Source organism: Archocentrus centrarchus, chromosome 4 (assembly GCF_007364275.1).
Source record: "Archocentrus centrarchus isolate MPI-CPG fArcCen1 chromosome 4, fArcCen1, whole genome shotgun sequence".
NCBI lineage: Eukaryota > Metazoa > Chordata > Actinopteri > Cichliformes > Cichlidae > Archocentrus > Archocentrus centrarchus.
This window is the reverse complement of record NC_044349.1, coordinates 215073-343608: the sequence shown is the minus strand read 5'-3', so window position 1 is coordinate 343608 and position 128536 is coordinate 215073. Positions and strand designations below refer to the sequence as shown.

General features: G+C 45.4%; 4 protein-coding genes across 5 annotated transcripts; all 4 read left to right on the top strand.

Moving 5' to 3' along the window:
• Positions 1 to 12332: 12332 nt before the first annotated feature.
• Positions 12333 to 35681, top strand: misp (mitotic spindle positioning). Of its 2 annotated transcripts, none has more exons than XM_030726911.1 (5): positions 12333 to 12425; positions 18589 to 20596; positions 28023 to 28231; positions 34947 to 34985; positions 35253 to 35681. In XM_030726911.1, exons 1-5 carry the CDS (start codon positions 12366 to 12368, stop codon positions 35340 to 35342), a joined length of 2406 nt encoding a protein of 801 aa, XP_030582771.1. In that variant the 5' UTR covers positions 12333 to 12365; the 3' UTR covers positions 35343 to 35681. The 2 variants fall into 2 exon arrangements, with proteins under 2 accessions (XP_030582771.1, XP_030582772.1); XM_030726912.1 differs by lacking the exon at positions 12333 to 12425 and adding an exon at positions 13017 to 13071.
• An 8562-nt stretch (positions 35682 to 44243) lies between these two features.
• Positions 44244 to 57714, top strand: med16 (mediator complex subunit 16). Its single transcript, XM_030726910.1, is given in 17 exon segments — positions 44244 to 44302; positions 44304 to 44340; positions 44342 to 44381; positions 44501 to 44608; positions 44844 to 45013; positions 49610 to 49891; positions 49971 to 50120; positions 50201 to 50306; positions 50533 to 50688; positions 51433 to 51650; positions 53617 to 53823; positions 54892 to 55102; positions 55172 to 55305; positions 55607 to 55799; positions 56820 to 57036; positions 57176 to 57259; positions 57330 to 57714. Coding segments are annotated over 17 exon segments (2499 nt in total). The 3' UTR covers positions 57457 to 57714.
• Positions 57715 to 58775: 1061 nt separating this feature from the next.
• On the top strand, positions 58776 to 81839 carry plppr3b (phospholipid phosphatase related 3b). Its single transcript, XM_030727974.1, has 8 exons — positions 58776 to 58894; positions 72897 to 73002; positions 77429 to 77614; positions 77838 to 77964; positions 78247 to 78442; positions 78531 to 78588; positions 78996 to 79169; positions 80052 to 81839. The coding sequence occupies exons 2-8, from the start codon at positions 72901 to 72903 to the stop codon at positions 81447 to 81449; spliced, it is 2241 nt and encodes a 746-aa protein (XP_030583834.1). The 5' UTR covers positions 58776 to 58894; positions 72897 to 72900; the 3' UTR covers positions 81450 to 81839.
• Positions 81840 to 97943: 16104 nt separating this feature from the next.
• On the top strand, positions 97944 to 127407 carry tmem259 (transmembrane protein 259). The gene is made up of 12 exons (XM_030727973.1): positions 97944 to 98240; positions 102368 to 102731; positions 104407 to 104712; positions 106410 to 106530; positions 106791 to 106901; positions 106987 to 107109; positions 123737 to 123837; positions 123995 to 124052; positions 124265 to 124348; positions 124715 to 124847; positions 125267 to 125366; positions 125445 to 127407. The coding sequence occupies exons 2-12, from the start codon at positions 102513 to 102515 to the stop codon at positions 126111 to 126113; spliced, it is 2025 nt and encodes a 674-aa protein (XP_030583833.1). The 5' UTR covers positions 97944 to 98240; positions 102368 to 102512; the 3' UTR covers positions 126114 to 127407.
• Positions 127408 to 128536: the final 1129 nt, after the last annotated feature.

Sequence of the window (128536 nt, the reverse complement as noted above, 5' to 3'; positions counted from 1 at the left end):
ACACGCCAACATCAATATGAGTAACAGAAAATATGAAAGAACATCACAAAGCTGTTGATGTTCTCATATGTCAGAAACCTCCATGATATCTTCACTTTTTATTCAAATTCTTGTTTTCTGTCAATACTTCCATGAAAGCTCTGCAAGGACTCCTGAAGATATTTTCATTGGTGCAGATGTTCAGCGGTGACGCGCTGATTGACTCTCTATGTCCTCCTGATGCAGCTGAAAGCTCAGAGCTTTAAGCCAAAAATTTACCAGAATAAAGTTTGTGTTTCAGCACTGATATCAGGGCAGTGATTGAAATGTAAACACTTAATAAAAAGCTGAGTTGTCCTCAAATGATAGGCGATAGTTTCCAGAGTTTTTTTCAGCCATGTCTTCATGGCTGAAATCAGAAGTTTTATCCTGCAGACTGATGTGCACATCTCTGTTTAATGAAGTTAGTCTGAGATGTTCAGTAATTCATCCATCCATTTTCTTCTGCTTGTCTGGGGATGGTTTGTGGGGACAGCAGCCTAAGCAGAGTAGCTCAGCCACCCCCTCCAGCTCATCCAGGGGGACACCGTGGCGTTCCCAGGCCAGCCGAGAGATATGATCTCTCCAGTGTGTCCTGGGTCTATCCCGGGGCCTCCTCCCAGTGGGACATGCCCGGAACACTTCACGCTCAGCTCCCTCTTCACCACGACAGACCGGTGCAGCGTCACTGCAGAATCAGCCCCAGTCTGTCTGTCAATCTCCTGCTCCTGTCTCCTGTTACTTGTGAACAAGACCCTGAGCTACTTATACTCCTCCACTTGGGGCAGCAACTCATCCCTGAGCCGGAGAGGACACTCCACCTTTTTCTGGCTGAGGGCCATGGCCTCAGACTTAGAGGTGCTAATTCTCATACCAGCCACTTCACACTCAGCTGCAAACTGTTCCACTGTGAGCTGGGGGCCACCACCTGATGAAGCCAACAGGACCACATCATCTGGAAAAAAAGCTAGTTCCAGCATTTCTCAACCAGGACGAAAATCACATTGTTCCTCTTGGATCCAAGGTTCGACTAACAGACGTACCCTCCTTTCCAGCACCCTGGCATAGACCTTCCCGGGGAGGCTGAGGGGTGTGATCCCCCCTTTTAAAGACGGGGACCACCACGGCAGTCTGGCAATCCACTGGCACCACCCCAGAGCTCCACACGACGTTGCAGAGGCTTCTAAACCAAGACAGCCCTACAACATCCAAAACCTTCATGAATTCAGGGTGAATCTCATCCATCCCAGGGGCCCTACCACCAAGGAGTTGTTTAGCCATTTAAAACCGGGTGACCGCCACCGATACACCTGTGACCCACCCTTACCTGCCATGAACAGCTGGTTAACACCGAGCGTATCACTGCTGAGACGTTTGAGCAAACAGACTTTGAATTATCATAATTACGCCACTGTCCTATCAGAAAAATTCAAACGGTTTCTGAAAGCTGAGAAATTTCACTTCATACTCAAAGGGTTATTATGGTAGTTGTTGCTGAAAGTCCATGAACAGTGGGACACCCTATAATCCCAAACATTATAGGGTTAACCACCTCAGTGACCTCACCCCCCAGTAATGGGCAAGTCATCCCCAGACTCTGCTTCCACTACAGAAGGCGTGTCAGTGGGATTAAAGAGGTTCTCAAGGTATTCCTTCCATTGCCTTACTATATCCTTTGTTGAAGTCAGCAGCACCCCACCCATCATATAAACCGTGTCACCTGATGATTTGCCAGAATCACTTCAAGACCATCAGAAAGTCTTTTTCCATGGCCTCACCTAACTCCTTCCACACCCAAGTTTTTGCTTAGACCACCGCCTGAACTGTGTTCCGCTTGGCCTGCTGGTACCCACCAGCTGCCTCCAGGTCTCACTGTCATTGCCCATGTGAGCGTTGAAGTCACACAGTAGGACAATGGGGTCACCGGATGGAGCACCCTCGAGCACCCCACCCAGTGACTCCAAAAAGGGTGGGTACTCTGAACTGTCATTTGTGCATAAGCACAAACAACAGTCACGACCCGTTCCCCAGCCTGAAGGTGCAGATAAACAACCCTGTCATCCACTGGTGAAAACTCCAATGTACAGGCAGCAAGCAGAGGGGATACAAGAATACCCACCCCAGCTTACTAGCACTCACCAAAGGCAACTCCAGACTGGAACAAAGTCCAGCCCCTCTCCAGGAGACTGGTCCCAGAGCCCAGGCCATGCATTGAGGTGAGCCTGACTATATTTAGCAGGTATCTCTCAACCTTCCGCACTAGCTCAGTCTCCTTCCCCACCAGTGAGGTGATGCTCCATCACCCCAGTAACCCTATCTCAGCAGGATAAATTGTTCCCTTGATGTCTCTTCCATAGGGCCGTTGGAATTGCTCTTTGTCTGGCCCCTCACTCACGACCAATTAGCCATGGAAGACCATACTGGGGGCAAAGCCCCAGACAATATAGCTCCTGGGATCACTGGGACACACAAACCCCTCCACCACAATAAGGTGGTGATTCCCAGAGAAGGAATCATTTTAAAAATAATGTTAAAAATAATCAGAAACATGTTGAAGGAGTCAGTTTAATCCAAGCTTCTCAAGCTTGCATGGTTAATTTGGAAAATATGGAGTAAAACTGGGCTGAATGATCTTTGTAGGAAAAAAGATGAGAGCCATAATTTTACTAAAATTTAAGTTTTTTAATTGTTAATCTTTGTGACATACAAAAGTTTGAAAACCACTCACTGACCTTCATCTTTGTCAGAATGCTCTGAACTGTGCTGTAGTGAAATATTTTAAAAGTTCTTTAAACCAGCTTCTTATATGTTCATATCTGCTGAGAAGGAGCTGTTAGAAAACTTTATTTGCTCATCATGTTACACCCACAGAGTGTGCATCTGTCTGTTGTCCAGCAGGGGGCAGGTCCTCTGCTCTGATTGGATAAAGGCCTATGATTAAATGAGCATGCTGCTCAGCTGATGTCTGAGCTCAGTAAACTCTTTCCTGATGAGTTTATAGTCTAAATCACTGGTTTCAGGTCTTATTGAATAAAACATGATGCTCATTTTAGAAATTATGGTCCCATTAGAGTGAGAAAGGAGCAGGAAGCAGGGGAGGATTTAGGGCGGGGCTACACAGTCATGGACAAATCACACCTCACTTGTGATGAAAATGAGACAAAGTGATGGAGAAACAAGCAGCTCAAGGCATCACTAACGGGAACTCGCTGACAAAGCTGTGGCATCACGGTAGGTGTGTCCATCATTTCTGCACAGCGTATGATTTCACTGTCCACCACCTGATAACATCCTGATATTCGTACATTTCTGTTTGTTCTTTTGATCGTTTTAGCATTTCATGCTGAAGCAGTGTGCGGATCCCCAAAGCTCAGCAGCTGCTGCTGTGTGAGGCTTCTCCTGCAGATAAAACAAGAAGTCTGAGCGTCCTGCTTACATGACGCCCTGAACGCAGTGCTGTGGTGTTTCATACTCTCACAGAGGAAGATAAATGAGGTCAAATGGAGAATGGAGAGATTTATTTCCCTCTGTGGTGTCTGCATGTTCAGCAACCTCCTCCTGTTGTCTTGGAAACCTGCAGACTGAGGCTCAGTCGCCCCCTGCAGGAGACAACACGTCCTGACAATGAAGCAGCTCATTTTAATAAAACATACAGTTCACCCTGTTATTCTTAGTCACTGAGTACTGATTGGTTCAGAACTGGAAGTTTGATCCATTCAAAATGAACTCTGCATGCAGGCTGCAGACACTGAAGTGCTTCTGCTCTTTTTCTGTTTTATTGGTCAGCTCTTCACACATGCCGCTCTGAGCTTTTCCAACATGAAGCTCACTGAGCTGCATGTGAGGACAAATGAAGTAAACCTCTTTGACCTGCAGATCTCAGAGTCTTGAATGTCTGATTCCTGTGAGATCAGCTTATTCTAGTGAGCTAACCCTAAACTAAAAATAGTTTTTATAACATTTAAATTAGTGAAATAAAGCTCAACTTTAACAGAAACAAAAGTGATCTGAAACAAGAAGCACAAACCTCCACCAAGGCAGTGCCCTCTCAGGGCAGTATTTCCTCTCTGGGAGTAATATTGTATTTTGTATGTATTTGTTTGGTTTTCTTTGTTCTTTTAAACGTACGTTAAGAAGTTTGTAGTGCAGTAAAAATCAGAGGACACATGGGCAGCAGGACACATGTTTGATTCTACAAACATGATGTAGCAGCAGGTGTTGGATAATAGGCACTGATCTGTAAATAGCTGGACATGAGTAACTTGAGCTAATATGATACTACAGTATATTTCTGAGTAACCAGGCAGCTCATTCTCTTTTTCCTGACATTTACTTTAACCTCCTAAGACCCCGCGTCCTTGATTTTGGCTTTAGTGCACCTGATACTTCATTCTGTTCAGTAGTGTTTTATTCTTTATTCATTCTTTATTAAGCCATGTTGTTGTTGTGTTATGCTGTAAAATAAACCCACTGTCTCCATCTGAGGACTTTTTTTTTAACAGTAACAACCATGTAACAAAATCCAACTTCCTGTTTGCAGAAGAAGCTTAGAGCTCAGGTCCACATCAGGTCCATCAGGAGCTCAGGTCTCAGGATATGAAAGAAATAACACACTTTGGGGTCAGCTTGAGAGAATGTAAACAGTCAAAGGTCAAATGAGACATATTTGGCTGCAGACTATAATGTGATATTTAATATCACCAGCATATTTTCCTAAATGCTGCCAGTACAAACAAAGGGAGCAGATTCTGAAGCCGTTTTAAAGATAAAAGACATTTTATGGAAGTTTGACCTTATTTGGCCTTGAAGAAGAGGTCAGACGTCAAATGTAACTATATTTTGTAATAAAACAATCAAACTAACCTAAAATAATCATATCCAATCCAATTTTATTCATAAAGTACATTTAAAATAACAAAGTGCTGTACAGGAAAAAGAGGGTTACAACACAATAAATAAAAAATACACACATCAATCAATATGTCTAAAGGATCACAAAATACAATAGACAATAAAGACCTACAAATACCCACAACTCTGTGTGCATGGTTAAAGTAAAACTGCCCATTTTCAAATAATAAAAACTAAAAGCCAAACTGAAAAAAACCATCAGAAAAGGAACTGAAAAAATTTAACCCTGATAAAAACTCATGAAAAACAAAGTAAAAGAACTCCGGTCCAAGCTTCATGTGTTCAGTCTGTGTGAGTGCTTCAGGTCCTTCATTGTTTCTGTTCACTGACCAGAGTGTGTGTCTGTTTGTGTGTGTTTCTGTTGGTCAGCAGCATTCCTGTTAAATTCTACTGCTCAGCAACAGAGAAACACACACGTTTGTCTTTGTGTCTGAGTGAGGACCCTGGACATGCTGCACTGCCAGGACTGTGTTAAACTCATGTGAACGCACAAACAAAAATAGTTTCTCACATTCTCAAAAAATGTTTCTAAAAAAGTCAGAAAACATTTATTCTTTCAATTCAATTTGATTTATATAGCACCAAATCACAACAAACAGTCGCCTCAAGGTGCTTTGTATTGTGGGTAAAGACCCTACAATAATACAGAGAAAACCCAACAGTCAAAACGACCCCCTATGAGCAGCACTTGGTGACAGTGGGAAGGAAAATCTCCCTTTTAACAGGAAGAAACCTCCATCAGAACCAGGCTCAGGGAGGGGGGGGTCATCTGCTGAGGGGGGAGAGAGACAGGACAAAAGACATGCTGTGGAAGAGAGACAGAGATTAATAATAACTAATGATTAAATACAGAGTGGGGTATAAACAGAGTAAAAGGTGAAATTCTATTCTAGATTTAACAGGGAGCCAATGAAGAGAAGCCAATATGGGAGAAATCTGCTCTCTTTCTAGTCCCTGTCAGTACTCTAGCTGCAGCATTTTGGATCAGCTGAAGGCTTTTCAGGGAGCTTTTAGGACAGCCTGATAATAATGAATTACAATAGTCCAGCCTAGAAGTAATAAATGCATGAATGAGCTTTTCAGCATCACTCTGAGAAAGGATGTTTCTAATTTTAGAAATATTGCGCAATATAAATATATTTGTTTAATATGTGCATTGAAGGACATATCCTGGTCAAAAATGACTCCAAGATTTCTCACAGTGTTACTGGAGGCCAAAGTAATGCCATCCAGAGTAAGTATCTGGTTTGACACCATGTTTCTAAGATTTGTGGGGCCGAGAACAAGAACTTCAGTTTGATCTGAATTTAGAAGCAGGAAAAATCCTTGATATCAGCTTTCAAGAAATATTACCCTCATATCCATCAATAATTTAATTCTGTCCTTCCTCCTGTCTGGATTATTGACTACAGGGTTTTCTTAACCCATTCTGACACTGGATGCATCTCAAAGTGTAGCTAATGTGTGTGAATCAAATGCAGATCCTGTCACAGACTGAAGGAGATCTTATCTCAGATCCCATCTCTTCTCATGACTTTGTTTCTGAAGCTTTCTTGGCTGAATGTACGGGAAACTTTCCCTAAACTGTCGCCTCTAGTATTAATCAAAGCAGAAAGGAAGCAGTTAATGAGTATGAATGAAATTCTACCTTTATGACCCACCAGAGGGCGACGTCCAGTTAATTAAAAAGTTTTCAAAGGTCAGCTTCAATATTGGTATTTGGAGCTGAGCAGACATTAAACATGTCTTCTAGGCACCACTGTTATGTTTGACAGTAAAAACAACATCACAGGATTTTTATTTCTAAGAGTTTGTCCAACGTTCAGATAAACCTGAGGAATTTGATTTGAACAGAATTTATTTAGAAGCTTCTGATATTAAAATTTAAGACCTCCAAACTTAGAATATTAAAATCACTCCAAGAATAAACCAGCTGGAAGCTGAACCTGAACCTTCACTCAGTCCTCTGAAGGTCTGATGTGAAGTGAGGACCAGCGAGCATGTCCTCACAAAGCCAGACACACACACACACACACACACACACACACACACACACACACACACACACACACACACACACACACACACACACACACACACACACACACACGCCCCAGCAGTGTCTGCATGGATCAGTGGTCTGTCGGAGGCGACTGCAGGGTGAGTCCATGTTCTGCTTTTCTCTAGTTCTTCCTACCTGTGTGACATCATCATGGCATCATCTACCTGTGTGTCCTCTCTCTAATCATGTAACTGATCTGAGGTTTGATCTATTAACTGGTCTGATGATTTAGTGAAATGTAAGGAGATGTAAAGAGTAGCCCCGCCCTGCTGTGATTGGTTGATGCTGTTTACACAAACAGAAAACAAGCAAGTATGAGTTACTGATGTTTATTGATGATGTCATGATTGTTTACAGTTTTCTGTCAAAAAACAAAAACATGTTTTTCTGCTGTTTGCATTTCTGTGTAATGTTAACTGCACACACCGTAGCTTTTCATTGGCTGCTGTGCTGAACACATGACCGATGGCAGCTCAAACTGCGCTGTTATTGTGTTTATATTGTGTGGTTGGAGTTAAAGTGCAGCAGAGCCAAGCTGCTCAGCCCATACTGACACTTTAACCTTTCACCTGAGCAGGCTGCAGGTCCCACCTGCCTCAAGTCAGCCATGATTGTCCCAGTTTCCAAAGAATCTGCAATCACCTGGTTAAACGACTATCGTCCAGTTAGTCTAACAAACATCATCTCTAAGAGGTTTGAAAGACTCATTCTCACCAACGTGAAGGCTCTGCTGACCTTGATCAATGCCAGTTTGCACATGAGACTAACATATCAACAGATAATGCAGCCATAACAGCTCTCCACACAGCCTCACACACCTGGATCCACACAGCCTCACACACCTGGATCCACACAGCCTCACACACCTGGATCCACACAGTCTCACACACCTGGATCCACACAGTCTCACACACCTGGATCCACACAGTTTCACACACCTGGATCCACACAGTCTCACACACCTGCATCCACACAATCTCACACACATGGATCCACACAGTCTCACACACCTGCATCCACACAGTCTCACACACCTGCATCCACACAGTCTCACACACCTGGATCCACACAATCTCACACACCTGGATCCACACAGTCTCACACACCTGCATCCACACAATCTCACACACCTGGATCCACACAGTCTCACACACCTGCATCCACACAGTCTTCACACACCTGCATCCACTAAATCTCACACACCTGGATCCACACAGTCTCACACACCTGCATCCACACAGTCTCACACACCTCGATCCACACAATCTCACACACCTGGATCCACACAGTCTCACACACCTGCATCCACACAATCTCACACACCTGGATCCACACAGTCTCACACACCTGCATCCACACAGTCTTCACACACCTGCATCCACTAAATCTCACACACCTGGATCCACACAGTCCTCACACACATGGATCCACACAGTCTCACACACATGGATCCACACAGTCCTCACACACATGGATCCACACAGTCCTCACACACATGGATCCACACAGTCTTACACACCTGGATCCACACAGTCTCACACACCTGGATCCACACAGTCCTCACACACATGGATCCACACAGTCTTACACACCTGGATCCACACAGTCTCACACACCTGGATCCACAGTCTCACACACCTGGATCCACACAGTCTTACACACATGGATCCACACAGTCTCACACACATGGATCCACACAGTCTCACACACCTGGATCCACACAGTCTCACACACCTGGATCCACACAGTCTCACACACATGGATCCACACAGTCTTACACACCTGCATCCACACAGTCTCACACACCTGGATCCACACAGTCTCACACACATGGATCCACACAGTCTTTACACACCTGGATCCACACAGTCTTACACACCTGGATCCACACAGTCTTACACACCTGGATCCACACAGTCTCACACACCTGGATCCACATGGTCTCACACACATGGATCCACACAGTCTTACACACCTGCATCCACACAGTCTCACACACCTGGATCCACACAGTCTCACACACCTGCATCCACACAGTCTCACACACCTGGATCCACACAGTCTCACACACATGGATCCACACAGTCTTACACACATGGATCCACACAGTCTCACACACCTGGATCCACACAGTCTCACACACCTGGATCCACAGTCTCACACACCTGGATCCACACAGTTTCACACACCTGGATCCACACAGTCTAACACACCTGGATCCACACAATCTCACACACCTGGATCCACACAGTCTCACACACCTGGATCCACACAGTCCTCACACACATGGATCCACACAGTCCTCACACACATGGATCCACACAGTCTTACACACCTGGATCCACACAGTCTCACACACCTGGATCCACACAGTCCTCACACACCTGGATCCACACAGTCTCACACACCTGGATCCACACTGTCTCACACACCTGGATCCACACAGTCTTACACACCTGCATCCACACAGTCTCACACACCTGGATCCACTAAATCTCACACACCTGGATCCACACAGTCTTACACACCTGGATCCACAGTCTCACACACCTGGATCCACACAGTCTCACACACCTGGATCCACAGTCTTACACACCTGGATCCACACAGTCTCACACACCTGGATCCACACAGTCTCACACACCTGGATCCACACAGTCTTACACACATGGATCCACACAGTCTTACACACCTGGATCCACAGTCTCACACACCTGCATCCACACAGTCTCACACACCTGGATCCACACAGTCTCACACACCTGGATCCACACAGTCTCACACACCTGGATCCACTAAATCTCACACACCTGGATCCACACAGTCTTACACACCTGGATCCACAGTCTCACACACCTGGATCCACACAGTCTCACACACATGGATCCACAGTCTCACACACCTGGATCCACACAGTCTCACACACATGGATCCACACAGTCTCACACACATGGATCCACACAGTCTCACACACCTGGATCCACACAGTCTCACACACATGGATCCACACAGTCTTACACACCTGCATCCACACAGTCTCACACACCTGGATCCACACAGTCTCACACACCTGGATCCACACAGTCTTTACACACCTGGATCCACACAGTCTTACACACCTGGATCCACACAGTCTTACACACCTGGATCCACACAGTCTCACACACCTGGATCCACACGGTCTCACACACATGGATCCACACAGTCTTACACACCTGCATCCACACAGTCTCACACACCTGGATCCACACAGTCTCACACACATGGATCCACACAGTCTCACACACATGGATCCACACAGTCTTACACACATGGATCCACACAGTCTCACACACCTGGATCCACACAGTCTCACACACCTGGATCCACAGTCTCACACACCTGGATCCACACAGTTTCACACACCTGGATCCACACAGTCTCACACACCTGGATCCACACAATCTCACACACCTGGATCCACACAGTCTCACACACCTGGATCCACACAGTCCTCACACACATGGATCCACACAGTCTTACACACCTGGATCCACACAGTCTCACACACCTGGATCCACACAGTCCTCACACACCTGGATCCACACAGTCTCACACACCTGGATCCACACAGTCTCACACACCTGGATCCACACAGTCTTACACACCTGCATCCACACAGTCTCACACACCTGGATCCACTAAATCTCACACACCTGGATCCACACAGTCTTACACACCTGGATCCACAGTCTCACACACCTGGATCCACACAGTCTCACACACCTGGATCCACTAAATCTCACACACCTGGATCCACACAGTCTAACACACCTGGATCCACATTCTCACACACCTGGATCCACACAGTCTCACACACATGGATCCACAGTCTCACACACCTGGATCCACACAGTCTCACACACATGGATCCACACAGTCTCACACACATGGATCCACAGTCTCACACACCTGGATCCACACAGTCTCACACACCTGGATCCACACAGTCTCACACACCTGGATCCACACAGTCTTTACACACATGGATCCACAGTCTCACACACCTGGATCCACACAGTCTCACACACCTGGATCCACACAGTCTCACACACCTGGATCCACACAGTCTCACACACATGGATCCACACAGTCTTACACACCTGGATCCACACAGTCCTCACACACCTGGATCCACACAGTCTTTACACACCTGGATCCACACAGTCTTACACACCTGGATCCACACAGTCTTACACACCTGGATCCACACAGTCTCACACACATGGATCCACACAGTCTTACACACCTGCATCCACACAGTCTTACACATCTGGATCCACACAGTCTCACACACCTGGATCCACAGTCTCACACACCTGGATCCACAGTCTCACACACCTGCATCCACACAGTCTTCACACACCTGCATCCACACAATCTTAACACACCTGGATCCACACAATCTCACACACCTGCATCCACTAAATCTCACACACCTGGATCCACACAGTCCTCACACACATGGATCCACACAGTCTCACACACATGGATCCACACATTCTTACACACCTGGATCCACAGTCTCACACACCTGGATCCACAGTCTCACACACCTGGATCCACACAGTCTTTACACACCTGGATCCACACAAACGCTCTGCCAATAGCTCGGCTTTTTCTTTGAAACAGCCGAGCTAAAAAAGGGCAGCTGAGTCTCTTGACTTTTTGTGAAATAATATAAGATTATTTGAGGAGTATTTGGCAGGAAAATGTAGGTGACTTTGTTCCATTAAGACTTTCAGGTTTGGAGGGTGTATCCTTCACCATCTGTATACTTGATGTCATACAGCTGTAGATGCTGGGTTTCCCTCTGTGCTAGCTAACTCTGTGCTTTATCACCACAAAAACTTTAATATTAATTCAAGGACGATGTGACCTGGATGTTCAAATTCACACCATGCACTCTGTTCAAGTTAGAGCCATCAAATTTCACACAGTTGTTCACTGACTTTACTATAACAGCACCCCCACCCCCACCACCCCCATCCCCTTTATGGATCCAAAACAGCCAAGTGCTGCACCTACTCAGCGGGGCTTGTTTTATTCTGGAGCCCCTCTGAAGATGAGGATACGCCTTTAGAGCCTTGCATCACCTCCTTTCTGTTTCTTATGTTTGTGTATTTTTGCAGTTAAGAACATAATTAAATCCATATTTTCAGATTGCTGATCATTAAATCTGTTTCTCATCACAGGAACTTTGTTTTGAAAAGTTACAGCTCATCAGTAACTTCCTGTTTATATCACTGTTGCTTCAGGGCTGATGGTGGTTGGTTCCTGCTGGTTAGATTATCACCATCATCATCCAGAACCATAACCAGTCAGAACCAGCAGGATGTTCAGGTACACGCCTCCCTGGCAGGTTCTGTGTCACAGTCTGGACCAGGAGACCAAGGTGAGACACACACACACACACACAAACACACACACACACACACACACACACTTCTTGTCGCAGAGGTCAGAGGTCAGAGCTGTGTGGTCTGTTGGAGTCATTCTACTTCCTGTTAATCTCACTGTTACAGAAGCTGTAGTTCAGCTGAGGGAGCAGCAGGGGACGCTCTAATGATTTCCAGTTGCTTCCAGACTAAAACATTTACATGTCTGAGTTGAAATAAAACAGAGAAACTGATTTTCACCATTAACCAGCTGCTAATGTGCGCTGATGGGTCCGTTAAGGGTTTAGGACAGGGCCTGCTTCCTCGATGGCCCCTGTTTCCAAAGATACCCACAGCAGACATTAGCAGCGTAGTTAAAGCCCAGCTGAAGCTTTGTGTGTGGAGAAGAAGCAGCTGGTTGTGGTGGTTGAAGGTGATGCTGTCAGGGGACAGAGCTTCATCCCTGAAAGCATTTTAAACTCATGATAGCAGCAGCTGAAGTTCATCATGATCCTTTGACCTGTCACAAAAACAGCTCAGACTGACCTGCAGGGGCGGGGCCTGCTGAGGGGGTGGTGCCTGTGAGCAAGCAGTCACAGTCGACCTTTGGCACATCAGTCAGTTGTTCTTCAGGCTGCGCAGCAGGCAGAAAACTGATCAGAGGTAAGAAATCAGCTCAGAGAGTAAATTGACCTTTAAAAAAATCAGTCTAATTGATAATCAGTAACATTTATAATCAATAATCATGATCAAAAGATGCTGTCAAACTGTGAGAGTTACTTTTCATCCACCATGTAAAGAAGAGATTTTATTGATGACTTTTGCTGCCTTATCTGTAGTTATTGATTGGTCACATGACCTGGGGTCCATTACTGCAGGAAAGCACCTGAAACACAAAGTTTCACAGGTCAGGAAGGACCCCACCTCGGCCCAGCGCCGGCTGATCAGGTTTGATCACATGACTTGTTTCAGGGTTTCTGGGCAGTCTTCAAACAGTCAAACATGTTATCAGCTGACAGCAGCAGCCGGTCTGCAGGAGGGGCAGCTTATCAGCCACCCTCAGACAGGAGGGGAGCTCTGAGGCTGACGCTCCTCTACTGCCCCTCTAACATGCTTTAAAATCCTCTCCCTCCTCGTATGATGGAAAATAGAACAGAATTAGGAGAGCTGCTCCTGCTTGAATACCTGCACAGGTGTCACAGTGAGGGGGAAAGAAGAAAAGAAATTGAAGACTGAAGAAACTCAGTCTGAAGCTGCAGGTTTCAAACAGCTAAAGCCTTTGGGGGGGGGGGGGGGGGGGCTGCACAAACAGGGGGTTAAATTAATGGTCCTTCTGTTTAGTTTCACTGAGATCTGTGAACACTTTCAGAGCTGGAAGGATGGCAGGAAAAAAATCATTCAATGAGAAATAAAACCTTGTTTCTATATTCTGGGGTTTGTGGAGAGGCGGGATTATGGTTTCAGGAGTTTTTAAAGCTCGGCTCTGACTCAGGTGAACATTTTCAGGAAGTATTTTCGAACTTAAAGGAAAAGAAAAATTTAGAAAACTTTTTTAAAATTTTTGAATCATAACGGTGTGCAAGAAATAAAAGCTTTACCATCTAAATATACTCAAAGAAGTCCTGCAGCAGAACCATATCCAGATATTACTGATCATAATTATTGACTCATTTATATTCCTATAATGCTGCAGCTGGAGATGACTTGAACATGGCTATCCACCAAGTTTCCTCAAAGAGATGCTCATCAGAGAGACGCTGAAACACTCCTGAAATCTGATCAGCAGCACAAAGATGAAGGTTTAACCTCCAGGTGGAAAAAACTTACTGTGACAAAGTCTGCAAACTTTTCATCAGCAGTTTCTATACATGCAGTTATTATGTCAGGCTCAGCTTTATGGTCATTCAGACTATGAGACATGATCTCAGGGCTCAGTGTGACAGGTCAAACATAAATAGAATAAAATCAATAATCACACTAGGATTAGTAAAACACAATAAACTAAAATGGGTATTGCATCATTCCAGCAACAACCTGGCAGGGTTTTTAAGATGGTGATGATACCAGCAGTACGCAATTATTTAGTGCCAGTTCTTAAAGTGATAAGTGTGTGCAAGTGTATGCAGTGCAGGCATATGGTGGTGTGCGAAGTTGTTCAGGTATGTGTTGTGTATGGGGTACATTGTCAGTAAAGGGGGGGGGGGGCAGTTCTGCAGTCTGATTTGTGTAGAAGACGTTTTTCAGTCTGGATGTTTATTCCCGGATGCAGCCTCCTTCCAGAGGGGAGGGGGTGAAAAGCTTGTGTATGAGGTGGGCGGGGTCACAGAGGATGCAGGTATCTGGTGACTTTGCCACTCTCTACTCTCCTTCATCGGTGGGCTTTCTTCATAACAGCTGTGGTGTTGGTGTGCCAGGTGAGTGTGTTGGTGAGGTGTACACTGAGGTCCTGATGAAAGGAACCATTTCCACCGCTGTCCCTTCCATCAGATGGTGCTTCAGAAATAACTGCCCGTCAGGGTTTCAGAGTGGCTGCTCAGTGGAGACTTGCTTCTTGAAGGACTTTGAATTGAAGTTATAAATGAAGCTTCTTCAGAGAGCTGCTCATGTGTGAGGAGGCAGGAGGAGGACTTTAAGATGATGAAGAATTTCCTAATGACAGGAGATAATCTTCTCCAAACTCTGAGTGTCTCACAGTTTCCCACACTGGACTGACCCCAGTCCCAGAATAAAGACCATGTGTCCATCTGAGTCCATCTGAGTCCATCTGAGCCACGGTTCTGTGAATGTTCCTGATACCCTGCAGACATGGACCTGATGCTCTTTGTCTTGGCCTCTCTGTACTCTCGCTGTGTGTGACTTTCTGATGGCTCTGAGCTGCAGCTCGTCAGCTTCACTTTGTGTTTTATGACTGCGTTTGAACCTTCAACCTGCTGCAGGTTTATGACTCTTTAACCTTCACATTTATCTGATGCAGCTTTGATTTCTACATACCACACTGAACTTTATCTCCAAGCTGTTTATATATCTGATGATGGATTAATTATTATAGTTAATAACAACCAACGTGCTGCCTTCCCATAACGAGTCACATGACCTTGGTCACTTTCCTTTATGGGCATCACTGTAAACGTTATCACTGATCCATCAGCACTGATAAACTTTGCCCACATTCCTCACATTTCTCTGGATTCATTTTTATTTCCTCCAAACCATAAAAAGTTCAGACTGGTTGAAACGTGCAGCTCTTCATGCTGGAGGTCAAATGTGTGGCCCGCAGCCCCGAACCAGACCACCAGTTGGATAAATGTGGCCAACTTGCTGACTTTACAAAGAGCAAAAAACTACAGGAAGTCACTGAAGCGGACCTGTTCTGCTTCTCCTCACTTCCTGTTGTGTATCTCATGTTCAAGTGGCAGATGTTCATATGAAACATGTTTCTGAGAATGAGTTCAGTGCGTGTTCAGTGATCCCTGTGAGGCAGAAGCTCAGGCTGCTCTGAAGATTCAGGTTTTTAATATGGTCTATGTGAGTTTTATGGAGCTCATAAATGTCATTATACAGTCACAGCTCTCGCAGCTCCACCCACCTGCTCCATCAGGTTTGAACTTTTCCAAATCTCTGCTGTTTCAGAGAAGCTGGATTTTCAGCTGGGTTGATGGTAGCAGGTGAGGCCTCTCCATCTGTAAGGACAGAACTGCAAGCTGTTCCTACCTTTGAACAGAAACATACACACACTGTTTGTATTCAGCCCTCACTGACTGACACACTAAACTCGGCTTTAACCAGCTGCTGTGACCTTTGCTGGTGTGGAGGTTCCTGCGGTCAACTCTCAGATTCAGGCTCCATGTTCAGAGGGATCTGAGACATTTTCTAATCAAGAACCAGAAATTAAGTCTTTTAGAAGGTTTATCCACAGGTTTCTGGAAGAGCATACGTAGGCTGCCATGACAGACGGCTACTTCCACTGTACGGTTTTATACTTCCGGTTACCCAAAGTCAGAGCCAGAGTTAATGACAAAATTCGGTTACTTTGTGCTGTAACAGGCGGCTTTATTAGTTGGAAGATGAGCTCGGATTAACTTTTCATTTTTTCTCTGTATTGAGCTGCTGTAATGCACAAATTTCCCCGTCGTGGGATTATTAAAGTTTTATCTTATCTTATCTTATCTTATCTTAACTTGTGCTGTTGCCGGGTGTCACAACATCAGTCTGTACATTTTTTCAAATTATTTTATTCTGTAAATTTGTTCTTTTTCCCCCAAATTATACTACCCAGTTGCACATCCTATTACTGTATTTTTTCCTTATATTTTAAGTTTTCCTTTAATGTACAGCCTCTTATTTTTTTACGTTATTTTATTTATAGTGTGACACTACAGCATACAGCCTACACAAAGCTTAAACAATGCCTGCCTTCATGTAACCACGTAGCAGGATGACAGCTGCGTGTCTCCTCGATCACAGCCTTCAGCCAGTCCAGTGTTTCTGTTTCAGTGATCTGAACACTCTGATATCCAGATCAGTGATTTACCTTCCACAGAATAGCTGCAGCATCACTACATGATTTCCCTAATCAGCCATACAGGAACAGCTGACTGTCTCCACCGCTCCACTTTCCCTTAGCATGACCCATGCTAAGCGCTTAGCTTGGCCGATGCTCTGGCTCGGCTCTACAGCTGCTTTAAGGAAAACAATGTTGCCTTGTTTGTTCAGCATTACTTTATTGATTTTATTGCTTTGAAGGTAATCTGGTGCTCTTATAATTACGTGATTCCTCGCCATCAACACCTTCGGAAAAAACAAGGTAACTGATAATGTGGATGTAGCGACTTCAGGCCATAATTTCATGTCATTTACACAAGTGACGGGTGAGGCACTGTTACCTCGCTGCTTTTTAAAACAGCCTTGCAATGTATCCACCTCTGATGTGGTACCATTTAGGCAGGTAGAAGAAACTGCAGTGTCAAAATGTTTCAATGAACAGCAAGTGTGTAAGCCCGCAACCGTAAACAGCAGCGCAAACGGAAGTAAAGTACCGGCTTCCGCTATGAATTATGGGTAATGGCTCGAAGTCAGGAATACTGTGGATACTCTGTTTTCATAGCCCCAGTACTGCTCAGATGAGGGGGGGCAGAGCTGACACTGCTTTGCGTCAGTGGGCTTCCAGAAGCTGGCCAGTCAGAAGAAAGTCCTACTTTACTTTTTCTTCCTCCATTAAATGTAAGGTTTTAGGATGTTTTATCATGGTTTTACTGGTCACCCAGTTGAGATCAGACTAGTCTGTAAGTAGCCTATTAACTAAGAGTGTGACACTGTATTGAATCCTTGTGTGGATTCCCATGATGCACTGCAGATGGGGTGTTGTGGTCCTGGGTCTGCGACCCCTTGTTTCTTAGTTTATGGTCTTTTGTAGTTTTTTACCTTTATCGTTACTGTTTTGTTTTGTTATGTTGTTTCATGTGTTCCTCTTATGTATTCTTAGTTAGTTCCCATTGCTTTACAACTTAGTTCTCCCTGTGTTCTGTCCTGAAGTGTTTCCCCTCTGTGTGGAGTTTTTTCACAGTGTCTTTCTCCCTGTGTTGTGTTCACTCTGCGTCCTCTTTATGTGGTGTCAAGTTTGCATTTGTGTATCAGTCTTCTCACTTCCTGTTTTATTTTGGCATGCCCTGTCTCTTGTGCTTTGTGTTTTGTTTTACTTCTCTTGTTATTGTCATTCTGTCCACCTGTTAGCCCCAGCTATTTCCACTCACCCCTCGTTCCCTCTGTGTATTTATTGTCTCAGTTTTCCCCTTTTCAGATGTTGCAGTTTTGTTGTCTTGTGGCTGTGTTTTCCCTGTGCTTTCATTTTGTTGCCTTGGTTTATTTTTTGTCCTCTGTCTTCTGCTGCTGTAATAAAGGCTCTTTTTTTGGCTCATTTGCCTACTCCTGCATCCTGCTTTTGGGTCCTCCTCCTTCACACAGCATGCGTCCACGCATCGTGACATGGGGTTCATTGGATTCTTAATCCTGTCATTGTGGTCCTGACATGGGGACCCATAACCTTACGTTTCTGTTTCCATTGCAACCAGTCAGTCCTCCATGTTGATTTCTGTTACTATAGAAACCACTGTGCTACGGCCTGTTGCTGTCCTCTGTGGTTGCCACAGTAACCATCCTCTCCTCTCCTTCCTGTTGTTTCAGAGACTCTTGGTGGGCAACCATCGGGATGTTTTGACTCTTCCAACTTCTCAGTCATCGAGCTCTGTTCATCAGTTAGAATCTCCACCACCCACTGGTTCCTCCACGCCCCCTGCAGCCATGAACAGCACTCCAAAGAGGTGGGTGCTGAAGCCTCTGTCCCCCCTGCTCCAACCATCAGACCTGCGCACCATTGCTGGAACTGCCCCAGACCTGGATAACCTGGACTCTGCCCTTAGGAGCATCTCGGTGTCTCGCAGTCAATCTTCAGTAGTTGTCTCCTCCATGCAGGGCGGCGGGTCCCAGGATGTAGTGGTTCAAGCCCGGCAGATCGCCGTGTCAGAGGATGGAGGGAATTCCAGCGATGAGTGGCATCCCAGCAGCCCCAACAGTCCCAGCAGCAGCTCTGGCTCTCACTGCGGGTTTTACTCCTTTGTGGAGGACCCTGCAAGTCCTGAGGCTGAGCTGAATGAAGCCTGGATGGTCTCACCCCAGCGGCAGGCTCAGCTGGCCACCCTGAAGGAGGAGAAGGGCTTCAAACTACAGACCTATACCAGCAGCAGAAAGCCTGAGAGTCTGTTCTCAGAGAGCAATGGAGACTTGCAGTACAAGGTGGATCTAAGCAATGGAATCAAAGTGGTTGATAAGGAAGAGGAGAAGGAGCTTCGTAAGGAGATCATTCGCACACAAGCCCCCAAGAATAACACAGTGTTCCAGGACCAGCTGAGCCCTCAGGAGGATCTGAGCCGGTCTACAAGCAAACTGATAGAAGGTTTCAGTTTAAGCTACAGCCCAGTCAGTTCCAGACCAGAACCCCCTCGGCCCACTGATCCCGGAACCATCAGCAAGGAGCAGATCAACTTCAACGCAGTCCGACAACAGTTTCTGAAGATGGAGCAGGACCGGCTGAAGGCTCTCCTCAGTCCTCTGAAGTCCCCAAGAACACACCTAAAGTCATCTTTGCAGCCAGATCCTGATGTAATCGCACCAAAGAAGGTGGAGACATATGAAAGGGTGGAGGTGAGTAATGATGCAGCACAGTTTAAACCACCTGAAGAAGATCAGACATATCCACAGAGGAAGGTGATGTTGTTCCGGACTGAGGAGAGTCTGAGCAGGCAAAGTAGTGTTTTCGATGACCTGGACTCTGGACTGGAGGAGCTATCAGGGGAGGTGGGCGGTGGCTACACCAGCGATGATAATGTGTTCAACAATAATATTGAGCAGCAAAACAGAGCCAGCAAATCCATGAGTGCCTGTGAGACCCCAATTGAAAGGGAGATCCGGTTAATTCAGGAACGTGAGGAGAACCTGCGCCGCTCTCGAGGCCTGAAGCATAGCGACAGTTGGGGAGAGATGATTGAGTTCAAAACCAAACGTTTACAGCCGCGACCGATGCCGATCAGAACCAAAGAGAAGACCCGAGTGAGCTTCATCGTCCAGAGCGAGATCCAAAAGGATAACCAGGTTAAGGAGGAACCTGAGCAGCTAGATCCTCCACAGGAGATTGAGGACATCAGAACGGAGCCTGACCCACTAAACAAGGACCAGTGGGCAGAGGAAAGCCCTCAGTCTGAGTCTGAAACAGGCGAAGTCTTCCCATCTCCTTGCTGTCCTCATCGACACCCCGAAGAGCACAAATTTAGCCAGATAAGTCCAGTTTCCTCCTCTGTCACTGAGACAGACTCTGGCGTCCAGGAGAAAAGACGTTTCCACCAGGATCGAGTATTTTCTTTTTCCTCTTCTGCCTCCCCAACATTGACACCTCAAGCTGAAACAGTCCCTCAATCTCGGAGGGAAAACCTGGAGTCCACCAGCGTGCAGTACAGAGGAAGAGGAGCTCCAGACTTCATTGAGAAAGAAATCGAGGAGGCTCTAAAACGGGAGCAGGAGTTGAAGGAGCTGAGGGAGTCCAGGAAGGAAGCCAAACAGCAGCTGTTCTCTCCAGCTCCTCTAGTGGAACAAGCAACCCAGATGGCTGTCAGTCAGTTCTACCCCCCAATAAACACAGGTACGTACTGTTGATAAAATCACTGCAAACTGAGAAACTGCTCCAGAAGCACAGAGGCCTCTGGTTCACTGTGTTTGTTCTTCTATCCTCCCACACAAAATAAAAAGTAGGAGGATAGTGCCATCATACTGTCTGTCCATCCATCTGGAGGTCTGTCTGTGAGCTTTTACATTTCCAGTCAAAACCACAGGAGCTCAGTGATGAAATCTGGCATTTGTGTTCTTTACTCTTCAATGATGTGCAGCACGATATTCATATTCCTGGATGTTTAGTACCCTTTGTACACTCTGGCTGTATTTATCTAAAGAGGATTTCAGGCTGCTAATGCTATGTTAATATATGCTAATGAGATGCAGCCTCTTTCTGATGCCTGATTGGCTTAGCCTAATCATGTGATCATATTGTGCTGTGTGATCAGTTCAACAGTGAGGTCAGTAACGCGTTACTCCAATCTGACCACTTTTTTCGGTAATAAGTAATCTAACTCGTTACTATTTGTAGTCCAGTAATGAGTTTAAAGTTACTTATCCAAGTCACTGTGCGTTACTATTTTTGTCATGTTCTCAGTACAAAGATATATTTTTGCTTTCTTCTTGCGTCTCAGGGAGTGACGTCTGGCTGATGCGACAATTAAGTCCCGTTTTGAGCATGAGGACAATAATAACACAGCGACACAAACGTAAACAATGGAGGGAGGAGAGAGATGTGCGTTTTCTAGCTGGAAATACAGGAACTATTGTGAGTTTGTGTCAGCTAAAGATGACAGTATCAAGGTTAGTTGTGCAGTCTGTGCTGGTGACAAAGTGTTATCTAGCTTCAAAAACACTACGCCTGATTTGAAGAAACATCTGGAGTCGCAGCACAGTCACACTTATAGAGCGAGTCCCACCAGGTGGTGAAGCAGAGCTGCGGCTAATGCAGGAGCCCCCCAGCACCCAAACAACAAAAGCTGGACTTCAGTACAAACCAGTAAATGGGGGGAGAGCTGAAGAAGCTGGTCGGACAGTATGTAGTAGAGGAAATACTGCTCTTAAACACGGCTGACTCGCCCTCTTTTCATGGTTGTCATTTTTATGTTGGGGGGGTGGGGGTGCTGCCAGTGTTGTGCCAAAAAGTGATCGTCTGCCATAAAGTGATTCAGATGTGCTTTTATGTGCAGTAATGTCTTTGCTTATATTGGTACAACAGAGTGCAGTCAGCATGATTTATGAAGGGCTCATATATAAAATGAAGAAATAACCTGTTTTTCAACAATCTTTAGGAGTCTGTGTTATTGTACCTACATTATAATCAATCCAGAGCTTTTTGGCCACTTCAATTATCTTTATATAACTGTGATGTTATATTTGTTGGGATTTCTGCCGTCTTTTGAACCAGATTTCTGTTTAAAAAGACATTTTTAATGTCAATGACAGTTTTTAACTTGATTAAAAAAAACAAATATATAAAAGTCACTTCACCAAAAACAGAGTGCAGCTTCTACCTTGTGACAGAAATGCTGTTTCTCACTCACAATGACCTGATATCATTCATGAGAGATATGTTTGACACGTTTCACAGATTATAGGTTAGCAGGTCATTTACAGCCGTTTAAATACAGGCAGTCACGGTAACTTGTAATCTAACTTAGTTACTTCTAAAATTAAGTAATCAGTAAAGTAATAGTGATGTTAGACATAATGCATTGATATCAGCAGATTATGGATGAAAGTTTAGGGCAAGGCCTACGAATTAGGGCAGAATAGTTTTGTAGAAGGTAATAAGATGTTTGCTGAAGGGTTTCTGGTATGAAATGGGGCTGTAATGTTATCCTGACTTCTATATTTATTTAATATTTTCATCAGGGATGGGTCTTATCTGAGCACTCTGATTATGTGTGACTGTTCTTTGGTCTTTCCAAATCTAGTTCTGGCAGCTTTTTCCTCTTATTGGATTTTGGTCCTTTTAGAAAAGACTTTACATAAACTTCAGCCACTTGGGACCAAATAGGATTTCTGGGGGTCTGCACCACCCAGACAGCTGTTACTTCATGTTTGCACCACAGGCATTTTCCAAAGAAGTGGATGCAGCCAGCATGGTACCAAGTTAATGTGGTTTTGGTAGCCAGAAGTGACCGTGTTTGATGAGAATGATTTACCCATAAAACTAAACTGGTTTGAACCTATTTTCTCTTGTTTGTCTGTGATGTTTCAAAAATGTGTTTGTAACCAAACAGATATCCAGATGCCAGATATCTTCTTCCTGTCAACCAACCAATCATATGTTAGATGTATCAGAAAATGGAGGAGAAGCTTCTGACACATTTAACATAATGGAAGAGTCCATGTGAAAGAGAAAGGAGTGTTTCCTCTCCAGAGAACCGGCTGCTTCCTTAAATAGAGAGTGTGGTTCAGTTTGTGAGCTTAATGTTTAGGAGTGACACACACGTGCCTCTCTGAGGCTGAATATTCACTGAATGCATTTCAGAATCAGCACCAGCTGATCAGGAGTGAACCTACCTGATCACATCAGAGTGACTCAGAAAAGTCTATGATGGAGTCACCACCGGGAGGCCTGAAGTCAAACACGGTTTCTTCTCAGTGTTCAGCAGCTTAAAGCTAACAAACTTCCCTCTGTGTTGCAGCAGTATCAGCTTCACTTGGTCTGAAGGATAAACTCATTAGACTGTGACTCGTGTTTAATGCTTGGTCAGGCTCTGACCTTTTTTTTAAACTTTTTATTTATAACATTTTAAACAATATACATCAACAATAATATTATGAAGTCCAGGGATGATTTAAAAAAAAAGGAAAAGTAATAATACTATTACTCAGGTACACATAAGTTTTAAAGTGTTAACAGCTTTACATCCATTCTATGTTGGTGCACTGTCACTGTGTATAGGGCCCTGCCATTTCTTCCAACGTCTCGTGTCCAATTCCCCCTGTAGTCGTAGATTAACCCCTTAATTGGCAGCAAAAAAATCACCTGAAAAAACTACATAATGCCTTCTGGTTATTATTGGCTCTGAAAAACCCATTTCATAGCCTATTAACTGGCCGCGTCTGGTCCGCCGGCCGAATGAAGTGCATTTTATATGGCAGGCTAGACCCTCCCATTTTGATTGACACCTCATTCGGCCAGTCATGTTAAGAAATGGGTTTGCTAGAGCCACTGATACTCAGAGGGCGTCACGTAGCTTTATCAGGTGATTTGGAGCATCCAGTTACATGATTGGTCGAATGGGGTGTCAATAAAAATGGGAGGGTCTAGCCTGCTATATAAAAGGGACTACAAACGGCCCGTCCTGGGCCCTGGCCAGTTAAGGGGCTATAAGTCATGCATTCCATCTGTTTAATGTTTTCCACTATGGATATAAAGAGGCTCATAGTGGGAGGATCGTTGCAAAGCCAGCATTTTGTTATGGTCTTTTTAGCAGATACTAGAAGGATCTTTAGAAGATAAGCATTGTCTGTAGTAAGATCATCTGCAAGATATCCCAAGACCATTAGTTTGAATGAGTAGTTGATGTTAAAGCCCAATGTTTTTGAGATTATTTTTTTTACTTCTATCCAGAAGGGTTGTATAGATGGGCAGGTCCAGAATATGTGTCCATGGTCTGCCTTGACTTCCCCACAGTTTCTCCAACAGGATGCAGACGTAGCACTGAATTTAGACTTTTGTTGCGGTGTTATGAAGAAACGGATGATGGTTTTCCAGCCGAAGTTCCACCAGCTGTTGGAGTTGATGTAAACTTGCTTCTCCAGATGCTTGTCCACATATCCTCTGAAACCGCAATTTTAATAACTGAAAGATCTCCAAGGGTACCGTTATTTATTCTTCTCCAAATATAATTACGAAGCTGTAAGTATCTAAAAAAATCTTGTTTATCCAGTCCATATATCTTACATAGCATGTCAAAAGGCTCTGACCTGCCCACATTAAATTTTTTCATCGTCTTCACTGCATGTATTACGAGTCTGGACAGATGTGCAGGAAAAATGCAGCTGTAATGCTGGTTTAATGCGATGCTTTGATGCATTCGCTGAAGCAGTAAAAGAAGCCCCGGTTCACATCCCGCTGGGACCTTTTATTTGATCTGCTTCACGTTCATCCACCACTCAGCTGAAGCCACTACAAACAACTCAGTTAAGGTTTAGAAAAAGGTGGCGTTTGGGTTGAAATCCACTGCTTTAGCTGTTCACTGAAATCTCACTGATGCTTCGATATCAGGACACGTTTAGTTTTATTGCTGAAAGGATTCTCTTTCAGGCCAATTGTCCAAGAGTTAAGGAAACTGATTCTGATATTTTCAAACCTTTGCTGTCTTCAGCTCAGATACATGGAAATATCCACACATAGAAACAGTGACCTGTGGGCCATATTGGTCTCAGTTGGTCTCCAAGAAGAGCTGGGACGCTGTGAAAATGTAAATTAAAACTGAGTGATAAAGATAATTTAACTTTTTTTTTTTAAAACAGAACAAAGACAAACAGAAAACTACACAAAGAAAAGTTGCGAGGCTCTTGTGGATCTACACTCGGGACACCAGGATGTTTTTCTGCTTCCTGCAGATCACATTATGAGAGTTTCACTAGAAAACGTTTGTTATGGACTTTTTTTGCTCCTAAGGACTCAGTTTGTGACATTTTGACTTTAATTTAGCAATTCAGACAGGCAGGGCGGCGAACCTTTCAGAATAAAAGACTTGCAATCAGAGTAGAGTGACGCTGCAGAGGGACAAACAGAGGTGCTTCTCCTGCAGGTTTAAATCTCTGCAGCCTGAGGAACTCCACTTACAACAATTTGAAAATGATCTGCAGGCAGGAGGCCAAAATAAATTCACCAAAGCCTGAAGAGTCTGGAGCAGAGGCTGTTCGTCACATAAAATCAGAGAGAATCAGTAACTTAATGAGAGAAACGATCAAAGTCCAGCAGAACGCCGAGTTTCACTTTATGTAAATCAGTTACAGCCACACTAACCACCAAAACCACAGCAGAGCATCAGAGCAGACTGAGCACTCTGCAGATTCTTTCCTGTCATTCAGCGAATGCCAACATGACTCTGAGTTCAAAGTGTGCTGGCAAAACATCACAGCAACGCGGCCTCATTGCAGACATGAGGAAACAGGTACACACTGTATATAAAAGATGGACATAACCACTGTGATGTCACTCACTCACTTGTGAAGCCTCAATTTTTAGTGGTTTGGCTGCTACCTAGCTGGCTTGGTTATCAGTCTGCATCTGTAGACTGTACGGGAGCATCACACACACCAGATAATCAGTGACATCCAATCCCAGAATTTCACTCCGCAAACTGGAGCTCCACCTTCTTGGACAGTCTGTTAGTCCAATGAAGCCAAGGCAGCCATATTATTGGTCAGATAATTGCATTAAAAAGGCTCCAACAGCACAAACACGGTCCATCCTACTTTCCCACCGCCGAGGAGCCGGTTCGCGTTCCAGTGCTCGTGCTGTTCCCAGTGAACCGGTGAAACGCTTAAGAACGGGCCCGCGTTCCCACCGCGTTTCTGTGAACTGCTCCTTTACGTATGAGTGTGGGCGGGTCCTCGTCTGGACACGGAAGCCGAAGCGCACAAACGTGGGAGAACACGCTCTCCTTTCTGTGCTGCAAATACGTTTTAGGGTCCAAACCAAACTACTGCAGCATCTGTGTGCAGCACAGAGGGAAACACAGACAGCGATTAGAGCAAGACGACAAGTACGCACTTTGTGTCCTTTTATCTGTGATATGAACTGATACAAAGCAGCAAGTTCAGCCTTAGAGCCCAACCTAATTCACAGCCATGAAAATCGCTTCACTTTTCTCCTGTAATACACATGTAATATGGTAGAAAACTGGATGTTGAGATGGCAGAGTCACGCCCTTCTGCCGCTTTTGTCACGCGTTCTTGGTTCCAGACCAGCTAGTTTGCGGGGCCGGAGTTGAACCCGTTTTTCAGCCGAGCACCGAGTGCTTCCGCGGTGGAAAACCCGCCTAACGGTTCAAATAAAGGGTGGGAAAGAGGCCCCAGAGGTCCAGTTCAGGGACTCCAGTTTGCTGAGGTGAAGCCTAGCAGACGGCTAGCTGCTACAGCCGCCTGTATTGCCATCCATCTGTCAGTCACCCCCCCGTACAGCTGGTATGAAGGGGGAAATTAGCTCCAGAGACCAAAGCAGTTTCTGTATCAGCTGTAAACATGTTTATTTCTGCTGGAAAGTGTTAACATGGGGGTCTATGGGGAATGACTCGCTGTGGTGCCTCTGCTGGACTGCAGAGGAACTACAGCTTTTGGTCCTTTGATGTCTTTGGTTACAGCCATATTTCCACCTTAAAATGATCACAATGAATTTAACTTAAAGCTGAAAATCTCCTTAATCACCTTAAATGTCAAGTCAAGTCAAGTCAAGTTTATTTATAAAGCACATTTAAAACAACGACGTTGACCAAAGTGCTGTACAAGATCTGTAACCCCAAGGACTATACTAAATAAAAATAAAAATATATAAATAAATAAATAAATAAATAAAATAATAAAATAAAAATAAATAAATAAAAACATTAAGAACAATAAATAACATAAGAAAATTAAAAATTAAAACGTTTAAAACAAGTACCATAAAATACCATAAAGCAATCGTCTAAAAGGAGGTAGCACTGCAGCCAAATGCCAAGGAAAAGAAATGTGTTTTTAATAGAGATTTAAATGTGTGTATCGTCTGAGCTGTGCGGATATGGAGAGGTAGATCGTTCCATAGCTTTGGTGCTGCTGCTGCAAAAGCTCGATCACCTCTCTGTTTTAGTCTGGTTTTAGGCCTCTGTAAGAGCAGCTGGTTCGATGACCTCAGAGCTCTTACAGGGGTGTGACAGTGAAGCAGCTCAGACAGATACAAAGGTGCCAGTCCATTTAAGGCTTTAAAAGTAAGCAATAAAATCTTAAAATCGATTCTAAAACGGACAGGGAGCCAGTGAAGGGATGACAGGACTGGGGTAATGTGTTCATGCTTTTTTAAACCGGTTAAAAGACGAGCTGCCGCATTCTGGACTACCTGCAGGCGGCGCACAGATGATTGATCTATGCCAAAGTACAGAGAATTACAGTAGTCCAGGCGGGAAGTAATAAAAGCATGAATAACTTTTTCCAGGTCCTGCTGCGGGAGATAAGGTTTTACCTTGGCAATGACTCTGAGTTGGTAAAAACTGATTTTGGTAACAGCACTTACTTGCTTCTCCATTTTAAAACTACTATCTAAAATGACACCCAGATTTTTCACAGCATCACGACAGTGAGGAGTAAAATGTGGCTTAAATGTGGCTTAAATGTGGCTTCCTGGTTACATTTTTCCTTTTAAACTATATAAAAAAATATTGGAGGAAACAGTTGCTGATGACATCACAGTGTGTCACTCATTACATCATCATGATTTCCTCACTGTGTTTCAGAAAAAGCAGTCAGCGTGCCATCTCCTCGTCCCTCCCTCCGTCTGCCTTCCATCTCCTTCATCACAGCTCAGCCCTGGACCTCCTCTTCTCCCTCCCCCTCCTCCCCCACGGCACTCCGGTCGCCCTCCCTGACCGTGCGAGGTCTGACGGAGACCCTGCTGCAGGACTTTGAGGACTATCGAGCCAAACTGAAGCTGGAGGAGAGTGCAGTGAGTATTCTCGCTCTTATTTTGTTAGTTTTCAGCCTCTTCCTTCTTCAGGTGATGATGATGATGATGATTTTAAAGCGCGTTGAGATTAATGCTGTTGTAAAATGGTGCAAATAAAACTGAACTGAATTAAATACAAACCCAGTTCCACCAAAGCCGGGACGCTATAGAAAAAAGTAAATAAATGCAATGATTTAAAAATCTCATAAACCCAGATTTTATTCACAATATCCACTGTGCATCTGGGAACTGAGGAGAGCTGAGGAGAGCAGCTGCTGGACTTTGGGAGAGGAATGCTGTCCCGTTCTGGGTGATAGAGGATTCCAGCTGCTCAGCAGTCCTGGAGCTGCTTTGTCCAATGTTTTTGATTCCTGATGCTCCAGATGTTCTCAGCTGGTCAAAGGTCTGGACTGCAGGCCGGTTCAGCACCCAAACTCTTCCACTATGAGGCCAATAGATGCAGGATGTGGTTTAGCATCGTCCTGCTGAAACATGAAGACCTTTAATTTCCCTGACAGAATATTCCTAAATGGATTAACAAAGCTGTATCTAATCGCTCTAATCTTCCCTGAAGGAACAACATCTGGATTGGAGCACATGCCGCTCTGAAACCTGGATATAACTCTTAGCACTGATGGAGCCTTTCCAGATGTGCTAGCTACCAGTTCCACTAATGCACCCCCCATACCATCAGAGATGCAGGCTTTGAACTGAGCGCTGATAATGAGCTGATGGTCCCTCTGCTCTTTTCTCTGTATTATTGAAGGGTCTTTAATTCAATTCAATTCAATTCAATTTTATTTATATAGCGCCAAATCACAACAAACAGTCGCCTCAAGGCGCTTTGTATTGTGGGTAAAGACCCTACAATAATACAGAGAAAACCCAACAGTCAAAACGACCCCCTATGAGCAGCACTTGGTGACAGTGGGAAGGAAAAACTCCCTTTAACAGGAAGAAACCTCCAGCAGAACCAGGCTCAGGGAGGGGGGGTCATCTGCCGCGACCGGTTGGGCTGAGGGGAGAGAAAGACATGCTGTGGAAGGGAGCCAGAGATTAATATCAATTAATGATTAAATGCAGAGTGGAGTATAAACAAAGTAAATAAGGTGAATGAGAAACAGTGCATTATGGGAACCCCCCCAGCAGACTAGGCCTATAGCAGCATAACTAAGGGATGGTTCAGGGTCATCTGATCCAGCCCTAACTATAAGCTTTATCATAAAGGAAAGTTTTAAGCCTAATCTTAAAAATAGAGAGGGTGTCTATCTCCTGAATCCAAGCTGGAAGCTGGTTCCACAGAAGAGGCGCCTGAAAGCTGAAGGCTCTGCCTCCCATTCTACTCTTAAGTATCCTAGGAACCACAAGTAAGCCAGCAGTCTGAGAGCAAAGTGCTCTGTTGGGGTGATATGGGACTATGAGGTCTTTGAGATAAGATGGTGCCTGATTATTCAAGACCTTGTAGGTGAGGAGAAGGATTTTAAATTCTATTCTAGATTTAACAGGGAGCCAATGAAGAGAAGCCAATATGGGAGAAATCTGCTCTCTCTTTCTAGTCCCTGTCAGTACTCTAGCTGCAGCATTTTGGATCAGCTGAAGGCTTTTCAGGGAGCTTTTAGGACAGCCTGATAATAATGAATTACAATAGTCCAGCCTAGAAGTAATAAATGCATGAATGAGCTTTTCAGCATCACTCTGAGAAAGGATGTTTCTAATTTTAGAAATATTGCGCAAATGCAAAAAAGCGGTCCTGCATATTTGTTTAATATGTGCATTGAAGGACATATCCTGGTCAAAAATGACTCCAAGATTTCTCACAGTGTTACTGGAGGCCAAAGTAATGCCATCCAGAGTAAGTATCTGGTTAGACACCATGTTTCTAAGATTTGTGGGGCCGAGAACAAGAACTTCAGTTTGATCTGAATTTAGAAGCAGGAAATTAGAGGTCATCCAGGCCTTAATGTCTTTAAGACATTCCTGCAGTTTAACTAATTGATGTGTGTCATCTGGCTTCATTGATAGGTAAAGCTGAGTATCATCTGCATAACAATGAAAATTGATGCAGTGCTTTCTAATAATACTGCCTAAGGGAAGCATGTATAAACCTTACAATATAAAGCACCATGGGGTGACTGTTGTTGTGATTTGGCACTACATAAATAAAATAAAACTTTGGATTCATCTGACCTCAAAACAGTTTCCATTTTAACTGAGCTTTGGCTCAGAAAAGACGGCGCTGTTTCTGGATCAGGTTCACATGTGGCTTCTTCTTAAACCTGCATGTGTGGATGGCACGCTGAGCTGTGCTCACTGATTTCTGGAAGTGTTCCTGAGCCCATGCAGGGATTTCCAGGACAGTCAGGCCTGTTTTTACTGCACTCCTGCCTGAAGATCACAGAGTTACAGCCTCGTCCCTGCACACATGCTACTTTTCCACCACTGAGGTGCCGGTGCTCATGCCAGTGCTGGTGTCGGTTTCAATGAACCAGCGAAACACTTAAGAACGGGCCTGCGTTTCCACCGCGCTTTGTGAACTGATCTTTTACGTATGACTGTGGGCGGGTCCTCGTCTGAACACGGAAGCCAAAGTGTGCAAACGTGGGAGTAATGAGCGCCCTCTGCCTGCTGTGTGGTGCATGTAGCTTTCTGCCATGGTCTGACAGACAGGTTTTAACAGAAGGTCCCCCCACCATCACAGGCACACTCAGAATTTCTTTAAAATTTTTATTTGAAAAAACATGGAAAAAACTGAAATATTACACAGCTTCTGCTTACCTTTATCTTTGCTTGTTTCTCCTCTTCTTCTTTTCTATTTTTCCTAAACTGCACACCTGATGGCTTTGACCTTTTCCTTTCTATCTTCCATAATTCGCACTGAAGCAGAATAGGTTATCACCGCCGCCCATCCCCAGGGTTGCCAGATCAGACTGACAGTTGTTAGCCCAACACAACAAAACCTCCATTGAAACTCATGTTAATAGCACCAGGTGTGATATATATTTAAATATACACAGCTTTGGGTGAGTTGTTAAAATTTTGGCTGCATTTCACCATATTTGGTAGGTTTTTAGGAAGTTTTTATTGGAAAATTATATATCTATATAATTTTATAATTATATAGATATATCTATATAATTTTCCAGCCCAATGTGAACCTTCTAGTATTTGTGTTATTTTTTTCATCAGGATTCAGGTTTACACAAATACTGTGAATTAATTACCATATTTACAGTATTATAAATGAAATGTGCTTTGTGTTGTATCAGTTGTGTGCATCTCATTTTACAGATTCCTTCTAGGCTCAGCAACTGAGACAAGAGAATCCCCCACCTGCCCCTTTCCTTCTGTTAAAACTTGTCTGTCAGACCAAAGCAGAAAGCTACATGCACCACACAGCAGGCAGAGGGCGCTCATTACCCAACAAGTGGAGTAGTGCGGTAGGCGCTGCTGCGGCGATCACAATACGTTGGGGGGTGGTCATGCCGCCCTAGATGAAAAGCCGCCCTGGGCAGCTGCCCATGTCGCCTATATCAGAATCCGCCCCTGCAAATACTGACACCAGTGGCGGCTCCAGAAATATTTTTCGGCAGGTGCTAAGGGGGGGCTAAGCATTTTACTGACGGTGCTATGATGTTCTTTCAGTTCTCAACACACAGAGACACAAGCTATTTTCTTGGGGGTATGACTTTTCCAGGGGGAGCTATAGCACCCCTAGCACCCCTCCTGGTGCCACCACTGACTTACACCGGCACCGGCACCCAGCCAGTGGAAAAAGGGCCACAGAGATTCGCTGAATCTTTTAATGATATTACTGTAGAAGAGATTGGGGCTGCAACGATTCCTCGAGTAACTCGAATGATTTGATGATAAAAAATCCTCGACAAATTTGTTGCTTCGATGCTTAGTTTAAACTCTGCAGCTCAAGTGTCTCCGTGTAAGCGGAGCGTTTCACCAACATTAGCAGGATTAAAGTTCTCCCTCACTGCAACGGATTTCTGTCATTTGGAAAAAGACCATTCACAATTTCGTCAAGCATTTTGTGTTTGATGACAATAAAGACTTCTGATCTGATTTGATCTTAACATCGAGTGGATCATTGCTCACATAATTTTCCACAGCCCCACTGGTTTCTGCCATGTGTGTTTTGTGCTCGCTGGGCTGAGAATTTCAGTTGTTAGCTACTGGACTGAATCGCTATAACCACAGTTTGCTAGCGGGCACCGACGTTAGCACCAGTGATGGTTTGGAAACAATGGAACGCCCCCCCGTCACCCGTTCAGTACTGAGGGGCGCTGTCAAAATATTGTGGCAGCCAAGGGGGAGGTGCCACCAGAGCAAAGACTCATGGGACTGTTCATACTAATGTTTGTGTTTAGTTACAGTGTTATTGGTTATTCCAGTTATGTTGTGTTGGTCTCTCACTGATATTAGTTTGTGATGTGAATTACACATGCTGTCCAGTATTGAGGGTGGCTAGTAATGGGCCACCATGACTGAGATGGCTGTGGCAGTTAATGGCCTCGGGTCACTGTTTCTGCTTGTGGGTGTGTCTTTGCTGTAAAATAATGAAGCGGCAATTCCTGTAACTGACCAGTGAGTAGAGCACAGGAATTGTAAAGCTAGCTCGAAATCCCTCTCTCCATTTTCTACTGGTGCTTGCCACAATATTTTTAATGCTTTAATCCCTGATTAGTGACCACAAATACACCTGTAATAGATATGTATTTAGGAGGATGCATGTGAATAAAAAGCATTACAGCATTAAGCTCATACAGCCCCCAGTTTTTCAACAAAAACACAACACCAGCAGCTCTTTTATGTGCAGTCTGTCATGGCTTGTGTGTGGCAGGAGCAGGGAGACCCCGAAATGCAGGACTCGGAAAGGATGAACTTAGAGTAATTTTATTGAAATGAAGATAAAAAAACAACTACACTGGGCTGGGCTGAAGCCAGAACTAAACCACAGGAAACTAGGGACGGAGAACACACACAACGGAGGCATAGATGACGACACGACAAAGAACAGAAGAAAACTGGGGACTTAAATACACATTAGGTAATCAGGGCAAAACGAAACACCAGGGCACAGCACATGAAGCAAATGAAACTAAAAACAGAGGAAGCAAAACTAAACACGAAGCACAGGGAACACAAGACTGTCAAAATACAACAGGAAATGACTAGACAAGGTATACGTGGACCTGACACAGGGAAACAAGGGACTAAAAATAAACAGGAATACAAAAGAGAACTAAACATAATCCGAGAAAATAACTGAAATAGCGCCAAAAGAACACAAAACACTGGGCCATCGGCCCAGGACCATGACACAGTCTGTCTGCACACACGCAGCAAGTGCAAAGAGGCGGAGCCGTTACTGAGACGGTGAGCTCAGGTGGTGCAAAAGGAGATGTTTTTCTAGCATCCAAGCGTTTAGCACTTTTCCTGTAACTACCATTAAAGCTTTACTGGGAAACAGCTGGAGGTCTTTCATCAACCACCTGATCAGCAAGTGAAGAAAAGGGAATTTTGTAGCTGCTCCATCCACTCTGTTTGTTTCACACAGTGAAAAACTGCAGTAGGGAAGTTAAAATATGCAGATGAACTGTTCATAAGTCAAAATTATTTCTTATCTGATTACTTGAGTAATCGATGGAATAATCGATAGAATACTCGATTACTAAGATAATCAATAGTTGCAGCCCTAGATAAGCTATTCACAGACTTCACCGTTTAATGCTGAGGAACATTATTCTGAAACTGTTCAACAGTTTTCTTCAGATTCTGAACCTCTGCCCATCTTTACGTCTGAGAAACTCTCTGAGATGCTCTGTTTAGACCCAATCATGTCACTGACCTGCTGCCAGTGAATGTTCCTCCAGCGGTTGATCGCCCGGCACTGTGCCATGCTGAGGTCGTCTTGCGCTGGGCTGAGAATTTCACCGGTTTGCTATCGGAACTCTTCGCTCACACTGCAATTAGCAAGCAAGCGTGCACCCCGCACACTCCACCCCACCACCGATGCCAGACACTGATATTTTTGTTTTCTGTGACTAGATTGCTGCACTATAGTATTATTTCACTGCAATTTGCAATCTACCACCGGGCACAGACAGTTTCGCTCTCATGTGCACACGTGATCTTGCGACAGTCCTGTTCATTCACTGTTGATTTCACGGGGCTACGGAAAGCAAAATGGCGACCAGTGTGAAAGTGAGGGGGAAGCAGAGGAAAAAGGGAGCTCAAAGGACAATTTTGGGCTTCCTATTAAACATAAAATCCCAGGAGCTGTGAGAGGCCTTGGAGAAAAAAACTACAGTTCCCAGCAAAATTATGTCACCTCCTGCTGTTGTAGTTAGTGGCTTGCATTAAAAATGTGATAGTTCATGCTGACAACATGACGACGGATATTCGAATGTAGGGAGTGCTGTTAGCAGTGGATTGGATCGATAAAACATCTGGATTATAATGTTTTTGTTGTTTTTATGTGATATCTGCAAACCCTTTAGTGGAAGGAAATGGCACTCTGGGTCACGCTGAATGTGTGATATGTAAATATAACTCTTCTGGTTTAGATGCAAAAAGAATTATCGCTCTAACGATCACTCTATTTTTATTTTATTTTATTTTACGCAGCGTCTCAACTTTTGTGGAACTGGAACTGTAAAACTACACAATAATGACTGTGTATGTGTGTGTGTGTGTGTGTTTGCAGTATGCAGGGATCCAGCTGGTCGATGACATCAATAATGAGGTACCGTACCCTCGTGCGTCCTTAACTCCTATAAATTATTTTCTCCTTCTTTCCTTCCCTCCTTTTATTCTTTGGTCTTGGCTACTTGAATTTTTCCTTTCTTGCCTCCTTGACACTTTGTCTCTTTGATTCCTTGTTTCTTCACCTCCTTGTCTCCTTGTGTCTTTAACTCTTTGACTCCTTTTCTCCTTTTATCTTTGCCTTCTCAACTCCTTCCCTTCTTGTTCTTTGACTCCTTGCTGCCTTGTATATTTGGCCTGTTTTCAGGTCGTGGAGTCAACTCGGGTCACTCGACATAAAAACCAGCGAGCTCTGCTCTGGGAGGCTGGACAATTTGCCAACCAGGGGAACCAGTGAGACCACCTGATTCAAAAATTGGACCAGGCCTCCAGGAGCAGGGCCAAAGGATCCTAGGAAGGCTGGACTGACTCCTTCTTTCAGCTGAGGTTCAGCAGATTTTAAAGTTAGACTCGCCAACAGAAAAGGCTGCTGCTGATTGGTCCTTGATGAATGTGCCCCCTCTCCTCATCCAATCAGCTGTGGGTTGCTTAGAGCCTAAGACAGAGACAACATGTCTGATTCATGTAGAGAAATAAAGAGTTCCAGTGTTTATCTGCAGACTTTTAATCTGACGCAGCAGCACAGGAAGTTTGATTGTTTTCATGATGCATCAAAAATAAAAATGATTTTCAGTCCTCGGATGTCCAGATGTCATTTCACTTCAAGACATAAACATCTGCCAACAGCTGCAGCATTACAGCAGAGTCAGAGCAACAGGAACCTCAGTTTCACCTGCTTTTATTCTGAAAAAACCTGAACAGAGCAACAGCTGGGTGCTGGTGTGAACTTTTACAGCATGTTAGTAATGCGTCTGGGTGGTTATTTTAAAACTCCTTTCTCCATGTGAGTGTGAGAGAGTCGACTTTAACTTGAACATTATATGAAAATCATCAAGTCAGATAAAAGCAGTCAGTGTACCAAACCCTGCAGGTTTTACTGCAACCACACGTGCACACAGTTAGACATCACAGCAGCATGAACGTCACCATCTCTGGCTGCACCCCAAACATTTCACAGAAGTCATGTGCAGAGAAACATTTGTGCTGCAGCAGCTTCCAATCCAAAGTCAGCCCCCAAGGCTGTGGCTTCATTTTCAGCCCCCTGGGCTTGATTCCAGCTTATTATTGCAATGAAGCACCTGCTGATTTCTTAGGTGCTACATCAATAAATGTACTGATGCATCACAACACACAAAACACAGCGGAAGAGTCAGCTGTTCACTTAGACTCACAACAACAGTCCTCTCATGCTAATGTAACAACACTACAACATCAGAGGTGACAGTAGGGAGGAAGAACTCTTTTTTTATGATGATGATGATGATACTTTATTGATCCCACAATGGGGAAATTACAGTTAATCAGGAAGAGACCTCCAACAGAACCAAGCACAAGGTGGAGCAGCTGAGAGAAATTTCACAGTAAAGGTCCATACTTCAGCCCATACAAAGGTAACACAACAGCCAGAGCCTGCCCGAGGCACAGGCACAGGCGACGTATGCGGCTGCATAGGGCCCCCTGACCACAGGGGGCCCTCAAGCTCACCTACATTTGTGATGAATCTTTGTTTTTTGATATGCCGGTGTCCTAAAAGAAAGAAGAAACTATTCCACCTCTTCAGATTTGTACAGTTGTAACAATACTAATTTAATGAGTAGGCTACTTGCTGTCAGCGTGCATTCAGGTAGTTCAGGCAGGCATGCGCATCGGCAGTGCTTCAGGTGACCTGATGGTCCATCAGTTATGGTAATTTGTGGCTGAAGCTCCAAAACAGAAATGTGAGAGAAAGGAGCTGTCCCTCTGAGCCAGAGAGGAGGAAAAAGAGAAGATCAGAGGAAGAAAAAAGACAAAGGTATGTTTCCATGAGCAATTACAACACGTTTAGTTTGTATCCAGCTCCAACCGTAGTTAGTTATCGCTAGCTGGCTAGGTATGGTATTTATCATGTCGCTGTGTCTCTATGAAAAAAACAACCTGTCAGCCTGTGTCAGCATCCTGTGTGTTTCTAGTTAATATTCGTTTAGCTTGGATCTTGCTATCATGGTCGTGGGTTTATGGCCCAGTGTTTTTAGTTTTAGGACTTTCATTTTTGTATTGTTTAAGGTTACTGTTTGATTCCTAGTTTATTGTGTTTTTGCAGTTTTTTTTATTTTTGTCTCTTTCTGGTAATTCCTGGTTGGTTTCATTGTTTATATCCTCAGGCTTCTTGGTTTAGTTCACTTTCTATTTAATCCTGTTTCAGTTCTCAGGCTTCCCAAGTTCTCGGTTCTGTTTGATGTTTTATTGTTTCTGGTTTGTTCTCCTGTTAAGTGGATTTAGTCCTGGTCTCTGTTCCTTGTGGAGTAGTTTAAGTCCTCCTCTGGTGTCTAGTTACCGTTATGATCTTGTTCCTCTAGTGTAGGTGTTGTAGTCCCTCTGTGTGTCTACTTCCTGTTTTACTTTGGCAGTTCTTTGTATTGTATTCAGTTTTACTCCCCTTGTCTTGTTCTGCTGTGCTCCCTGGTGTGTCCTACCTCCCTGATTACCTCGTGTGTGTGTCGTCTGTGTCCTCCTGTTCTTTGTCTCGTCGTCTCACTTAGGTAGTGTGTTTCCTGGTTCTGAGTTTCCCTGAGTATTCATAGTTGTTGACCTATTAGCTCCAGTTAAGCTTTCCTAGTTTTCTTGTACCTGATGTGCATCCAGAAACAAAGTTGTGTATTTCTGAGTTCATGCGTTCTCTCCTGAGTCCTGTGTTTGGGGTCCTTATCCTGCCTGCCACACTGCAGAATCATGACACTTATATGTAAGGGTTGTTCAATATTTACAAGGTCCAGTGGACAGGACATGCTAGCTGGGCATATCTTGGCTTTATTCATGCATGTTCAGACATAACTACATTTGTGAACTGTGGTGGTTTAAGCCGACTGGTTTACTCACTGTTCCTGTGGTGACAGTGTTTTCTTGTTTTCACACTGTGGTCAGGCTGCATGGTTAGACCAGTGGATCTCACTTTTATGTAAGGCCCTAAAGAGAACACAGACTCTGTGCTCACATCACCTGAGGTAGACCCTAACCCAGCTGTGCACACCTGTCTGTGACCTCACAGACTGAAGCTGCTCCAAGAGCTGACTCATGATTAAACAAACTGAACAAAAGCAGCAGAAGCATCAAGTTCAGGTCCTGAAAAAAGATGCAAACAAGTAGTAAATAAAAGCGAACAAACAAACTCGGGTTTAGGCAGCTTTTTGTTGCCTGGAAGACCTCTTTCAGGGCTAAAAGTTCCCGCGGTACAGGAGGCTGCCCGCGGCGCCCGTCAGATAATCAGCCGGTTTATCAAACAGAGCTGATGTCAAACTGTTCACAGAGGTTGTATCAATCATATCACAAAAAAAAAAACACGTCTATATAACACGCGGTTTATATAACGTCTCACCGTGAGGCAGTCTGAGCAGCGCTTCGAGGTGCTGTGAGTGTTTTATAGTCAGGCAGCTGCACAGGCACCCGTGGGGGGTCCTCAGACGCTGTTTAATAGAGCGGTGTGTTGTTCGCAGTAGCGAATAAAAAACGCTGAATTTAACTTCATTCCGCTGTTTTAATGACTCCCGGTTCGTTTCGCACCGTCAAAAAACCAAATTTAAAAAGGAAACGGCTGAGTTTCATTTTATCTACGTCGCAGGAGCTGAAAACCGTCAGGTGAGCTAACGCTAGCCGCTAACGGAGCTGCGGTTCAGTGACTGAGTGCTGTGTCCGAATACTGTAACAGTCAGGGCTGGACTGGTAATCGGGCGTACCGGCATTTGCCCGGTGGGCCGACAGTCCTGAAGGGCCGACGATATTGGATTTTTTTTTTTTTTTTTCCCTTTTTTTTTTTTTTTTTTTTTTTTTTGTTCTAAGAGACGGTCCACAATTTAGAGGGGGTGGTCCATTGGCCCATCTTGAATATAGACAGTGGATAGAACCAATCAGGATATAGAATGAGCGCGGCCCCACCCTTTCTCTGCGTGGCCCCCAGTAACTCGCTTGTAGTTTCAGTGTTGAACGTGTGTGTTAAAGGAGAGGCAACATCAGAATCAGGTTTATTTTGGCCAAGTATGTTTACACACACAAGGAATTTGGTTCCGGTTGATAGTGTCTCTCTAGTATTATACAGTGTCCTATAATTTAACTTAAATGCTATACAATATACAATACATAATATACAATACACAATATACAATACAGGTCTGGGAAGGGAAGGTGCAGTGTAATTTAAGATGGAGAAACCAAAGCGGCAGAAAGGAGGTGCGGAGAAGTTACGTGCGAAGAAACTGAAGAGTGTCACTGTAGATGCTGCAAAATGTGTAAAGATCACAGACATGTTCGCTGCTGTAGCCTCCACTTCCTCTCCAACAGCAACGCTCCAGCAACAGCAAGGCAGAGCCGGCATAGGCGACATATGCGGCTGCATAAGGCCCCCTGACTAACAGGGGGCCCCCAAGCTCACCCACGTTGTCACGAAACTTTTTGGTTTGTTTTAGTTTTTACAAATGCCAATTTCCTAAAAAAAAAAAAAAAAAGAAGAGACTATTCTAACGGCCAAATTTGTACACTTGTAACAACACTATTTAATGAGTAGGCTACACTCTAATATTTCTGTCAGACTGATGCTGAAAAGCTAATTCATGCATTTATTACTTCTAGGCTGGACTATTGTAATTCATTATTATCAGGCTGTCCTAAAAGCTCTCTGAAAACCTTCAGCTGATCCAAAATGCTGCAGCTAGAGTACTGACAGGGACTAGAAAGAGAGAGCAGATTTCTCACAAATTGCTTCTCTTCATTGGCTCATAGTACTCATATCACCCCAATAGAGCACTTTACTCTCTGACTGCTGGCTTACTTGTGGTTCCTAGGATACTTAAGAGTAGAATGGGAGGCAGAGCCTTCAGCTTTCAGGCCCCTCTTCTGTGGAACCAGCTCCCAGCTTGGGTTCAGGAGACAGACACCCTCTCTATTTTTAAGATTGGGATGACTGTTAGATTTTCTCTGTAATTATTCTAGGGTCTTTACCTTACATTATAAAGCGCCTTGAGGCGCCTGTTTGGTGTGAGTTGGCGCTGTATAAATATAATTGAATTGAAAAACGCTGAAACAGTAGATAAGATAAGATAAGATAGTGTTTATTTGTCACATGCACAGTTATACACAGTACAATGCACAGTGAAATGTATTTTTGTACCTGCAACCTTATATACACACACATATAAATAAGAAGAATAAAAATAAAAAGAAGTAATTCACACTATACACTATACTCTATATACTATACACTATACACACTTTTTAAATTATAATATTTACATTGTGCAATAATAGTCCAGTTAGGGCTCAGAGTTGAGCAGACGGATGGCTTGTGGGTAAAAACTCTTCTTCAACCTTTCAGTCTTAGTCCTCAGGCAGCGGTAACGCCGGCCTGATGGGAGCAGGGAGAAGAGAGAGTGTCCGGGGGGGGCTGGGCTGTTTTAGGATCTTCATGGCCCTCAGCCTGCACTGCTTGGTGTAAATGTCCTGCAGGTTGGGGAGGGTGGTTCTGATGGTCCGTTCAGCTGAACGAACCACCCTTTTTAGGGCCATGAAGTCCTGCTTGGTGCAGTTTCCCATCCAGGTGGTGATGCTCCCACGCATGATGCTCTCGATGGTGCAGGTGTAAAAGTTCCTGAGCACCTTGAGTGGGAGCTTGAAGTCTCTCAGCCGCCTGAGGAGGTAGAGACGCTGTCTGGCCTTCTTCACAGTGATGTTTATGTGATGAGTCCAGGACAGGTCCTGTGAGATGGTCACTCCCAGGTATTTGAAGGTGTCCACTCTTTCCACCTCAGCACCACTGATGACAAGTGGATGGTAGTCCCTCTGCTGCTTCCTGCTGAAGTCCACGATCAGTTCCTTTGTTTTGCTGACGTTGAGCAGGAGGTGGTTCTCCTGGCACCAGTTCTCCAGGCGGGAGACCTCTCTCCTGTAGGCTGTCTCCTCATTGTGAGAGATTAGTCCCACAACAGCGGTGTCGTCAGCAACTTGATGATGACGTTGGACTCTGACGTGGCCTCGCAGTCATGGGTGTACAGTGAGTACAGCAGAGGGCTGAGCACACAGCCTTGGGGGGATCCAGTGTTGAGGATGAGGGAGGATGAGGTGAGGTGACCCACTCGTACCACCTGTGGTCTGCTGGTCAGGAAGCTGTGAACCCACCTGCACAGGATGGGCCCAGGCCCAGGTCCAGCAGCTTAGAGACCAGCCTGGAGGGAACTATGGTGTTGAATGCTGAGCTGTAATCTACAAACAGCACTCTCACATAGTTCCCCTTACCAGTGTCTATGTGTGAAAGGGTCTTGTGGAGGAGGAAGGATATGCGTCATCTGTGGATCTGTCTGGCCGGTATGCAAACTGTAGTGGGTCGAGGGTGGTGGGCAGTGAGGAGGTGATGAATGTCTTGATGAGTCTCTCAAAACACTTCATCACCACAGAGGTGAGTGCTATGGGCCTGAAGTCATTGGGGCTGCTGGGGTGTGGTTTCTTTGGGACAGGGACTATGATGGACTTTTTAAAGCAGGTGGGAATCACACACAGTTTCAGTGAGAGGTTGAATATCAGTGTAAACACAGGTGCCAGCTGGGCAGCGCAGGTCTTAAGGACACGTCCACTAATACCGTCTGGTCCAGCCGCTTTCCTAGTGTTTATACGTCTAAACGCCCTCCTCACGTCGCGCTCCGTCACAGTGAGTGTCTCCGCCCCTCCGGCCGGGAGCGCAGCGGGCTGTCGGCTTCCCGACTCAAAGCGCGCAAAGAAGATGTTGAGTTCATCAGCCAGAGAAGCGTCGGCACTCACCGGGTGTGTGTGTGGTGCTTTGTAGTCCGTGATGGTGCGTAGTCCCTGCCACAGTCCCCTGGGGTCAGACTGTTGTAGTTGCTGTTCCAGTCTGCGGCCGTAGCGATGTTTTGCCTCTTTCACCGCTCTGTGGACGTTGTATGATGCAACCTGTAGTCCTCCATGTTCCCAGAGGCGAGGCCGGAGTTGTAGGCAACGGTGCGGGACCTCAGGGCGTCGCGGACAGATTTATCCACCCACGGCTTCTGGTTGGGAAAAGTCCTGATGGTCCTCCTAAGTGAAGTGTCATCAACAACTTTCCCAATAAATCCCACAACAGTTTCCGTAAACTCCTCGATGTCTCCGCTCGCGCTGCTGCGAAACATGTCCCAGTCGGTTGAATCCAACGCACCCTGCAGAGCGGCCTCTGTTTGATCAGACCACCGTGTCACTTCTCTCACAGCAGGGGGTTCCTGCCTGAGCCGTTGTTTGTATTTCGCATGAGAAAGACAGAGGTGTGGTCAGACTTCCCAAAGGCGGAAGAGGCTTTGCTTTGTAGCCATCTTTGAATGGAGAATAGCAGTGGTCTAGGGTCCTCTCTCCTCTGGTGGGGCAGTCGATGTGTTGAATCAACTCCGGTATCAGCTTTTTCAAGTTTGCACTGTTAAAGTCCCCGGCTACGATGAGAGCCGCATCACGCTGGTTAGCCTGATAGGTGGAAATAGCCTCATGTAGCTCGGATAGTGCAGTGTTTGTGTCCGCCTGAGGTGGAATATAGACGGCGCTGAAGATGACCGACGTTAAACTCGCGGGGCAGGTAGTGGGACGGCATTTCAGGGTAGGAGCTCCAGGTTAGGTGAACATGATTGTTTCAGAAGGACAACATTCCTACTGTCACACCAGTTGTTATTAATCATTAGGCACACACCTCCTCCTCTTGATTTTCCAGACTCACTCGTTCTGTCCGTGCGATGAACACTGAAGAACTCCGACGGCTGTACGGCGTGGTCCGGTATGAGGGGGGTCAGCCATGTCTCCGTGAGACAGATGATGTTGCAGTCCCTTATGTCCCTCTGAAACTGTATCCTGGCCATGAGTTCGTCCAGCTTGTTATCCAGTGACTGGACATTAGCCAACAGGATGCTCGGCAGTGGCGTTTGGTGCGCTCTGCCGCCTCAGCCTCTCTCTTACGCCGGCTCTTTCCCTCGGGGCCTTGTCCGTGACCTGGGTCCCTTTGTTTGAGCTGGCCCACTGGAAACGCTGGATCTCCTGAGGCCAAGTCGGGTCGGGAGAAAAAGGTGTCAGAATACAGCCAGAGTGCTGTATTCTGATATTAAAAAGAGTCTGTCTGTCATACGTGATATGACACAGAGCAGCGGAATTATAAAGTCCAAAATTAGAGCTAAACCTAATATATACAAACAAAGCGTAGGAGCAGGTACGACGGCCTGCTGACGACGGCTGCTGACCTCACCGGCGCCATCTTGAGTCATTGAGTAATGCATCCTAAAAAAAAATTAATAATTAACTTTAACCCTCCAGCATTAATAATGGTTAACTTCAGGGGACAATGAAGTGGGCCCCAAATCAAATGTTGCTTAGGGCCCCTTCAAGGCTTGGGCCAGCTCTGCTGTAGGTGAAGACAGCAGCAGGGAGAGGAGCAGCCAGAGATGCAGGGAAACCAAGGGACAGAGTGAGCGAGGAAGTGTAGTACGTAAGCAGGTAGTAAGGTTAGGATAATACAGGGACTTTGAGGTGATGGAGGTAACGTTAGCTCTATTACATGAGAATGATGAGCAATGGTGATAGATTAGTATCAATATTTATTGGTATTTGCATACTTCCCAAAATCTGGCAGCCACGGCCCTTTAATCTGATAAAATAGCAAACGATCAAGGCCGAGAAGTGTTGGATCAGCAGCAAGTGTTCATTTTAGGCTACATCATAGCATTTTAGATATTTAGGTTAAAGGTGTGTTGAAAGGCTGCATAGTAGCTTAAATTTGTAGCCTCTATGCTGTGGTTAAACATGTTTTAAAAAGCACTCAAACAGGTGAAATAACAGATTTTTTAAAAAAGCCAAATGATGAATAAAAGCTTTGTAATTTAAGCATTACTAAAGTAAGTGTACAAAAAAGGATAAAAGTATTATTATCAAAAGGTGTGCCCACATTGAATAAGAGTAAGACAGTGTCAAATGCTTTTAAGACATAGTTGCGGGCCGGTCTAAGCCAAAAACGCCAGGGCTGATTTTTTTGTCCCAGTCCGGCCCTGGTAACAGTACACTCTGGTTTCTGCTCGCAATGTGACTGATAACTCATACCGATTTGTCCGTTCTCAGGCGACACATCTACCTGGTACCCGGCTTCTTCTTTGGTAGAATCATGGAGCTGGCCTACGTGTGTGAGTGGGAGAAGCGTCCGAAGAGCACCCACTGCCCTCCATCCCTTTGTCTGCTCCTGGTCCTGCAGGAACCTGGTTGGCCTTCACTACGGACCTGAAGAGCGAGGACGACGACAAGAGTACACACACTCAGAAACACACACACAAACATATACACAGACACACAGAAATACACTCAGATACAAACACACACTGATCCTCAGTTGTGGTTCTGAACTTGATGGGTTTTTTTTCCCAGATGTAAGTCACATGATCCACATCATCGACACCGAGCACCCCTGGGACGTTTTCTCCATCAACTCTGGACACACTGAGGTCATTTCCTGTCTGGAGTGGGACCAGTCAGGTGAGGCTTGATGAAATGTTTTGGAGATCAGCCGATCGATTGGCTGTTTTTAATCTAAAACCTGATTGGCTGTAGGCACTACTCAGACTGTGCCAGCAGGTGGAGCTACTGTTCTCATGCAGGGTGAGGGTTAGGCACTTCTGATGAATGTAAACAAACACCATTGTGTCACATCCTGCTGTAAAGGCCAAGAGAGAGAGGAAGTGACACCTCTATGCATGTGTGTGTGCTGCAGGTTCGCGGCTGCTCTCTGCAGATGGTGACGGGCAGATCAAATGTTGGTCAATGTCGGATCACCTGGTGAACAGCTGGGAGAGCAACCTATCAAGCTCGCTGGACGGAGATCCCATCATCGCTCTCAGCTGGCTGCACAATGGTGTCAAGCTGGCGCTGCATGTGGAGATGGTAACACCTGTACACATCTGCATGCACCTTAACCTGTTAACTGGCAGTGTCCCGCCCGCGGGACGTTTGTAGCGCTCTCCGACTTTGAAGCCTCATAGCGTCACAGTAACGCTGCAGTCTGCCCTTAGGATGCTTTTATAGGACAGACTAGACCCTCAGAACTGGATTGACACCTCATTTGGCCAATCATGTTATGAAATGGATTTTCCAGAGCCAATAATAACCAGATAGCATCATGTGACTTTTCTGGACATGCCCCAAATGTTCTCCAATTGTTATGATTGGTCGAGTCTGACCCAAAATCCAAAACCACAGCTGTATAGCCAATAAAATTCCTGACGTGGGTATATGGCACTATGGTGTGGGTTTTCACATGAATTCATAAACTCCCTGCGTATTCAGTGCGTCCTCCTTGCGTGAAACTGAGCAGGAAGTTAGAGTGTGTGCACCGTCGTGCGTAAACAGTGTTTACAATACTTTTTCTCGCCAACGGATTGTCAGAATGCATCAAAAACAGGCTATATTTATTCAACGAAGTGACTACATGACTCACGAGAGTGGATTATTATTTATTAGAGGATTTCGTCGCTGATTCGACCGGTTTCACAGAATCTCACAAACGAACAGCTGTTACTCAGAAAGCGATCCATGGTACGTGTTACGTTTTATTCTCAGCTCGTCCTCGTATTATATGCTGTTTAGATGTAAATATGTATGTAATGGTGAGCATGACTTGTGCTGTCTTGATCAAATTTGAAATACACGTTGAAAAGACTTAATTCTACAGCTTCATTATATTTTCCAGTCGATACCTTCTACACTCAGTGTGTAGTCACATGAAAAATCTAGGAGAGGCAAAAACTGTCTAATTTCTCTATGTTCAAAACTTAATAGCTACATACTCATTACAGCATTTTTGACTGCAAAAATGAAAAATATAGCTTGTCTTCTTCACAAAGAGACCAAGCTTTTGCATGTACTCCAAAGAGTTCAGGAACAGCAGCTGATTTAATTTGGGTATGCTTTTTCAGGCGTTTCTGGTGATTTTGCAGCGGCCAGTTAACAGGTTAAAACATGCTGTAAATAAAAGACTCTGAACATCACCTGCTGCTGACAGCTGCAGACTCGCTGCTGTTTAAGGGTTTCAGAGTCAAGATTAAATATGAAAACAAACATACATAGACCACGGTTGCCACGGGGTAGTAAAAGGTAGTAAATTAAATGAGGTCAAATTAAGGCTAGTAAAAGGTAGTAAACAGAATTTGACTTGGTAGTAAATTTTTCATCACCCCTTCAATATATTTTGACTTTTCCATTGATGCAGACTTTTTGTTTTAAGTTCGTTTAACTATAAGATCTGTATAGAAATATAACTACTCAGCAGGACCTGAGCTGACGTTGTTGACGAGCGGTTCCACTGTCCGATCTGCTGTGCGCATGCGCGGAGTCATTTTGCGCCTCGTCATGGGAAAATGTAGTTTTCACAACTTTGGTTCGATGACCCTGCAAAGACTGGCTTTACCCTCCGGAGTGCACGGACGCGCTGGCGCGTCAAAATGACATCGCCGATTTTAGATGACGTAGCATCGGGACGCTGCTGCCATGAATTGAAAGTTCAGACTTCAAACTATGTACCAGTTTTTAAATTACGTAAATAGGCCAAGTAAAAATCTGAGTTATGCCCAATAATTTATGCCATGCATTTTCCTATATATTGTCCTCACCTTCAATGTGTGTTTTGTGCAGAAATAAAATGGTGAAAATGTGAGTTTTGCTAACAGGAAGTGCTTGCTAATAAAAACAAAACAAAACAAAATAATTCCCAACAACCCCCTTCCTATTGGTGGAAAATGCCCCCTATCAACCAATCAGAAAATTATGCTGTAACATGATCCATTTGGGTGCATTTGGATGCTCAGGAGCAGGTGAAAAAGTGGTAAAAGAGACATTACTGACAAGTTTTGCCTGTGACGAGCCCCTCAGTCTTGTGGAGGACAGAAACTGTTTTTTGAGGTGGCAAAAATAATTTGTGTAGCATCTTAATGTGAGTCCTAATTGCTCTGCAAATAGCTGTACACAAAAACGCCTGAGGCCTTTGAATAGTTGCATATCACGTTATTATTTACTATATTTTTACACAAGTTTTGAAAATTTACATCTTATATTTGCATTTAAAGTTTTGAAAATAATTCGTTAAGCATGTTTGTGATTTTTAACTTTTTTCTACTCGGATTTTATGTTTTTATCTGATTATAAGTCCACTGTGTTAATACAGTATGTCAAAATGAAAGAATAACTATACAGTCACACACATGAGGTGGTGCTGAAAAAAATTTTACCAAACAAGGCAAAGTAAACAGCTTCTAAGGTCACCTATGAAGCTAAAAACAAAAGTAGTCAAAAATGGCCAAATATGTCCCGGACCCCGGAGGGTTAAGCCGGTCATGGGGAATGGTAGAGAGGTGTTTTGTAAAGTGTGCAGAAAAAATATAAATTTGACCTGAAACGGTGTGATGGCGATCAAATCACACCGAGCATCCTCCGTTCACCAGCAGCAGATTCACGCAGGGAGCAGATCCCTATTTTGTTTTTTGGTGCTACACAAAGCACCGCAACTGCAACCTCAAGGTCAGCTACGAGCACAAGTATCACTGTCACACCTCAGCAGCAAACCAGTATTCCAATATTCTATTGGAAAATAAAATAATCGACTTGTGAAACTTGAATTTCATTGCATTTTGTTTATATTCTTAAAAAAACAAATTTCCTGAGTCTTCTTGAAATGTGTTTGGAATATTAATGTGTATGAGCTCTTAGTCACGACAAAGTCACAGTCACACCTTCAAGTAAGTGGGATAAAGTTTTGTCTTTGGTGAGAGATGGCGATCATCTTAGTGCTGTGAATCCACCACCACCCCAAAAACGTCTGCTCCGTTTTCGTGCTGGTAGTAAAAATATTGTAGAGGTATTAAAATAGGTAGTAAAAGGTAGTAGATTGAACTCTAGGATTCTTGTATAAATGCTGCTAAGTTACTTTTTAAAGGAGTAATCAGAAATCAGATTGCTTTTTCAAGGTAACTATGCCATCACTGTATATTAGGGCTGCAACTAATGACTTCTGATAGTTGAGTAGTCATCGGCTATTGAAACGATTAGTCGACTAATCAGATTATGAATCACATAATTATGAAACGGCACTTATTTAGCTATCAGCTTTTACATTTAGCATAAGGTTATTTAAAATGTGGTAGTAAAAACACAGAAAATGGAAAATTTAATCAGAAATTTTTATCAGGTTTGCTGCTGATATAACTTTAATGGTCCATTTTTCCAACCATAAAAAAATATATAGTACTTTTTCTCCCCTGTAAAACAAAGTTGGTACAGATTCACCAGCAGCCGCCATCACTAAACATGCCGCTGAATGCTGTCTGTCTTTAAGTCTGGCGTCATTTCCGGGTCCAAATGCTCCTAAATAAACAGCAATGGTATAATGACTGTTCACTATTAAAGATGATTGTAACAAACCTTATCAACTGCAGCCATTTCCGCTTCTCTTTCTCATCCGTAAAATCACAGCTGAGCGTGTTTTTTTTTTTTGTTTTTTTCTTTTTCTCTTCTCAAGTCGGATCAGTTAAAAAAACCAGGGACACAGCATTGGCATATTGATCATGTGACAGTTTGGATCCGGAAATGGAATTCTGTGTAATCACTTAACAACTGGATTGCACATGTGTGAAGCTCGCCAGAGATAGATGGACAGGAAGATGTCTCACTTCCTTAAAAAAAAAAAAAATCATCACTAATAAAAAACGACTATTATCGTCAATTTAATTCGTCATCAACTATTTTTATTGTTGACAATGTCGACTAATTGTTGCAGCCCTACTGTATATACGTTACACAAGTTCACATTGGAAAGATTCGGAATTTTGTGTCGTTTTTACATAACGGTGTGTAACGGCCTTAAGGATCTGATTCTTCCTGATCCTCATCAAGGAAACACAAAGACTTTAGATGCTGAACAACTTCAGACCCTCCTGCTCTCCCCGCAGAGATCCAAGGGATCTTCCAGGAGTGGTGCTGTTTTCTAAGGATCTGATTGGTCAGTAGGTGTTGATTTCATACCTGTTGATCTCTAATCTGGAACCTAACCTGCTCTGGAGCAGGTTAGGTTCACAGCATAAATTACCATGGTGATGCATCCGGGTAAGAAGTGGACCAGAGTTAACCCTATAACACCCGGCAATCACCGCTGAAGCACCGGTTACTTGGCCTTACTAGTGGCGAACAGCTGGTTAAGACGTAGCGTATCAGCGCAGAGTCTTTTTACCGTAACTCCGTGACCATTTGTCCTATCGGGAAAAATTTGAACGGTTCCTGAAAGCTCAGAAACTACACTTTACAGCCATATAGGGGTATTACAGTATTTGTTGCCGAAGTCCGTGAACTGCGGCACTTTTGAAGTACACTGTGTCGCGTTCGACACGTTCGGCGGTATATGGTTAACCCCGAAGTTACCTGGATAAACTAAAATCCTGTTTTGTAGTATAGGCCCCAGATGAGTAAACCCTGCCTCTTCTTCTCTTGCTTTAGTCAGGCTCCACAAACTTTGGGGAGAAGTTCTCGCGGGTGAAGTTCTCGCCGTCCCTGACGCTGTTTGGTGGGAAGCCGATGGAGGGCTGGCTGGCGGTGACCGTGAGCGGCCTGGTGACCGTGTCGCTGCTGAAGCCGGGCGGCGCTCTGCTGACGGCAAGCGAGAGCCTGTGCCGGCTGAGAGGACGGGTGGCATTGGCCGACATCGCCTTCACTGGAGGAGGGAACATTGTGGTGGCTGCCACGGATGGCAGCAGCTCCTCCCCCGTCCAGTTCTACAAGGTGAGGACTGGCCCACCAGTGTCATGGTGACCTCTCACCTCTGATGCTCGACCTGACTTTTGACCTTTGGTTGCTTTAGGTGGTTGTCAGTGTGGTGAGTGAGAAATGTCGCATCGACACTGAGCTGCTGCCCTCACTGTTCCTGCGCTGCACCACTGACCCGCTGAGGAGGGAGAAGTACCCCGCTGTCACCCACCTCAAGTTCCTGACCCGAGAGAACTCCGAGCAGGTAAGACTAGTTAAACCAGCAAACCCAGTGCCACCAGGCCCATCAGAGCCTCACAGGAAGTATGTGTGGGTGTGTTTCAGGTTCTGCTGTGTGCATCCAATCAGAATGGCAGTATCGTGGAGTGCTGGTCTCTGAGGAAGGAGGGACTTCCTGTCAACAACATCTTCCAGCACCGCTCACCAGTCGGTAAGAAGCACAGCCAGGCGTAGTGAACGGTTCCGGATAGAACACCAGCAGGAAGTGATGTAACAGCCAGCTGGTTGGCATAGTGACAGCTACAACAAAAAATGGAGGATGTCAGAATGAGACTGTGTGTGTGTGTATGTGGTCGATTGTTTGTATTTAATGCCCTGACTTCCTTTATTTGACCTCACTTCCTGTGCTGCTGTGTTTGACCTCTAACCTCTGACAGTGGGGGAGAAGCAGCCAACCATCCTGAAATGGAGGATATTGACGACCACCAGTGACCTAGAGCGAGTGTCAGCTGTTGCTCTGCCCAAACTGCCCATCTCCATCTCCAACACCGACCTGAAGGTGGCGTCAGACACAAAGTTCTGCCCCGGCCTTGGTGAGGAGAACCAGAGAGCTCTCCACATCTGTCACACAGCTGGTTTGTCTTTCAGCATCTCTGTAACGTGCCAGTGTGAGCCACATTTCACTGACTCACCTGTCACCAAGTGAGACCTGATCCCTCACAGGAGACGGTGAGACTGAGCAGGACTCAGGAGGCTCAGCAAAGTCCTGGAGCAGATTTTTATCTCATCTGGGGGACAGCGAGTCTGTCAGCCAGTTTTCTTGTGTTTTGTGGACACCTGTGTGATTCATACCTCTGCGTAGGATCTGTTTCGAGCATACCGTATCGCCTGGGGACTGACCAAAGCCGTCGCCAGCATTTATACCTGCACGTGGTGTACCTGTGTCACTCTGTAGTTTCACCACCAAAACACTAGTTGGCAGTGGAGTTTCTGTCTTTGAGTTGATCTGTTTTCTTCTGTTGAGTTGAAAAGTGGCAGCAGAAGAAGTTGCCAGGAATTTTTAGGAGGAAGTACTGAACCGGCCAATCACAGTCGCTGCAGGCTGCGTCGCCCTGAATTATGGTTGCATTTTTAGGCATATCAGGTTACATCATAAGTTATGGTGTGGGTTCGCAGTTAGAAGTACAGACTTCAGATGTTCGATGGTGTCCTCTGGGTTTCTGCGAAGGAAAAGGTAGAGCTTCCGAGTAACCGACTAGGTTTCTTTAAAGACGGCGGTCGAGTCTTCTTGTTGCAGAACTTTGTTGTAACCTTCAGCGTGTTCTTATGGTTTTCAGGTCTGGCTCTGGCCTTTCATGACGGCAGCATCCAGATCCTTCACCGGCTGTCCCTCCACACCATGGGCGTTTTCTACGGTGGCTCCTCCTCAGCACAGCGGCCCGGAGATGAGTCCGCCATCAAACGCCAGAGAACCACAGGTCCTGCCATCCACTTCAAGGCCCTGCAGTTCTCATGGACCTCATTGGCTTTGGCTGGAGTCGACAACCACGGCAAGGTGAGGACACACACCTGGGTTCTGGTTTGTAGCCCAGATTGATAAAGCATCATGTTACTGATCTGTGATCAGATCAAAGGTCCTGAACACCAAACAGAAAGTAATAGATTAAATATTAAAGTGACACAGCAGCAGAGTCTGTAAAGAGTACTAAAGGAGTTCATCAGTTTTCTTATTGATAAATCGATCCATTAATTCAATAGGCGATTATGTTCAAAGAAACGTCTGTCATGAAAAAAAGAGACAAACAGGAAGTGCTCTGAGAGCACAAATGCCCGCCAAAGAAGTGTCCCTCTCTGGCAGCGTTTCAGGGGGGAGTAATGTTGTGTTTTGTATGTATTCATTTAGCTTTCTTTGTTCTTTTAAACCAAGTTTGTAGTGCATTAAAAGCAAAGTCAGGCTTCTGTTATTTGCTCTGTTGAAACCCATTTTAATACACTTGACATAATTTTGAGTAGAATTTTTTTTTTTATTGTTTATGTGGATTTATTTACTTTGTTTTCCAAAAAAAAGAAACTGTTTCAACAGCTCTATACATCATTGTTATCACTTTGACTGTCAGATCAATCTGTAGACCTTGAGGGAGAGGTCAGAGGTCAAATGTGACATGAAGTTTTAAATCTTTATACAGTTCTTTCTACATGCTGACACACACCGCACCTGTAAGGATAATAGTTTCTAAGTTCTAATGCTTTTTGTCCGTTTTGGACCAATAAATCCTGAAGCTGACCTTAAAGCCCTCATTGGTGGATGTAAGGCAGTTTTTAATGGACTGTTAACATGACCTCTGACCTCTACAAAGTTTGATCAGAATTCATTCAAAACATTGAAGCGGTCATGTTTACAGATACACAAACACAGAAGAGCATCAGGAACATTCATGACCTCCACCAATGATGTTCTTCTAAGAAACCGGTCACTCAATCAGTTCATCGTGAACTGTTTTTGATTTCCTGTTTTTTCTCTTTGCTCTGTTTTATTGATAAACTGAATTATTGATCAGTGAGAAAATTAACAGCAGGTTAAAGACAACCTGAACACAGAAAGAGACAGACTGTCTGTCTGCAGTGAAAGCTCAGGGAGAGATCATTGGTAATTTTGCTGCTGTAGCCCCTCCCACAGCTGCTGATGTCAGCAGCGATGTGATGGCATTTCAGTGTCAGTGTTTCGAACTGAAACCAAACAGAACTGGTTCTCGATTCAGCAGAGGAGCGCAGGTGAAAGAGACTGGGAACAGTTTGATTAAATTATTCCCACAAATGCAACACTGACGATGTGTGAAATTCTCAATTACAGTTCAGCTCAGCATTGTACCTGTGAGTTGTGACAGGCGGACCCACGTCTCACCTGGACCACACCTGTCTGACATACTCTGAGCTCCCTCTGCTGTTTTCGCTTGCTAGCAGACACACAGCGCATTGCTAAGAATATCGATCTGCATCAACTGAATGCACTCAGGCCTCTTTCCCACCAACAGGGTTCCGGAGCCGTAATTTGAACCGTTAGGCGGGTTTTCCAACGCCGAAACACTCGGTGCTCGGCCGAAAAACAGGTTCAATTCCAGCCCCGCGAACTAGCTGGTCTCGAACCACGAACGCGTGACGAAAGCGGCAGAAGGGCGTGACTCTGCCGTCTCAACATCAAGTTTTCTACCATATTACATGTGTATTACATGAGAAAAGCGAAGCGATTTTCACGGCTGTGAATTAGGTTGGGCTCTAAGGCTGAACTTGCTGCTTTGTATCAGTTCATATCAAAAGATACAGGTGAAGACACGCAGGCAAATCGGCGCCGGGCCGGGACGCGAACCCGGGCCGTCCGCACCTCAACACGGCGTGTGTATGTGGTCGCCGGCTTCACCACTAAGCCACCCAGGCTCCCCAAGAGCTGAGCATTTTAAAGTGGATGAAGCACTCCTGCTGGAGGCTCTGAAAGATAAATTTAATTCCTGCTGTTCTCTCCTCAGCTCCACATGCTGCGGGTGTCGCCCTCTATGGGTCAGGTGCTGGAGATGAACACAACACTACGCCACCTGCTGTTCCTGCTGGAGTACTGCATGGTGACAGGCTACGACTGGTGGGATGTGCTGCTGCATGTGCAGCCCAGCATGGTGCACAACCTGGTGGAGAAGCTACATGAGGAGTACATGAGGCAGAACCAGGCGCTGCAGCAGGTCAGCAAGGCATGCTGGGGAGTGTCAGACGGGCAGTGTAGGGGAAGACAGCAAGGCATGCTGGGAGAAAAGTTGCCGCTGTGCCTCTCATGAGTTCATAATTTATTAGAAAGCATCAGATGTTCTTCATGTCCTGCTTCATTAATCAGGAAGCTTCAGTGTGTCATGTTTCTCTTTAATAATTCCTTTTAATTATTCCTGAAGTGATTTAATCTAAAAGCTGTTTTCACACAAGAACTCCAGACACAGAGAATCAGGTCAGGATGTTTTCCACAGTCATCCTTTCTCACACAGCAGGAAGTCGTGCCGGAACAGAGGAGTCTGTGATCCATGTGGTTCAGCACACATGACCTGAAACACCTTAAAAAGTGATAAAGCATCTTAAATTCAGTGTTTTAAATGTTCTTAGATGGAAGAAGAAGATGCAGCTTCCCCTTACACAGTGTGATTGGATCTTTAAGGCTGGAGAAACCTGTCCATTTAATTTCTTCCACTTATCCAGTTCAGGGTTAGCAGGGCTTTCACATTGTTTTGGAGTAGCAGGGGGGCACGCCAAAGTAGCAGGCACCTTATGACTGAGACCTTTGCTGTTGCTGGAAAAAACCTTTCAGCTGTTCGTATGCATGAACAAACTGTTAAATCCAGGAAGTTATTAACCCTTTAATACTGAACCTGTCGTCGGCAACAGAGCATACTTCAAAAGTGCCGCCGTTCGCTGACTTCTGGCAACAATTACCATAATAACCCTATATTGGCTGTGAAGTACAATTTCTAAGCTTTCTGAAACTGTTTGAATTTTTCAGATTATGGTAACTCAAAGTTCCTTTGATCAGCCGCTCCGTGTTGACCAGCTGTTCAGGGCAAGTAAGGGCAGTTAACAGTGTGATCGCCGCTGTTATAGGGTTAAATAGAATAAACTCACATGAATGATTTTATCATTCATTTGAACAATAACAGTTCATAAAATTCACTTTTTCTGTGGGCAAAACTTTGACTCGAGGATTTGAATATTTTGGGTTTTTTCAGACACTTGAACTCCTGATGTTTTAAACACTTTCTCTGCTTCAGGTTCTGGCGACGCGCATCGTGGCAGTGAAGGCGTCTCTCTGTAAACTCTCCACGGCGACAGCAGCTCGAGCCTGTGACTTCCACGCCAAGCTGCTGCTCATCGCCATCAGCTCCACCCTCAAGTCTCTGCTGAGGCCCCACGTTCTCAACACACCTGACAAGAGTCCAGGTGACCGACTGACTGAGATCTGCGCCAAGAACACTGACACAGGTGAGACCGCAGGTGGTGTTAGTTACTGATCAGGTGCAGGCAGCGGCTGAGCGCTCTGTGTTTCCTCAGATATCGATAAGGTGATGATCAATCTGAAGACTGAGGAGTTTGTGCTGGATGGTCCTCCTCTGCAGTCTCTGCAGCAGCTCATCCAGTGGGTGGGAGACTTTGTCCTTTACCTGCTGGCTAACCTGCCCAACCAGGTGAGTTAAGGATGAAAAACAGACCTTATTGCAGGTTAGGAGAGATAATATGCAGTGGTCCTTAGGAGATTCAGAACCACCAAAAAGAAACTCAGAATCTCCACAGAAAGACTCAGAACTATTACGGTGAAACCGCCTTTAATCAGACTTTGGGCTCCAGTAGATCTGTGGAATCATCTGTTCAAGAGTTTGACTCCTGAAAATTAGGACTGAGTAGAACCCAGATTCAAACTGCAGCTACTTATCATGTTTGGTTGATGACCTCTGACCCTGGGTTTATATATGATGCTCGCTCTTGCAGGGCTCGATGGTTCGGCCTGGTTTTGGCTTCATGCGGGACGGAGCGTCTCTAGGGATGCTGAGGGAAATGCTGGTGATGATCCGGATCTGGGGTCTGCTGAAGCCCGGCTGTCTGCCCACCTTCACGGCCACATCAGACAACCAGGACAGCATGCAGCTGCTGTTCAGACTGCTCACCAAGCTGTGGCTCTGCTGTAAGGAGCATGTTCTCGTCCTAACCCGGTCCGCTCTGACAGGACTGGATCAGCATGTAGATTCTCAGATCAGCAGAATCGGCAGTGACCTGGCTGTAAACTCACAGATCCTAAGATATGCAGTTATGGTACAGTTATAGAAAAAATGTGATCTTAAAGTTCAGATTGTCAGCTTTAATCTGAGGGTTTGGGATTTACAGATGTTTCCATACACTGTTTTAAAGGGACCAGATGTTACTGGACAGCTGTCTCTACAGCTGTTTAAGGCACAGGTGTGAGTTCTTCTTTCATTATGTTTTCCAAAGTTAATCAGGTCAGAGGTGAACAGATGATTTCAGGTGTTTGAAGGTCGTTGGACCACAAACACCAAACAGATCCATCAGAGAGAGCGAGAGGAAGAACATCAGGAGAAGACTCATCCCATTCAGAGAAACAAGAACATGAAAAGACCTGAACGTCCACAGGAGACAACAGAAGGGGATGATCCCAGGATCCTTTCCTTCATCACAACATCCAGCCAAGTGAGGAAGACATCTCGTTATCCAAGTGTAGCATAAAGAGAAGACTCACAGAGCAAATCCAGAGGATACAAACCATCTATCAGCATTAAAAAGCTGTTAACAGGCTGATCAGCTCTGGAACAGCATGCTTTGGAAGCTAAGATCAACCTGCAGCACAACAATGAAGAACAAAATGTTGTGAAGCTGACAGAGATGCAGAAGGAGCCTCGAATGAAGAACCAGCAGAAAGGAGGAAACCATCCTGAGCTCAGGTCCACAAAGGGTTAAAAATAAGCTGGTTATTTACCATCAGCGTCATCCGAGCCCTGAAAACAGCAAAACAAGAAGCTGAGGACAGAAAACAGCTGGAGGTCTTCACCGTGGGAAGGATCCTGTGATCATCCCCACGTCCAGACGTTTTCATGCTGCTCCGCAGGATAGAAACAAATTAAAACTGAGAGTCTGAACCTGTTATCAGCTGCCACTGCTCCTAAACTGTTTCCTTTTTCCTGTTGGTCAGCGCGAGACGACGGCCCCCCCCAGGATCCCGACGAGAGTCTGATCGACGAGTGCTGCCTGCTGCCCAGTCAGCTGCTGGTTCCCAGCATGGACTGGTTACCAGTGAACGACGGCGTCATTGTGAAGCTGCAGGGGAAACACCCTCTCAGGCTGCAGTTCGGAAAGGCCTCGTCTCTGCCCGGCGCCACCGCGCCCACACCGCTGGAGGTGTTCACCAGGTAACACACACACACACCTGAGCATGCACCTGTACCTGAGTCTGACCACACTAACAGTAGTGTGTGTGTGTGTGTGTGTGTGTGTGTGTGTGTGTGTGTGTGTGTGTGTGTGTGTGTGTGTGTGTGTGTGTGAGCGCAGGACTCCTGGCTCTCAGAAGATGGATAACCTGCGCTGTGTTCACATGGGCGTCTGTCCCACCGAGGAGAGTAAAGCCTGCACTAGGTGAGTCCACAGGAGGTGATGTCACATGGTATACTTGAATGATGATGTCACTAAGCTCTGTCTCCCTCAGGTGCGGCTGCGTGACGATGCTCCGCTCGCCCAACAAGACAAACGCCATGAAGCAGTGGGAGCAGCGCTGGATTAAGAACTGTCTGTGTGGCGGTCTGTGGAGGAGGATCCCACCCACATTCACCTGACCAGGTGACACCTTGCTGCCTGCTGTCATGAAACTTGCTCATAGTGGTAACCCACTAACCAATAAGGTGCCTGAAAACAGTCACTAATCCTTTCTACAACTCAGAACCAGCTTCATGAGACCAGGTTCTAGTGTGAGGCAGCAGAGACTGGGTTCCTGCTGCAGGACTGAATTCGTTTCTGATGATTGATTGATCAATCGATCGGAGCTGCACTTTGTAAATAAATGTAATTTTTCTAATAAAACCAAGCAAATTAAAGGAGGCGTCTGGTTTTTGTGTCCAAGCACATGAGAGGAAGTCCATCTGGACCTCGCTGTGGTGACAGAACAAACGGGTCCATCAGGCGTTTCCCCGGGAACAGAACTGATGCTGCAGTAGGCTCGGGCCTCTTTATTGTAGCGTGACGTCTTTTGGGGAGAAGTGAGTTAACGTGAACGCAAACGTTGCTCCAAAAACCTGTGAACGTGGGTTTCTGTCAGCACCACCTGCAGAAACCTGCACAGCAGATAATCAGAACCTTCCTGCTTTGATGGTGCTGACCACTAATAATTTTCTGTGTGCCTGTCATACTGCAGCATCTTCAGCCCCTCCAACACAGATCACGGTTTCTGAACTCAGTAAATCTTTAATATCAAGTAAAATAAATGGACAGGAAATAATTCAGAATCAACTGAATTGCACAACTTCATCCTACAAATAATGATCCAGCCAATAAAAAGCTACACAGCGCTCCTGCTGGTGACCTTCAGTGTCTGAAGGACTTTTATTGAAGCCACCTGCAGAAGATGATTCATGGTTCCAGTGTCCACAGAGCAGCAAATTCTTCAGCACCAGTGCTTCCAGTTTGGAAATCAAACCCATCGTGGTGGCAGTAACACCACCACTGTTAACTGTGTTCATTGTCTACTGAATCATTCTCACACTTCATATTTTCCTTTGGTGGAACCTCAGAGGTTCCTCTGAAACTTGTTCCAGTTCGTCTCCTGTCCTGTTCCTGTTCCTGGTCGGTGCTGCTCTCCGCTGTGTACAGCAGGTGGCGCCACACAGCCTGCAGTCAGCTGCGTTTTAAGCCTCAATAAAGAAAAAGGTCGGATTTTGAGTGTTTTTGGCTCTGTGAGGTTTCAGGCTCCTGAAGGGTTAACACAGCGCCAAAGTTTAACCCTTCAAGCGCCGATCAGCTGACACCGACACGCAGGAGGCACGTTTCACAGCCCCCCCCCCCACCTCCTCTGAAACACACACACCGTGCAGCAGCAGCAGCGGAGCATCCTCCAGGAAACAGACGGTCTCTGCGCGGGTCTGCAGGGACACGGAGCCCAGCGGGACCAGAACCAGGACTGAAACCGAGCCGCGAGAGTCCGGCAGGTGTGTCCGGTGTGCGTCTACGCGGAGGTTCCGGTTCTGTTGGTGGCAGGATTCAGAGGGTCGATGCTCTGAGGTGAGACCGATTCTGTGTGTGTGTACGTGTGTGTGTTGCTGCAGTGCTGCACCGTCACACAGTAAACCGGCCCGCTTTGTTTCTGGTCCAATCCGAGCTGAGCTGCGGCTGGACCGCAGACCTGCTGCACCTCCACCTGTCTTTCTGTCTGTGCGTCCCCATCAGTGGGTGGAGGAGCTCTGTGTGCTGATTGGTCGGATGTTAATTGGCATTAGAGGGTAACGTGTGGAGTCACCGTGATGATGATGGTGATGAAGATCCTGGGCTGACTGTGTAAAGCGCCTACTGTTGTGTGATGCAGATGATGAAGAGGAAGAAGACTCTCTAAGCCTCCTCTTCCTCCTGCAATTGTTTGTCCTTAAACTGATTTTCAATAAAGTTCTCTGAAACCATGTGACTGACAGAAGGCAGAGGGTTCAGGCAGGAGGTCAGACAAGTGGAGGTGTGAAGGAGCTGCTCCTCCTGATGAAAACAAACACTGAGTGCATTATGGGAACCCCCCAGCAGACTAGGCCTATAGCAGCATAACTAAGGGATGGTTCAGGGTCACCTGATCCAGCCCCAACTATAAGCTTTATCATAAAGGAAAGTTTTAAGCCTAATCTTAAAAATAGAGAGGGTGTCTGTCTCCTGAATCCAAGCTGGGAGCTGGTTCCACAGAAGAGGGGCCTGAAAGCTGAAGGCTCTGCCTCCCATTCTACTCTTAAGTATCCTAGGAACCACAAGTAATCCAGCAGTCTGAGAGCGAAGTGCTCTGTTGGGGTGATATGGGACTATGAGGTCTTTGAGATAAGATGGGGCCTGATTATTCAAGACCTTGTATGTGAGGAGAAGGATTTTAAATTCTATTCTAGATTTAACAGGGAGCCAATGAAGAGAAGCCAATATGGGAGAAATCTGCTCTCTCTTTCTAGTCCCTGTCAGTACTCTAGCTGCAGCATTTTGGATCAGCTGAAGGCTTTTCAGGGAGCTTTTAGGACAGCCTGATAATAATGAATTACAATAATCCAGCCTAGAAGTAATAAATGCATGAATTAGCTTTTCAGCATCACTCTGAGAAAGGATGTTTCTAATTTTAGAAATATTGCGCAAATGCAAAAAAGCGGTCCTACATATTTGTTTAATATGTGCATTGAAGGACATATCCTGGTCAAAAATGACTCCAAGATTTCTCACAGTGTTACTGGAGGCCAAAGTAATGCCATCCAGAGTAAGTATCTGGTTAGACACCATGTTTCTAAGATTTGTGGGGCCGAGCACAAGAACTTCAGTTTGATCTGAATTTAGAAGCAGGAAATTAGAGGTCATCCAGGCCTTAATATCTTTAAGACATTCCTGCAGTTTAACTCATTGATGTGTGTCATCTGGCTTCATTGATAGATAAAGCTGAGTATCATCTGCATAACAATGAAAATGTTGTAAATGTTGTTGTATTATTAGAAAAATAATACTGCTTAAGGGAAGCATGTATAATGTAAATAAAATTGGTCCCAACACAGAAGCCTGTGGAACTCCATAATTAACCTTAGTGTGTGAAGTATTAATGTTTAATCTTTTTTGTTTCCTTGAATGTGATTTTTTTTTTTTTTTTTTAATCAGTGCCCTCATATCTTGGAGGTTTTTCTGTGTGGAGGCAGGAGGACGCGTGGAGGAACCGCTAACCCCACGCTCAGCTTTGCATATGCCGCCTGCATGCTGTTTACTGCCAGAAGGGGGCAGCATCACAAACAGTCATCTTGCTTGTATATTGCTGGTCGCACAAAGAGTTAAAAACAATGATAGTGTCTCTGCAGCCCGCCTGAGCGCAGGGCTGGACTGGTAATCGGGCGTACCGGGCATTTGCCCGGTGGGCCGACAGTCCTCAGGGCCCATTGGCCCATCTTTAATATAGATAGTGGATTGAACCAATCAGGACATAGGATGAAAGTGGCCCCACCTTTTCTCTGTGGTGCCCCCTGCTAGTAGTTTCAGTGTTGAATGCGTGTGTTAAGGGAGAGGCAACACGGAGAAACCGAAGGGGCAGAAAGGAGGTGCAGAGAAGTTACGTGCGAAGAAATTGAAGAGAGTCGCTGTAGATGCTACAAAATGTGTAAAGATCACAGACATGTTCGCTGCTGTAGCCTCCACATCCTCTGTAACAGCAACGCTCCAGCAACAGCAGGCTGTAGGCAGAGCCGGCCGAGGCATAGGCGACATATGCGGCTGCATAGGGCCCGCTGACCACCAGGGGGCCCCCAAGTTCGCCCACATTTGTCATTAATGTTTTTGGTTTGTTTTAATTTTTTACATATCCCAGTTTTCTAAAGGAAAGAAGAGACTATTCTAACTGTCTAGATTTGTACACTTGTAGCAACACTAATTTAATGAGTAGGCTATTTCTGTCTCATACTGATGCTGAAAAACTAATTCATGCATTTATTACTTCTAGGCTGGACTATTGTAATTCATTATTATCAGGCTGTCCTAAAAGCTCCCTGAAAAGCCTTCAGCTGATCCAAAATGCTGCAGCTAGAGTACTGACAGGGACTAGAAAGAGAGAGCAGATTTCTCCCATATTGGCTTCTCTTCATTGGCTCATAGTACCATATCACCCCAATAGAGCACTTCGCTCTCAGACTGCTGGCTTACTTGTGGTTCCTCGGATACTTAAGAGTAGAATGGGATGCAGAGCCTTCAGCTTTCAGGCCCCTCTTCTGTGGAACCAGCTCCCAGCTTGGAGTCAGGAGACAGACACCCTCTCTATTTTTAAGATTAGGATGACTGTTGGGCTTTCTCTGTAATTATTGTAGGGTCTTTACCTTACATTATAAAGCGCCTTGAGGTGACTGTTTGTGAGTTTGCGCTGTATAAATAAAATTGAATTGAAAATGCCGAAACAGTAATGCATCCTAAAAAAAATTAATAATCGACTTTAACCCTCCAGCATTAATAACAGTTAAGTTCAGGGGACAATGAAGTGGGCCCCAAATCAAATCTTGCTTAGGGCCGCTCCTTCAAGGCTTGGGTCGGCTCTGCTGTAGGTGAAGACAGCAGCAGGGAGAGGAGCAGCCAGAGATGCAGGGAAACCAAGGGACAGAGTGAGCGAGGAAGTGTAGTACGTAAGCAGGTAGTAAGGTTAGGATAATACAGGTGTTCTGTTACAAAGTTGCTAATGTTATGCATTCAGAAACTAATTTCATCCATGTAGGACACAAAGTGAAAGCGTGCCCTCATGTGTTCTTTTTAGGTATTGCAACTTGGCAACCCGTTATTTTATTTGAACCGAAACTTTATTGAACAGCAGTAACAGTCAAACAAACGGTAATGGCGGCAACTGACAGTTTATGATGTCCGGTTGGAGGAAATTATTGCATATATCTTTGTTCAAGGTTGCATTGCCGGTGCGTACCAAAGAAATAATTTTGTAACATTATTTTTGTGTTAGCTATAGTTCAGTTATTCATTATATGACCATAAAATGAGTCTCTTTGTTATGTAACTTACCTGCAATTTACGAGGTTGTCCAAGATGGTGCCAGTAGTGTAGTTTTATACATATAGAAGTATTTAGGATGTCACTCAGCGGAAATTTATTATAAAGTACATTTTATGCTGCATATATTCATATTTTTATTGTACTGTTTATCTTGATTTCAGTTTCACCCTTTTGAATTTCTTTAAACCTGCTGACAACGGTCTTCGGTCTCCAGAGTTGTGATATGAGAAAGGTGTTAAATAGCCTTTGCATCAGACATGCACAAGAACGGCACAGTGAAACGGCAGCATCCACGCTGAAGAAGATAACGCAGTCCTCTCATGTAGAGTGAAGCAGACCACTACTACGCCTCAGTGCAGCACGGCACACAGCAGCGATCCTGCAGATATCACCTAGTCAACTCCACCATGTCCAAACAGGCGTCATCTCTCAAGACCGAGGCTTCGTGTGTCTCCTCTACAGGCTCTGCAGCAGCCAAGGCAAGAGCAAAGGCTGAGGCAGCCAAAGCCCGTTTCGGCCTTACAGCTAAAGAAATGAACTTAAAAGTAGAAAAGGCCCAAATTGAGGCATCTATTGAATTTCTACAACAAGAAAAGGATGTAGCCTCAGCCATTGCTGAAGCGGAGGCATTAGAAGCGGCTGTTGCCTCACAGATAGAAGTAGGCAGCAACCCATGTCCTTCTGTAACAGCTGAACGTACTGAACAATATGTCGTCAGCCAAGCTAAGTTTGTGAAAGAGCTAGAAAATGTTGCTTTTCAGCCATCACAAGCTGAAAATGCTCTTCAAAATAAACCGGAGCCCACCAGCAATGAGTCATTACACTCCGGAAAAGATGATGACCCACAGCAAACTCCAATCTGTCCTCCCAGTTATCTTGACAACTCCCAAAACCCCCCAGTCATTACCTCGTCTCTACATACTAATAAGGATTTCACGGTCAAACCAAGTAGCAGCATCTAGCTTCTATGATGCCAGACCCCAAAAACTCCCCTTCCACTTGCAGGAAAAATGGATTACAGCAGGAGCTAATTACAAACGCACAAAATGTGTGTCCTTCCCACCATTTAACGTTTTTGTAGACTTTGTTACACAAGAGGCTGACTCTAAGAATGATCCTAGCTTTAACTTCACATTGTTTCCTGATGTTTCCAAACCAGACAAGCCACCCTGGAGAACAAACAGACAGAAAGACATTTCAGTGCACAAAACTGATGTCATCTCTCGTCCCATCTCAGACATGCATAGGTCTGCGAACGAAGCTGCAGATAGTGGCAAGATTTGTCCCATTCACAAAAAACCTCATCCCCTCTCAAAATGCAGGACATTTCGCATGAAAACACTCGATGACAGGAAAATGTTCTTAAAGGAGAACAACCTTTGTTTTAAATGCTGTACCTCATCTTCACACATCGCAAAGGACTGTAAAGTTAAGGCACAGTGTTCTGAGTGTAACAGTGAGAAACACTGCACTGCTCTCCACCCAGGGCCAGCCCCCTGGTTGAGAGAGACTGAACCTGCGGTAGAGCATGGCGGGGAGCCTGACACCATAGAACCAGAGGAGATCACCTCCAGCTGCACCCAGGTTTGTGGCACAAATGAAGCAGGTAGATCATGCTCTAAAATCTGCCTCGTTAAAGTGTACCCAGTAGGCCACCCAAAACAAGTAGTAACGCTCTATGCTATCCATGACGAGCAAAGTAACAGATCATTAGTACGTCCTGAGTTCTTTGAACTGTTCAATGATTGTGGACCCAGTTCTCCCTACTCACTTAGGACATGCGCTGGAACTAAAGATACGATGGGAAGGAGAGCCATCGGTTATGTAGTGGAAGCCTTAGATGGTTCAGTCCACATTCCTCTGCCTAGCCTTATTGAATGCAAAAATATCCCAAATGACAGAGATGAGATACCCACACCCAGTGCAGCTATGCATCACAGCCATCTGAAGTCAATAGCTCACCTCATCCCTGATCTAGACCCTAATGCCCCCATCTTAATGCTCCTTGGACGGGACATTATTAGAGTTCACAAAGTCCGTAAACAGATAAGTGGACCAAACAATGCACCCTATGCTCAAAAACTGGACCTTGGGTGCGTCATAGTAGGAAATGTGTGTGTAGGTGATGTCCACAAAACACTTGCAGTAAAGACTCTGTTCACAAATGCCACTGAGAAAGGTCGTCCCACAATGTTTGAGCCATGCCCTAATGTTTTCAGTATAAGAGAGAGGCATTGTGACATACAAGTCCCATTCAACTTCAGCACCCAGCTTGTGGACAGCACTTGTGAACCGGACCACTTAGGATGTAATGTGTTCAGACAAACCAGACATGACAATTACATCTCACCTTCCATTCAAGACAATGCCTTCTTAAAAATAATGGAAGAAGGATTAACAAAGGACAAAGATAACAGCTGGACCGCTCCATTACCATTCAAACTGCCACGCCAAAGGCTCCCTAACAACAGACCACAGGCTCTGAAATGCCTGATGTCACTGGTTCGCAGCTTTGAAAAGAATGAGGAAATGAAACAACACTTTGTGACTTTCATGGACAAAGTATTCAAAAACAAACATGCAGAAATTGCCCCTCCACTAAAAGACGGAGAGGAATGTTGGTACTTGCCACTATTCGGTGTCTACCACCCCCGTAAACCCAAACAGATCAGAATCAGAATCAGAATCAGAATCAGAAGGTTTTTATTGCCATATGGGTGAACAGGTTCACAGCATTAGGAAATTGCTGCGGTACTTCGTGCTTACAGAAAAAAACAAATAAGTATAAAAACTATAAGACAATATACAAGTATACAAATTGCAAATATACAGAGATATTAGAGCTATAACTATAGCACAATATTACAAAATTACAAAATATACAGTGCAGAGACTAATTAAAAGATAAAAGAATGTAGACTATATTCCACTAATATGTACATCAGTGCAGTCAGACAGGTGCATAGACATAGGGTCATCAGCGTTTGTGGAGGGTGGTGGTAGCAGTCTTAGGGTAATTGTTCATGAGTCCAACAGCAGAGGGGAAGAAACTGTTCTTATGGCGGGAGGTTCTGGTCCGTATGGACCGTAGCCTCCTGCCTGAGGGGAGAGGGTCAAAAAGTCTGTGCCCAGGGTGAGAGTGGTCGGCTGTGATCCGACCTGCACGCCCCAGTGTCCTGGAGGTGTACAGGTCCTGGAGAGATGGGAGGTTACAGCCAATCACCTTCTCAGCAGAGTGCACAACGCGCTGTAGTCTCTGTTTGTCCCTAGTGGTGGCTCCAGCGTACCACACAGTGATGGAGGAGGTGAGGATGGACTCAATGATGGCAGTATAGAACTGCACCATGGTCCTTGCTGGCAAGTTGAATTTCTTCAACTGCCGCAGGAAGTACATCCTCTGCTGGGCCTTTTTGATGACAGAGGTGATGGTGGGCTCCCACTTGAGGTCCTGGGTGATGGTAGTTCCCAGGAAGCGAGAAGAGTCCACTGTGGTGATGGGGGTGTCAGTCAGGATGATGGAGGGTAGAGGGGCTGTGTGCTTCCTAAAGTCCACTATAATCTCCACTGTCTTCTGGGCGTTCAGTACCAGGTTATTGTGGCTGCACCAGGACGCCAGACGTTTGACCTCCATCCTGTAGGCCGACTCGTCCCCGTCTGAGATGAGTCCGATGAGAGTCATGTCGTCTGCAAACTTAATAAGCTTGACAGACTGGTGGTCAGAGGTGCAGCAGTTGGTATACAGGGAGAAGAGCAGAGGAGAGAGGACACAGCCCTGAGGAGTGCCAGTGCTGATGGTCCGGGAGTCCGAGACATTCTTCCCCAGCCTCACGTGCTGCTTCCTGTTCGTCAGGAAGTCAGTGATCCACCTGCAGATGGGATCAGGCACGTTCATCTGGGACAGCTTTTCTTGGAGGAGATCAGGGATGATGGTGTTGAAGGCAGAGCTGAAGTCCACAAACAGGATCCTGGCGTAGGTTCCCTGGGAGTCCAGATGCTGTAGGATGAAGTGCAGAGTCAGGTTGATGGCGTCGTCCACAGACCTGTTGGCTCTGTAGGCAAACTGCAGGGGGTCCAGAAGGGGGGCTGTGAGGGACTTGAGGTGGGACAGCACCAGACGCTCAAATGACTTCATGACCACAGAAGTCAGTGCCACAGGTCTGTAGTCATTTAGTCCAGTGATCCTTGGCTTCTTGGGGACAGGAACAATGGTAGCGGTTTTAAAGCAGACAGGCACGTGGCAAGCCTCCAGTGAGGAGTTGAAGATGTTCGTGAACAATGGGGCAAGCTCGTTAGCACAGTGTCTCAGTGTGGCAGGTGAGACACCATCTGGACCTGGAGCTTTGCGAGCTTTGACACTCCTGAACTGCTTTAGCACCTGGTCCTCCTGAATACAAAAGACTGTGGGGGTGGGGGATGAGGGGGACTCTGGGGTGGGAGTCCTTGATGATGTGGGCTTCTCTGAGGTGTGGGGAGTGGGGGAGGTTGGGGGGTGAATATTTGTGTTGGCTGTATTGTAGTTGGGACTGGTGGAGGTGTGAAGGCTGCTGAACTGACCATCAAAACGACAATAGAACTCGTTCAGTCTATTTGCAGTTTGTAGGTCGTCTGTGGAGTGGGGGGTTTTAGGCTTGTAGTTGGTAATCTGCCTAAAACCTTTCCATACAGAGGCCGCGTCGTCTTTGACAGCAGCGCTAAGTACGAGGGTGTATCACTGAACAATGTGTTGTTAACAGGACCAGATTTTAACAACTCACTGCTAGGCGTCTTAATACGCTTCAGAAAGGAAGCTGTAGCCTTTACAGCAGACATTGAACAGATGTTTTATTGTTTCAATGTCCATGAGCAAGACAGGAACTACCTGCGCTTTTTGTGGTTCTGCAACAATGACATTTCCAAGGACATTGTGGAGTACAGGATGAGAGTCCACGTCTTTGGGAACAGCCCATCACCAGCAGTGGCCATATATGGCTTGCAGCAGTCTGTTCTACGCAGCGAGGTAGACTGTGACCCAGACGTGAGACAGTTTGTCACACGGGACTTCTACGTGGACGACGGACTCAAATCTCTTCCCACCATTGAAATGGCTGTGTCCCTACTCCAAAGAACCCGTGCCACACTGGCGAAATCAAATCTCAGACTGCATAAAATAGCAGCCAACAGGAAGGAAATATTAGAGGCCTTCCCTACCCGAGATCATGCAGTAGACTTAATAAACTTAGACTTTGAAGCCGATTCAGTCCTCATGCAACGCAGCCTGGGTCTCCTTTGGGACCTAGGTAGAGACTGCTTCACCTTTCGTGTCCCAGATGAGACACAAGAAGAGGTGTTCTATCAACAATTAACAGCCTTTATGATCCATTAGGTTTTTGTAGCACCAGTCACTATACAGGGGAAGTCCATTCTGCGTGAACTCACAGTTGAAAATGGAGACTGGGATGCTCCTTTACCCCCAGAAATGGAAGAGTTCTGGACTCTCTGGAAGGACTCACTTAAAGAACTATCTGACCTTAGCATTCCCAGAGCATACACAGACATTTCTCCCTCAGCAGCCACAGAAAGAGAGTCGTGTGTGTTTTCAGATGCATCTACTAAAGCCATAGCTGCAGTGGCTTATCTAAGAGTGAGAGATGCGGAAGGAAAGTGTCAAGTAGGGTTTGTTATGGGCAAAGCGAAGCTTGCACCACGCCCAGATCAAACCATACCAAGATTGGAGCTTAGTGCTGCTATGTTAGCAGTGGAGCTTGCAGACTTAATTGCAGATGAACTTGACCTTGAACTAGATCACACTACATTCTACACAGACAGTAAGGTAGTCCTAGGTTATATCTACAATGAGACTAGGAGATTTTATGTCTGTGTTAGTAACCGTGTAACCAGGATCCGCAGATCTTCTCAGCCAAACCAGTGGCATTATGTAGCTAGCAGTCAGAACCCTGCAGACCACGCCACTCGTTCTGTCCCTGCATACCAGCTGCCCCTTAGTAACTGGTTCGCTGGCCCTGACAACAATTAGTCCAAGCCCAGAGGCTCCCAAATGACTCTTACGATCTTGTGGACCCTAGCATGGACTCAGATGTTAGACCCCATGTCACTATTCTCAAAACCACAACCTCATTCAGACAACTTGGTTCTGATAGATTCAGTAAGTTTTCCACCTGGAGGTCACTCATACGTGCTCTTTCTAGACTACTGCATGTCATCCACAACTTCAAATCACCACTAAGCAAGAACAATCGTTGCAGTGGTTGGCATTACTGTGACACAGGACTCACTGTGGATGAGTCTAAATAAGCTCAAAACGTTGTGATGCAAGCAGTACAACAGGAGGTGTATTCCGAAGAGATCAGGTGTGTACAAAGGAATGAGAAGCTGCCCAAAACCAGCCCTCTCAAGAACTTAGACCCTTATCTGGATGAAAATGGACTCCTTAGAGTAGGTGGTCGCATTGCTGACTCAAACTTGACTCAAGGTGAAAAGAACCCACTTCTAGTCCCAGGCCACCACCATGTAGCAGTTCTCCTCTTAAAGCACTATCACGATCAGGTTCACCATCAAGGTCGCCTCTTTACTGAAGGAGCTATACGCTCTGCAGGATGGTGGATAGTGGGCGGCAAGAGAAAGATGAGCACAGTCATCTATCATTGTGTAACCTGCAAAAGACTTTGTGCTCCTCTGGGCACACAAAAAATGTCAAACCTCCCTCCAGACCGTCTTGCAACAGACCCTCCATTCACAAATGTGGGCTTAGACATGTTCGGCCCTTGGTTTGTGTCTTCCCGACGTACCAGAGGAAGTGTGAACCAAAACAAAAGGTGGGCTATCATATTCACATGCCTGAGTATTAGGGCAGTTCACATTGAGGTGATAGAGTCACTCGACACGTCTAGTTTTATTAATGCGCTTAGACGGTTTCTGGCAATAAGAGGACCTGTAAAAGCTATTCGTTCTGATCGAGGCACCAATTTTGTCAGTGCATGCAAAGAACTGAAAATCCCCTCAAACTTGGATAATACAGTTGTACAGACCTACTTAAAAAAACATGGATGTACTTGGACCTTTAACCCACCACATGCTTCTCATTTTGGCGGGTCAGCTATCATAAATGCTAGACCTCTTGTCCCAGTTTCTTCAGACCCAAGGGACCCTTTCGTCTTAACTCCAGCTGCTCTTCTAACTCAGAAGATTATCCCTCTTCATGCTCCAGCTGGTAACTTCAAAACATCAGATATTTACAGATACCAGTGGCCTCAAATCCAGCACCTGTCAAACACCTTCTGGGACAGGTGGAAGAAAGAGTTCCTTCCTACTCTCCAGTCACGTCGCAAATGGCAATCCAGCCAACCTAATATGAGCTTAGGAAGTGTCGTTATACTCAAAGACAGTCAAGTACCAGGAAATGAATGGCCTCTTGGACTCATAACTCAGGTGTTTCCAAGTAAAGATGACAGGGTACGCAAAGTAGAAATTAAGGTAGCCAAATCAGATGGTTTGAAACAGTTTGTAAGACCTATTTCAGAGATTGTAGTTTTGGTTCCTTCATAAGGTACCTGTTTTTTGTTTTGTTTTGTTTTCTAAAGACTCAATTTGTGGCATTTATTCACGCCAGACGGGGAGTGTTCTGTTACAAAGTTGCTAATGTTATGCATTCAGAAACTAATTTCATGCATGTAGGACAAAAAGTGAAAAGCCTGCCCTCATGTGTTCTTTTTAGGTATTGCAACTTGGCAACCCGTTATTTTATTTGAACCGAAACTTTATTGAACAGCAGTAACAGTCAAACAAACGGTAATGGCGGCAACTGACAGTTAATGATGTCCGGTTGGAGGAAATTACTGCATATATCTTTGTTCAAGGTTGCATTGCCGGTGCGTACCAAAGAAATAATTTTGTAACATTATTTTTGTGTTAGCTATAGTTCACTTATGCATTATTTGACCATAAAATGAGTCTCTTTGTTATGTAACTTACCTGCAATTTACGAGGTTGTCCAAGATGGCACCGGTAGTGTAGTTTTATACATATAGAAGTATTTAGGATGTCACTCAGCGGAAATTCATTATAAAGTACATTTTATGCTGCATATATTCATATTTTTATTGTACTGTTTTTCTTGATTTCAGTTTCACCCTTTTGAATGTCATTAAACCTGCTGACAACGATCTTCGGTCTCCAGAGTTGTGATATGAGAAAGGTGTTAAAAGCCTTTGCATCAGACATGCATAATAACGGCACAACAGGGACTTTGAGGTGATGGATGTAACGTTAGTTCTATTACATGAGAATGATGAGCAATGGCGATAGATTAGTATCAATATTTATTTGCATTTGCATACTTCCCAAAAACGTGCAGCCACCTTAATCTGATAAAATAGCAAACGGTCAAAGCTGAGAAGTGTTGGATGAGCAGCAAGTGTGCATTTTAGGCTACATCATAGCATTTTAGGTGTGTTAAAAGGCTGCACAGTAGTTTGAATTTGTAGCCTCTATGCTGGTTAAACATGTTTTAAAAAGCACTCAAACAAGTGAAATAATAGATTTAAAAAAAGCTAAATGATAAGTAAAAGCATTGCAATTTAAGCATTACTAAAGTAAGTGTAAAAAAAAGGATTATTAGCAAAAGGTATGCCCACACTGAATAAGAGTAAGACAGTGTCAAATGCTTCTAAGACATAGTTGCGGGCCAGTCTAAGCCAAAAATGCCAGGGCCGATTTTTTGTCCCAGTCCAGCCCTGCCTGAGCGTCTCATGCTGACAGACTTCCCCATTGCTTAGTTTCCATTCTGGCCTGTTTTCAGCCAGTCAGCTTAGAGCTATGCACAGCATTATTCATTCTGGGTTACACACTGTTGGTTTTTTGTAGGACTGCACACAAGCAGGAAGCAACCTTTGTGTAGGTTCTGTAGATTGTGTTCAGTTCTGAAGTCCTGCTGACTGTAACAGAAAAGTGTGACTTTGCATCCGTGAACAAGAACAGACAGTGACTGGTTGACCTTTGCCCTGAGTCCAGTTTGACAGGTTAAAACACTGAATTACCTGCAAACTTGGCAGACTCATAGATGGGATCTCTTCAGTTCAGTCTGGTCACGATTTGATGGGTAGACGGACCCCCTGATGCTGTTTGCAGCAGAAAGAAAGAGAAATCCATTGGTTATTGCAATGCTGAGAACAAGAACGTGTTTTTGTTTTTACTGACATTTCATTTGATAAGAGATGGACACACGCATCCTCTTCACAAACACAAACCCTTGTTTGGGTCATTTACACTGATCTGCAGTCTCTTCTTGTGCATAATGACCTTCATGTGTCTGCACTGTGGCAGCCATCATCTGCCCTCTGCTCAGGAGACCACTGAGCAGTGTGTTGATGAACTGAAGGCTCCTTCTACCAGCAGTTCTTGCCCTTAAACATTTGATTTATTTCCAGTCGATAGATGGATCAGAACACAGAGCTGTTTCCCCATGGACTCGTGTTGAGGTTTCTCATGTGATGTCATACGTGATATGACCAGCGGCATATTCCCCAACTGGTTGGTGGAGGTTCCTGGAGTCCCTCACTGGAGGAATCAGTTACAAAGAAGCTGCAGCTTCAAAAACCTCGGAGTGATTGCACTGGTTGCTGGCAGGTTCCCATTGTTACCTGTAGTTTTTCATGTTTGTCTGCAAATACTTGCTAACTATTCACCAAGTGGTAGTAAAACTGTGAAAAGTGCAATGCAAACCGTAAATGGAGACAGTTCACCTTGAAAGCAAAGCTTTGCCTCAGCTGCAGCCAGTATGTTTCAAAAGGCACAACTTTTACTTTGAAGGTGAATGGTCTCTGGTTTCTGAACCCTAACCGCTGCGCTTCTCCCCTTATGAAAATTAGTAAGGGGAAAAGTTTTTATGCAGTAACCATGGTTTTACCATGGTTACTGCATAAAAACCATAGGAAACCATAGTGAATTTTCGTAAGGGTCATGGTTTCACTGCAGCTTCCATTCAAACTATGACCACAGCGGTACGATGGCGACCAAACAAATCACAAGGTTTTTTCCACCTGGACCCCGTTTTTACGGCCATTAGGGATAAATGGCAGACAGTGATCGGTCTGTGTGATCCTACACTGTCACCATGATTATCACATATCCAAAATGGCGAACAAAAAGCCACAACACAGCTGTCGCTCCCTGGTGGCTTTGAAGCAGAATGCAGATTTAATGCACTTCATTTTTCTGAGCAAGAGAATGTGTCCATGTTTTTAACATCTCTGCTATGGGGCAGCAAACAGTGAACAACATGGTTTCATCAGCCATGTCCTGAGGGGGGCGTGGGTTAGCACCACCCCTCCTGAAATATGATTGCAACTCTGTCAGGTGGTCAGATCTGAAGATGTGATTGGACAGAAGCTCTGAGACAAATCAGTTTCTCTGAAAGGTCTCAAGCTTTCAATTTATTTATAATTAGAAAATAATGTTAACTTCTGGTGTGTGTGTGTGTGTGTGTGTGTGTGTGTGTGTGTGTGTGTGTGTGTGTGTGTGTGTGTGTGTGTAGGTTGATGAGGATGATGATGATGATGACATCTTCCCCCTCAGAGAAGATGAAGAAGAAACCTCCAAAGGACAGTCTGACTCTGCTGCCATGTTTCTACTTCGTTGAGGTGAGAGAAACAAACAAATAAACAAACAGTCACATGACACCAAGGACTGTATCTACAGTCAGGTGCATAACACAGCCTTTGTACCTCCTCCTCTGCACACCACCACAGAGGGTTTTAAATCAAACAGGACATGATTGAAGTGCAGATTTTCATCTTTAATTCAGGACGTTTAACAAAAGTTTTAATTAACTGTTTAGGAATTATTTTTATTCACAGTGCCCCATTTTCAGGGCCTCAAAGGTAGTTGAACAAACTAAGATACACTCCCCTCCAAAAGTATTGAAACATGAACAGGTGTGTTTTGTTGCCAAGGTGTGTCCTGTTACATTGATTATTCAAACAATAAATAGGGCTGAATTTCTGCGCTCAGGTTCAGATTTGGGTTCTGCCTGTGCAGACTGTACATTTATAGTTAGAGGAGTAACCAACATGAAACCCGAGAGCTGTCTGTGGGTAAAAAACAAGCAGCTGTGAAGCTGAGAGAAGATGAAAATCAATCAGAGCCATGAACAAACATTAGCCATAGCCAGTACAAATGTTTTGAAAGTCCTGAAGAAGAACGTCGTCACAGGTGTAATAAGTAACAGATGTGGAACAGGTAGATCAAGGAAAACCCCAGCAGCTGATGACAGAAACATTTTAAGTGCTGTAGAGAAAGACATTAAAACAGCTATTAGTGACATCAGCAACAACCTCCAGAACGCAGCAGTGAAGGTATCACAATCTACTGTTCTCATACCACGTTTCCACCGCCAAGGTGCCGGTGCTCGTGCCAGTTCTGGTGTAGGTTTCAATGAACCTGCAAAACGCTTAAGAATGGGCCCGCGTTTCCACCGCGTTTCTGTGAACTGCTCCTTTACACATGAGTGTGGGTGGGTCCTCATCTGGAGAACACGCTCCCCTTTCTCGAGCTGCAAATACGTTTTAGGGTCCAAACCAAACTACTGCAGCATCTGTGTGCAGCACAGAGGGAAACACAGACAGCGATTAGAGCAAGACGACAAGTACGCACTTTGTGTCCTTTTATCTGTGATAGGAACCAGAGTTATTATAGTTAACGAAAATGAATGAAATAACGAAACTGAAATTGAAAAAACATTGTTGTTAACTGAAATAAATAAATCAGAATCAGAATCAGAATCTTTATTGTCATTGTACACAGAAGTTGCACAACGAAATTTAAAATGCATTCCTTTCTAGGTGCCTCAGACAATAAGTAATAAAATAATAAAAATATGAGTGATAAAAATGATTACTAAAATACAGTGCACAATAGTAAATTAAGAAAAAAACTGCAATTAAAAGGAAAAAACGATAACTAACTAAAACTGTATTGTGAGTTTTAAAAACTAACTAAAACTAACTGAAATCATAGATAAAATGACCTTCCTTTTCTTGTTTGTCTTTTTATTTAAAAGCCTTGTGGATTGATCATTTTTTCGCTCTCTGAGTTTAAGCTGGGAGCGCCGTCGGGCAGCTGTGTGCGTGCGTGTGCACGAGAAAGCGGCAGAGTCGCTCTAAACCCACGTAACCTGACGTTCACCTCTGAAGAAACGTGACTACTCGTCGGGTCCACGCAGCCGCAACGCTGTGATTAACCTGTTCAGTCCTCGTGCTTTTCCAGCTACTTTATCAGTCAGAGAATAACAATCAGGAATAATAATCAAAACATCAATATAAGGACTCACAAATGTCAGCAGATTCCTGGAGGGAGACTGCTGAAACTATCAGGATGGACGTGAGGAAATGAAGGAAGTGAAAAAACAGGGACAAATATGTTTGCAGCCAAAAAACTGAGCACAAAGAGCGAGGACCAAAAAAAGTCCCAGCACCGCATATAAAACACCAGCACACGACCACAAGATAATTAACACACACAATCCAGCTACACAAGCATAAATGTGGACATGGACATGAGGTCAGCAACTTCAGTGTGTACAGAGGCCACAAAGACCCTGAAGTCTCATTAGAGCATCTAACCAAGCTAGCTCCAAAACAGAACCAGGATCAGGCGGTGAGAACATCAGGATGCAGCTGGATTTGACCTTTGACTCCTTCAAAGAGTTTTTGTCAAACACCACATGAAGCTGTTGTTAATCTGCTGCAGTGAGGCTGGAGTTTATTGGGATTTAATTTTAGACTTTATTGAGTTTGTAGTTCCTGTTTTTCTTTGTTTCTCCCTGTTGATGTTCATGTGTGTCCTTAATATTACACACATTTAGCACGTAGTGCTGCTGTCTGTGAACAGCTGGTTGTTGAATATAATTCAATCTTGGTTGAGTTTTATTACACAATTGTCACTCTTGTGCCTTGAATCTTGCACCTGACAAAGTATGAAAAACTAAAACTAATACTGAAACTAACAAAACTAAACTAAAACTAAGCAATAAACCTAAAATAAAAACTAATAAAAACGAGTGAAACCGCTCTGAAAACTAATTAAAACTAACTGAATTAGAGAAAAAAAGTAAAAACTAACTAAAACTAAACAATAATGTAAAATCCAAAACTATTATAACCCTGATATGAACTGATACAAAGCAGCAAGTTCAGCCTTAGGGCCCGACCTAATTCAGAGCCGTGAAAATCGCATCGTTTTTCTCCTGTAATACACACCATGCAGTGAAATTGCGGTAGAAAACTTTACATCGAGATGGCAGTCACGCTCCTCTGCCACTTGCTTCATGCGTTCTTGGTTCGAGACCAGCTAGCTTGCAGTGCTGGAGTTGAACCCATTTTGTGGCCGAGCACCGAGTGTGTTCGCAGAGTAAAAAATAATGAACCGTTCAAACACCGGCACCGGCACCCGGTCAGTGGAAAAAGGGCCTCAGAAGACTTCATGAACCAAAGTACAGAGGCTTCACCAGAAGATACAAACCACTAATGAGCAAGAAGAAGAGGAAGGCAAGGCTGGAATCTGCCAAGAAGTTCAGAAACTCTGGGACAAAGTTTGAAGGACTGATCAGACAATGATGATGGAAAGGCTGAAGTTTGGAGAGTGAGAGGATCTGCTCATGATCCCAAACATACGAGTTCATCTGTGAAGCACAGTGGAGGTGATGTCATGGCTTCTTTTGGGACAGGCTCATTCATCTTAATTTATGATGTCACCATGATGTCAGCAGTATGATGAACTCAGAAGACTGGCCTAGCAAGCAAAGGATTTGCAACTAAATATTAAGTCTTTTTCAGACCAAAGGTGCTTCTGAGCTGTGTATCAGATCCAAATGGAAATAAAAACTGAGATGTTGATCTTTGGTATCTTATTGATTTGGTTTTTTTTTTTATGTCAAACCCAAATGTTTTCAGTCTACAGCAAAAATGAAGGGATTAGCCTCACTGTTCCAGTACTTTTGGAGGGGAGTTTTAAGTATCATTTTTAATTCTTGGATGAAAATCCTCTGCAGGCAGTGACTGCCTGAAGAACCATGGACATCACCTGTGTTTCCTCCTTGAGATACTTTCAGGCCTTTACTCCAGCACCTTCAGCTGCTGCTCGTTTGTGGGTCTCTGCCTTCAGTTTTGTATTAAATACCTGAAAAGCGGCTGCGGGGCTGAGATCAGGTGCCTTTAAGAACATCCCGTTTCTTTGCCCTGAGAGACTCTTAGGTTACTTACACACCATAACACTGACTCCACCATTTTAGACAGATGATATGGTATGCTTCAGATCCATAGACTGGATTAAACATGGATGTAGCTTCTGGATATGAATAGTGAAGCTAATGAGTAAAATGTGAAGTCTAATTTGTAAATGTTGGTCATTGTGAATTTCAGAAAGGAGGGTTATCTGGGGCACACTTACTGGCTAACAACTTTTGACTGACAGGTGATTGGCTGATAGCCATTTTGACCAGAGGAGGGAAACTTTTTTCCAGGTGGGAGAGCGGTTGGTGGGTGTACTTTGCAGTGATTCATACACAGCACACATAAATATACACAGTAATCATACTTGAACTAAAATAACCAGAAACCCTCAGGGGAAGCAGTCTCAGTCCAGTACTGAATGAGCTCTGAGATGATTTATTTGTCAGGAAATATGATCTGGCATCAACCTGCAGGTTTGTGCTAAACCTGTACACAGGTGTGTTTGTACTCTAGGAGGCAGCAAGAAGATTAATCACAGTAGAACACAGACACTTCCTCCTGCATCTACTGTCCTGTTCCTGTTCCTGACCCTGAAACATGCAACCAATCAGCAGAATGAACACCTTTCACATAGTTTGTGGCATCTGAAAGGAAGAAGAACAATGTTTTCTTATATTTCCATCCCTAAAGAAGAATACAGACAAATTCTGCTTTCTCTTTACACTGCCTGTAATCTCAGAGCTGCATTTTGGCAGCACCTCCTGCCATGTGGATGAACATCAGCATAAGATGATTCCACCAACAGCTGTTAGTTGTGTATTTGTTTGTGTGCATGTAGCTGCCCATCGTGGCTTCTTCTATGGTGTCGCTGTACTTCCTGGAGCTGACCGATGTGGTGAAGCCAGCTCAGGTGGGTTTCCGCTGCCACGACAGAGATCTGAGTATGCCGTACGTGGACGGAGGAGACGAGCTGATTCCACTGCTGATGCTTCTAAGCCTCGCCTTTGCCGGCCCTGCAGCCTCGGTACCATAATTTATTATTGTTTATTGATTATGTCAGATGATGTCTTTAATGAGGAACTACCCTAGGCAGATAGGTGGCTAAGAAGATGGATGAGTAGTGGATGTACTGGTGGCTGGATGGGTGGTTGGTTGGTTGGATAGGTTAGTTTAATAGTTTGTAGACAGGGGGCATGGTCAGCCTGTCCTGCTGCAGGCTGCTGAGGTATGTTTGTTTGGAACCTCAGATCATGCTGGTGGAAGGAGTGATCTACTGCCTGCAGTCCCGCCTGAAGCTCCGCCGAGCCGAAGGAAGCATCAGCGCTGGTGGCTGCAGCTTCAACTCCTTCCTGAGGAGGACGGTCCGCTTTGTAGGTATGACTGCATCTGCTGTACCTGCCAAATGTCCACCTGTTTGGACGTCTCTGTAGCGTGTCATCTGTCTTTCTCTGTGGCGTGTCACTTTTCTCCCTCTGTGACTTGTCACCTATGTGTGTCTGTGACGTATCACCTGTCTCTGTGACATGTCTCCTGTCTCTCTGACTTGTCACCTGTCTGTCTCTGTAACATGTCAGCTGTCTGTCTCTCGGACATGTCACCTGTGTGTGTCTATGACGTATCACCTGTCTCTCTGACGTGTCACCTGTCTGCCTGCAGGTGTGCATGTGTTCGGCCTGTGTGCGACAGCGCTGCTCACTGACATCATCCAGCTGTCCACTGGTTACCACGCTCCATTCTTCCTCACCGTCTGCAAACCCAACTACACTCTGGCGGGCGTGTCATGTGACAAAAATGCTTACATCACTACAGATATCTGCTCTGGGCAGGATGAGCACGCCATCATGGCTGCCAGGTGCTCACCGTACTTCCTGTTTGTGTTGCTGTTGCTCGAAATGTTGAGACTGATTGTTGATCAGTGTTTTCTTCTTGTGTACTTACAGAAAGACGTTTCCTTCTCAGCATGCAACTCTGTCAGCATTCGCTGCTGTTTATGTTTCTGTAAGTGCAACAAAGAAAACCTTCCCACAGAAACACGCTGATGTGATTTTAGTTCCATGGAGAAGCTCTGAGACTGAAACAGTCTCAGAGCTTCAGCCCAGAAACGCAGGGTCTCAAACCTGGGAGTGATTTTAGATCATGGTTTAAATTTTTCCAGGTCATTAAAACACAGTTTTTCCATCTTGGAACAAATTCAGAAGCATTTTAGCTGAGAAAGATGCTGAAAATGATTTTTCGTGATTTTAAAAATGTCTTTAGGAAAACGTACCAGTTCCGAAAGCTGCAGCCAGCCTGAGCTCTGCTTTTACTGCTGACTTTTGTTTGTAGGAAACATGCTGAGTATGTAAAGATGTGTTGAATGTGCTGCATTGCAGTGTTGTCTGATGTGAGCTTCTGTTTCCTGTCAGATGTACTTTAACTCGACCATCTCAGACAGCACCAAGTTGCTCAAACCCGTGCTGGTCTTTGCATTCGCCATCGCAGCAGCACTGACTGGTCTGACTCAGATCACGCAGCATCGCAGTCACCCCATTGACGTCTATGTGGGCTTCCTCATCGGCGCCTTCATCGCCGCCTACCTGGTGAGATAAAGCACACACCTGCCGAATGTCCCCAGGTAGAATAGCTGCTGCAGCTATTCTACCTTTAAAGCTCCTGCTGTTATGTGTTTTCTGTCTGATGAAGCCAAACTAAAGTCTGAATCTGCAGCCCTCAGAGTTTTTAGCAGCTTATCAGACAGTCCAGCTGTTGTTATGGACATGGCTTTGTGTTGCTGTTGTCATGGCAACTGCATCAGTTTAAACCGGAGGCTGATGGCGGATCAAAAACCAACAGCTCTGCAGCTCTGAGTGACTCAGTGGAGGACTCAGATCTTTATTTAGCCAGCATGCTTCAGCTCAAGAGCTTCACAGAGAGACGCCAGGGTCCAGATTCACTGAATATCAAACTGAGCATGAGAGAAACCTCCCAGCACAACAGAAACTTCTGAACAGCACATGTGAAATTAAAATATGGACAGAGGGTCACTGAGGCAGCTTTAATAATTCAGTCTGATGAACACAGCAGAAACATGCTGAAAGGTGTTTAGGTTAAGTGATTTACTGCTGCTGGTTTTATAAAGCAGTCACTCACCTCACTCACTGAACACCATCATAAGCACAGAAACAACACAAGAACACTCGAACTCTGTTTCCAACAAAGCTACAACTCAGTGACTAAACAGCAAGAAAAGACTTTCAAATCATTTAAAGCCTGTTTCAATAGAAATTAGTAACTGAGGGAGAGGGAGGGATTTGATTGTTTTTGAAAAGTAATAACAAAACTGCATGCCAATGGTCAAACTGTCTCTGATCACCAGCATGCAGAAGAGCTTTGATCTGATGATCACATTTAGTATTTTCCTGCTGAAGCAGGGTTATGACTCACTTTTCAAAAATCACACATATTTTATTCTCCTCCTTCAGGCTCTTCATGCTGTCGCCAACTTCACATCATCTGATGACATCACTTCAGCCCCACCTCCCCCACCTCCAAAGGCAGACCCTCTACGAGCACTGACTGAGCGAGGACATGAGTCTGTCTACAACAAAGGTCCCGCGTCTGCCTCTGAAAGTAATGATGAGATAGCAGCGGCTCCGGCCCCCATGGACCGGCTGGAGGGCTTGGGGCCCCTGCAGAGGGAGAAGGGCTCCATGGGGAGCCTGAAGAGGGCCAGTGTGGACGTGGAGCTGCTGGCTCCCCGGAGCCCCATGGGGAAGGAGACCATGGTGACCTTCAGCAACACGCTGCCAAGGGCTAGCATGAATGTAAATGGGGTGCTGGGGGCCAATGATGGACCGGAGGAGCCGGTCCTGCCAATGCAGCCGGTGCAACCGGTGCAGCGCCGTCTGAAGGCCGTACAGGTCCCCATGGACCCGATGAGGTCACAGCAGCTGGTGTCGGAGTGGAAGCAGAAGTCAATGGAGATGCGAGGACTGAGCGTGCGGGATGAGATGGACCGCGAAGCCAGCGAGGACGGCTCTGAGGTGGGCTCTGTGGGGACTGATGATGGGGGTTCTCAGGCTCCAATTTACCAGCCTGCAGTGCACTCTGGGAGGGCAAACCCAAGTCGCAACCCCACTCCACCTCCAGGGGGGGCCAAAGCCGTGGCAACTCCCAGACCGCCACAAATCCCAGAAGCAGGACCCCCGCCAGTCTCCCCAAAGAGTGCCCTGACCCGGGCTAAGTGGCTTGCCATCCGGGAGAAGACAACGGCAGAAGGGTCTGGGCGTGGTGCTGCAAACCAGCCGCGACTCATGCAAGTCATTGCCATGTCCAAGCAGCAGGGCCTTCTGCCATCCTCCTCCTCTGGGGAGAAATCCTCTGAAACCACCTCAACCTGCTCTGCCATTTCCTCCACTGCTGACTCACCGCACTACCGCCCCCCCTCTGAGCAGCCACGGGAGGGGCCTGGTATCATCACAGTGGATGCCCATGCCCCCCATCATCCTGTTGTTCAAGTCCCGCCTCCACCCCAGGCCCCACCCCTGTCAGGTAATAGTAACCCATGGGAGTGGGCAGGGGCATCCAATGGGGGAGACCCACGAGAAACCTACAACCTCTCTAACATAAACAGAGGAGATTCGGCCAGCCGTAGCAGTAGCTTCCACCCACGCCGCTCCGCCTCACCATGTGCTGCTATCGACCCTGCCATATCTCCAAACCCACCTCACCCACAGGTGGAGATGCCAGCGGATGCTCAGCGCAGGGAAATGGCCATGAGGCGCAAGACGGCACTGGTTCTGTTGGATCGAGAGATCCGTAACCAGACTGAACAGGAGAACTATTACAAGAGTCTGCAGGGACGGCGGTTCAAGGATTAGTCTGTTACCTTTCAAAATAAAAGCCTTACTCTGAAACTGGACATTAACAGCACAAAACCTGGTCAGCAGCAAGGAGCGTGATGCTATGCAAGCAAAAGCTGTGAGAAGAGGTTTCCACCCAGGAGATGATGAGCTCAAGGTTCAGGAGTTCAACACTCAGACAGTTTCTCTTCACAAAAAGACATCTTACCCCTCAGAGAGTCTTGGCTGGACATCTACGCCATGTCAACTGTTTGTTTTCTCCAGTGGACCCACCACAGAGTGCCACAAAATAATAATTCAATTCAGTTCAATTCAATTTTATTTATATAGCACTAAATCATAACAAAACAGTCACCTCAAGGCACTTTATATTGTAAGGTAAAGACCCTACAATAATACAGAGAAAACCCAACAATCAAAATGAATCTCTATGAGCAGCACTTGGTGACAGTAGGAAGGAAAAACTCCCTTTAACAGGACGAAACCTCCTGAGGTTGAGGGGAGGGAGACAAGACAAAAGACATGCTGTGGAGAGATTATTATTATTATTATTATTAATAATAATAATAATAATAATAATAATAATAATAATAATAATAATAATAGCTTATCCCAAAAAATCAGACTCATCCCAAGAAGGATGGCAGTGGTTATAAATAGACCTATCAGTATCTTCTATTAGAAACAGAGGTCACATTTATCTGATGACCTCACTGTGTCCTTCAGCCACAGCCCAAATCTTCCTCTTCTAGACCAGCACAGAACGGAGCATCTGGTTCTGTGATCCAGAAACCAACAAATGGAGAGACGCCGTCCACTGTGTTGAGCCTCTGAGAAGGAAGGAAAGCATTCAGTAAACAACTTGAAGTCAAAGCACAGAGACAAACTCAAACCCAAAGCTTTAGAAACACCTGAACCCTGCAGCAGAACTCCAAACCTGCACCAAATCAAAACCCTCCAACAAACCTGAACCCTGCAGCAGAACCTGAACCCCTGCAGTTAAGGACCCTGTGACGTTGTGGCAGCCATGTTGGCGGTCTAACTCAGATTGTATAGTTCTTGCCTTTCTGTTGTGATGGCCTGGTTGTTACAGTGATTCTCAGCATGTTTGTTTTTGTGTGCTGCTGTCCGATTGGTGGAGACCGTGAGCGTTTAGTTTTTGTGCGTGGATGTTTTTTTTTATTATAGATGGACCGACATGAGATTAAATCTTCTCACAGACCTCCAGGATTTAAAGAGAAAATCGTTGATTTCGTTTCAGAGCTTTTAAAGTGTGAAAGACGGCTGATTGTTTATGTCTGTGAGTATAAATCAAATGTTTTTATAGTTTCCAAAAGAATTCTTTAAAGAATCAGAATGAAAATATGGAGGTGTTAAGACCACAACTTCACAGTAAAATTTTTTAATTACTGTCAGCAGAAAGTTTATATTTCAGTGAAAGGAAATTACTCATTTGACTGATTATGCATGTCCTGATTTTGCTGAGTAGTTGTCCAGAGATCAACATTTGTATGAAACCTCTGAAACACCAACGACAATCAACGTAACATTGCCAAAAAATTGCCCAGTTTTTCTAACTCAATAATAGAGATTCAAAGCAACATTATTGGCAACTTGTGTTCCGTCTCCCAGCAGACTGTTGACCTGAGCGTTACCAGCTAAACTGATGGATGTTCAGTCAGTCAAGAACAGACCACGGAAGACCATTTTTTCCATCCTTCCATTCATTTTCTTAACCATGTATCCAGCTTATGGTCAGCTTGTGACCGACTAGCTTACTAATTTTAACTAGTTCAGATTAAAAATGATGTTCAGATTGTTTTAACTCTATGTTGTCATTATCTGCTTTTTAGTGTTTTGTGCTGCGCAGACTGATCTAGATACACAGGTTTGACCGCTCACTTTGTCGTTATTGACTTTCTTGCATGAAATACACCCAAAGCGATAATTGAATTTCACCCAATTAAGCTAACAGTGAAAATTGCTCCCCCAAAAGTGAGGGAGCATGGCTCTGGCAGCACTACACCTGCATTTACCAGTCCCTTAGGCTTCAGGCAGGCCTGGAGACTGGTTGGCGGCCATACCGTAACCACCAGGCTCTAGAAAAATGCAAATTCCCGGCTGGCTGGCAGTGGCTGCTGGCTGTCGCTTGGTGAAATTGGTCGAGAAAGGTATATCTCTGGTCTCTAGGCTAGTGTGACCGGGGCTTGATTCACTTGACCTTACGGACCTGTCTCATACCCAAAATGCTGGACAGGTTAATGTCACATGGTTAGAGGTCATGTGACTGCAAAACCTGTCTCAAGGTCTATAGGAAAACAGGCTTCTGCCTTGAACTCTGCCCTCTGTAAACACGTTTCCTCCCTTTTCAGTTTTGAATGAAACGTGAAATCCATTTTGTACGTTGGTCAATGAGCAGGATTTTCCCCAATAAGCTGATTGACTGATGACTGCTGTAGTCACCAAGGCATGCAGAATGCTAATCTGAGAAGCTAATGTTCATTTCAATGTAATCATAAAGCTGTTTGCCTGTCTCCCCTTGATGATATCACACATGCTGATTGGCTGAGGTAGTTCTGTCATGTTGGTCAATGTTGGTCTGAGGACAACAGGAGCTCAGAAAACTCTGGATGTGTGGGCATCGTGGCCTGAGTGAAGACATAAAGGCTAAAATCCTCTGAAGCTGATCATCTGTAAATATGACATATTGATGAGGCACCTTCGGCAGTCCGTCCTGCTGTTCCCGTGTCTGTGTGTTGTTGCATGTGATGTTTTTAAATCCGAAAAGACCGACGCAGCATTTCCATCTGAATGTAAAACCATGAAGCATCATTTACCCTGACTGGGAATATTTGAGTGTAAAAAGTGCTGCTATGAAAAGAGCTGAGGAAGAAGAAGCTGTTTCAGGTGAACGCTGCATGCTCTGTGGTTCCAATTAAAACTCGTTCTTCATCACTGCGTCTTCCTCATTTGTTCTGATGATGCCTTCGTGGCCCCTCAGTAACAACTCAGTTAATCCTGCTTATTTCCTGGTATGCAGAAGATGAAGCTGTTTTTGTGTTGCACTAACTTTGAACTTTTCCACAGCTGAAGGATAAAACTCTGCTGATGTGATGAAGACATCCTTCGGACTCTTTGTCAGGTTGTTAATTTCCTCTTTCATTTTCACACACTTGACTCTTCCTCGCAGTTTCTCCATAATTTGAGCTTCCTGGAGTTTTTGGTCCCATGGGGCATTTGCTTAAACCAACCAATTAGTGCTGAGAGACCAGTGAGACATTCACAGGCAGGAGCGCTGCAGGAAATCTCAACCTCCAGAGACTATTAAAAACCCCCTGTCTAGCCAATCAGAGGCCATCTTAGCTCGACCAGGCGTGACGGACAGCTCATTCTCCATCTTGCCATCATCAGAACGTCCTCAGCATGAGGATGGATGCTCACAGTCATGGTTCACACATCACTCAGAGCTGCCTTCATGGCTCAAACTCCACATGGCCTTTACAGACTCTCAGCAGGTTCTTCAGGATCTAGTTTGCTTCCTGTTTTCAAAGCCTAAGAAATAAGAGGTTGTGTATTTGGTGGCCAATGCACACAGAAGACATTGAAACCCAACACTGCAAAACGCTGGCCAAACGGTGGCTGATGTCCAGGTTTCTGTGATGCAACATCAGGATGAAATCACCAGCGAAGGAGTCCAGGAGAGCTCAACAAGAGCTCAGACGTCAGGTGAGCAGCTGCCCCCTGCTGGACATTAGAGAGAATACATGTTTAAAGAGCCGCATCCATCTTTGTTTCCAGTCTGTGGGGGAAAGCTAAGAGATCACTGATACTGCATCATCACTGATCAGAGTATCAATCAGGGTATTTATGAGTACTATGAACAGACAGCCTAAAGTGCTGAGCTGAAGCAGCTGAGCTTCTTTTTAACTTTCTGAAGATGGTTCAACTTTCGTTCTTAAAGCTGATGGGGAGTCCCAGGTATTTAACCTCGAATGGGACAGTTTTGGATGTTGCAGATTCTTCCTGTCAGCAGGCGGCAGCGTAACAAACAGCCAGTCTGTGGGCTCCTCTTGTCCTTCATCTGTGGAGAAGATGAGGTTCAAACATACAGAGCTGGAGAGAAACATGTATTAATGCTTTGGCAAAGCAGGGCAAGACAAGTTAAGACAATACAGAACAAGGCAATAATAATAATAATGTGTGACATACAAAAAACAACAACAATAATAGCAATAATAATAATAACTAAAATAAAGAAATAAATATGGGAGTCTATTACAGTTCAATAAGGAGAGATCATTGGGAGGAATTGATTTATTGATAAGAAATAATAATAATAATGCATTAGTCTTACTAAGATGGAGGCTTGGAAGGAGCACTTGTGTGGTGAAGGAGAGGCGGTGGGTTCGCTAATGAGTTCGAAAGGGAATGATATTTAAAGCACGCTGAGTGGAGACTGATTGGCTCATGGGTTAGGGTTGGGAAAAGAGGAAGTGATGTAAAATAGAGAAAGAGCCAAACACCTGGGAAGGTAGGCAGGTGAGTGATTACAGAGCTCCTTTATTGAACTCACGCCTGAGCTTCATGTTGATTATTCTTGCTGCATTTCAACCAAAATTACCATTAGCACAATCACATATGTATTTGATTCTGAATACTTTACCAGCTATCATAGGGCTGGATAGTAAGCTCCTCATTCACGCAGTCCCAGGTGGATGACACCTCAGGGAGCTCAGTCTCTTTGACATCTGGTTTGAGGACTCAAGTGCAGCCTGGAAAACGCTGAAATTCTAAAAAGTCGACAGCTGTGGGTTTTTGGAGGACTGCATGCAGTTACATCTGCAGCGGCGAATACCGCCACAGTCAGACAGAAACGCCATACTGGAAAATAAGCTTGAGTCATCGCCCTGCCTTACCATCATGTGAGTCATTAGGGTCACATGGGCCAGGGTGTGGATGGGAGGGACCTTAGAGGTATAGATGCATTATAGGTGGTGTCGTAGATGATGCTGCATGATGGAGGCGCTAAGGTCCAGCTTAGGTGGATCAGGTGACCTCACCTGCCTGAAGGAGCTCCAAGAATCAATAACAGAACCAATCACACACTATCCTCACTGCTATGGTTACACACACGCACACACGCACCCACACGCACACACACACACACACACACACACACACACAGGCTGCCTCCTGTCCTGCACCTTCAGCTCATTATGCAGTTTCCATGGCAACAATGATGTTGAGATAGGATCCAACACGCACACACATGCGCGCACACACACACACGCACACACACAAGCATGTTGTAGCTTCACTAAAGTCTGTTTATATTTAAGAGATCAGATCTTTTTCTTCTTCTTTTGGCTGCTCCCTTTAGGGGGCGCCATGGTGGATCACCTTCCTCAATCTCGTCTGATCCCTTGCACCAACCCTCTGCATGTCCTCCTTCACTACATCCATGAACCTCCTCTGAGGTCTTCCTCTTTTCCTCCTGCCAGCAACTCCAATATCTCCACCCTCCCTCCTCTGCACATGTCCAAATCTCAGCCTCTCTGACTCTGAGCTGTCCCTCTGATGGACTCATTTCTTCACTCCCAGTGAAGATCTGAGCATCTTCAGCTATGCCACCTCCAGCTCAGCTTTGTGTCAGTGCAACCGTCTCCAAACCATCCATCACAGCAGGTCTCACTACCATCCTGTAAACCTTCCCTTTCACTCTGGCTGCTCTCCTTCTGTCATACACTTGTCTCCACCCGCTCCACCCTGCCTGCACTCTCTCCTTCACCTCTCTTGTGCTCTGTGTTGCTTGGTTGACCCGAGGTATTTAAACTCAAAGAGAAAAAAACAAAACATAATGAATCCTGGTGAAATGACTGTACTTTTTACCTGCTCAGTGCAGTAAAAATATAAAGCAAAGCAGCAGCAGAAGCTAAACAGTGCAGATACTGTAAAGCACAGCTATTAAAAACAAAAGCAAAAACAAGCAGTATATACAAGTATGAATATAAATGTAGAGAACAGCACTGTAAAGTGACACAAAGTTAGTATCAATGCCATCAATTCAGGTTTATTTATATAGCACCAAATCACAACATCAGTCACCTCAAAGAGCTTTATACTGTAAGCTAAAGACCCTACAATACAGAGAAAACCCAACAGTCTAAACGACCCCCTATGAGCAGCACTTGGTGACAGTGGGAAGGAAAAACTCCCTTTAAGAAGAAGAAACCGGCCCTCGGTCGGTTGGCTGGTCTTCCCTGTATGGCTTGGGGGCTGGGGTCTGGGGCCCCGGCACTGGGGCCGCGCCGGCTCCCGGTGGGCCCCCCCTGGCGCGGGGGGGGCCTCTGCTGTCCCGGCCGCGCCGCCGGGTGGGGTGGGTTGGCCTGACGTCGGGATGTCCGGTCTACGCTTTTGGGGCCCTGGGGTGCCTGCATTGCAGGGGGGTGGGGTGGGGGATGGGGCCGCGGTGGGGTGGTTGGGGGGGACTGGGCACTGCATTTCCATGCCCAGGCCAGTATGTCCTGTCGCCTGTTTGTGTCTATTGTTGAGTGAATGGGCATCTAGGAGGAGCGGGCCGCCCTCTGCGGTGGGGGCGAGGGCGCCAACCTCGGGTGCTGCAGTGCTCCGGGATGCTGTCACCGCGGCCCCGGGCTCACCTCCCCCTGCCCTGTGCTGGGGTGTGGGAGGTCGGGGTGCCTATTGAGCCAGCGGCTAGCTGGCTCTCTTCTTCCAGGATTTTTCCTGGTCATATGCCCCCCCCCCCCCTCCCCCTCCCCATACACAAACACACACACACACACACACAGAATACACATCACTCACAGATGTAGGATGGAGAGGCCACGTGGAGAGCTGCACCACCACTTGCCTCTCCGTTTTAATTGCACTTTAGTCATTATAACTCACAACACATACACACTTACAACCTGATACACATAGGACCTTTGGGGCAGGCATGTTACTCAGAGGTTGATGAGATGGGCCGCTGAGGTGGCCCCACTCGGATCCTCGTCACTGTCTGTCTCCAAATTTTATTTGCACTTTAGACATGGAGGGTTTTGGGGGGGCAGTGTGGGCAAGCGCTGACGACCAACAGTTGGCGCTTGTGGCATAACTGTCCCCTCAATTTTAACTGCACCCTATACACCTCATTCACTCACAAACATTAACACATAGACCTACAAGTTGGGGAGGAGGAGGGGTGGATGGGTCATCTTACACCCCGATTTCTTGCGTCTCGCCCGGGGTAGGGGTCGGGTGGTTCCTTGGGGACCGGGCTGGTGGCGTCCTGGGGTCGCTGTTGGCCCTGGGGTGGTTTCCACTTGCCCCGCCTTCAGAGGGTGGGTAGCTATGGATGAATGTGTGTCTTTGTGTATTTGTCACCGTCTCCGTGAGTATGGGTGGGTGAGTGAATGTGTATGTATGGCATATCTGTGTGTGGGTAAGTATGTATGGGCATGTATGAGTATCTGTGTATAAATGTGTACACGGGTGTCTGGGTGTGTTTGTATGTATGGCTGGACCTGGGTCTGGGCCTTGTGCCTTGCCTCCTGGCCGCTCCTTGCTGGTTGCCTCCCCCCCCCTACCCCCCTGGGATGGGGGTGCCTCGGGGTTCCGGGGTGGGGCTGGGTGTTCTGGCGTGGGTACTGGCCTGCCCCCCTTGGTGGTGCGGTGCGGGGCTGCGTTGGCTTCTTCGGCGTGGGGGGGGGCTCTGTGGAGGGTCGGGCGGTCCTTGGGTGCCGTGGGCCCGGGAGCCCTGCCGCCGGCCAGTGCAGGGGGCTGGCCGCTGGGGGGGGGCTGGCTTCTCATCGCCTTGGGTTCCCTGGAGCCCTCGCTCCTCGACTGGGGGGGCTCCGTCTGAGACCACCCTCTCCCGTCTGCTGGGGTAGGTGTGCGGTTGTCTTTGGACTGAGTGGCCGGGGGTCTTCCTGGCCCTTGGTGGGCTGCTGGTGGCCTGGGGTTCTGGGGGCTTTCCGTACCTGCCTCTGGCTTCTGATGGATGGAGCTGCAGCGCTTTGCCCTCATTGGTAAGTACGTTCCATGACACAGACACAAACATGACACAGACACAAACGCCCACTCAATCACAACTCAACAAAATTGTTGGTGTGCGTAACATGCTTTGTTAGTTTTGTTTTTCACACACAAATTTATTTTTGCAAGTATTGATAGTATTTTTTTATATGTTAAAGTGATGAAGTATCTGATTAATAGACTTGTGCTCTTTCCCCTTTTTTTTTTTTTGCTCCCTTTCTCTCTCCCTTTTTCTTCTCTTTATTTTCCTCTTCTTCAGCCTGTCAGCTCTGGCTGTTACATAGTATGTGGAAAAATAACTCAGATAAATAAAATAAAGGGTTAAAACAACAACAAGAAGAGCCTATTGAGAACCTATAGAGCTCATCTTGAAATAGCAAATATGTTTGGCACAACAACGCATTCAGATCACAGTTCTGCTTGCAAGATCTACCAGACATGACAGGCTAAAAAAAAAAAAAAAAAAAAAAAAAAAAAAAAAAAAAAAAAAGAAGAAGAAACCTCCATCAGAACCAGGCTCAGGGAGGGGGGGTCATCTGCTGAGGGGGGGGGGGGGGGGGGGACAGGACAAAAGACATGATGTGGAAGAGAGACAGAGATTAATAATTACTAATGATTAAATGAAGAGTGGAGTATAAACAGAGTAAAAAGAGGTGAATGAAAAGAAACACTGTTGCTACTTTCCCACCTCCGAGGAGCCAGTTCACGTGCTGTTCCCAATGAACCGGTGAAACGCTTAAGAACGGGCCCGCGTTCCCACCGCGTTTCTGTGAACTGCTCCTTTACGTATGAGTGTGGGCGGGTCCTCGTCTGGACACGAAGCTGAAGCGCACAAACGTGGGAGAACACGCTCCCCTTTCTGTGCTGCAAATACGTTTTAGGGTCCAAACCAAACTACTGCAGCATCTGTGTGCAGCACAGAGGGAAACACAGACAGTGATTAGAGCAAGACGACAAGTACGCACTTTGTGTCCTTTTATCTGTGATATGAACTGATACAAAGCAGCAAGTTCAGCCTTAGAGCCCAACCTAATTCAAAGCTTCGCTTTTCTCATGTAATACACATGTAATATGGTAGAAAACGTGATGTTGAGACGGCAGAGTCACGCCCTTCTGCCGCTTTTGTCACGCGTTCTTAGTTCGAGATCAGCTAGTTTGCGGGGCCGGAGTTGAACCTGTTTTTCGGCCGAGCACCGAGTGCTTCCGCGGTGGAAAACCCGCCTAATGGTTCAAATAAAGGCACCGGCACCGGAACACTGTTGGTGGGAAAGAGGCCTGTGTGCATCATAGGAACCCCCCAGCAGCCTAGGCCTATAGCAGCATAACTAAGGGAGGGTTCAGGGTCACCTGATCCAGCCCTAACTATAAGCTTGATCATAAAGGAAAGTTTTAAGCCTAATCTTAAAAATAGAGAGGGTGTCTGTCTCCTGAATCCAAGCTGGGAGCTGGTTCCACAGAAGAGGCGCCTGAAAGCTGAAGGCTCTGCCTCCCATTCTACTCTTAAGTATCCGAGGAACCACAAGTAAGCCAGCAGTCTGAAAGCGAAGTGCTCTATTGGGGTGATATGCTACTATGAGGTCTTTGAGATAAGATGGGGTATGATTATTCAAGACCTTGTATGTGAGGTGCTCTCAGATGAGGGGAGCAGAGAGGGGAAGACGTTCATCAGCATGCTGGTGAAGAACAGCTGGAGTAATAGTGGTGTCATAGTTTGCTGCTGTGCATCAGTTATAAAAGTGACAGGAAGAAAAGATCTCCTGAAGCCCTCAGTCCTTTACTTCAGGGTGATGAGGCGTTTACTGCCTGCATGTGGTGGGATGGCTTGCCCACCCCCACCCATACAGCTGTAATGAAGGGGGAAATTAGCTCCAGAGACCAAAGCAGTTTCAGTATCAGGTTGTAAACATGTTTATTTCTGCTGGAAAGTTTTAACATGGGAGTCAACACGGGAGTCTATGGGGAATGACTCACTGCTGCCTCTGCTGGATGGCAGAGGAACTGCAGCTTCCGGTTTCAGGATGATGGTGAGGACTGGCTGATGTCGTTCAGAGGTGCTCACAAAGACTGGAAAACACCATCAAACTGTAGCTGCTGATGAAGTTGGTGCAAAGTGCAAAGCAGCAGCAACACTGATCTGCTGCATCATGTGATCACGTGGAGGTGAAACATAACAACGTTTGCCTCATCAAGTCCACTGAAGGGTCAAAAGACCTCAAATAAACAGGGAATCAAAATACAAGTTTAATGAGGCTCCCCCTGCTGGATGCAGCGTTCATTACACACTTTGTCCCTGCAGGACTTCCTCAGACCTGAACCAGAACCCAAACACACACACACACACACACACACACCTCCCACTCTTCCCGTCTCACTCTTCATTTCCTGGAGACCATCCAACAGCCAGGGTGTTACCAAGGCAACAGAGAGCAGGAAAATGTGTGTGTGTGTGTGTGTGTGTGTGTCCTTTACTTTGAAGGATCAGGTTTTCCGCTGACTGACAGCGCCTCCTTCAGTCTGAGACAGGAAACACAGTTTCAGTCATAGGAAGGAATCGGTCGATGCTGGTTTCACAGGATGGGAACCAAAGTTCTTATAGAAGTAGGTGTCAGCACTCTTGAACCCTCCAGGTGCTGATTGTGAGACCTTTCATCTGAAAATAAGATTTTTTTCTTTTGGCAGTGAAACATCTGCCTCTGTTTCTGAACATCAGCAGATCAGTTTCAGGGTCGCTAACATCCACCTGACTGTCTGAGGACGGTTACATCAGGTAAAATGAAGCTCCGCCTTCACTTTAATGTTTCACACATGCTCATCACAGTTTCAGGATTTCAGGAGTTGGTTTCACATTAAATTGATTAATCACTGATAAAGACACTCACAGGCCACTTTATTAGGTACACCTCACTAGTACTGGGTTGGACCTCATTTCTCCTTCAGAGCTGCTTTCATTCTTCATGGCTCAGATTCAACATGGTGCTGGAAACGTTCCTCACTAATTTTGGTCCATGTTGACATGACAACATCACAGCTGCTCCAGATGCTTCAGAGAACAACCTGGTACTGAACACCTGGTACTGAACACCATGAAAACCAAAGAGATCATCATCGACTTCAGGAAGCACAGGACTGACCCAGCTCCCCTCTACATCAACGGCGAGCATGTGGAGAGGGTCCACACCTTCAGGTTTCTTGGTGTCCTCATCTCTGCTGATCTCTCTTGGTCAGATAACATCACAGCTGTTATCAAGAAGGCTCAGCAGCGACTTCACTTCCTGAGGGTCCTCAGGAAGAACAACTTGGACTCAAACCTGCTGCTGACCTTCTACCGCTCATCCATTGAGAGCCTGCTGACGTACTGTATCACAGTATGGTACGGCAGCTGCACTGAGGCAGACAGGGTCAGGCTTCAGAGGGTAGTCAAGACAGCACAAAGAATCGTTGGCTGCCCTCTCCCCTCCCTGATGGACATCTACACCTCCCGCTGCATCAGCAGAGCCAGGAACATCATCAAGGACAGCTCACACCCTGGCTTTGACCTGTTTGACCTGCTGCCCTCTGGCAGGCGCTATAGGTGCATCAAAGCCAGAACAAACAGACTCAAGAACAGTTTCTTCGCCAGAGCAATCACCACCCTGAACTCACACACTCACCCACTGTAACTGTGCAATATTATTATATTATTCATACTGAACAATATCTGACATTCCTATATTGTGTAATATCCAGTATTCATTCACTAGTGCAATATTCATTCACCAAGTGCAATATTCATCATCTTCATTATTATATGTATACACATATTTACTTTTATTACAATGTACAGATGCACCAATGTATGTATATATTTTTATACATGCTATTTTTTGTATATTTTACACATTGTTTATTTCTGTATATCTCGATTATATTGATCATACTAGATTATAATATTTTCATAATATTTTTATTTTAGAGAGTTTGATTTTCTGTTACATGGCACTGAACAGGAGTGGCCCTCCAATCTCATTGTACATCCTGTATAATGACAATAAAGGCATTCTATTCTATTCTATTCTATGTGTCGGCCACATCCATGATGAGAATCTTCCATTCCTCCACATCTCAAAGGTGCTCTGTTGGACTGAGATAGCTCTGTGACATGGTGTGTTATCCTCATACACTGAGGTCATAAAGAGATGGACATAGTCAGCAGCAACGCTCAGGTAGGCTGTGGGGTTTAAATGATGCTCAGTTGTTACTGAGAAGCTCAGAGTGTGCAAAGAAAATACTCTGTACACCATCACACCAGCAGCAGCCTGAAAGTTGATATGAGGCAGGGTGGATCCATGCTTTCATGCTGCTTACACCAAACTCTGACCCGGCCATCTAAATGCTGCAGCAGAAATCTAGGCTCATCAGACCAGGCGGCACTTTTCGGTCTTCTATTGTTCAGTGTTGGCGAGTCTGTGCGAAGGTTAGCCTCAGTTTCCTGTTCTCAGCTGACAGCAGCTAGTACGGTCTTCTGCTGCTGTGGTCCATCTGCTTCAACCATTCAAAGATTCTGCATACCTCGGTTGTAACGAGCAGTTATTTGAGTTCCTGTTGCCTTTCTATCAGCTCGAAGCAGCTGATAGAAAGGCAACATTCTCCTCTGACATCAGGGCATTTTCTCCCAGAGAGCTGCTGCTCACTGGATATTTTCTTCAGACCTTCTCTGTGAACCACAGAGCTGCTATGTGGGAAAATCCCAGCAGTTCCTGAAACACTGAGTCCAACAACCATGCCATGTTCAAAGTCACTTAAATCACCTTTTTTCCCCCATCCTCAGTTTGGTCTTCTTCACCACGTCTGTCTGCCTAAATCACTGAGCTGCTGCCACACGATTGGCTGATTAGATATTTGCATAAACAGGAGTTGAACAGGATGGATGTTGTAGGGCTGTCTTGGTTGACACACCTCTGCAACATTGCATGGAGATCTGGGGCAGTGCCATTGGATAGGCAGACCGGGGTGGTGGTCCCCATCTTTAAGAAGGGAGACCGGAGGGTGTGCTCCAACTTTTGGGGATCACACCCCTCAGCCTCCCCAGTAAGGTCTATGCCAGGGTGCTGGAAAGGAGGGTCCGTCCGTTAGTTGAACCTCGGATCCAAGAGGAACAATGCGGTTTTTGTCCTGGTCGGGGAACGCTGGACCAGCTTTTTATCCTCTCAAGGACATTTGAGTGTGCATGGGAGTTTGTCCAACCAGTCTACATGTGCTTTGTGGACTTGGAGAAGGCATTCGACCGTGTCACTCGGGGTATCCTGTGGGAGGTCCTGCGGGGGTATGGGGTGTCTGGCTGGTTGTTGCAGGCCATTTAGTCCCTGTACAACCGCAGTGAGAGCTTGGTCCGTATAGCCGGTAATAAGTCGGATTCATTTCCTGTGGTTGTTGGACTCCATCAGGGCTGCCCTTTGTCACCGATTCTTTTCATAATTTTTATGGACAGAATTTCTAGGCATAGCCAGGTGGCAGAAGGCTTCTTCCTTGGTGGCCTCAGAGTCTCATCTCTTGCAGATGATGCGGCCCTGTTGGCTTCATCAGGGGGGGGCCTCCAGCTCACAGTGGAACAGTTCGCAGCTGAGTGTGAAGCAGCTGGCATGAGAATCAGCACCTCTAAGTCTGAGGCCATGGTCTTCAGCCCGAAAAGGGTGGAGTGCCCTCTCCGGCTCAGGGACAAGTTCTTGCCCCAAGTGGAGGAGTTTGGGGTCTTGTTCACGAGTGATGGGAGAAGGGAGCTGGAGATCGACAGACTGATCGGGGCTGCTTCTGCAGTGATGTGGATGCTGCACCGGTCTGTCGTGGTGAATAGAGAGCTTAGTGTAAATGCGAAGCTCTCGATTTACCAGTTGATCTACGTTCCTAACCTCACCTTTGGTCACAAGCTTTGGGTAGTGACCGAAAGAATAAGATCGCGAATACAAGCGGCAGAAATGAGTTTCCTTCGAAAGGTGGCTGGCCTCTCTCTTAGAGATAGGGTGAGGGGTGCGGCCATCCGGGAGGGGCTCAGAGTAGAGCCGCTGCTCCTCCACATCAAAAGGAGCCAGTTGAGGTGGCTCGGGTATCTGATTAGGATGCCTCCTGGCCGCCACTTGGGTGAGGTGTTCTGGGCATGTCCCACCGGGAGGAGGCCCCAGGGTAGACCCAGGATGCGCTAGGGAGATTATATGTCTCAGCTGGCCTGGGAACGCCTTGGGGTCCCTCCGGATGAGCTGGAGGAGGTGGCTGGGGAGAGGGAAGCCTGGGCTTCTCTGCTTAGGCTCCTGCCCCCGCGACCCGGTCCCGGATAAGTGGAAGAGGATGGATGGATGATGGAAGGAGTTGAAAAGGTGTACCTAACAGAAAGTATATTCAAATACTTTTGCTTTAAATATTTGCCTTTTTTCTCAGTGAAATATACTGAACATAATGGGTATGAAGATATTTGATTATTCTGCCTGCTCAGTGGTTTGATCTGTCCATCCTGAGGTTAAAGTGGGCTGCAACGATCCGGCACCTTCAGTTACAGTTAATTCTGATAGGCTGGTTAATATGATCCTGTCCAATGAGCTCATGTATTGCTTCCAGTGACGGCATGGAGATACCTGCTCAGTAATAAGAAACTAATGACACCTTCATCAGATCCCTTTTTCCTGCTCATCCCTGTGAGTTGTTCAGACGTAGAAAGCTGCAGTACTTCAGCATCAGCAATACAGAAGAGGAAAGGACATGGAGAGGAAGAGGTGAGGGAGAAGAGAAGGAGAGGAGAGAGAGAGCAGATGAAGAGGAGAAACAATAGACATGGTAATGTTTTAAGTGTCAGGCCATTTCAATGCAGCTCAACAAATACCAGCAAACACACAAACTGTTTGTGTGCAGTTTGTCACAAAGTGTGTCTGTGAGCTGAAGGTCCAGCTGCTGCATTTACAGGGAGAGAAAAACAACATCTCTGAGAGGAAGAGGAGATGAAAAGGACAGGGACAGGAAAGGAAGAGGAGAGGAGGGCAGAGGAGAGGAGAGGAGAGGAGAGGAGAGGAGAGGAGGGGAGAGGGATAGAAGAGGAAGAGGAGATGAAGAGGACAGGGACAGGAAAGGAAGAGGAGAGGAGGGCAGAGGAGAGGAGAGGAGAGGAGAGGAGGGGAAGGGGAGAGGGATAGAAGAGGAAGAGGAGATGAAGAGGAAGAGGAGATGAATAGGAGATGAAGATGAGAGGTATAAGAGAGGAAGAAGAGTGGAAGAGGAAATGAACATGAGATGTTATGAAAATGATCAAAGTCCAGGAAACACACATCACTCAGAACAAAGAATTATGAAGGATTTATTTATTTGCAAGGGAGCTTTTACAATTCAGTGAGCCATCATACCAAAGACTCGTCGGGGAAGTGCCTTGAGCCATCTTTTATAGGTGCATATCAAACAGTATATTTTGGAAAAAAGGAAGAGGTGCCTCTGCAGCTTCTCATGGCCCTGGAAAGTGATAACACTGCCTCCCTGACTGCACTTCCCTGCATCAGTGTTCAAGGTTAAGGTGCATTCCTTTACTGTGACTCATTGCCACACACTAATTAGCTGTTTAACTGTTATGAAAGCAAGCAGAATCAGACAGAAAAGAAACATGATCTAAATGATTATCTTTTCGGGCCAGAATACTGTGCTCCTTCCATCAAGGTCAGGACACAGGAATGAGTTACACAATCTTTCAGACAAACAACCTGACACAGCACAAAGCATCTCTACTGGCAGTTAGGCATGACAAAAGTATAATGATTATAACACCCATAGACTTTTTCCAACAGGAGAGGAAGAGGAGAAGAAAAGGAAGAAGAGAGGGATAGGAGAGGAAGAGATGAAGAGGAAAGGAAGTGGAAAGGAAGAGGAGATGAAGAGGAAGGATTATATTAGAGGTCTCGGCTGCTCAGTGATGTTTGATAAGGTGGAATTTAAATGTAACATCCTTGCCAGTTTTTGAATCAGATGTTGGATCTACAGGAAGTCATGAACATGCTGTAATGGGCAGCTCAGTGCAGGTTAGACTGGTTAGTTTGCAGTGATGGAACTGGCGCAGAGCAGCTGTTCAGTGTGAGCTGATGGTGCCGACTAGATGTGATGACTCACTGAAGTCTGAATTCATTCAGGGAAATCCACAGAGAGCGGCAGCGGGTCAGCTGATCACAGCCTCACATCATGTGACCCACTGAGCCAGGCTTCACCTGACCTGACGGTTCCCCTACCTGCTGCAGCCCAGTGTAAGATTTGCTTCACCCTGGAACCAGTGAAGCATCACGCGTGTGGAGATGTTCCTGAAGACTGAAAAACGAAAATAAAAACGATCAGACAGAATTTACATGTAGAATAAATAAACTATGACAAAACTTCAGCTCAACAGGAGGCGCCTGGCAGGCAGCGCTCAGGAAGTATAAAGACCTGGCAGACGTAACTCGGGTTCAGTGCTTCCGGTATTAGGACCTGTATTTCCGGTCTGAGTGACGCGCTGACAGCAGTCTCTTAACTCTTGTTAGCCGCCGATCAGCTACCGTTTCCTGGCTCCGAGCTCACCTCGTCCTCTGGTACCGTGTCTCCCGGGCCTCTGTCCCTCCACCCGTCCGTCCAGACTGACGAGAGCCCCGGTTCCGCCCGGACCGGCTGACTTTGGACACCGTCGTTAGCTGCAGAGCTAACCCAGCTGCTAGCGCCGCTATCGGCTAGCTGTGGCGTTCGTGGATCCGCCGGTTAATCCGGGGAAACACCGAGGAGCAGCGGCGGTGCCACGCACAGGTGAGTTCGCTTCACCTGGAGCACAGGTGGGGGTAGGTGGGGGTGGGTTAGCAAGTCTACCTGCAGACAGCAGGGCCAACACACCAGGGACTGCTAATCAGCGGCGATCATTAACAGCTGATCAGCAGAGACAGACACACAGGAAAGCTTTCTGATTCCAAACGCCCAGACTGACAGTCAGCTGATCACACCACCTGCCCAGAAGTGCAGCAGATGGAGTGGCATCATCAAAGGAACAGTGAGAAACTTTATTTACATAAAACTTTATTCATACAGCAGCTTTTAGACAGGATGAAAACCACGAAGATTACACTCAGCTCAGAGGCTTCTCCCACTTTAACAGATACCTGCAGGTTCATGAACATCAGTGAGATTTAGGTCAGCAGGTCACACGTCACACCCCAGCCCAGAGCACCAGACTCAGACGTGCAGAGCGCTGTGGCAGCAGGGGATGCTGATGATAGTCCATCAGATTTTACCCTCGCAGTCTCCCTGTCACTCTGCAGCAAGTTCTCTTCCTGTGTGGTGGTGTAAATCAAACATCCCTGTTCCAGCCACCTGTTTAACCTGAGAGCTCAAACTCGCCATTAGTTCAGCTCCAGCTGGCAGAAGCCTCTTTTACACTATCAGACAGACATCTTTACCGATCCCACTAGGGGGAAAATAACTTGTCGAGCAGCAGGGAATTTCAAGCAATTTACAGAAGTAGGGATGATGCTAAAGACTATAGGAATGGTACTATAAATAGGAATGTAAAGAATTTTATATATATTAAAAACAAGAAAGTAAGTAACAGAAGGAAAAAAATAATATATAAATATCTTATATATGGAAACAGCAATAAAAACAAGATGGCATTTGTGCAATGAGTACCTATTCGACTCTTAGATTTGGTCGTTTAACGTTACAGTTGAGTACCCCCCCAGTGAAGCGGCCCAAAGGGAGTTGCTCTCATGACTCATCTAGTTATGTCACTGCCCAGGCCAACCAGGCATGCATTCTGTTTGTCACATTTTTGTCGCAACTCGGCTTGCTTGGAACCACGACTGAGTAGGTACTAAATAAAGCACCTGGGACCTGGAACTACAACCTAATGGAGAACCCTAAAAGCCAAGCTGAGTAGATACTAGTGAAAAAATGGCAAGAGGAACAGACCAAATAAAGAGGCATCTGCATTCTCTAGGATATCCAGCAGGGGCACCTGCCTTTGCTGAGCCCCCTCCCCAGTAAGAACAGCCTGTTTCAAGTGTTTGCATCATAGGTGAACTCTGATTGGTGGAAACATGAATTAGCTAACCCAGTGGATCAGGTGTTTGAAATGTCCCCTCAGTTCATCAGAGTATTTAATGTTCCTGCTGCATCATCACACCCTTTGAATTTGAAGATCAGGTGGAGGTACCTGATGACCTGCTGGTTAGGAGAGCTAAGCGGATGTTTCCTGGTTTCTGATGGGTTAGCGTTAGCCATCAGGAGAAACCATCTCCTGATGGTTTCTCCTGATGGCACTCACTGAACCTCTGAACCATACAGCGAGGTTAGCCAACCAGTTTGTGAAGGCTCTTTTTACCTGGTTTACTCACCATGGTAACTGATGCTGAATACATCAAAGGCTCGTACCACAAAGCAAGATTTGAGCTCGAGTCAGACTTGACATGAAACCCAGGAAGATTTTTTTGATATCACGAGGGGAAATGATGAATGAAGAGGTGGGACATTTGCTACCTTGCTTCCACTCACACTGGCCACTGCTGCTGCCTCACTGATAAGTTAGTGGGGAAACTGCAGGTAATGTTAACGTGCAGTGCCAGGTAAAATCACAGGAACTGTTTAATAAAATGAGAGCTTTGCAGACCTCAGGAAATTCCTGCTGAAGTCTGGGGCGTCACTCACTACGGTGCTCCTCCGGGTTTGTTGTGCCTCCGTGTAACAATGCCAGTTCTTTGTTAATAGTGTTTATAGTTTACAGTTGTCTCTGCCTGTTATGTTCATATTTATTTATATAGAATTTCACAAAAATTATTTTATTTAACTTACCTGACGTGTTTGTGTAGCTCCGGTTGGTGTGTGGAACCTTTCTTTTGTTATTGTTTTCTGTACCCCTACGTTTAGTTTTCTGGGACAACTCCTTTATAAGGAGCAGTTTCGCGCCCACTCTCCCCCTTCTTCCTGTGGCATTCGGCGGGAGCGGGGCTTAAAGCAATCGTCACCAACCAGACTGTGATGTTTTGTTTACTGTTTGGTCAGAAATAAAAGGAGATCGCCTCCAAATCACGTCGGTGGCCTGATCTGATCATTGATCCACACAAAGTAGAGAGCTGTAGAAGAAGCCACCGGTTACATCCGCTCACATGCTCAGCTGATAGTGAAGGGAGGGGCAGTTTGTCAGCTAGAGGAGTTGGGTCTACTGTCGTGTTTTCAGACATAACCTGCTTTGGAGCTTAGAGATTAGAGATCAGGTACAACATCACTGCCTGCTAGCCAATCAGATCTCCAGAAAATGGTATCACCATTCCTGGAAGATCCCTCAGAGCTCCCTGTGTGGACAGAAGGAGGTCTAAAGTTTTTCTTTTAATACTGTGTGTCCCTGAGGAGCATCATTAAGAAATATAGATTATATATTAATCTCTGTTCCTTAAAGGAGCAGCTGTCTATACCTGCTGACCTCAGATCAGATTTGATCTATGTCCTCTCAGAGTGAGGCTGCAGCTCAAAGAATCAAAACTAAAATGGTCTTTTAATGTTAATCTAACGAAATACTGGCTTATGATCCATCAGACTGTCTCGTGTCTGAATGACGGAGCTGTGACATCAATCAGTCGCCATTTTACTGGCTTTCCTTCCTGCTTCAAACAGGCTGAACTTTATTAATATAGCAGCTCTTTCCCAGTCTGACTGACCAAAGTGTATTCAGAGCTTTTACATGCACACAGTCACACACCCACAATTACATACAGTCGCAATCTCACGTGCTTACACTCTTACATGCTCACTGGCTCGCACTTTCACTCATGCATACAGTCAGTCGTGCTCACTCACTCACGTTAACCCAGAGAGTTGATCACCAGCGTTGTGTGACCCTGATTGCTGGTGTGAGTGTAGGTAATGAAGGGATCGCTCAGGTCAGGGTTTAAAATCAGAAGGAATTCCCACCTCTCTAGTGGTTCCTTTAGTTACTACATCCTGTACATGTGATTCAGATTCTCATACTGCAAGAGAATATTTTATACCTTTTTGAGCTGTATGTGATGTCATCACAGAAGGAAGTGAATAAGTAAAGATGCCGCAGGTGCGACTGCACAGCACTGTCTCAGGTGTGTACCTGCGGTCAGCTGGTTGTCCATAAACACGAGCATGAAACCAAGTGATCCACTGCTGTTTAAATCTGTCAGAGCTCACGGAGCCGAAACACAAACTCAGCAGATCAACAATTTTCTACAGTGTTACTCTTATTTGAAGCTCCAGTGTTGAGATGTTACCTAATAACATCTGTGTGAGGCATGTGGATGAAGGTTTGACAGAAAGCTGATACCCGCCGTTGGGGTAAATGTCGTTTGAGGGGGATTTTGGGTTATGTGAAGTCAGCTAACGCAAAGAGAGCCCAGATATGTTGGTGCTGGTCAGGGAGATGTGCACTGTGATGACAGCAGGTTTTTGGGATCCTGGCCCCATTGAACTCTGGGAAAAAGTCTCCATAGGTGAACGTAAGGGTTACCTGCTGCAGGTTTTTGTCTCTGAACATCGTTAGGCGTCGCTCTCTTCGCTTGCTGTGTCGTTACCATGCATGCCTCCTGCTGTCTGCAGCCGCTGCTATCCCACCATGGAGGACTGGCGGTGTCCTTGTGAGATGGTTAATCAGCTGGTCTGAGCCTAAAATGCCTGGAGGTCAACCCTGTGACCGCCACGTCTTTAAAAAGCTGGGAAGTCACCTGTAAAGAAGTGCTAAAGTTAAATACGCGATGTTAATCAGTGCCTGTGTTCAGTCATAAAGTTGTTCACAATCATGGTGATTGGTTGTTTGCAGCAGCTCAGAGCTGAGAAACTAAATCCACCAATATCTGTTTTCAGAATAGATTTATGCTCCGCCCCCTGAGGATCCAGTCATCAGTGAGTTAATCTCTTTGTTCCAGGTGTGAAGTTCAGGTTCCACAGAAAGCCCTGAGTGATCCAGGTTTGGACCTTTGCTCTGAGGACGCCGGCGGGAGCCATAATGACCTAGAGTTGGCACCAGCTGTGAGATCTGAGTGCGAGTAGAAACATCCAGAGTGTGTAACCATGTCGGAGAACCAGGCGAACAACAACAACGTCCCACTCAACAACAACAACAACAACATGGGACCGAACCGTCTCCGCAACCCCAACCTGAACCAGAACCCCCTCATCAATGTCCGGGACCGCCTCTTCCACGCACTCTTCTTCAAGATGGCTGTCACCTACGCACGCCTCTTCCCCCCGTCCTTCAGGAGAGTCTTTGAGTTCTTCGTCCTGCTCAAGGTGAGAGACGGAGGTCACAGGTCTGAAACACAATGGTTGACTCGGTAGGAAGTAAACACAGTACTGATCAATCAGACCTGAAGGATTTTGGTAAAACACATCTGCAGTTGGTGAGCTGAGGAGAACATCACAGTGGCTCAGGTGGGCAGTCTGCAGGTCAGTCAGGGGATCACAGGTATTTCAGGTGACTCGGATTTCCTCCTCCTCACCACATGTGGTTATCAATCAACAGTTTACCAATAATTCAGTTAAACTTTATATACATATCCGTTATTCACAACAGTTGCCTCAAGCAGCTTTATTCTGCAAGGTAAAGACCCTGCAATAAACTGGAGGAAACCCCGATGAGCAGCACATGGTGGCAGAGGGGATGAAGAACTTTAAACATGAAGTGAACCTGTTAAAGGGAGTTCTTCCAACAGGAGTGGGGGTGGGGGGGGACAGAGAGATGAGGACAAAGGTTAAAAGTAGAGAGGCTGTCTAGTTCTGATTGTAAGGAGTTTCTTTTTGGAAAAACCAACTCCTGAGGTCACTGGGGTCACTACTGAGGAGTGGTGGGTCAAACTAAGTAAAAAGGCTCCCCGCAGTCCTGCTCTCGACTGTGTTTATGTGCTGACTGATTCATCAACAAAGGGCAGCTGTGCACAAACATTTCAGTTTTATTTAAACGGATTAAAAGTCCTTCAAATATTTTTAAAATGTAATGTTTTTAAATGAGTTTTTCCTGACGCTCGCATGTCGATCACTACAGCTATTCCTCTAAATGAGTTGTGTCCAGAAACCTGCAGGTTCTACTACAGAAGCTCTGAGAGCTGTAGTCTGAAGAATGGGCTTCATGAACCTGTTTGTTCTCAGGTTAATTTCATTTCTGCTTTTAGTCACTGACTGTCTGACATCTGAGCACACTCAGTAGAAAGCTTGTTGTTGTGAATGACATAAATGAAGCTGTGGGAGCTGCAAGGTTCCTGCGAGATACCTGCACAGCTCTGAGGATTAAAGCCAGCAGATTCACAGCTTTACTCCGTGAGGACCAGTGATGTCAGTAACACGTTACTCTAATCTGACTACTTTTTTCCAGTGGCCATAAAGCTCTGGATTGATTTTAATGTAGGTATATATACTCATGCTGACTGCACTCTGTTTACCAATATAAGCAAAGACATTACACATAAAAGCACACAGAAACATCAGGATCACTTTTTGGCACACCACCAGCAGCAGGTGACTGTAACAAAGTAACAACAATAAAGTAACTTGTAATCAAACTTAGTTACTTCTAAAACTAAGTAATCAGTAAAGTAAGTTACTTTTTAAAGGAGTAATCAGTAATCTGATTACTTTTTCAAGGTAACTATGCCATCACTGGTGAGGACTAATAAACTGCTGAGTCACTGTACAGTCTGCTGAGTCATCTCAGCCGGATGTCTTTCTGAGCAGTGGCAGAAAACGATGTCACATGAGTTTTTTTTGTTTTTGTTTTCTCCTGACTCTGCAGGCCGGCGCTAGATGTTTACGTTCTGTGAATAGAGGTCATTTATTGTGTTATTTACTTGTTTTTATTTTTCATGATGACATATTTCACAAAACTTGATTTTGATGAACTGCTGTTAACGCTGAGGCAGAAATCAGAATACTGTGACATGCCCGGCACTCACCTGTCTATTCCCCTCCTCAGGCGCTCTTCGTCCTCTTCATCCTTGCCTACATCCACATCGCCTTCTCTCGCTCGCCCATCAACTGTCTGGAGGCGGTGAGAGAGCGCTGGCCCCGTGATGGCATCCTGCGGGTGGAGATTCAGAGGAACTCGAGCCGGGCGCCCGTGTTCCTGCAGCACTACGACTCGGTGAGCCTTCACGACGAGCTGGATGCCGAGGAGGAGGGAGGGGTGCCGGCAGTGGGTGGCCTGAGCCTGGCGGCGCTGCCCGGGGAAGAAGAGGAAGAGGAGATGACTGTGGAGATGTTTGACAACAGCTCAGTGCAGGTGAGTTCAGGCAGAAGTTCACATCAGAGGGGAGGAACACGACACATACATGCTGCTCAGTAACCAGGATTTAAAATCAGGCTGAGGGCAGTTAGAGCACTTTCTGTTTTTTCTCACCTGACCCTGAAGTCACGTTACTCTGACTCGACGTGAAGCTGGCAGGTTTTTCGGATCTTAAATTGTTTCTGTGGGAAATGAAAGTTTGCTATGTCTTCATGTTTGGGAGCAGGATGATCTCCACAGAGTGATTTGGACCCTTAAATGCAGTCAATAAAACAGGTTATGTTCATGGTGTGACTATGGTGTAGTTATGAACGAACTGCACCATGGTCACATAACTCGAGGAACACCACAGGAGCTTAATGAAGCTAATCCAGATAACTTCAGGGTTGAACCAAAGTTTTCAGTATTGTAAAGATGGCCGGTTTTGTACTGGGTACATCACATTATCACCATGGTAACTGATGCTGCAGCCCTAACCTGTTCCAGATTCAAGATCAGCAGCTATGAACTCGCAACCTACTGACCAGTCAGAGCTCAGGAAAATGGCGTCATAGTTTCTGAAGAGCCCTCAGAGCTCAGAGGGTCTGATGGATTATCTAAGCATCAGGAATTGATCCTTTGTACTCGCTGACCTCAGATCTGTAATCAGACCCTCCGTCTGAATCTAGTGTTTTTCTACATGCTGTTAACAGCAGTCAAACCGCTTCACACGTGTCCAATAATGGTTCTAACCAATCAGATCCTCCCGTGTCTGAATCTCAGTGCTGTGATGCTGAGACGTCTGTTCAGTTGCCATTTTACCAGCTCTACTTCCTGCTCCAAATAAACTTTGTTAATACACTAGGTGTTTTCCAAGCTGACTGAGCAAAGCACTCACACTGTGCTGCTTCCAGTCTGTTTTTAACCTCTGCAGCGTTTCCTAATTTTACAGTCCATCTTTCTGATTGGTCAGATGCAAACACCGCCTCTATTTGAACCCAGGGTTGATTTATTGAGCTGATAAAACCTTCCTGTGACCAGATAAGTGATTCCGGATAAGGGGAAGAGCTCCTGGGCATGTTAAGCCTGTTTATATTGCATCTCCAGGATTTCAGAATAAACACTCCTCTGACTTCAGATGAGGAAACGGGCAAGTGATGAGGCCAGCTGAGGGTGTAGGACTTGCTGCTGCAGCTTTCGGCAGGGATCAGGATGTAAACCTGGATTCTTGGTAACGTTGGGGTTAATCCAAGATGGCTCACTTTTTACTGGGGTAAATCTCCATGGTAACTTATGCTGCAACCCGAACCTGCTCCGGCACAGTTAATATTCCAGATAGAGATCAACAGGTATGAAATCACCGCCTGCTGACCAATCAGAAAATAGCGTCACTATTCCTGGAAGATCCCTCAGATCAGGAGGGAGGAGGGTTTTTCAGGATCTGAAATCTTTGGTTTCTCTGATGAACATCACTAATAAATATAGATTTGCAGATGCAGCTTTATTCCCTTTTTTTATTTTTCTCCTAAAACAGGACACCTACAGTGTACCTGCAGACCTCATATCAGACCAAGCCTATCTTTGAATTCAGCAGCAATACTGAATACTGTCAGTACTCAGATTACTCTCAGATTAAAGCAGAGTTGTCCCCCGGTCACCCTGAAAAGTTGCGCTAAATCTGCATCACCTTGAGACCTTCTGCCTTTCTGCTGCAGTTTGAGCTGGACATTGAGCCCCGCCTGAAGCCATCTGTGATTGGTGCAGGAGTTGGAGGAGGAGCTTCAGGAGGAGGAGTGAATGACAGCCAGGACGTCTCGTTCAGTCAGACCACTAAAGGTATGCAGCCACTGCAGGGCTCAGTGTCTGAGCTGGAGATGATGACCCGAGCAAGTAAACCGTCCGTCACCCCCCACCCCCACCATCTCCTCCCCCTCCTTATTGACCTGCTTTAACTCCGCCTCCTCATTCATTACAGAAACACCTGCTGATCTGTTGTTCAGTTTTAATGTTTGATATCTATTATTGTTGGGTTTTTTGTTCTTGTTTGGTGTTATGACTGTGTATGTAATTGTTGTGTATTGTTCTTGGTGTTTCAGTGTGGCCTCAGGAGGAGTACATCGTGGAGTACTCACTGGAGTATGGCTTCCTGCGCCTCTCTCAGAGCACCAGACAGAGACTCAACATCCCCGTCATGGTCGTCACACTCGGTCAGACTCTGAACCTCAGTGCTGTGTCACATGACCTCAGTGTAGTCCACCTCCTAACGATGTCTGTCTGTCTGTCTGCCTGTAGATCCGATGAAGGACGAGTGCTTTGGAGATGGCTTCAGCCGCTTCCTGCTTGATGAGTTTTTGGGCTACGACGACATCCTGATGTCGAGCGTGAAGGCGCTTGCCGAGAATGAGGAGAATAAAGGTAGGATGGCGCTGAGGGGAGAGGCAGTAAGTGGGGGGGCAGATTTGCTAGGTGGGGTACTTTGGTGTGGTGCTGCATTCACTGGGCAGCCTCTGATCTGTACCCAGACTGGAGAGAGCAGGGCTGTGTTCCAGGAAGCAGGTTTAGCTAACAGGTTTGTTAACCCTGAGATGAAACTCTGTTCCACAAAGGGAGTGAACTTCAACTCTGAGTCACTTACAGTTACTCTGTGAACTTCACCTGCTTGTTGGCAGGTGTTCTCTCTGACTCCTCCACCATTTCCTCATTCAAAAAGTCACTGTCAAAGCTCAGAGTGGAGCAAATAAATTTGTAGAAGTTCATGTTGTTACAAAAACTCAAATTCAACTTAGATGTTGGTTTGCTATTTTGTGCACTTAACATTCATCGGTCACGGGTTTATAACCAGCTCAGTAAAATCTGATTCTGTGGAAACATTTACTGTAACTGTCACTGTTTAAATAAAAACGACCTGTATAAAGCTATAGACACAAACGCACTGATCAGTCGTTTGTCATGGCACAGATCGGTCATGCTGATGGGAAAAATGCCTGTCAGCCTGAATTTTGGAGATGATGTGAACATTTCAGTGACAATGAGGCTGAAATGATTTTAAGATTAAATGTATTTCAAAGTAAGTTTTTAAGACCGGCTGCAGATGGTCTTCAGGCATTAAATACTGGCACCATTTTGAAAGGTGTGAATCACATTTTCCTCTGAAAATCACCTGAATCCATCTCAGTGGGTCGATTCAGAGCTTGATCCACCCAAAGGGATTGTGGGCCCCATAATGGCTCAGCAAACTATGTCCGGGTTGGAGTCCACTGCCACAGGAGGAGGGATCCAAAATGGATAAAGATTACGGATTCAAACCGGATCGGACCCAGATCCAGTTCGGCTCCAGCTCATCCCATCCGGATGTGTTTGGAAAGGAAGGAATCAATCAATCAATTAATTAATTTGTATAGCACATTAAAACAGCCCTTGACCAAACTGCTTCACAGGGCATAAAACAAATAAAACAACAAAATAATATAAAACAAAAGAATATAAAACAAAAATAAAAACAAAATAAAACCATAAACAATGCAATAAACAATGCAATAAACAATGAAGGACCATAATTGTAGTGCCAATAGTAATGCAGAGAAGATCTGTCTACCAGTCTGAAATGCACATGCAAATAAGTTTTAAGAAGTTTTTTTAAAAGTAGGGGAATGAACTTCTGTGATGTGGAGAGGGAGGTCATTCCAGAGTTTAGGGGCAACCACGGCAAAGGCTCTGTCCCCTCTACTCTTCAAATTAGATTTGTATCTGGTCAATAGCATTTGATCGGAAGACCTCAGTTCTCTGATCGGGATGTAGGGCCTCAACAATTCAGTTAAATAAACAGGTGCTAATCCGTTTAGACTCTTAAAACCAGAAATGTCAGTCAGTCAGAATACTTTATTGATCCCAAAGGGAAATTACTACTGTTACAGCTGCAACCGTTTCATTTAAACGAGTAAACCTAAAACACAATAACATACACTAAAGGCATAAAAGTATAAAGACTAAAGAGATATTTTGACTATATACACATCTAAATCTATACACATATGAAAATTGTGAGTGCAAAAATTTTTAAATAGGTGTCATTATATATATATATGCACAGTCCTTTTTTGTACAATGTATATAGTGTATGTACAATGTATATGGAAATTTAAACAATTTTATGTACAATTGAATACTGATAAATGAATGACACTGATGAACCACAATGTCACCTATTAAGGGAGGAGTTATAGAGTCTGATGGCCACAGGTAGAAATGACCTCCTGTGGCGCTCTGTGGTGCATTTTGGTGGGATGAGTCTTGCACTGAATGTGCTCCTGTGTCCCATCACTGTGTTGTAGAGTGGGTGGGAGCCATTGTTCATAATGGCCTGCAACTTAGACAGCATCCTCCTCTCCGACACTGCCATAAGCGAATCCAGCTCCACTCCCACCACATCACTGGCTTTGTGGATGGATCCAGTTTAAAATGGTATTTTAAACTGGATTTGAAAAGAAATAGGAAGCCAGTGTAGAGGCTAAAATGGGCGAAATGTGATGACGCCTTTAAGTGCCTGTCAACAGCCGTGCTGCTGCATTTTGAACTACCGTATTTTTCGGACCATAAGGCGCACCGCATTATAAGGCGCATGATAAAACATAGGTAGAGTGAAGCAAAAGCGTCAGGTAAGTCAAACTTTATTCAACTCATTCACAATAACTCAGAATATTGTTCAGTTGTAACAAATACAGAAAAATACCCTCACATTTTAAATCATTCATCTTCCAGAAATCCATCATCTTCAGTGTCTGAGTTGAACAGTTGGGCGATTTCAGCATCAAGCATGCCGGGTTCCCTCTCGTCATTATCCGAGTCAGTCTGGTTGTTACTGTTTTGTTTTGGTTGCGGCACACAGCAACTATTTAATTGTTAATACAAGGGCAACTTTTGCTGGCAATCTCTCGCAATCCTCTTCAACATCTTAACAGATGCTGCAATATATTCTTTATTAATGAGGGTAAGAACAAGTCATTTCTTCATTTTATATATAAGCCCTTCATAAATCCTGTGCACCTGTCTATTTACCGATTAGAAGCAAAGAAAAATATTAAAAAAAAAAAAAAAAAAAGGAAATCCCTTTTTGACTCAACACCGGAAACCTGAAAACTCCACTGTCACCGTGTTTTGTGTACATACAGCGCTCGTACTGCGTCCCGTCATACGCTGTGGTATCACCCGGACCTCTCTTTGGCACCGAGGAGAACAGCACACACACCTGGGCCTCGATTCGTCCTCTAGCAACTTTTGAGACAGCCAACAGCGAGTTTAGTTGCACAAAAGTTGGCAACAGCGCCGGCCGCTGATCGCCATATTACGCACAAATATACGGGCCAGCATAGATGAAAATATGCCAGGAACATGTAAAATAAAATCTATCATCGTTTTCTGCGGTTTACTGTGTACGGTTTCTGTTTTTGGAACAATGCTTCCACTTCTTGTTGAATTTATCTCCGGCAGCTTTGGCTGCTTTCCACACCTGCTGCGCTGCACTCACAGCTTGTTCCTGTCTAATATCGTCAGTAGAGTCATTTTGTGAATCTATGATGGACTATTTTAGAGAATTCAATGAGGCCTTTGAACTGATCTGCCAGACCTGAGGAAATATCACTGCAGACCACGCAGTGGTGCAGTGGTGTGGATTCTTCGGCCATTGGCGGTCAGACAGCAGCGCTCAACTATTTGAAAACCGTACGCTGGGTGTAACCCCCCTCCCCCGTTGTACGCTTACGCTCTGGAAAATGTCGATATTTATTAAACGTCCCTTACCAAAGTCGCACTAAACATTTCGACAGATTTTTGAGCGCAGTGCGCAGAGAACTTTTACTGTCTGCTTAAATGATTTTAAATCTTCCAGTGCTCCTTTGTCATGTGGCGTGCCCCAGGGTTCAATTCTTGGACCATTGCTGTTTTCTCTATATTTGTTGCCCCTTGGTTCTATTTTCAGAAACATAAAATTGTTACGCCGACAATACCCAGATTTACATGCCCCTAAAACATAGTGATGCAAACTCCATAAAGACTTTGACAAAGTGTCTCGATGACGTCAAAGCTTGGTTGGCTTTGAACTTCCTGCATTTTAATGAAAATAAGACGGAGGCGATCGTTTTTGGTTCGGGCGTCACTGGGGTGCCAACTTCTGTGGATCTGGGTCCTCTATCCCAGTATGTAAAACCCATGGTCACAAATCTGGGAGTTAAGATGGATGAGAGTCTTAGGTTGGAGGGTCAGATTACTGCTGTGGTGAAATCCAGTTTCTTTCACCTGAGACAGCTCGCCAAGTTAAAACCATCTTGTCGAAAAATCATTTTGAAGCAGTAATCCACGCCTTTGTTACATCCCGGCTGGATTACTGTAACTCTTTGTATATTGGCGTAAACCAGTCCTCATTGGCTCGTCTTCAACTGGTCCAGATTGCCACCGCACGGCTTTTGACTGGAACACGTAAGAGGGAGCACATTACCCCTGTTTTATCTTCATTGCTCTGGTTGCCTCTTTATTTTAGAGTTCATTTTAAAATCCTTTTATTTGTTTTTAAGTCTTTAAATGGCCTCGCCCCATTGTACCTCTATGAGTTACTGCATCTACACTCCCCTTCCCGCTCGCTCAGATCAGCTGATAAACTGCTCTTGGACGTGCCGAGGACTAAGCGGAAGCTTAGGGGGGACAGAGCCTTTGCAGTGGCAGCCCCTAAACTATGGAACTCGCTCCCATTGCATATCAGACAGGCCTCCTCACTGACAACTTTTAAAACCTCTCTTAAGACCCACTTATTTCACCTGGCTTTTGACCAGGTTTGAGATGCTGATTTTAGTTGGTGTGTATTTTATTTTACCTAGTTATTTTATACTGTTTTATTATTTGATTCATGATAAACTATGTATGTTATTGTTGCTTTTATCCTATGTTATTTTTATTTATTTATTTGTATCTGCACTTCCCTTGTGTATTGTCTTGTTTTCCTTGTTCAGCACTTTGGTCAGTGCTTGCTGTTTTTAAAGTGCTTTATAAATAAAATTGGCTTGGCTTGGCAGTGTACCACATAAAATTGTTTCAAGGTCAGTAAGCACAACAAGAATTCATACATAAGGCACACTGGATTATAAGGCGCACTGCCGATTTTTGAGGAAATTTAAGGATTTTAAGTGCGCCTTATAGTCCAAAAAATATGGTAGCTGTAGGCGATAGGAAAGATCAGAATCAGAATCAGGTTTATTTTGGCCAAGTATGTTTACACACACAAGGAATTTGGTTCCGGTTGATGGTGTCTCTCTAGTATTATACAGTGTCCTATAATTTAACTTGATGCTGTTTAAGATGCTGTTCACATCCCACATAAAGCGAGTTGCAATAGTCCAGACGACTGATGATGAAAGCATGAATTGCTCTCTCCAGGTCCGGCGGTGGGAGATATCCCTTTATTTTACTTAAAAGAATAGAATAGAATAGAATGCCTTTGTCATTATACAGGATGTACAATGAGATTGGAGGGCCACTCCTGTTCAGTGCCATGTAACAGAAAATCAAACTCTCTAAAATGAAAATAAAAATATTATAAAAATATTATAATCTAGTATAATCAATATGATCAAGAGATACAGAAAATAAACAATGTGTAAAATATACAAAAAAGAGAATGTATAAAAATATATACATACATACCTACATTGGTGCATCTGTACATTGTAAGAAAGTAAATGCGTGTATACATATAATAATGAAGATGATGAATATTGCACTTGGTGAATGAATATTGCACTAGTGAATGAATACTGGATATTACACAATATAGGAATGTTAGATATTGTTCAGTATGAATAATATAATATTGCACAGAGATGTGGGTGTTGCACAGTTACGGTGGGTGAGTGTGAGAGTTCAGGGTGGTGATTGCTCTGGCGAAGAAACTGTTCTTGAGTCTGTTTGTTCTGGCTTTGATGCACCTGTAGCTCCTGCCAGAGGGCAGCAGGTCAGAGGTCAAAGCCAGGGTGTGAGCTGTCCTTGATGATGTTCCTGGCTCTGCTGATGCAGCGGGAGGTGTAGAGGTCCATCAGGGAGGGGAGAGGGCAGCCAACGATTCTTTGTGCTGTCTTGACTACCCTCTGAAGCCTGACCCTGTCTGCCTCAGTGCAGCTGCTGTACCATACTGTGATACAGTACGTCAGCAGGCTCTCAGTGGATGAGCGGTAGAAGGTCAGCAGCAGGTTTGAGTCCAAGTTGTTCTTCCTGAGGACCCTCAGGAAGTGAAGTCGCTGCTGAGCCTTCTTGATAACAGCTGTGATGTTATCTGACCAAGAGAGATCAGCAGAGATGAGGACACCAAGAAACCTGAAGGTGTGGACCCTCTCCACACCCTCGCCGTTGATGTAGAGGGGAGCTGGGTCAGTCCTGTGCTTCCTGAAGTCGATGATGATTTCTTTGGTTTTCATGGTGTTAAGTACCAGGTTGTTCTCTGAACACCAGGCTGTCAACTTCAGGACCTCCTCTCTGTAAGCTGCCTCATCTCCCTTTGAGATGAGTCCGACCACTGTGGTGTCGTCAGCAAATTTGACGATGAGATTGTTATTGTGGGCCGGACTGCAGTCATGGGTGTAGAGGCAGTACAGGAGGGGGCTCAGCACACAGCCCTGTGGGGAGCCAGTGCTCAGTGTGCGGGTGGAGGAGAGATGGGTGCCAAGTCTCACCGTCTGGGGCCGGTTGGTTAAGAAGTCCTTGATCCAGGAACATGTGAGAGGGGGGAGGCCCAGGGTGTGCAGTTTGGTGGTGAGAATGTCCGGGATGATTGTGTTGAACGCTGAGCTGTAATCCACAAAGAGCATGCGAGCGTAGCTCTGCTGCTGCTCCAAGTGGCTCAACACAGAGTGGAGAGCTACAGCGATGGCGTCCTCTGTGGATCTGTTTGCTCGATATGCAAACTGATGGGTGTCGAAAGTGGGGGGCAGATGGTCTTTGATGTGCTGGAGAACCAGCCTCTCAAAGCACTTCATGATTACCGGTGTGAGGGCCACAGGGCGGTAATCATTTAGGCTGGAGACAGATGACCTTTTGGGCACAGGGATGATTGTGGCTGTTTTTAGGCAGGGGGGGATGACTGCTTGGGCCAGGGAGAGGTTGAAAATCCTGGTGAGAATCAGGGTGAGCTGGTGGGCACACGCTCTGATCACCTTGCCAGGTACTCCGTCTGGTCCGGCAGCCTTCCTGGGGTTCACTGCCAGGAGCACGCGCCGTACCTCATGCTCCTGGACAGTGAGTGGGGTGCAGCCTGGTGGGGGGGCAGGACTGGAGCAGATGGGTGGTCCTGAGGCATCTCAAAGCGAGCAAAGAAACAGTTAAGTTCCTCTGCTAGTGACACACTCAGGTCTCCTGCAGTCACATCACAGCCTCTGAAGTTTGTGATGTTCTGAATGCCCTGCCACACCTCCCGGGTGTTATTGCTGGACAGATGGGACTCTAAAAGGCTTAAATGGAAGAAACATGTCTTGACTTCGTTTTCCCGACATAATCTGGGTTCTTTATTTGAAATGGCTCATCCTCCCAACCTGAAATATTTAAAATGCTTATGCATTTCATACAACATGTTTGCCTAGGGCTGGGCGATCTGGACCAAAAATGCCATCTCAATATTTTTTTAGCTTACTGGCGATATACGATATCTCGATATTTTTTCTTCCCAAAGGTATAAACAAAAAGGCCCTTCTGAGTCAAAGCTATATGTCCCAAATCTCACACGGGTACTTTTTTTTTTAATATTCAGCTGTAGATGTACATGAGAAACTATTGGATAATAATGCTCCTCAAATAAATTAATGCTTTTTTCCTCTATTAAAAAAAGACTCTCAGCTGTACTATTAAAATGTAAACATAAAAGATACAGAGCAAAAACAGCAAAAGGCTGACTGATTCTTAAAAAAGCCAGTCTGCAGTGAAGTAGACTTCACCAAAGTACTTCCTCCTGTGTGTACTCCTGTACATCCAGTACTCTGTACAAATAAAACATATGAACAAAACTCCACCCTTCAGTCAGCAGGGTTCTAGCTAGCTGCGCCGGCTGAGGACTTCAGCGGTTATCCTAACAGTTAGCGAACCACGTGGCCATTAGCATTAGCATTGGTAGTGGAAAAGATGAGTGCTCGGACCTTTTGTCGGGACTTGTTTGTGGCATTCTCTACAGAATACATTATTCTGCTGCTCATGTGACACTTTAAAACCGAACAATCTCCAAATAACTGAGCGTTTTTTTTTTTTTTTTTTTTTTTTTTTTCTTTTTACTAACCAGCTCCTCTTCAGTAGCTTCTTGTCTGCTTACTTCTCCATGCTGTGGCTTCCTGTATGATTTACGGGAGAGAGGCAGGGGCAGGGTGAAGCTGTGCAGAGACAAACTGGGAGAAGAGAAAGGTGAACTGGTATGGCAGGCCGTTTTAACATAAATCCAGTTCACCACAATTATATTCCAGATATCTGAAACTGATTTATGACTAGACGTATTAGTAAATTAAGAAATCTCAAATTATATTTTGACTAGTCAAAATACCTATTTGAGATATCTCTATTTACATTCTGACTAATCGAAATGACGTCAGATTTACCACTGAGTTGAATGGAGGCTTCAATTCACGATATTTTCAATGAATTACTGACTATCTGAAACACTTATTTCAGATATCTACAACTGAATTATGACTAGTCAGAAAGTTAATTTGAGATCTCGTTTGTCATTCTGACTAGTCATAATTCTAATTAAAGATATCTTAAATGTATTTTTAGATAGGCATTAAATAGTTTTGACTAGTGCAAATTAAATTCTAGATATCTTGAAAGCAAATAATGACTAGGCAAAACTAAATTAGAGATATCTAGAACTGTAATTTTGACTAGTCAAAATGTCTTTTAAGATCTCTCCAAATGAATTACAGATATCTTGAGTTAGACAGATTTTCAATTTAAGATATCTTAAATTAACATTCTGACTACTCAGAATGACGTTTGCGATATCTTGAATTACGGAGCATTTTGGCCGAATGTTTATAAGGCAGTTTGTTAAAACGGCCATAAAATCAGAGATTCTGTGCAGATTTCTGAAGCAGTCTTTAAGTACACGATTCTCGTGCTCTCTGCATATCCCATACTGAACAGCTCTTTCTATATTGTTGCATTTTATTACAATTTTGTCCACAACGGCCAGCGCCATTGCAACCACCTGAAATTCTACACGGGCAATTGTTTGGACAGCTCACTACAGCACAAGGGGGCTTACGCACAATCGCTTAATTCAGATATCTCGAACGACTAGTCATAATTATGTTTGAGATATCTTAAATTGTAATTACGGTTGTGTGACCCGTCAAATGACGAATCTGGTGACATCATTTGAGATATCTTGAAAGGAATTTTGACTCGTCAAAATATAATTGAAGATATCTTAAATTATTGTTCTTACTAGTCAGAATGTAATTGCGGATATCTTAAATTACCATTCTGGATAGTCAAAATGTAGTTTTAGATATGTGAAATGTAATTACGGCTAGTCAAACAAATGGATTTTATGTTAAAACGGCCTGCCATAGAACTGGTGGATCTACAAGTATGATTGTAACGTGTCATAGACTATATCGATATAAATACTATTGTCTCATCTTATATTGCGTATGAAAATATATCTGTCTTAAAAACTCGATATATCACCCAGCCCTATGTTTGCCTTTACATTCATTATAGATTTGGAAAGCTGCCCTGCAGGTTTTTAGTTAAACTATGACCCCCTGACCTTTTTAACAGTAACTCAGTGAAACCTCTCTTATCAGTGAGCCGCCATTTATCAGTGGAGATGAGATCAGATTAGAAACCCTTAAACATTAAAGCAGTTTTTCTGAAAATATCATTAAGCATTTTTATCCAGTAATCAGAAATAATGAAATTTTTTTTTTTTTGTTTGTTTGTTTTTTGTTTTTTTAAAAGTGAACTTGCTGCAGTCCAGCAATATATTGAATTTTACTGAATAATTATTCAAACAGTGAAATGGTCAAACTGCTGCAAAACCATTTTTATTTAATAAAAAAATGACTTGAGGGCAGATTGGCCTGGAGTCTGTTACTGTCCAATATCACGGGTAAGTAAATTTATTTATGTTTACAAACAAAAGCCACATAGCACTTAAAACACTATCAAAAAGAACCATGTTAAAACTGAATAAAATAAAAACAAAGCAAAGACTGTTATAAGCCCGATTTAAACAGGTTTTTAACTTTTTTTTTTTTTTTTTTAAAGAGGCTCCTCAGAGTCAGCTAAACGGAGCTGGAGCGGGAAACTGCAGAAAGGCTCAGTCCTCAGTCTAATAGATTTTGAGCTTATGAGTGAAGATGATGAGCAGCGGTGTTTAACAGCAAGTTGAGATGAGTAGTCTGGGGTGTGTCCATTTAGTGCTCTGTAAGTGTGAGGCCTGGGAGCCAATGTAAAGAGAATTAAATGGGCAGAATGCAAAAGTGTGTCAGGCTGCAGCATTTTGAATCGCTCAAAGGTGTGAAGATTTTAAAAAGGGTATTACACTAATCTAAATGTGACGATACAGATGCATGAACAATTTTCACCGGTTCAGAGGAGTCTATAGCCTGCAGTTTAGAAATGTTCCTTAAAATTAAAGAAACAGGAATGTGAGAGATTTTTATGTTAATCAAAACCTAAAGCGGAAACAAATACTACACTAAGATTACGTACATTAGTCTTCACTGGTGAGCAAAAGGAAGCAATCACCTGACTGATTCTTGAATCAGGAGCAGCTATAATCATGGCCTCACTCAGTTTGAAACAAGGTTAACTCAAGATGAACAATAGAGTTGATTGGACGGATTCTGGAACTGGAAATTCGCTATTGTCCTAGCTGAGAGCTAGGACAATAGCTCAGCGGGAGATCAGGGAGTGCTGTGCTCTGATCTTCACGGAAACCTGGATCACTGCAACTACGCCAGACTCGGCCATTCAACTACAGACCCACTCAGTGCACCGCGGAGACCGCACATCTGCCTCGGGTAAAAACAAAGGTGGCGGTGTATGTGTTTATGTCAACAAGCGATGGTGTGTGGACGTTCAGGTGGTGGAGAAACACTGTTGTACTGACATCGAAGTGTTGATGGTGAAGTGCAGACCCTTTTATTTACCGAGGGAGTTCAGTGCTGTGTTAATGCTGGCTGTTTATATCCCGCCGCGAGCCGATCGGACCACAGCGCTAGGAGTACTGCACGACATCATCAGCAAACATGAGACCGCCCACCCAGATGCTGTGTTTGTTGTTGCCGGGGATTTTAACAATTGCAGCCTCAGGACTGTTCTCCCTAAGTTCCATCAACATGTGAGCTTTCCCACAAGGAATAACAACATTCTGGATCACGTGTACAGCAATGTGAAGGATGCATACAAGGCTGTGCCCCGCCCACATTTTGGACAGTCCGACCATATTTCTGTGTTCCTCTATCCAAAGTACAGGCAGCTCCTCAAACAAGCCCCCCCAGCAATTAAAAGCATTAAAGTTTGGAGTGAAGAGACTGATCTGGGTGCTTCAGAACTGCTTTAATGCCACAAACTGGGATGTGTTTAAGAATGCTGCTCTGAGAGAGGACAGTTCTGTGGATTTAGAGGAATATGCATCAGTGGTTACCAGTTATATCAGCACATGCGTTGATGATATTGTCCCCACCAAATGCTGCAAGATATATCCCAACCAGAAACCATGGATGAACTGTGAGGTACGCTCCATGCTGCATGCACGCTCAACTGCATTTGCCTCTGGTGACACGGAGGGCTACAGAAAGACCAGATATGACCTATGTAGATCCATCAGGGAAGCCAAGAGGCAGTACAGACTGAAGCTGGAGGGATATTACAAACACTCTGATTCCCGACGCATGTGGCAGGGCTTGCAACACATCACTGACTTTCAGCAGAGGAACAGCAGGATCACAGCCTGCAACAACGCCCTACCAGATGAGTTGAACCAGTTCTATGCTCGCTTTGACACCCTCAACTCCATCCAACGTAGAGAGATTCTACTACCGGAGGCAACACAGAGCTCTTCACCCACTGTAACATCGACTGAGGTGTGCAAGGCCCTGAGGAGGACCAACCCCCGAAAAGCACCTGGCCCCGACAACATCCCTGGCCGTGCTCTGAGGGTCTGCTCTTCAGAGCTGGCCGAGGTTTTTACAGATATTTTTAATTTGTCCCTCTCCCAATCATCTGTGCCCACATGCTTCAAGTCCACCACTATAGTGCCCCTCCCCAAGAAAACCAACACAACCCCTTTGAATGACTATCGTCCCATTGCACTCACTTCACTTGTAATGAAGTGCTTTGAGAGGATGGTCATGTCCCATATTAAAGGATCCATTCCGGACACATTAGATCCCCTGCAATTAGATAAGATAGTGTTTATTTGTCACATGCACAGTTATACACAGTACAATGCACAGTGAAATGTATTTTGTACCTGCAACCATATATACACACACACATATAAATAAGAAGAATAAAAATAAAAAAAGTAATTCACACTATACACTATACTCTATATACTATACACTATACACACTTTTATAGATTATAATATTTACATTGTGCAATAATGGTCCAGTTAGGGCTCAGAGTTGAGCAGACGGATGGCTTGTGGGTAAAAACTCTTCTTCAACCTTTCAGTCTTAGTCCTCAGGCAGCGGTAACGCCGGCCTGATGGGAGCAGGGAGAAGAGAGAGTGTCCGGGGTGGCTGGGCTGTTTTAGGATCTTCATGGCCCTCAGCCTGCACTGCTTGGTGTAAATGTCCTGCAGGTTGGGGAGGGTGGTTCTGATGGTCCGTTCAGCTGAACGAACCACCCTTTTTAGGGCCATGAAGTCCTGCTTGGTGCAGTTTCCCATCCAGGTGGTGATGCTCCCACGCATGATGCTCTCAATGGTGCAGGTGTAAAAGTTCCTGAGCACCTTGAGTGGGAGCTTGAAGTCTCTCAGCCGCCTGAGGAGGTAGAGACGCTGTCTGGCCTTCTTCACAGTGATGTTTATGTGATGAGTCCAGGACAGGTCCTGTGAGATGGTCACTCCCAGGTATTTGAAAGTGTCCACTCTTTCCACCTCAGCACCACTGATGACAAGTGGATGGTAGTCCCTCTGCTGCTTCCTGCTGAAGTCCACAATCAGTTCCTTCGTTTTGCTGACGTTGAGCAGGAGGTGGTTCTCCTGGCACCAGTTCTCCAGGCGGGAGACCTCTCTCCTGTAGGCTGTCTCCTCATTGTGAGAGATTAGTCCCACAACAGCAGTGTCGTCAGCAAACTTGATGATGACGTTGGACTCTGACGTGGCCTCGCAGTCATGGGTGTACAGTGAGTACAGCAGAGGGCTGAGCACACAGCCTTGGGGGGATCCAGTGTTGAGGGTGAGGGAGGATGAGGTGAGGTGACCCACTCGTACCACCTGTGGTCTGCTGGTCAGGAAGCTGTGAACCCACCTGCACAGGGATGGGCCCAGGCCCAGGTCCAGCAGCTTAGAGACCAGCCTGGAGGGAACTATGGTGTTGAATGCTGAGCTGTAATCTACAAACAGCACTCTCACATAGTTCCCCTTACCAGTGTCTATGTGTGAAAGGGTCTTGTGGAGGAGGAAGGATATGGCGTCATCTGTGGATCTGTCTGGCCGGTATGCAAACTGTAGTGGGTCGAGGGTGGTGGGCAGTGAGGAGGTGATGAATGTCTTGATGAGTCTCTCAAAACACTTCATCACCACAGAGGTGAGTGCTATGGGCCTGAAGTCATTGGGGCTGCTGGGGTGTGGTTTCTTTGGGACTATGAGGGACTTTTTAAAGCAGGTGGGAATCACACACAGTTTCAGTGAGAGGTTGAATATCAGTGTAAACACAGGTGCCAGCTGGTCAGCGCAGGTCTTAAGGACACGTCCACTAATACCGTCTGGTCCAGCCGCTTTCCTAGTGTTTATACGTCTAAATGCCCTCCTCACGTCGCGCTCCGTCACAGTGAGTGTCTCCGCCCCTCCGGCCGGGAGCGCAGCGGGCTGTCGGCTTCCCGACTCAAAGCGCGCAAAGAAGATGTTGAGTTCATCAGCCAGAGAAGCGTCGGCACTCACCGGGGGTGTGTGTGGTGCTTTGTAGTCCGTGATGGTGCGTAGTCCCTGCCACAGTCCCCTGGAGTCAGACTGTTGTAGTTGCTGTTCCAGTCTGCGGCCGTAGCGATGTTTAGCCTCTTTCACCGCTCTGCGGACGTTGTATGATGCAACCTTGTAGACCTCCATGTTCCCAGAGGCGAGGCCGGAGTTGTAGGCAACGGTGCGGGACCTCAGGGCGTCGCGGACAGATTTATCCACCCACAGCTTCTGGTTGGGAAAAGTCCTGATGGTCCTCCTAAGTGAAGTGTCATCAACAACTTTCCCAATAAATCCCACGACAGTTTCCGTAAACTCCTCGATGTCTCCGCCCGCGCTGCTGCGAAACATGTCCCAGTCGGTTGAATCCAACGCACCCTGCAGAGCGGCCTCTGTTTGATCAGACCACCGTGTCACTTCTCTCACAGCAGGGGGTTCCTGCCTGAGCCGTTGTTTGTATTTCGGCATGAGAAGGACAGCGGTGTGGTCAGACTTCCCAAAAGGCGGAAGAGGCTTTGCTTTGTAGCCATCTTTGAATGGAGAATAGCAGTGGTCTAGGGTCCTCTCTCCTCTGGTGGGGCAGTCGATGTGTTGAATCAATTCCGGTATTACCTTTTTCAAGTTTGCACTGTTAAAGTCCCCGGCTACGATGAGAGCCGCATCACGCTGGTTAGCCTGATAGGTGGAAATCGCCTCATGTAGCTCGGATAGTGCAGTGTTTGTGTCCGCCTGAGGTGGAATATAGACGGCGCTGAAGATGACCGACGTGAACTCGCGGGGCAGGTAGTGGGGGCGGCATTTCAGGGTTAGGAGCTCCAGGTTAGGTGAACATGATTGTTTCAGAGGGACAACATTCCTACTGTCACACCAGTTGTTATTAATCATTAGGCACACACCACCTCCTCTTGATTTTCCAGACTCACTTGTTCTGTCCGTGCGATGAACACTGAAGAACTCCGACGGCTGTACGGCGTGGTCCGGTATGAGGGGGGGTCAGCCATGTCTCCGTGAGACAGATGATGTTGAGGTCCCTTATGTCCCTCTGAAACTGTATCCTGGCCCTGAGTTCGTCCAGCTTGTTATCCAGTGACTGGACATTAGCCAACAGGATGCTCGGCAGTGGCGTTTGGTGCACTCTGCGCCTCAGCCTCTCTCTTACGCCGGCTCTTTTCCCTCGGGGCCTTGTCCGTGACCTGGTCCGTCCTTTGTTTGAGCTGGCCCACTGGAAACGCAGTATCTCCTGGGGCCAAGTCTGGTCGGGAGAAAAAGGTGTCAGAATACAGCCAGAGTGCTGTATTCTGATATTAAAAAGAGTCTGTCTGTCATACGTGATATGACACAGAGCAGGCGGAATTATAAAGTCGAGAATTAGAGCTAAACCTAATATATACAAACAAAGCGTAGGAGCAGGTACGACGGCTGCTGACCTCACCGGCGCCATCTTGTATGAATTTGCATACCGTCAGAACCGTTCAACTGATGATGCTGTTAATGCAGCCATCCATACAGCCCTCTCACACCTTGAAAATAAGGACACTTATGTTGGAATGCTGTTTATAGACTACAGTTCAGCTTTCAACACCGTCATCCCAAGCAGGCTGGTTGAAAAGCTGTTCACCCTCGGAATACCACCCTCCCTCTGCCGCTGGGTCTTGGACTTCCTTACAGACAGACCTCAGGCAGTCAGAGTTGGTACCAGGACATCAGAAACAACGACAGTGAGCACTGGGACCCCACAAGGCTGTGTGCTCAGTCCTCTCCTGTACACCCTCTTCACCTACGACTGCATCCCCTCCCAAAGCAACACCTCCATCGTCAAGTTTGCTGACGACACCACCGTCATTGGGCTGATTACTGGGGGAGTGGAAGCAGCTTACAGGGAAGAGGTGGCCCAGCTGGTGTCCTGGTGCCAGGAAAATAATCTCTCCTTAAATACAGAGAAGACTAAGGAGATGATTATTGACCCGAGGAAGAGAAGAGACCAGCATGCTCCATTATTCATCAACGGGACTCAGGTGGAGAGAGTAAAGACCTTCAAATTCCTTGGCACCCACATCAGTGAAGACCTCACCTGGACCTACAACACAGCACAGACTGTCAAGAAAGCTCAGCAGAGACTCTTCTTCTTAAGGAAACTGAGGAAATTCGGATTATCCCCCAAGCTCCTCAGCAACTTTTACAGATGCACTGTGGAGAGCATCCTGACAAACTCCATCACGGTGTGGTGTGGAAACTGCACCAGTCAGGACAGGAAGGCTCTCCAGCGTGTCATCAAAACAGCACAATTCATCTGTGGAGCTGCCTTCTCATCACTACAGGACACTTATAATACCCAGGTAATAAAGAGGGCACACAACATCATCAAGGACCGTACCCACCCACAGCACACACTGTTCACACTCCTGCCGTCTGGCAGACGTTACAGGAGTGTAAAAGCAAGAACAACCAGACTAAAAAACAGTTTCTATCCACAGGCCATCAGGCTACTGAACCACTGACTGATTACCAAACTGTGATTACCTGCCTTTCTTTCATCTGTATATATCTGTATATATTGCACTTGCTTTATTATTTATTTATTTTTATTTTCTACTTTTACTTTCCTAATATACTAGTTCTTAAATTTTATTTTAACTTAGTTGCTTATTTCAATTGTTTGTAAAGCAGTCGCAAGTAAGAATTTCATTGCTCAGCATAACCACAGTGTTTTGCGGTGTACATGACAATAAACTTCTTGAATCTTGAATCTTAATCAACTCCATTTACTTTTAAGCTTAAAGCTTGTTGAACATACTTCCTGGAATGTGCCCAGGAAGTCCAGGTGTGGGCTTCCTGTCATGTGACAGTAGCTCAGGTTAAAGTGTCTGTCTGTGTGGTTCTTTGCAGGGTTCCTGAGGAATGTGGTCTCTGGGGAGCATTACCGCTTTGTCAGCATGTGGATGGCCAGAACTTCGTACCTGGCTGCCTTTGTCATCATGGTCATATTTGTAAGTACACAAGGCGCAGATGGCACATTTTGCAGAAGCCCCAGAGAGGTTTTAGAGGCAGAAAGAAAGCTGATCAGATCGGTTTCATTCTGAGGTGTGATTTTTGTTTGTCTGCTCCACCCCGTCTGTTCTGACCTGCCATCTCTCTCCGTTTCAGACTCTGTCGGTGTCCATGCTGCTCAGATACTCTCACCACCAGATCTTCGTCTTCATCGGTCAGTCTCCTCACACATCAATTCAATTCAATTCAATTTTATTTATATAGCGCCAAATCACAACAAACTGTCGCCTCAAGGCGCTTTGTATTGTGGGTAAAGACCCTACAATAATACATCAAAGTCCAGGAGACCAGAAGCTGTGAAATGTCAGACTTTAGACTCTGACCTGGAGCCTCAGCTTTGTTCTGATTTGCTCTCTCTCCCTTCAGTTGATCTCCTTCAGATGCTGGAAATGAACATGACCATCGCCTTCCCAGCAGCCCCTCTGCTCACTGTCATCCTGGCCCTTGTAGGTGAGTCCTGATGCCGGTCTAATTCTGGACTGCCTCCAAAGCTTGATCACAACATTTTAATCACAAATCGAGGACCAGGACCCCAACTGAAGCCCTGACTCCGGAGCCAGACCCCAATTTAGGATAGAGATGGAGGTGTCACAGGTTGAGACAGTCCAGGCTGAGTCTATGAGCTGATGCAATAAAGGTTAAAAATTAGTGTTAAATAAAGTTTCATGAAATAAAAAGTAAAATGCTCTGACGGTTCCCAGAAATTAAAATTTGGCATCAGATTAAAAAGCTAAAAATAAATTCTGTAAACTGACTGGATGGATTGGGGGTGGGGCTAAATGTGAATCTGACCTGTGATGTCACTGCCTTCCTCAGGCATGGAAGCCATCATGTCAGAGTTCTTCAATGACACAACGACGGCGTTCTACATCATCCTCATCGTGTGGTTGGCCGATCAGTACGACGCCATCTGCTGCCACACAAACACCAGCAAACGCCACTGGCTCAGGTAAGGTCTGTGCCTATGGGCGAGGGTCACTGATCAATAAAAACGATCACAGGTTAAACCAGGGATCCTCAACTCCAGGCCTCGAGGTCCGGTGTCCTGCAGATTTTAGGTGTGTCCCTGATCCAACACACCTGAATCAAATGGCTGAATTACCTCCTCAGTATGCAGTCAGGTTCTCCAGAGTCCTGCTAATGACTTCTATATTTGACTCAGGTGTGTTGAAGCAGACACACATCTAAAAGTTGCAGGACACCGGCCCTCAAGGCCTGGATGTGAGGATCCCTGGGTTAAACTGACTGTTTTTATGTAAATATTATATCTGAAGCTTATTGTCTGGCAAGCTGCCTGTAGTACCTTCAGGACCCAGCAGGGGCCCACACTTTGGGAATCACTGAAAGATCTGATCTGTTTTTCTTCAGGTTCTTCTACCTTTACCACTTCGCTTTCTACGCCTATCATTACCGCTTCAACGGGCAGTACAGCAGCCTCGCCCTTGTCACTTCCTGGCTATTCATTCAGGTAACCGTCACCATCCTCACACCTCTGTTAAGCCCCACCCCTTCAGACTGTAAACCTAACCTTCTCATCCTTCTGCAGCACTCCATGATCTACTTCTTCCATCATTATGAGCTTCCTGCCATCCTGCAGCAGATCCGGATCCAGGAGATGCTGCTGCAGAACCAGCAGGCGGGTCAGAACCAGACAGCTCTGCAGGACAACCTGAACAACAATGGCGCCGCTGCCGCCACCGGAACAAGACCCGCTAATGCCCCCCAACCAGGGCCGACCGGTGGCACCGAACCGGGGCCTCAGACTGATTCCCAACCATCCCACTCAGAAGGCGGAGCCACAGGTGGGGAGGTGAGGGCAGAGCTGAACTGGGTCGCTCACACTGCCGCCATACTCACCGAGGCTCTGACCTCATCTGTTGATGCGGGAGCGAGCGGAGGTCAGGGGCCAGCAGAGATCAATGTAGTGGCCGAGTTCTGGATGGGAGGTGGTGGAGTAGGAGGAAGATCCTTAGGAGGCGGAGCCTTTGGTGGTCAAGATCCAAACTCTATTTCTGTAGAATTTAAACCTGCACCAGCTCCTCCAGTCACAACACAGCAGGAGGTGGGGCCCTCGGAGGAGGTGGGGCTCTCAGAGGCAGAGGGTTCCTCTGAGGAGGCGGGGCCTCTGGAAGAGGCCGGGCTCTTAGAGGAGTCCTCCACCCACACAGACTGCCCCCCCTCACAGAGTGCCGCCTGCAGGCAGCGGCCGTCCTGAGGCCAGGTGGCTCCTGTTGACATCACCTCACCTGTGCAACAGCTGATCGGGCTCATTGAGCAAGTGAACAGGTTTTATTTGATTTTTAAACTGATTAGTTTGAGGGCAGCGGCCCTGTGGCAGGTCATGTGAGCAGAGGAAGGGGCGGGCTTTATTTTGGGGGGGTTTTTTGTTTGGTATTTTTTGTGGAGTTTGGATGTTTGTTCTTCAGACGAGGTCAGAGGTCAGTCACCATGAAAACTGAAAGAACAAAGCTGGAAGCAGAAACAGTTTTCTTTTTTATCTTCTAATCAATAAAAACCCAACCGTTACTTTTTCCAACGATCAGCTTTTTGTTTTCTTCTTCACATGTCGACTGGGTTCTCCGATCGATCGACGGCTCCTCATAGCTCTGCTGTTACCCAGGAGGATTTTCAAAGTAAAATGCATGGTGTTAAGAGACCGGTGTTCTATTAATTTTGAAAATCCTGCTAACGTGAATTTGTTGTTACGTGGCGAGTTTATTCACTGTCCTCAGACTTCCTGTAAAAACTGAATCCAGAGAGGAAAAAGAGTTTTAAAATAAGTCCTAACAGCAGGAAGCTGCTGCTTAAAAGGAAACTGCTGTGAACTCATTCGTCACTCAGACTTTCTCCAATAAACACACCAGGTCTGAGTCACACGACTCACAGGAGGCCTGAGGGTCATTTCATCGATTAAGTGATTAACTTAACAATTAATCTAATCAGCAAAGAAGAACCAGGTTTCTGCTGCCAGCTAAAATGATGAAGCTGAGTGGTTATGGTGTGCCTGGTGGGCGGAGCTACAGGCAGGAAGCCCGCCACTGATCAGTTATTGAACAGCTGATTGGCTCTGATTCTGACAGACTGAAGCACAAATTCAACTCAAGCTCCCCCCTCCCCGCTTTCTTTTTGAAGAAAAAGACTGAGAACAGGAAGTTTGGAGCACCACAGCGCCAGACTGATTGATCAGGACTTCCTGTCAGAATGGATGCCTTATCAATAATCCTCAGGCTGTCAGCAGATGAGCGAGCTGACTGGTTGTGGAATATGACATCAGTGTGTCCCACTCAGGCCCCGCATCAGTTATTGATTAGTTATCAGAAACAGCTGATCGCTGTGTCATTTGTTTTTGTTTATTGTTGAAGGGGGCGGAGACTGAGTGTGACCCTGGACAGGGGGTTAGGGTGTTTTGGGGAAGTTTCTTCTTCGTGCCTCTCTGCTGAGGACTGTAGCCTCATTATTGATCATCAAACTGTATTTAACTGTCAGACCAGTAAAACCAGTGCTCGCCAGCCGCTGTGTGAATGCCTCCCTTCTTTCACTCCACCGGGTTTTATTCTGAAAGGACAAATGTTACCCCAGCAGGAGGAAGGTAATGACATTCTTCATTACCCTGGAAAACCTTTCAAGAAAAGTCATTTAAAAAGAAGCAACTTTAAAAGAGAACTTTTATCTTGAAATGACTTATTTTGAAAGGTTTGATTATAAGTCATTATTTAAACACAAAGACTTTAAAAATAAGTCCTTTATTTATTGGGTGCTGAATTTTACTCGAAGCATTTCACTAGAAATGAAGTGAGCTGCACTGCGGGGTTTATCGTGACCTTTTCAGACTGGTTACAGGTGTTTCCACGTTTGTCAAGTTACAAATTTGGTGGTTTTAATGGGACCCAATGAGCAGCTGTAACAACAAAACCTAAAAGTTCCCGTTTTTTTGTTCTTGGTGTTTTTTACTGCAGCTAAAATCATGAGTCTGAGTGGCTTCATTTTATCTCACAAAATGAAGTGATTCCAAAGAGAGAGCAGGTTAAATATGATGATGATGATAAAATAAACAGGGTCACACTGTGTTTGGTATCTGAAGGTTTTGGTATTCTGATTCCAGCTGGGAATCCTCTCTCTGCCGTCAGATCTGAAGCTCTGAACTAGGGCTGGGCGATATGGACCAAAAGTAATATCTCAATATTTTTTTAGCTGAATGGCAATATACGATATATATCTCGATATATTTTCTTCCCAAAAGGTATAAACAAAAAGGCACTTCTGAGTCAAAGCTACACGTCCCAAATGTCAGACATTTTTATTAACATTCAGCTGTAGATGTACATGAGATTACTCAGAAATAAACTACTGGCATATTTAAATCGATGCTTTTTTCCTCTATAAAAAAGACTCACAGCTGTGCTATTAAAATGTAAATAGAAAAGATACAGAGCAAAAAAAACAAAAAACAAAAGGCTGACTTATTCTTTACAAAGCTGTACATCCAGGTACAGGTTCCTGTACATGACAGACTGACTGAACAAAATTTAATCTGCAGGATTTTAGCCATCTCAGTAAATCAATAGACATACAGTTGTGTTCAAAATAATAGCAGTGCATTCAAAAACATGAATAAAGCTCAGAATCCTTATGATTGTT

Coding starts and splice junctions, on each gene's coding strand:
- tmem259 (XM_030727973.1), top strand. CDS start 102,513: ATGTCGGAGAACCAGGCGAACAACAACAACGTCCCACTCAACAACAAC. Junction 102,732..104,406: donor AGTTCTTCGTCCTGCTCAAG/GTGAGAGACGGA, acceptor TCCCCTCCTCAG/GCGCTCTTCGTCCTCTTCAT. Junction 107,110..123,736: donor CGAGAATGAGGAGAATAAAG/GTAGGATGGCGC, acceptor GGTTCTTTGCAG/GGTTCCTGAGGAATGTGGTC.
- plppr3b (XM_030727974.1), top strand. CDS start 72,901: ATGAGGATGATGATGATGATGACATCTTCCCCCTCAGAGAAGATGAAG. Junction 73,003..77,428: donor CATGTTTCTACTTCGTTGAG/GTGAGAGAAACA, acceptor GTGTGCATGTAG/CTGCCCATCGTGGCTTCTTC. Junction 77,615..77,837: donor TTGCCGGCCCTGCAGCCTCG/GTACCATAATTT, acceptor TTGGAACCTCAG/ATCATGCTGGTGGAAGGAGT.
- misp (XM_030726911.1), top strand. CDS start 12,366: ATGTTCAGGTACACGCCTCCCTGGCAGGTTCTGTGTCACAGTCTGGAC. Junction 28,232..34,946: donor TGAAGCTGGAGGAGAGTGCA/GTGAGTATTCTC, acceptor GTGTGTTTGCAG/TATGCAGGGATCCAGCTGGT. Junction 34,986..35,252: donor TCGATGACATCAATAATGAG/GTACCGTACCCT, acceptor GCCTGTTTTCAG/GTCGTGGAGTCAACTCGGGT.